The sequence below is a fragment of the Furipterus horrens genome, unplaced genomic scaffold (genome assembly GCF_987537825.1).
Source record: "Furipterus horrens unplaced genomic scaffold, mFurHor1.1.pri manual_scaffold_6, whole genome shotgun sequence".
NCBI classification, from domain to species: Eukaryota; Metazoa; Chordata; class Mammalia; order Chiroptera; family Furipteridae; genus Furipterus; species Furipterus horrens.
The window spans coordinates 134,001,513-134,145,691 of NW_028327176.1; the positions used below are offsets into that span (position 1 = coordinate 134,001,513).

At 35.9% G+C, this 144,179-nt stretch overlaps 1 protein-coding gene across 2 annotated transcripts; it reads right to left on the reverse strand.

Moving 5' to 3' along the window:
- Nucleotides 1-3,167: 3,167 nt before the first annotated feature.
- On the reverse strand, nt 3,168-71,220 carry MAP3K7 (mitogen-activated protein kinase kinase kinase 7). 2 transcript variants are annotated; one of them, XM_090279678.1, is made up of 17 exons: nt 70,816-71,220; nt 59,067-59,177; nt 56,037-56,102; nt 55,508-55,553; nt 50,064-50,202; nt 41,524-41,648; nt 38,876-39,004; nt 37,015-37,145; nt 35,337-35,418; nt 32,947-33,077; nt 32,170-32,299; nt 29,485-29,565; nt 23,379-23,443; nt 14,656-14,761; nt 10,348-10,409; nt 9,544-9,659; nt 3,168-7,169 (listed from the first exon to the last, which is right to left on the reverse strand). In XM_090279678.1, exons 1-17 carry the CDS (start codon nt 70,933-70,935, stop codon nt 6,989-6,991), a joined length of 1,821 nt encoding a protein of 606 aa, XP_090135804.1. In that variant the 5' UTR covers nt 70,936-71,220; the 3' UTR covers nt 3,168-6,988. The 2 variants fall into 2 exon arrangements, with proteins under 2 accessions (XP_090135804.1, XP_090135805.1); XM_090279679.1 differs by lacking the exon at nt 29,485-29,565 and having other exon boundaries at nt 70,816-71,219.
- Between the last annotated feature and the right edge of the window lie 72,959 nt (nt 71,221-144,179).

The window sequence follows — 144,179 nt, forward strand, 5'->3', positions numbered from 1 at the left end:
TTTTTGATTTTGTTATTCACATTTTCCTCTTATATAGAAAGGCAGCCCCTCCCCACAGCCTCCACTTATCTAAACACATTTTGAGTTGGCTTTCTACTGTTTTTGAAAGCTCTCTTTCTGCATCTTCCTAATCTTACCCTTACGTCCATATTCCTATTTTTTTGTGAACCCCAGGGATATGGCAGCTTTTATCTTTCTCTGACTCATTAATGATTCTGACTCAAATTCTAATGTGTGGGTTCCCTCCCCACACCAAGCAATTCTTGGATAAGAGCGGAGTACCCTACAATTCAACACAATTCTGACACTACTCAGAGATAACATCAGATTCCTTAAGGTAAGGATTCAGTCCCATGAGAATGCCCTCCCCACCCTCACACTCCAATTCGGACACCAATTGGAAGTCCAGGTTTCATCTGTGCTTCTGACTGATCAGGTAGATTAGAGGTTCCAACGCCCCTCTCCTTGGATTCAATTAATTTGCTCAGAGAAACATTTTACTTACTAGATAACTCTTTATAATAGAAGAAGATAACTCAGGAAGTGAGATGGAAGAGGTGGTATGCAGAAAGGCGAGAAGCTTACATGCTCCAAGTTATGCCGCTCTCCCTGGACCTCCACGTGTTCACCAACCTGGAAGGCGTCCTAACCTTGTTCTTCCGGGGTTTCTATGGAGGCTCCATTCCACAGGTGTGACCAGTTCAAATCACTGGCCATTGGTGACCGGACTCAATCTCAGGCTACTTTCCCCTCACCCCGAGTTCGGGGGTTGGGACAAACTTCCAATTTTCTGACTTTGTGGTTGTTTCCCCTGGCAACTAGTCCCCATCCCTGCATTATCCAGGGGCTTTCCCAAAAGTCACCTCATTAACATAACAAAAGACACCTTTATTACTCTCACCACTTTAAAAAATTCCAAGGGATTAAAAACTGTGTGCCAGGAACAGGGGACAAGACCAAATACATATTTATTACAATAACTAACAATATCACATTAATCATTCGAGCTTTCACAGTACTTAGATGGGTTATTCTAAAAAACTTACAATTGCAATACTTTTCATTCATATACACTCTATGGTGCAGGTAATTCTCAAAATTGTCCGTGCAACAGAATCATTTGGGAAATTGGGGGGAAAAGTTTATATTTCTGGGTCAAATTTTGTTATGGCGAAGTAGAATTTCAGAGGCTGCCCCCTGCCCTGCCTCCCCAAAGCGCATTAAAAAAACCCCACAAAAACTTAAAGCAATTAAAGTTCTGATTCACTTTTTCCCTCGTTGGGACTGTGCTTCATCTTCATCAAATCCGTGAGAGAACCTTTGGAATCCCTTTCCCCCGGGTTCACCCCTTCCTGCAGGGATCCAGGTTGGGGCCAGTAGTGAGGGTAAGTTCCTGTCCTTGTAGGATTTGAGCAAGGGCCCTGGGTTCCTGCCAAAGAAACATGCTTCAATTTTTATTATTTAAGGTGGTGTCAGTGTAGAAACGTCCAAACCTGTAAGAATTTTTATGACTTTATTTGAGCGAAACTGACAATTGCTGGAAAGCAAAAACTCAATGGATTGAGAATATGCTCCAGAGAAGGGCAGTTCTGGATCCCGCTTTATACATTACAATCAAAGGAGAGGACAAAAGTACAATAGGTTACAGGAAATCCACTGGTGATGGATTAGGGAGGTGGAAGAAAGCAAAGCAGGGAAGCTCCTGGAATTGGATAAGAAGTAAAATGATAGACACTTGCTTCTTTTACATAGGCGGGTACAGGATAGTTAACAGTCAACAATTAACTCAGTGAGATTTGTGGTCTCCGCTCTGGTGTGGTGCCTGTGCTTGAAGGGGTCCGGAAAAAGGAAATTACTTTGACATTCCAGAAGTATGTTATGGTAGATGCAAAGACGATAGGCTTAATTAAGATAAAGACTGACTTTTGTCAGGGAAGATTCTAACCTAGGACATGGCTACCTGCCAGGAACTGCTTTTAGTAAGTTTTAATTTCAGGCCATCCTTTGTGGTTATTTTTGGTCTCTGAGTTAAAAGGCTGCCATGGCAGGACTCCCCTGAGCTTGCTGGGTTTAGTTTGTGGCCCCTTTTCGGCCATCCTTAGTGGACTATTGAAAACGCAAATTACATCTGCATCCTTGGGAGAGGCCAACTATTCCTATTGCTCTTTTTACTATGAATAGGAACAGAGGAATCAGAGGAGGCAGTGACCTAGTTTCTTACCCACCTTAGTTGGCTTGCCTGTCCATCAGAGACATTTCCCAGCATCCCTGAAGGCAGGGTGGCTATGTGACACGCCATGGTAAACAGATGAGAGCCTATACTCTTCTTCACATATAGATGAATAGTGGTCAGAGGCCAACAGATTATGGAAAGGCAGACTCAGGTACAAGTCTTAATCTTAAGGAGTCTATTTTCCCGTCTGTGAAATGGGAATACCATCTACCTATCATGACTGAAATGGACATGTAGCTTGACATTAGTCATAACAGCCTGGCTTATAATAGGTGCTCAATGGAGGTATTCACTAAATTGAAGGTAGTTTATAAGAGTGTGTGTGCACCCACTGATGTGTTGGTTGGGGGGATAGTAGGTTGACAAATGAATAAAGTAGTTAATATAACCTAGATATATCACTCAAAATCAGTTTTCTAATTAAAAGAACCACTTTTAAAAACTGTCATGCTGTACTTCCTACAGAGCAGAACTCACCGAGACTGTGAAGAGCACCCATGTAACCAAAAATCTGAATTGCTGAAGATGTGTAAACAGGTCAATCAGCCAGACTCAAAAATCATGATTATGTTACAACAGTGTTGGTATTATAATACTGACTTTTGCATGTAAGGTGGACGTACACTGCTTGAGCAGTACACCTCACAGCTCATTTGCTGATATAAATCATTCACCATTTTTAGGAATAAAGTTTAGAATAAAAATCTGAATTTTATTACAAACAAAAAAATAAAAAATAAAAAACTTTCCTTCAATTTTACAGTGTGTACAAGGATTTCTGTATTACATCACTTTACATAAAATGTTCTAAATGATAGAGGATGAACTTCCTGTCATTTGAAGAGAGGAGCTGACTGCTGAAAACCACGCACATACAGAAACAAACAAGTTTCACAGGCATGGCCTGTGATCTCTGCCGACAGGCAAAAGCTGAAACTAGGAACATAAGAGAAACTTGGGAGGGAAAAAAGACATTCAAAACTTCAAATACATCAGCAAAAATGGTCAAAACATTTGTAAACAACACTTACAACAAATCTCTTCAATATGCTATGTTGCTGTAAGGTAAATATTTTTTTGTAATTTATTTATTTAAAACATTTAAAAAATGTTTTCAATTACAGTTTACATTCAATATTATTTTGTGTTAATTTCAGGGCGGCGTAGTGGTTAGACAATCATACATTTAACAAAGTGTCCCCCCTTATATTTCTAGTACCCGAGAGACCATACACAGTTATTCCAATATTATTGGCTATATTTCCTATGCTGTACTTAACATCCCATGACTATTCTGTAACTACCAGTATGTACTTCTCAATCCTTTCAGTTTTCACCCAGCCCCCACCCCTACCGGCAATCATAAATCTGCTCTCTATGAGTCCATTTTTATTTTGTTTGTTCATTTATATTGTTCTTTAGAATCCACACATAAGTGAAATTATATGGTATTTTTCTTTACCTGACTTATTTCCCTTAGCATAATACCCTCTAAGTCCATCCATGCTGTTGCAAATAAGATTTTGTTCTTTTTATTGTTGTTTAATATTCATTTAAAGTCTTTTCTTCTTATTCTTAAAGAAGACTTTATTTCTTGTCATACTGGCATGGTGGTAATAAAACTCCTTCAGCTTTTTCTTTCTGGGAAGCAGATTAGCTGTCTTTTAATTGTAAATGATAGTGTTGCTGGGTAATCTTGGTTGTAGGTTCTTCCTTTTTAATCCCTTTGAATAATTTGTGTCAATCTCTTCTGGCCTGCAAAGTTTCTGTTGAGAAATCAGCTGATAAGTCTTATGGGAGCTCCTTCATTGGTAACTGGCTGCTTTTCTCTTGCTGCTTTTAAGATTCTCGGTCTTTAACCTTTGGCATTTTACTTATGATGAGTCTTGATGTAAACCTTTTTGGGTTCATTTTGCTTGGGACTCTCTGTGCTTCCTGGACTTCTATGGCTGTTTCCTTCCTTAGGCTAGGGAAGTTTTCCATTACTATCTTTTCAAATATGTTTTCAATTTCTTGCCCTCTCCTTTCTCTTGGCACCCCTATAATGTGAATGTTGATACACTTGAAATTGTCCCAGAGACTCCTTACACTAACTTCATTTTTCTTTTGGATTCTTTTTTTGCTCTGAATGGGCATTTTCTCCTTCTTTATATTCCAAATTGCTGATGTGATTTTGTTTCAACTACTCTACTGTTGATTCCCTATAGTTTATTCATTTCAGTTAGTGTAGCCTTCATTGTTAACTGGTTCTTTTTTATGGTTTCCATGTTCTTTTTCTATGCTAAACTAATTTTTATTTGACTCAAGAAAGTATTTTCTACAGCTGGGGAGTACCTCCCTCTAGATTAAAGCTTTCTTTCTTTCTCTGGAGGCAAGAACAAAATGTAATTCTGGCTTGTTCAGGGACTATTTGTGAATTTCTTAGACTGGGGACTTTTAGCTACTTTCTGTTTTGTTATTTCCACCCAAAAAACAAGGGTTAAAATAAATGGTAAAGCCAGAATTAATAAAAAGCAAAACTGGCTGCCTGTTACATCTTTCTTTGGATATCTGGTGGGTGAGGATACTAATGAAACTGGCTGCGGACTGGAGCAATCACTGCAACCCTTTTCTCTGACCATCAAAGATAATCAGGACTCACGAAGTATGAGCTTAGCAACCCAGCTACTTAAAACCAAGTAAGGCTGAACTGCACCCCATGTTGAGGACTATTCCAGCAGTGAAAATCCCCAAGAACTTACTGTCAACAAACAAGCTAGTGTGCAAAAGCCTTTTTCACATTTGGCACCTTGACTTAAAACCACTATTTACTTCCATTTACCTATTTGGATATTTTAATCAAGTGGCTGCATGTAATAATTACAACAATAATAAAAAACTTTCCTTCTAAGTATGTAATGTAGAGCAAAAACACATTGATGATTAAGAAATAAATCAAAATCTAAATCCTAATGGAAAAGTCAAGCCTTAGCATCCATGCTTGGATCTCTCATGCTTTTCTGTGATCATGAGAAGTCTCTTAACTACTGACTGGGTCCCTTTTTTTGGAGTGACAGATGTAAATACAAGTGGCAATGCTGCGGCTGAGTTATGCTTTCTTAGTCTACAGTTACTTTCTGTGCTAATTTTATTTTACTGTTAAAACGGTAAAGCACAATACTGCTTTCAGCTAGGTAACCAAATTAATTTGGGAATGATAACCCTCCTTTTGTTTAAATGACGTGATGGTAGACATTTGATAACAGATTTTGAAGAAGCTAAAAGTGACACAGTTTAGTACAAACTGTCCTTTACCTTTATTGCTTGTATACACAAAGAATACATTATAAAACTCAGTGGGAGGAGGAAAAAATAACAAAAGAAAAAGTTACCTGCTTTAGCAATTTTAAGAATAGTTTGATAACTTCTTAGATCAACTTGCTTATCTGAAATAGAGCAAAACTACAATACAATCATGATATAATTCTAATAATCACAGCAATTATGCTTTCAGTTTTATTTTTTTCTTCAAAAACATTAATGTTATAAAAATGAGGTTGATGACATCCTTATTTAAAAGACCTTGTACTGGTATCAAAATACGATTTATTTTAATACCAAGTGAAAAAATAGATCTCATATAGTCTATTACTTCAATGAAGTTTTATTATTACTTTTATTTTCAAAGTTGGTAGCAAAGTTATTTTTAACAATATAAACTTTCTCTTTATAAGTGTTGAAAGGCAGCAGGTATTCTGGGAAGGGCTTGCTAGGAAAATCAATTATTCCAATATTGATAAATAGGATACTTGATAAATTTATAATTACTTTAACTTCCTTACTAACATTTCCTGATTTTCCAGGTTTTTTATACATTTGGTATCATAAAAGTATCTAAGTCTAAGCTTTTTTTTTTCTGGAGCCATTATTTCCATTATTTCTCTTCTGTTTTTCAAATATATAGTAAAACAATCCAATAATCATTGCAGGAAGGAATGATCATTTAAGTTGGATAGTGCTGATTTACCTTTTCATTTAAGAGATATTAATATTAGTCATAAAAATTTTACTGGTACATGCCACCAAAGAATTAAAAATCTTTATACCCTATAGAAAGGGTTCCACTTTGTTTAATGTATCATAGTCAGATTTCAGTCTAATGAAATATGCTTTTATTAAATAGAGCAGCCACCACTTACCTTTAAATATGTTATGGATGAAACTAAGTTCAGTACTGATCCAAGGATGCTGGCATCAAAGCCCTCACTTCGAACTATCCCTACAGGTTCTGCATTTCTAAAACGCACCACCAATTATCCTAGATTTATCATACCCTGTCTTTAACATGGTATATACCATCTTTTGGAAAAAAGATTTATTTTTTTGAGATGAGATACAAGAACAAAATTATTCTTGAGGTTCCACCTCGAAAAAAAGATAATGTTTTGCACATAGCAGCTAGTTTGCTACCTCCTGTCTCTGTTAGGCTAGCCTTCACACCAAGAGCATGCATATATGGCCATGGTTCACACAACTGGTTTGAAGTTGGGAACTGCTGCTTATTCAAGTCACAGATGCCCTCACGTTATGCATGGAGACAGTTGAACTGCATGTCCACCATGAGAATAGGAAAATTAATGATGAAACAAACATAGCATACATAGGCAGTTGGCATTCAGAACATGCCAAAAAGCTAACACTCATGATTGTCATCAGGATTTTTCTTTCCTTAAAAAAATGTCTTTGCATATTTTAAAATTTAACAGTCCCAGAGAATCATGAAGTGCCTTGTCGTTTTTGCTGCTGACTTCTGATGACCTCTAGTTGTTTTTTGCATTGCTGGTAATAAGTAGAAAGACTTTTGTTTTCATCTAAAAGCTTTTTATGTTCCTGTACCAGACGAGATGTATTTTGCTGGTCCTTTTCATCCTGGTCCAGTTCTGCAACTAGCTCTTGCCTAAAAACAAATACCAATAGTAAGATATTCTATATGATGGAAAAATTCATACCTTAATAGCTGAGGATGAAAGCTCAATGAATTAGAATTTTTATTCTGAGTCTATCATTATGCATCTTACGTGCAACCACTCAAATTCATTTTTGTGCTGGAATGGAGACTATCAATCACTCTTCCGGTGTAACTATACAAATATCATAATCCTTTTAAATAAGTAACTGTACTTGGATAATTAGTGAAAACAGATAAAATGGTGTAACAGAAGTTTCTGAAAATTTCATGTAATATTCTTTTCGTGGAGGAAGGAAGAATAAAAGGCTGGGAAGGACTTCATCTGACTATAGGACAAAGTTTTTATTGTTAATATTGCACTTTTATACTCGTGTACCTATATTTTGAAGTCACAATCCTATTTAAACTAATGCAAAGTGGTAGCTAACAGAACATTTGCAAGGTAATTAAAATAGATGTTATCAACTTAAATCTCTTTCCTATTTTAAAACAGTGAGAACAATACAAAGTACCACTTTTAAACTACTCAAGTTTGCAAACATTTTCAGGAAAGACCCTCAGAGTCTTTTATAGCCTGATAAACTTTTAAAAGTCCCTTTTATTCAGGGAATATTAAGTAGTAGCTCCTGTAGAGAGGCTATGGGATATACCTAAATAATTAATAAAAAGTCCTCAAAATGATTTCCTAGTAATATTTCTCAGTTAAAGTATTTAAAATTGATTAAAACTGTCAAAAGTTTCACATCCCTCAATCTACTATTTGGTTTTCTAGCACAGAAGTTTAATCTTCAAATGATTAAAGTATGAAAAAAGTATAGGTTAAAAATGGGAAATGAGAAATAAGAGGCTTTTTTAAAACATGAAGTGTAATTAGTGTAATTTGGTGACTGTAATACAAGGTGGGGCAAAAGTAGGTTTACAGTTGTTAGTATGGAAAATGAAATTATAATAAATAATAATACAAGAATAAACTCTGTGTTTTGCAGACTCACAACTGTAAATCTACTTTGCCCACCCTGTATTTAATTCCTATTTTGCTTTGCCTTTAAGATACTAGGTTGAATTCATTTAAATCAGTGTTATCAGTAAATTGTGATGAAACTATTCTTCCCATTGTTTTTTTTTGTTTTGTTTTGTTTTTTGAAGTACAAACAGAAACCTTCCCATAGATTACTTCAGGAAACAAGAATTTTTATTTATTTGATTAAAATTAATAGAGGAAATCCTGTTACTATATATATATATATGTATATATATGTATATATATATATATATATATATATATATATATATATATACATATAGTTAACATGAGTTTTTCCTATAACACTTCCTTTTAGTTATCACCATAAATCAACTTCAGAGACATAAAATTTCATGATGGTCATGCTTAAGCAAACTAAAGCTTTTTTTATTTTTTTTTTTCCGTTTAAATTTAGAATTGCAAATAAAGGAGTATAAAAATTGTACTATATTTCTTAAAAAAAAGAGAGATAAAGGCAGTTTCTACAACCCTCAGAGAAAAACGTGTGAGTATAAAACTCCCCAGAAAAACACTCATAGGTATGAAATAAAGCCCACTAACAAGTAATTCTACTCTCCTGACTGTACTCCTGGGAAGAATGTAACTACAAAATGTCTCTAAGACAAAGTACAACTGAACATTAGTAATTCAAATTGTCTTACCTATGTCCAAGAGAACAAACCTTTATAACAAAAAATCTAAACATCCTTTAAGTTTAAAACGGTGGTAACACAAAACACATTCATGTAGCACCAGCTTACTTTCCTTAGTAGTAATATAGTATGATACAGTCAAAAGAGTTTTCTTTACTGTAATTCTCACCGGAGGATATGTTTATTGACTTTAGAGAGAGAGGAAGGGAGAAAGGGAGAGGGAGGAAGCGGGTGGGGTGGGGTGGGGGGGGAGACATTGATGTGAGAGAGAAACATCAACTGGTTGCCTCCAGTATGTACCCTGACTGGGACAGAAACCACAACCTAGATATGTACCCTAACTGGGAATTGAGCCCAAAACCTAGGTATGTACCCTAACTGGGGAACGAATCTGTGACCTAGGTATGTATGTGCCCTGACCAGGGATCAAACCTGAAACCTTTTGGTGCTTGGGATAATGCTCCAACCAACTGAGCCGGGGCAAAAGGGTTGAGTTTTGCATGAAAAAAAGGCCTAAAAGATGCTTAAACATTAACATATATAAACTCTCCAAGTTAGAAACATGCTTAATTATTAATTCTAAAAATTATGAAGTTTTCATGTCTTCAAACAATACTGCAACTTAATATATTTCAAACTCAAAATACTAATGAGTTTTAATTTTTATTCATAAAAGGTAACTTACTTTCTCTGTAATAACAATGCAATTTCCGTTTGAACTTTCATATATTCTTGTGCCATTTTACAGTGCTGTTCAAATACTGCCATAGATTCTTTGGAGTTTGGGCATGGTGCTAGAGGCTGAAAATAAATAAAAAATGTTAAAACATTATTAAACCAAATCTCAGCATCGCTAAGAGTTAAGACAGTGACTGTGATGTATTTTTATAGTACTAAAGTAATGATCTTTTAAAAGCATTAAACCATGCCCTAGAAAATCTGTGTCCTTTTGTCAGAGTTAACTCTGAACTTAAATTTACACTTGCTGTTTAAACACTTGTTTTTCCAGAAAACCATGACTAGAGTACTCTTGGCCTCTGGTTTTACATTTCAGGTTGCCAAGCTGTATTATACCAAAGATGTTTCTGGTTCTCATACTCATGAGAACTGAAGTATATATTCCTTACATATTTTCAGTCATTATGAACATGCAACTGTATCACAAAATTTATTATGTACAAATGAGCTTACATGAATTTTATATTTTAGTGCACTAAAATTAAAGAACAAAAATGTTATTCGTGCCAGTTTTAAAGATATGGGAGTATTTTAACATGACTGTTGGGATAAGCACGTATGATTTTGCCAATTTTAGATTTGATGAACTTAACTGAATCATTTATTTTAACAAGAATAAGGAGGCTCACTGAGAACATAAATAAATGAATATATGATGACAGAAACACAACTGTCAGCCTTAAAGATACATTCTCTACAATTCTCTAAGATAAAAGTAAACACCGAGTGAAACAGTACAGTACTTCTTTACCTGTAGTTGGTGATCCAGTGTAAGGTAAGCCATTGGGATGGAGTTATCTGATCCATTGGTATCTGTAATTCAAGAATGTTATTTTATTTATTTTATCATAAATTATTATATGCATGCATAAAATAACGGTATTTTTTTCCTAAAGTAAATAACACAAAAGTTATTGTTACTGATAATGAAGAGTCCAGATTTGAATTCTAAAGATAAACAGAGGATATCCAATTATCAGATAATTAGAATGCAATTATACTTTCATACTTTCAATTTACACTGGATATAAATTAAATTAAAGCTTGTAAGCCCTTGTTTAATTAAAAACAGAAACAGATATACTAAAGTAATAATCTTTTACAAAATAAGTGTTAAACTACGCCCTAGAAATCTGTGTCCTTTTGTCAGGGTTAACTCAGAACTTAAATTTACACTTCTGTTTTAACGCTTTTGTGGTTATACAGAACCATGACTACAGTACCCTTTATAGTTAATTCAGAATAATGCTCTTTACATTCTAAATTCAGTCTCTACACACTCTATCGACCTAATCAAACCCACATCTCTCTCTTTGCTTGGTCATGCTAGGCTCACTATTAGGCAGTGCCCACTCCAGCAACATTAGGGTTCCTTAATAGGGAAAAGGGGGAAGCAAGAGATGCATTCTCTTCCAGTGGGTTGCCTTCAATTTATATAGATTCTAGTGTGAGCCCCTAATCCCACTCCTGCTAAGGAGAATCACTGTAGAAAACGACTGGTACTCCAGTTATTGATGGGAGTGTAATACACATATAAAAATTGTGGCTCAAAGTCATACCTAAACAGTTAAATGGGTTAATTCGAACAACCAGTCCCATTTATCAAACGACTTGAACAGACAGCTTTTGTTTGTATTTCAAAACAGGTAAAAGTACCCTAGCTACTTGCCTGAGAAGCATGGAATAGTCTCTTCCCAACATTAACATTTATGTACAACAGTTCCAGAAGCAGGCAGAATAACTGTGAAGTAATACGGACTTTTCTATTTCAGAAGTAGCTGCTCTCCCACTGTTAGCAGAGAACAAATGAACTAACCAAGTGAGCGGTTGTCCAGCCCGCTTTCTGAGAAGTAACTCATTGAAATAGTGTAGACAAAGGCAGGTAAAGAGAACAGCAAGGCCCTGCATCCAGTGCAATGGAAAACTACCTGTTTGATGGTTTCACTGATACTCCAGTTAAAAAATAAAAAAAAAAAATATTGAAAATGTGCTTATAAGTAACTCCAAAAGCTAAGCTAAATCAGACCAAATGACATACTGCACACAAGAAAAACCATACAATGCTGGCATATGATAAGCACTCAACACATGGCTATTATTATTCTTGTTATTGATACTAAATGGAGAATAGGGAAGGAAGGGCATTTTAAAATACTCAAGCTTGCATTTCAGGTTGAAAAATAATGTTTATTAAATACAGGATAACAGAGTATTGCCTAGGATAGCCCAATTTACCCTAAAATCATATATTCACATAAATGTTTTTCTGAAATGACTGAGTAAGAAGTATAGTTAAGTTGTTATTTCTCTAACTCCCTCCCCCCCATAGCAGTTTCAAACTATGCTCTCATAGAACACTACTTTCCACAAAGTTAAAATGGATTGAAAATGATTTCCCCTTGACTTTATAGGAAAAACTGTCTGAAAAGTGTTTCAGTTTAACATTTCCACTCCTATTACTGTCTTAAATATTTGATACTTGATGTATCTTATTAAGTCAGTAACCTGTATCTAATATGTATTTCAGAATTAAGCATAATATATCAATGTTCCACAATATTTTAGGGGTGGAAAAAAAGTCCAAGGATTTACTCAAACAATTAAAGCCTTTCAGTGGTGGGGAACTTAAGGTCCTTTATTGAATACTGGTTTTTCTTTAAAACCAAAAGTGAGATTGCACTTTCTCACATACAAACTGATATTTAGTTTTTAAGTCTGTAACAGCTATAACTGATCATATGACAGCAAAGGCTATTCCATGATTTTTTTTTTTAATGCTTCAAATTGCTGATCAAATCTTATCTCATTTCCTGAATGTCAAGACTCACATTTGTTTGGTTGAATTATCTTAAGCAAAGATATCTTTTCTGGCCCTTCAAACACAATAGTTATAACCATTTCATATTTTCTAAGTATGTGTTCCCTTCATATGAAATGTTGTCTTCTTTCTGCTGTGTGACTAAGCAACAAGTCTTACAATTTTATAAAAAAGTCACAGACTATGCCAGGTCTTACCTAATTGATTTCTGTCTTAACTATTAAAATATGCAGTTTGTACTACAAAATAGTAGTTGATCACACAGTATGATGACTTTGTTTTTAAATGTGTTAGTATTATAACGCTATAATCAGACTGCAAGCAATGGATATCTTATACTTCTACCTTGGCAAAGTAGTAAGCCCAGGAGAGACTGTCTTCACTGAGGGTTCCCAAGCTCTGAGGCTCTCTCTACTAGGTCTAGGCATCGCTCTCACTAGCTGCTCTCGGGCACATTTGTCTTTTTTTTTTTAAATCTCCACTATTTTATAAATAGAAACCCAGAAACACAAGAGCACTCAATATGTGCTAAGATTATTAAATCATCGTGCTCTTTATTTTTCTCTGAAAACTACATAGAAAGCGCTCTCCTTTTAAAGTAAAAAAGATCTAACTAATTAATTAGGTTGTTTGAACTTATCTATGCATGAGCTAATTTTTCCCTGATTCAGTGGGCCTTCAAAGAAAAAGGTTTCACCTATCTCTTCGCTGTAATTTATTTCATTAACTTGATTATCAGTATTTTCCCTTAGAAACTGTGCAAAAGCTGAACTTCACTAATTATAAACTTAAACCAGAGCTTCAACTTCTAAAATTATATTCAATATTATTTAAAAAATGATAACCACACATTTGCAATAAATTCAAGGCAAAGAAAAAATTCCATTAATATCACAAGCTGGACCTATGTATGACAGTTCTAGCTATTAATATTCTGTGGCATTTTAGGTTCCAGAAAAGAAAAAAAATGAAATGGGGGTCAGCAGGGTAGAAGAACACATGAAGTGGAAATACAGCAGTTAAGTGAGATGGGCATAAAAGAACAGTGATTTTACCCTCATGAACTCACAATCTGTTACATGTTGCCTGGCATGTCTCGATTAGTCTAGACTGAATCCAGGAGGCCCACCATGCTGAGTACCAGTTTAAGCAAATGCTGTGATGTCAGGGAGAGTACTTCTCCCTGGAGGCTTTTGGAACCAAAAAGAGCTGATATAACCTGATGGTTAAAGATCAAATCTGTCAAGAGCATTTCCCTGTCTGCCTTTGAGGAGAAGCACAACGCAATGAACTCTGCACATGTGCTGAGTAGTGGTGAATGTTCTGAGCAATTCTAGGTGGGGCTGTGCTACGGGTGAAACTTAGAAGAGTTTTTGCTAGCACTAAATTTAAACTTACTAAAACTACAGAGCACACCCTGGCTAAACATAGTTCTATCTTAACATGACACAGAGAAAAGCCACCCAGTTAATTTTTTAAATTAAATTATAAGTTTGACTAAATCTTGCCAAATATCTATAAATACTTATGAGCAGTATTTTAGTTTGTAAACACAGCTGACTTTTTAATTTCAATTTAATTGCTACTATTAATAACATAGTTGATTTTACATAAAATCCCAAAAGGTTTAATTTTCCAAGGTCCATGAGATTGTTGTTTCTTCTCTGATATCATACCATATAAATAATTTTTCTAGAAGCATACTGCTAACTATTTATCAAGGCATTCTTCTAATACTAAGGAAAAGTTACTTCCACTAGGGTACGCAATCTTCTGCTTGCACATAAGGCAACTATTCCAGGTTAGATTTTAATGCTATTATTTTGACCAGTATTTCATGTTAGGGAGTTTTAATAACTCTAAACAGATTTGTAAAGGTCTATTTAACAGAATTATTTATATAATTGAAATGAAGTTTTCTTATTATATAAAGCTGATTTAAAGGGTTACGGTCAGAAATTTTTTTATCAGAAAAGTACCTGATATCTTATATCTTTAAAACAAAAGAATGACATGAAGATGATTATTTTTACCATTTTGTTGATTTTAGGTATTAATCTCTGTCTCAGTACTCAAAAAGACATTTTTAAGTTTCTTGCTGAATATTTGATTTTATTAATATGAAAATCTAAACTACTGTAAAGAGCCTGCCTTTGTAGAGATGACAGTATGACACAACTAAATGAAAATAAACATAGTAAATTCAACTTCATAATTACAGTAAGGAAATAAACTGGTCACCTGTGGAATCATCAGGGGTCCATTGATGACTTCGAGCTGGCTTTTCTGAGGTTGGTCCTGAGGTAGTGATCATTCTGATGCTAGGACTGGATGACCTACTGCTCACCTGTAGGAAGAAGTGACAGGAGATTTCGTTTTTAAGGAACGACAGGAAAAAATTTCCATTGTAACACAAAGGACAGAATTCCATTTTTATTAGTAGAAGTCTCAAAACTCTCTTGCAAAAACAACAACAACACAAAACTAAAACCCACATAAATCCTCTAAGAAGATTGCACACACACACACAATATACACACACACACTGAAAACTAATTGCCTAGAGCTTTTGTTCTGACTGCCTGCTGCGCTCACAGGAACAGGTATAGTCTTGGGCCTTTGTAGGATATAAGGCTGGAGAACCTCCTTCATACTTTAAGCTAAAACCCAAGAAAGGCTTCACGCAGGGAAAGAAGGAACCAGGGGAAAAAAAAAATCTATCCTGCAAAAGAAGATAATATGTAAATTTGGGTGGAGGGGATAAAATGTATCCATGGTGAATCTGCAAAAAATTTCTAGGATTGATGGAAGATATAACAAATCTCAACCATAACAAATCCCAAGCAGAAAAAATAAAGAGAAAACCTACAAGATGGAGTTAAACATGGGACAAATTATAATCAAATTAAAAACAAAAACAAATAGAAGAGAATAAAGAGCAGCCTAGAGAAAAGATAGATTATCTATAAAATACCAGTAAGAACTTCAATAGCAACAAGGGAAGCAAGAAAGAAAGCAGAATTATCTTCAAACTGCTAAAATAACAGAACTAGAATTATTTACCCAACAAAAATGAGAAGAACGAGGTTAGAATAACATTCTCGATGAGCAAAAACCGATTCTATCATTCAGAAACTCTTACCATAAGGATTTCTATTATCATGTTCTTCAGGGAGAAGAAAAACCTTTCCCTAATGGAATGGCCAAGTTGAAATCAGGATTATTTGTAAACACAAGTATGAATCCATATACTGAAAACATTAAACACCGAAAACTATGACTAATTAAGAGAAATACCAAACAAATAAATAAGATGGTACTTAAATTTGAATAACAATAGCATCAGCAAGAGGAACATAAATTTAAAAATCTTCACATTGATCAGGATGAGGGTAAAAATATTAACTTTAGGTTGGACCTAAGTGTTAAAATTTCATAGATAATTACTAAAAGTAGTAATATATGAAACTCCCACATCAGATCAAAAAAGAATGGCATGAGAAATATATTTATTGAATTCAAAGGGAGGCAAACAAGGAGAAAAAAGAAATAAAGCATAAAATAAGAGAACAAATTTATCAGTAATCATAAAAAATATAAATGAATTACACTTCAGTTAAGATATTAAAAAGAATCACATAGTCTGGATTAAATGCTGCTTAAAAGAGACATATCTGATTCACAGAGAAAACAGGAAGCTAAAGGATGAAAAAAGATAAACAAGCAAAAACTACCCAAAATAAAGTTACATAGCTATATTAATATCAGAGAGAATATAGAGAAAAAAAAGAACTAGGGAAAGAGATATAAATGATTCAATTTAGAACATAATTCAAAACTTATATGCTATGCTTATAACAATATAGGCTGTACCTATACATAGCTTCCAAACAGAAAAAGCAATAAAACTACAAGAGAAGCATTCGCAATCACAGTGAGATATTTTAATCCTCTGTAAATGACACATAAAATCAGACCAAAAACCAAAATATGCACATAGCATAACCTAAACTCCATGAAATCTATGTCTGAAAAATGAGAATATGTATTTTTTAAGTAGCCATGGAACATTTATGAAAACCAATCATGTACTAAGCTATAATACAGATCTTGAAAAAGTAAAAAAAGTTTAGTATCATATAAATTGATCTTTTTGTATTGATTCACAATTAATCTTCTAAAAAATCCCAAGTTTAAATGTTTAAAAACACCTCTAAGTAACTCATTGGTCAGAAAAAAACAAACAAACAAACCAAAGTGGAAATAAAAAAATATTTGAACTGATTTTAACTCTAATCATGCTAAAAGTTGTGGCATGCAACTAAAGCAGCACTTAAGAGAAAAATATTTAATTCCAGGTTAGAGGATGAGGGGTGCCTAGCAAAGTGCAGAACACAGGATGTTTATTGGTTGTTATTGGAGCAGTTCTGAAATTCTCACCTGGCATTCCTGAACTCCATCAGCAGGCTTATCTTACCTATATAGAACAGCTCTCCTTCATCAGTTCCTTATGCCCATTTCCCTCCCTGCTTTTAATCTTGACCTACATTCATTAAAGGACTATGTGGTATAAGGCAAAGAGCATGTATGAAACTGAACTATATATAACTGCCACTTTTATAGGTCGAAAACAATCACTGCAACAAATTCACATGACTTAGTCCAGCAATCTTCAACCTTTTTCATTTCATGGCACATGTAATCTAATTACTAAAATTCTTATACAAAACATACACATTAACTAAACCCTATCACAAAGACTTTTCTTCTTGAATTTTGGCTGTATTTATAACCTGTTCCTACATAAACTTCAACTTGAGCCAGAAATGCTTTACACTACTTTCAAAGTTTGTGATTTTGCAAAAGCATAATAACCTCCTAAGGGTGGAGATCATGTGTACTTTTGTATTATACTCCCCAGGATTTAGGAAATTACTGACTATACAACAATACTCATTATCAATACTCATTGAATAAAATGATAATATAAGCTGTTGGCACTCAGAAATAAGACTGGTGCTACTTAGGCTTATTTACTTTTATACAATATATAAGAAGAAAAAGGATGACATACACCAAAGACAACCAGTGATAAAACAGATCTCTTACTTTTAGAATGCTGTTGTTATAGTATCTGTAAAACAAGTACAGATATTATGACCTTATTACTGAGTCCTTTTATCCTCTTTTACTGAAAGCAAGTCTTGTGATTTAAAAAGAGTACACTGATGTGACCATAGTTTTAATTTCTATTATAAAACAAGAATAATTTCTCTTCAAAGTGCTAGCAGAGGAGGAGTTCATAGTCAACCTAATTTTATGTTAACAGTTTCACTTTAACATTTTAAGAGGGGAAACAAATACAAGGGTTTGTAACATGTGAGACTCATATCAGTTGTAAGATATTAAACAAGATTCAAGTAATAATTAGGTTTATAAAATATAATAATGGATTTTGTATATTAAAAAGGCCACTGAACATTTGTCATATTAAAACAAATAATCATTTGGACCTACTATAAACTACAGTATTTCTTAAGTATAAAAAGAGAATTCTTTGCTACTTCTTTCTTTTCTTCTTCTGTTTTCCAAGAAACTCTTAGATAGCACCTTCTGTGCACAGTTGTTTTTTTCTACTTGAGATTTGCTATTGCTGTAAAACTAAAAAATAAGGCTAATATTTTTAGGTGAACTTTCAAAACTGGTTTTTCTTTAAAGCTACAAGAAAAGTTTTAATGAGCTAAATTTAAATCCATAAAAAAGTCGTCATAATTCAAGGGATTGATATTTTAATGAATGACATAATATGCTAATATGTTCGCATAAAAAAAACACTAAAAAAAATATTTTAAAACAAAGCCATTACGGTATTTTTTGAATAGCTGAAAAATAAAAGGCACAAAAAGAGGAACAGGTAATATCTGACAACTTACAAAAACATAATTTGTGGGTTCAATTTATGTTACTGCTTACAACTTGCTATGGAAGATGTCTTATTTTATAGTAGCTATTAAAAAAAAAAAATCATTGGTAAAATTCCGATGGTCACAAATGCTCTCAAACTATTAACTTATTTAGGGTGCTCCTTCCTTCAAGATATTTACAATCACTTTATTCTATGCTTACATAAACTGCAAAATTTAAGAGATATAGAAAACTTGACTTACCACAAGGTTTGGATATGAAAGTGGTTACAAGAATACAGAAATGCCACATAGCAATTTAAGGCAGCAAAAGAATACTAAGCCAAATTTAAACTGTGGGGGCAAATTTACCATCAGTAGACACGAATGAGAATTGGACTTTGACCAGAACTTTATCTCTATATTTATAAAAAGAAATTGGGTGTTATTTTACAGACAAAAATAAAGCTTTGCTTCTTTTTATGTCTCACCTGAAAGACTGGGAAAATATTTTCATGAGGCAGGAATTTATGGCCAGTGCTACTATTTAGACTGACATTTTAAAGCTATTTAAAACCCTCAGAAATCTTAGTTGCTAAAATTATACAAGCACAAAACAGAGATTAAATGTCAATTTATATAATATTCTTGCTAAAGTAACATCTGAATAACAAATATTAAAAATAAATATGTATCAGTTGGTATTGTGAATTTACAAGTGTACTTCCTCCATTATAATAGTTATAGCTAAAGCAATTAAATGTATACATGACAGGGTGTATCGAAAACATTTTTTTCTGATATGAAGGTATAGACTCAATTTAATTCTGACCTCACTATAGTTTGTTATGAGAAAATTTTAGAATATTATTATTCTCATATGGTCTTTAAATTCTCTAATAGAAAAGTACAAAATTCCTATGAACCAGGAATTATTTAAAACTATTATGTAAGCTTCAGATTCAGTTTTAACACAAAATTAATTACATTAAAAAAGGTGGAGATTGAGGACAGATAAAAAGTAGTAGTATAATAAATTATATCCCTTAAATAAAAACAATGTATGATAATACATCTCTGGATATGTGATAAAAGGCCTTTAAGGCAAACATTTCCCATAATCCCTGATAGAAATTTCTCTTCTGACACAGAAAGAATAGAATACCAATAGATTTTACTTCTTTCCAAGTGCTTTTTTGTTTTATTTCTAGATTGTAACACACTATAGTGAGAACAAGGAAGTGGTAAGAGCCAGCCTTGGAAGGCACACTATGGGGAGGCAGGCATACAACAAGTATTAAGCATCTACTGGTACTTTCATGTTATAACCCTGAGGTGTGGGTATTATGGTCCCCACTGGGAGATAAGGTTACTGAAGCTGAGTCACATCTGACTAGTAAAAGTAGATTCTAAACTCCATACAAAAATATAGCTTTCTAAATAATCATAATTGTATCATCTTGCAGTTGTGATTTTTACTGACTTCAGTCCTCTTCAAGAGAAATATAAATAGATCTGTATTGGATACATTCCCAGAAGGAGTAAGCAGTTATACATGAGAATGTATAATTTTAGTAAAACACAGAAAGGCTCACCCAGATGTATAAAACATAAATTCATGCAGTCATCTGTAGACATTTATTATGAAAGTGAATTTGCCTTGCTCAATAATATGATTCAGCTAAAATTCATCATCACTGAAAATTATTTAAATAATTAATGACAATGCACACTATCAGAAGCCGAACACTTGGAATTACAGAACCCTAGGATTACTTTAACATCCGCTGCATTCAGTTTTATATGCACGATGGAATGATAAGAGTGTAGAGTCTGGATGTTCTGGTTATCAGATCTGGATTCAAAACTGGGATGTGACACCAATTACTGACAGTGTAAGGGAATTATGAGACTTAGGCAAGTTTCTCCAACCCCCAGTTTCTTGACCCACAAAATGAGAAAAATAAATAAAATAAATTTATAGGATTACGATTAAATAACATGTATTAAAGGCCTGACTGGCACAAAGTTGGAACACAATAAATAAAGAGCACCTGTTTTTATTATAGTTTTTAAGTGGTCTTGGGATAAGATCTGCCCAATACACTCCTTGGGGATTGGGCATTCTTGGTAGTCTATGTTCCCCAGCCAAGGACCACCAGGAAGTGAGACACCTATAGTGAGACAAGTCGGTTTCAATTTTTGTTGCAGTGAACCAGAAAGCTCACCATGGGGCACTGTGGTGTGTCAGTGTCACAGGAAAAGGGTTTCAGAAAGAGCTTATTATAGGATTTAGGATTTTACTTTGTGATTTGAGGAGGCTCCAGAGAAGGAGGGGTTCACTCTAGGTGGGCTACTGCCAGAAAGTGGGGGCAGTTCTACAGGGAGGAGACCTCGTGTGAGGATAAAACTGTAACTGGAAAAGAAGCAGCAGTCACTCAGTCAGCTGGGAGAAGGCAACGTCTGGCATTTTGTGGGTGGCACACGGACCTTGTTTTTGTCCGTGCTTAGACAGTATTACAGAATGGTCTTGTTTTGCCTCATCTTATCATGGTCTCAACATAACCTTGTCTACTGATGTTCTGAGAAATTGTTTTTGTTCTAACAACACTGAGGCCACAGTGTCACATCAGTTCATGGACATCAGGAGCTGCTTTTCCTCAGTATCTTTTCAAAGCATCTAGGAAGCCAGATCCATTATGTATGCTTAATAAGCTTCCAGAATAAAAACCTGAATTAATTTAAAAGTGATTTGTATGTTGTGAGTTTACAAAACTACTTACACAACTACTTTTAATAAAGAAGCTTGCTTGGTTCACTATGTCTCTCAACAGAAATGGCAGTATAAAAACAACTAATTTAATTTTAGTTGATAGGTGGAAAGTCTAAGTGATTTTATTAAGATCAGTCTTGATCCAAGAGCCAAAAAATATACTCTGGTTAGTTTACTTTCCCCTGTGAGATGGAATGTTAAGCTTTATTAAAGTTCTCTCTCTTCCTCTGATGATTGTACTAGGTGGACAAATTATTTCCTTCATCTTCTTCCTTCATCTCCATAGCCATAACAAACAAGTAAACAAGCAAACAAACAAACCCTGTGCATATGTTTAATCATTGCTTAGCTAGACTTTAAAAAGAACTATACCTTCAATTTTGAAAATCCATATTGTGCATACTTTTCTTCTTTGAATAATGAATATTATTTTCATGAGTAATATAAATTATTTAATGTTCAATTATCATAACATTTTCAGGGGAAAATGTTTTCATAGTACATTAGGGTTACTGTTTGCCATTCTCATTCCAAACTGGATATTAGAAATTCTTAAGTAGTGCTGAACGAGTGAATCAATTTTAAAAACTGGCTATACATAAGCTATGTATCACTTATTTTAGAACACATCTCACTGCCATATCAAACTCCCCCTCACGCCAAATCTTTTGGAGTAATCCATGACAACTCATACAAATAACTCTCCTACAACCACAGTCTGCCTCAGTTCCGGTGTTTTGCTACTTGAAGATACTGTAAATGAGAAGGGTAACAATCATAATCTCAAGTAACATAGAAATTGTGAGGAAATAAGTAAGGCTTTGTATGGTGAGGTCAGTCCTGAATTATAGCAATGCCTTTATTAGAGTACATAGAAAAGCATTCGTACTAGCAGATGCTTCTGAACTGTCTTAGGGCAAGCTTCTCATTCCTAGTCAATGGGAGAACACTTGGCTAGAGTTTCTCATAACTGGAATATCAATGGCAATAGTAAAGAGTTAAAAAGGCTGAGCTCATCAAGCCTTTAAGGAATCAAAGCAAATACCAGATATGTTAAACTATGTTACTAAATGCCCTGATTAATACTTTAAATATCTGAAGAGGTGAAAAGTGGGAAGCTTCATTCAAAAGTTCTGGAGTCTCACAAAAGCAGATATACTGAAAACACTGCTATTAAATAAAATCAAGGTCTAGGGTCACTTAATAGCATAAAAATATACAATAAATTGATGTGTATGTATATATTTATTTTATCTATGTGTATATCTGTGTGTATGAGTAGGTATATAGGCATTATGAGAAATATTTTTTATTGACTACAAAGAATCTCCAAAATTTAAATTATGTCATGAAAATGAAATAATAAGATATCTTTCTAGGATAAACAGTACTCATACATTTTATCAAAAATTAAATCACATTGTTTATAATATATAATCTTATAATTTTATATGAATATGGGCCATAATGTGATATTTCATTACTCTAGATGCATACTGTACTCAAAATTTATTTCTGCACAACTGAAATGAACAAACACCTCATAATTAGTTCCCATTAATTTTAAGAATATGACATACATAAGATATATATTATACATGTTAAGTTTATCAATCTAAGAGATGGAAGAGCAATGACTGAGCTGCAACTTTACTCAGTGGGTTAAAACTCTGTACTAGTTAGAATTGGCTTACTTATGGCACTGCCTGGATCATCTACAAAAAAGCAGTAATAAAGAGATAAGGGGAGTTTAGCAGAGCATCCAGAAATATAAAGATGAAGAATGAAAATCTTAACCACTGGGATAGAAGCCATTCTAGAGATTACCCATCTGCTTAGTAAATACTATCTTAAGATTATTTTATAAAAATATAAATCCAGTGAATGTGACAAATTTAAAAAAAGATGTTAATAATCCTCCAGGTATGTCAGTGTCTTACATGATTTCAGAGAAATGACATTTTATTAGGGAAATATTTAATGATTCCCTTTAGAGGACGATGATAATGACAAAACTGAATACTTCCTTATTAAAGCATATATAAAAACCATGTAACATGCACAGACACTACTGAATTAAGCAACCTTTCCTAAATTATCCTTCAGGTTTAATTAATAATGGCATGTAGATTTTTTTCCCTAAGAACTTCAAGTGCAAATAAGCCTCTCTATCACAATTTTAGGTCAATTCATAGAATAATTTTGCAGAGTATACATCTTACAGTTAATTTTTTATTCCTGTCCATTATTCTTCTTCAAAGACTGATAATTCAAATGTTAAGTCTTACCTGACCAGGTTCTGTTCCAGTAATAGTCAAGTCTTGGATGGACCTACGTCTTGGCTGTCCGTTGCCTTTTAAAAAATAAAGAAAGTAAAATACTGAAATCCAGTCACACAGACAATAAGGATGTAATTGCTACAGTAGGATGTTGGACTTTGTTGCTTCTTGGATCTATATAAAACGTTTGTGAAAAAAAGTGGTTTGTTATAAAAAAGAAAAAGAAAAAGATGTAAAAAAAGGAAGAGAAACAGCTGCAGTGTTTTAACCCAAAAGTTGCCGACCCACAAGGAAGTATGTCCCAATGCAATAACCACTCCTCCCACACGAATAGCTGCTGCACTCACTCCCACCATCTTCTGTCACGTATTTAAATAGATGAATGCGTGGGGGATGGGACTGATGACGGCATCTATTTCAAGGGCCTTACGTTACAGCTTCTACAGCAAGACAGCTATCAGGTTGTAAGACATGACTGGCTTTAACCAACAGCAGTACCTTGTTCATTTCAGGGCCTGAAAGGATGCTTGAGCTTTAGAAACTTCTATGCTGTAATAGTTTAAATATCAGTTTACAAAAGAATTCTACAAATTTAAGTCTTCAGCAAAAGAGAATGAATTAATAAGCACTTTTATTTGGGAATAGAGATGTTTATACAGTATTTTCTAAGATGAGAGTTCAGCTGTCTAAAAGGAAACACCAAAATATTACAAATAACAGCTGACACAATACTCAAAATTCTTTTTGACTCTGAAAACTTTATTATGTAATTTCTCAACTAGCAGGCAGCCCAGGAACATGTACTCTAATAGTTGTGGCCTGATTAGCAGGCAGAATTCATCCTTAAAATTTAATTGCCATCTTAACTATCTTATTTTAAACTGATCAGCAATATAATTTAGCATCTTAATTCATGTGACTCCATTATTATATCTGCACATAAACTAAAAGGACCTTACAATAATGTTTGAGGCAATAATATGTGTAATGAATACAGAAAGTGAAATTTATAGCCACCCTTGAAAGCATAAAACATCATCACCCTTTTCTACTTTAATTTTATAATTCTTTGTATAACTGTAACTCAAAAATGTAATACAAATTTCGTTTTATTCTAAGTTCCAACTTTGATTACAAACTAACATAACAAACTGCACATTTACTGAATCAGGTACACTAAGGTACTTTTGGGAAAATTTTTAACTACCATTGTTTCCGGAGGACAAAAAGGATCTCCACTACTAATGACTAATAAGCCATTTTAGGCACATTTCATTCAACACAATCATTCTAAAATTAGCTTACATGAGACAGGCTTGTCAAAGTGTCTGGAATTCTCTTTTCAGATAAGCAACATTTGTGAATCTGGGGAACCACCTAGCAAAAATCATTACATCACCATTGCAATAACAACAAAAACAAACTCACATCTAGGTGGGGGTGAGAGAAAAGAGCAGTAAAAACTTAAAGTAGGCTAAAGAAGAGCTGACAGTTAACAAATGCCATAAAATGAAAAATCTTTAAGCTACAGCATGAGCCAAAGCAAGCAATATTAAGCAATGCATTTTAATTAGCATAACCATGGCAGAAACCATCTGGCAAATAGTTCAGACAAAGCAAAAAAGGACTGCAATCAACAGATACTTGTTGCTCCAATATTAAGTTTCAGGTCATAATTTAGAAATATGAATGTAAAAAAAAAATCAAACACCTATTATTAAACATGAAAATTATTGGGTGTGTTCTTAGCAAGTTTAAATTGACTCTGATTTTCTTTGCAACTAAATACTAATTTAGAAACTCACTTATTTTACATTTTTTTATGGTTCCTTGATACGTGCATACCTATGTTACACATGGTAGTATAAAAGGAAAAAAGTAGAAAAGAGGGGCAAGATGCCTGATCAAGAAATCTGAAACCTGAAATGATGTCCTTAGTATTCAAGTCTGTAATGAATTCTGGCACTTTTCATGACTTATGGTAGAAAACAAATAGTATTAAAAAAAACACTTTTCTGAGTAAGAGCAACAAAAGAAATACACTATATCCCTAGGCTACCCTACCCCCAACTCCTATAAAAGAAAGGGTGGTTCAAATGTTAGCTTATAGGTCAATTCAGTTGTTTTTACAATAATGTCACAGAAACAGAATCCATCTCTTCAAAAGGCTGTGCTTTTAAGTACAACTGATTTCCTGAGCTGGTATTTGAAAGATATCAGAGTTGGCTTAGGTCTCAGTCACTCCTGCGGTTTTTTTTTTTTTTTAATTTAAGCAAGCTCATAGTTTTCCTTACTTTAACTACTCTGATTTATCTGTTTTCCAAACTTCTTAAGACTCTCAAGTAAAAACCAACACATTTTCTTGGAGACATCTCTTAATTAAAATGTTAAAAATTCTGAGATGCATAAGTTTTGAATATTAAAAATTGTGTGACAATGTGCTCTTCATGTGTAAAATATGTAAGATTTAAAAAACCTGAACAGCACTTTACTCTATAGTATTATATTACTGTTTACAGTAAACCGAATATGTAATTTTAAAATATATATTCTTAGGCTGCCACAAATTTTATATTCCTTTACTAATACTTATTCAGAGCCAGAGTCATTGTAGAAGAGGTATAAAAATTGTCTGATCATACACAGGAAGTCTTGAGGTATTAAAGGTCCATTATTACCTGACCCAAGAGACTAGTAAATTGATAAATACTATCGTTAGCCAATGGCTAAGGTTGTTTGCTCTTCCTCATGAATGATGACATAGTCTATAACAGTGTTGAAGATCAAACAAAAAAAAGCAAGATTTGAATTTGTTTACCTATGACTAAGTGTAGGCAGTTCAGTTGTTTTAAACATATATTTAAAAAAAAATTATTTTGACCCATGGACAGACTAGTGTGAAGGCCAGGAGAAGGGTGGAGAGGGGTTGGACAAAGGTGGGCAATGGGGATAAAAGGAGTACATCTGTAATAGTGTCAGTAGTAAAAAAATTTAAAAACTTCTTTTGAGTAATAGTGTATATTTTAAAAAAATTAAAATTTAAAAGTGCCAGGAGCAACAGACACTTAAAAATACATTTATACTCCGTCAGTAAGTACACGTAAATTTTGTTTGTGATGCCTAAAGAAATGCTCTTATTTAAATCTTATTTAAGAAGTCAGTTCGTTTTAACATTAGACTCAGTATATTGCATTTGGCCAAAGGAAGTGTTACTGAAACTATAATACCTATCCATACCAGATAAAATAAAAAATATAGGTATATTTTAAAAAATGCTTACAACTGGGACCCAATGTATTATCAGTTTAGATATATCAAAGAAATATCTGGTAATAACACAGAACTTGTGGGAAATTGACTTTAAGGAAAAAATTCTGGGAGGTATTAAGAAATTAGGAGAATAAATACCATCCTCCTTTATAATTAATATGTCCAAGTAAGATAGGAGAGATATTCTCAAAGCATGGGTTATATTTGTATTTTTAACTGTAAAATACAACCTATTACCAAATTAATGTTTGGCTTTCATGTCTAATTTTTTCCATTCCAGTGCTTGCATTCTTTTACTAAAAGTGAAACTGATAGGTTAGTGTTGACTATTTGGGGGAAAAAACACTAAGGATATTTAATGAAATGTATTACTGAATACTACTTCCATTCGAACAGCATTGTTGCTCTGGTAATTAAGTGTAGAATTAAGGTTTCCTGAATCCATAAGGATCCAATGTCATAAAGAGGGTCTTCTGACTGAAGAGTTCTCTTTAATGCAAATTATAAAGAGGAGCAAAGCAAAATTAATTACTCTTCTCTGACTGAAACAGAAGAGGAGCAAATGGATGTGATTTGGAGTCAAAAGATTTAGGTTAGAATCCCGGCTGTGTGACTATGGTAAAAACACTCATCATCAGATCTAAGTTCTTCATCTGTAAAATAGCTATCCAATACATAGTTTTACCTGATAACCCTACTTATAAGGCTGTTATGAAGATCAATTAAGATGATGTACTTTAAACTACTTTATAGGACACACAGAGCATCTATCTAACCAGGGTTTCTTAGGATTAGCACTGTTGACATTTTAGACTGGACAATTCTTGGCTTTGGGAGGAAGTCTGGGACAGTGTAGGATGTTTAGCAGTATCCCTGGCTTCTGCCTACTACATGCCAGCAGCAACTGTCAGTTGTGACAACCAAAAATGTTTCTAGACATTGCCAAATATCTGCTGGGGGGCAAATTCACCCTGACTGAAAACCACTGAGACTATTACTTTCTCTTCTCTCCCTCATCTTGTACGTGTGTGTGTGTGTGTGTGTGTGTGTGTGTGTGTGTTCTCAATGTCTACCCATAAGACCTGGATTAAGAGTACACTACCTTTGCTTAAATTTTCCTGATTCCCTCAAAATAATATTACCATAGCTCGGCAATGTGTGCATTAAGATATTGCCACTTGGTTAGAATATTATTCCCTTAAATGTAGTACCTTTTAGCATAAAAGTAAAATGATCTCAAGTACTTGTTGACTTTGAAGGTAGCCCCTAACTCAATAAGTAAAATTACTATGTAAGAAATAGGTTAATTCTGTTCTCTAAAGAGCAATAGTGATGATGTAATAATACAAACTACTTTGATAACCAGAAAAAGAAATTAATATAAAATGGTTTTGTATATACAAAATGGCCATTAGAAATTGTATAACTTATATTTTATACATATTTATAATTTATACAGATTTTATACGTATACTAGTTCCTGGCCACCGGACCTCAATAATAGTTTGTTCATTTGTTTAACAGAAACATATCTATTAAAAACTATGTATGAGGCATTGACCGGATAGTGCTGATACAGTCAATACTAAATAAAGGCCCTGACTGGTGTGGCTCAGTGAGTTGAACATTATCCTGTAAATCGAAAGGTCACCCGTTCGATTACCAGTCATGGCATATGCTTGGGTTTCGGGCCAGGTTCCCGGCTGGGGGAATTAGAGAGGCAACCAATCGACGTTTCTCTCGTACATTGATGTTTCCTTTCCTCTCTTTCTCCCTGTCTTTCCCTCTCTCTAAAAATAAATAAATAAAATCTTAAAAAAAAAACAAACAAAAAAACCCCACTAAATAACAAAGACACTGTATCTATCCTCAGTTTCCAGTTTACTAGAGGAGAAAACAACCACTAGGTCTTCAACTATAACACGATCATATGCTAAAAGCATATTTAACAGGCAAAGTACAGAGTACTGGAGAATTCCACCAAAGCACACCTATGAGTGTGTGTGGGAAAATTGTATATTTTCTAGTAAAAATTTTGGGGGAAGAGGTAATGGGAAACCTAAAGCTGAGGGAAAAAGAAATGATAATTTGGATAACATATATTAACCAATATTGAAGGTCACACATGCCATTTAACGTTCTATCAGAAATGGTGATTTAGAGTCAATCTATAAAACCATCACCATAAAAAATAAAAGCAATTCACCAATTTGAGACACTGAAGTACCATGTGTGAGTTAGGTATAAAAACAAGTAACCTGCAAGAAGATTCTCCTGATAATACACAAGATACCATGCAAAACAGCAAATCTCATTTAATTTTACTTTGCATCTATTTTCTAAGTTAAGGCAAAATGGAATTTAGCGACTCTCTTTTCTCAACTTCATATTTCACTTGCTACCAACAGAAAGAGGCCGGGATAGAAAGCTTAGAGGGAGCCCCAAAGTAGTGACTAAGATAGAAAAGGAGCCAAGGACAACAAGTATTTTTAAATATGAATAGTTGTTTCCTCTTTCTGCTGGGTGCAAAAAAGGTCTGGGTTCAATTTATCTACTCACCTAAAAGCTGAGAGGAAGTTGGTAAAGTCTGGGCTGGCATTCTCCCTTCTGTGAAAAGGTTTACTTTGCCTTCTATTTTATCCTCATTTTTGGATATCTGAGGTATCCTGTCAAGCCCACTTCAGTGTAGATAAATGTATAGTTTTCAATCTGTCTCCCTAATTACTGCATGCAAGGTATCTATTTTCATGTCCTATAAAAATTGGAGCAAGAAGCATTTTGTAAGTACCAGGGATCATTATTCCGGTTCCACAGTTATTAGACCAACTCAGGTGGTCTATGATACCTGATATGACGATCTCAGGGACATCCAGAATGTTGCCAAATGAAGCAGTTTTACGGTGGCCCCGTTTAGGCTTGGAACAGGCTGCAAAAACACATATATACAGTATACATGCAAACAACCACAAACAGTAACACAGAAAACAATAAATTACAAAAACAGAATAGTTTTCAAATAGTTATGTTAATAACACTCCATGCAGAAGAGCATGCAGAACTGTCTGACTTTTCATCCATGCTCAGAAAAGGCAGGATTAAGGAGCAAATGTTTCACACACTGGCTTTAATTAGCAAAAGGAAAAAACAAAAACAACAACAAAAAAAACCCGAAATGGACAGAGACAAACAAAGCTGCAGGGTAATGAGGAAGCTAAATTCAAACATGTTCATAGAAACAATCTACCTAAGTGAAACTACTAGGATGAATGTGGGAAGGAAAAGAGGAGTTAAAAGAAATAAGCTGCCATATTTGTTCTAATTACAAAAATACAGGTATATATGTTCAAGTTAGGTGTTTTCTGAAGTGTACTATAAAGTAAAATTCATTGATTAAGTGATAATTATTGAATCAAAGTATAAGATGTATAGACTTTTATAATTATAAATATTTATACATACTTCCGGTAAACTGAATATTTATTGTGGCTTCCAAAGTTTAGGATACATTCCCACTAAACATGAATAGTACTGAAAAGCTGGACAATATGAACCTTTCAAAGTAAGGTATCGCACTAAAAAAAAATCTGAATTGTGTTGAATTCGATGGCTGTTCAATAGCACCTGTTCTACATTTAGGCAGAAAAAAAGGATAGGGTAATTTAAATGTGTGGTTATCTTCAACCTAGTGAAATATCACTTCTGTAGAGAATAATTATAAAGTAGTACCTGACTAGAAAATTGACACTAACAGACATAAAATTATAATTACAGCACTACTTTCTGTTTTAGGGTCACAATCACTATTTGGCAGGTCCACCTTGAATGATATCCCTGAACTGGAAAAGATTCCCCAAAGTGTAAGGGTATATCCACATATGTCTGACTTTACAGTGAGACTCCCTTCCTCCACAGACACACTTCCGATTCATAGAGACCAGGAGAGCTTGTCAGTGGGCTTGTGACCTCCAACCAACTTGACTGTTTCTGAAGACCAGTCTGTGTGGCAGAGACTGCTAGTGCCCTGCCAATCCTTATTTTTCCCTTCTTTCTTAGCAACAGAACCCTTACTTTTGCTCAGGACAGCGATGTTCCCAAATAAAACATCACAGGTTCTTCTATTCCTTGGAGCCATGTGTAGCCATTTGTCCCTATTACTATGGCCAATAACATTTATGTGCAAGTTGTTCTGGGAAACTTCTGGAGAAGCTCCTTGAAGAGCTTAGGCATGTGCCCTTTTGCCTTTTCCTAATTTTTCCTTCCTGCTGTCTGGATTGTGTGGATGTGATGATTGGAACTATAATAACCATCTAGAGTACAAAGTATCTTTGAGGATGGAAGCCACACAATAGGGATTGTGGCACAGAGGTACAGAAGGAATCCAGTTGCTTAATGATAATGGAGCCAGATTTGTTTAAGTGTGAAAAATAACAGTTTATGTGTTAAAGACACTGTTATTTTGGATATTGTATCAACCTGATTCTAATACTAAATAATAAAATCAGTGATCATGATTAGTTGAAGGGAAATATAGTATGATGGTCCTCTGGACAACTTCTTTTTGAAAAGAACTCCACACAAATTAGAATACTCATTTTAGGAAAAAAAAAAAAAAAAAAAAAAAAAAAAAAAAAAACCCAAAAAACAAATGAATGACAAAAGACCTAAAAAAAAAACCCGGTTAGCTAATTAAAAATACATATATGCTAATATACATATATACACACATACAGTTAAGAGACTAGAGGTAAATAAAAAAAAAATGTTGTGTTTATCTCTGAGTGGAACAATTATGAAAGACTACTTTTTTGTTTATATTTCCACATTTTTCACAACAGAAATGTATTTACTTTAAAAACCAGTTCCCCTCCACCCCTGGGAGAACTGGGAAAAAAAGCAAATTACACCAGCATTACTAAAATGAAACCTGGTTAGAAAACAAGGTTAGGTAACAAGACATACAATATTTTTGCATGACTAGTCCTTCCATAATTAATCACTTTAAGAACTGATAAAATGGAATTTAAACGTTAGCTTTTTCAAGACCAAATTAAATTAACATGATCTTTTATTTTTACAATTAAAAGCATTAACCACAGCCAACTTAGTTATCTTTGCCACTGGCAGGAAGAGGAGCAGACAGTAAGGCCATGCCATGTGCCTCTGGACTATATTTTTTTTTTCTAATTTCAAAACAAAATATTTGCTGTTATTTGAGTTCAGCACAAAATTCTAGTAGAATCACTCAGAAACTTCCAAAGCATTATGGTTTTGGTAAAATTTCAATTTCTCATTTAGACTTTCCACTCATGTTTGCAGCGAAAGAACTACATTTGTTTAATTTTATGTCATATATTCCTTATTTGGAATTTGAGAGAAATAGAAAAATTACACTAGAAGCTTAGAAAGTACATTGTAAATCTACTTCCTTGTTTTAAAAAATTTTAAGACACAAAACGCCCTGATATGCCCACTACTGAAACAACTAAAACTATCATTTTCACTCCCTTTCAGACTTTTATTTCTTTTTTACCTGTGGTCGCAGCAATCCTGGCTTCTATTTCAGACATGTCGGCACTCATCCTCTTGCCCTCGGAGGTTGGGGGCAAGCTCTCTACGCTGCTCCCACGGGAAGCTCCCAAGCTTAACCGGCCGGATTCACTCTGTTAAAATTACAGGTCAATTTGAATTACTGAAACTGTTTAGATTTAAAATCCCAGAGAGCCTGGAAGAAGAAATAATACTAACTGGGATTCTTATAGGTTCTTTTCTTTTTCTGAAAGAAAAGGCAAGTTTTCAGGGAGAGGGAGCTATAGGGGTACAGGAGAGCAAGCTGCAATACTGGCCTTTAGAAAATGGTGGTCTGTGGAGTTCGGAGTTAAATACCCGAATTATTAGTTAACCTAACTGCTTCAGCAAGATAAATAAAAACCATACCTTAAAATATTTTTAAACCAATAATAGCAAAAATATAATATATCTGAATAACATGAAATGGCAGATTTAGGACAACTCCCTTAACTGAGTAGTATAGCCAAGAAATAGCCATTTTACATTTTAAAATACCAACCATTAAAGTTAGGGATCACTATAGGGAGGGAGATGCATGGTTAGCAAAGGCAGCAATCAGAAGGGAAAACAATTTGGTTAAAGGAGGTGCTCATTATATGTCTCTACTCCTAAGTTTATCTGTTTCAGGAACAACATTCAGAATTTATATAATGGAAGATGGCAAATCATTTCAGTTGGTGTAACATTAGGACATTTGGTAAGGTAACCAAATAATTTTACTTTTAATTAGAAAACAAACCTGTTGTTTTGCCTGATTTTTCAATAATTTTGATTCTAAGCGTTTAATAGTATCATTTGTGGAAGGAACTTGCTCCATATTAGTGTCACTTTTATTACTGGTATTTGTAGAAGCGATGTCCATGAATGAGCCTAGGAAAGCAGAAACATTTATGATTAAAAACTGGGGATAATACAAATGCTTCATTCAATACGCAATGTACATTCTTTTCTAAATTGGTAAGACATAAATAGAAATAACCAAGACTTTCTAAGCTAATCAAGATAGCCCCCCGCAAAATGCATTTTAAATAAAATTTAACAATAGAGCAAAAAGGGAACCAAAATGCCTGAAGTCTTCTCACAGTCCAAGATGACTTTAAGGTTGTTAGCCTCAACTAGTGGAAGAAGTGGCTATTAATTAAGATGGGGAAATCATGGTAGGAGTGAGTTTGAAGGGAGTATCAAGAGGTTAGTTTGGAAAATGGTAAGTATGAGTTATTACAATTCAAGTAGTTGGATGTGAATATGGAGTTTAGGTCTGGGATGGATCAAAACATTGGCAAATAGATAGTATATAAAGCCATTATATTAAGTAAGATTACCAAGGAAATGAGTGTAGACAGATAAGCAAAGAGGCCAAATTACTGAGCCATGGGAACTCTAATACTTATAGGCTGGGAAGATAAGAAATAACCAGCATAGAAAACCATCAGAATAGTGGCCAGAGATGTAAGACAAAATCCAGGCTAGTATGGTATCCTGGAGACCAACTGAAGAAAGTCCTGTAAAAAGTAGAGTGTAATGAACTGTAACAAGTGCTACTGATAGTCAAAAAAGATGAGAACTAAAAATTATTCACTTAGTTTCAGTAATTGGGAGGCGAGTGGTGATACCTTGACAAGAACACTTCTGGAGCAGTGGTACAACAAAATCCTGAGAGGAGTGGACACAGGAGAGAATGGGAAGGGAAGCTAAAGAGTAAATACAGATTATATATGCTCTGGGAATGATACCAGTAGAAAGATGCAAGAGAGAAGAATTGCTGTAATGGACTTAATACACAAGTTCACAGGCTTGCCTTTGGCTAGAAGCAGGGACAGTTCAGCCATAGTAACAGATGAGAACGAAGAGTAGATGGGGAGATGTAGTGAAAGAACTTGTGGAAGCCATTTTCTGATTAATCCAATTTTTTCAGAGAAATAGTAAGCAAGGTCAGCTGAGAGTGAGGAGTGGGGAGGAGGTATTTAAAGTTCGAAGAGAGAGGCTAAAATATAAAATTAAGTCATCTAGGAGAGGGAAGAGGGACTAAAATAAAGTACAACTGTCCAGAAGCACTAAATAGACATTTGAGGATAGTAAATATGTGTCATCTCCAGCCACATTCAGCTGCACTGACACAGGCAAGGAGTAAGCTGAGAGTCGAATTTAACCAGGCTTGCGGTTTAGCCAACCAAGCTTGGGATGAGAGTTAGAAGACTGAGAATTATTCCCAATGGAATTATAATAACTGCCTGAATTAAGTGGAAGAGGAAAAGGAAGAACCTAAGAGGACTGAGGGTCAGTGAAAAGGTAGAGAATCAAAAAGCTGATGATCATACTATAAAAATAGGGAGAGGGTTTAAAGGTAGTAGCAGAAGTGAAAAACAGAATTTTAGAGTTCATTTTAAAATTCAGAGCAACTCAAAAGATTTTCAGTAAAATTGGAATTTGGGAATAACTAGTCAAATAGTAAACCAGATTAAAATAAATATGATTATTTTTGAGGTGGGAGAAATAGATGAGTAAAAATATTTGTGAATAAAAATAAAAATTTAAGTACAGGATAAATATGTGTATACATACACATACTCCTTTTAACTTTAAATTAATAATAAAATGTCATAACGTATCCCCAAATATATATTGAAAAGTACAATTTTTCTAAGTTATAGTATTCTTTCTACTATCCTCTTTGATGAACAGAGTACAAATCCCACTACTACTTCATGAAAACTGAGGACTCTGAACTAAAATAGCAGAAGAGTTTCTGTAGACTCTTCTACAAAGAGCAAAAAAGTAGGGTGTTCATGATGAAGAAATACCTTGTAACATATATTTACAACAATTTCTAATACTATTTGATCTAGCAGTATTTATATAAAAACTATTTTTCAAAGAATAACAGTATAATGTCCAATTTTTTGTATATAGCTATGGAAGAATTCTACGACTTGGAAGCAGATCTTTCATAGTTCTTTCAATCTGGGGCCTTTATGAAGAATGACGCACGTAGAAACTCAAATTGCAGTAATTGTATAAAATGAAGAAATTAAACTGCAAATGGGGACATCATTCATTACTTCTTGATTATAATTTCATGGGAGAGATACAAAAAATTTAAGTTATTACTCTTCTAATCTATCTATTTACCTGTACTGGTAGCAGAGTTGCTCTGTCCTTCATCTGAATACTGACAAGGGTATTGTAATGGCTCATCTGCTCCTGGAAAGTACTATATATATATAAAAAAAAGTAAATCCAATTTAAAATTTCTTTAATACAAATTAAATCCTGTAAAAATTAACTTGAAAAGTACATCAGACTTATTTCGTTTCATGGGATTTAAATGCAGCAAAGATGCTGCTTCGCTTTTTGTAAGGCATAAACTGAATTTGTAGACATCTAAGTTTTTGATTTTAAAAAGATGAAGATAATGTGTTCCTTTTCTACATTTCGATTGTGATCAATGCCAGATCAATACCTAAGAAGCTATTTCACACAGAGACCAAAGTTTTGAAGAAAACAGCAAATATTTCTCCAAGGAATCATATGAAATACAATAGTATTCCTCATAATATGTAAAACATATTGATGTTCTCATAGCAGTGATATAAACTTCCAAATTGTTAAAACGATTGTTAGTCTGACAACTGAAGCTGGTGTGCCAAAGAACTGTCAGAACTAATATTTTAAATAAAATGGATAGATTATGGATATCTCTCTATGAATTGAAGGTATAGTATTAAAAATATTTATTGCACAAAAATTAGAATTTAGGGAAAAAAAATTTCCTTCTAGAATTAAACAAAGCATATATTAAACAGTTACAATTTGAACAATTTATATATCCCAATGTTTTAAAATATCTGACTACAGAGACTAAGTTGTTTCCTTATGAACGCATCTTTAGGGCCCAGAATTCTATATACAGCTGGTACCCAAATATGGTGGTAAGCCTTAATCAGATTAGTTTGAGCTGTTTTGCACGAATTATTTTCAACAAAATGAACAAATTAAGTCTTTGGCCATTTAGGGAGTGATTTAGTTATATTTAAGGAGACTGAAAAATTCTTCTACTGAGCAAATTGTTCTGAAATTCAGGTACTTTCATTAAGTATATTAACTTTTGAAAGTCAAAGTACCACTTGATTGATTTTGTTAGTGAACCAAAAACAAGAGGCCTAAAATTATTCAAATAATTCTAAAAGCGTTTCATTTATAGACCAGGAAATTTTGCTAATCATTTAGAAGTGTTTTTCTAAATTTAAAAATTCTATAAATTCTAGAAGAGGGTTTAACTTTTTAATGCAAATGAAAAACTAAAAATACGCGATGAAAAAACAAAAGGTCAAGAAAATCACTTAAATGTGTCTAAATGCAATCTCTCTATTACCCTGCACAAATGACTGCTTGATGGGGATTTGCAGTAAAGAAAATGAAAAACTTAGTTTAGCAAGTATTAAGAGTCATAAGATATCGTAAGTCCTGTAAAGGCCTTAAAGATCACCTAATTCAGCTTCTCTCATATTACAGATGAGGCAACAGGCCCAGAAACAAACACATTTATTCACTAAGTTAAGGAGTAGGAGAAAGTTAAGTCCAAAAACCTATTTAGGCCCCTTTTCATTATAAAGAACTAGATTTTTTCCCCCCAAATAATTATTCCTCCTCTGATTATATGAGTAATAAATGCCCTTTGTAAGTTGGAAAATATGGAAAAGTATAAAGCAAAAAAGAGCAATAATATCCTTTTATTTTAAAATTCCATTAAAACTCAGTATATATCACATTCCCTTAACCCCAAAGCCCCTCAAAAGAAGGATTATACCCGCATCAAATGAGTCATTATTTTCACAATTTCTTCCATTGAAGGGCGCTGAGAAGGATCTTTAGACCAACAGCGAGTCATCAGGCTCTCGATGGGCTTAGGTAAATTTTTGATCAGTGGTGGTCGAGTACCTACAATTAAAAATTAAAGGAGGGGGAAAGAATGTATTTACCCAAAGAATGATGTCAGCTGTTTATATGTATTTCTAAAGCAGTGTTTATTTTAGACATCTTGTGATTTAAGGTTTTTTTTGGAGTAATAAAAGTACTCCCCCAGCCCCTTATTTTGGTCGTTTTGGTTAACATATTTTTATTAAGGAGAAGATACATCATTTCAAAAATTAAATTAAAAATTTATATGCAGTATGGCAAAAGACTAAGAATTAATAATGGCTTAATCTGCATTTTATTAAGACAAATGGAATGGTGGCTTGGGGGAATCTTACTTGAGCTATATTTTCAGATCCATTGCAGAAATTTCAAATGTGTTTGAAAAATCATCTTCCATATATAAAAAGCCATTTCCAAATGACTCTTTTGTGGGAGGCAGACCTTTTAGCTGCTGTGAATCTATCATTTCATAAGCTGAAAACTGCCAATTTTCATGTAATTATTAAAACTGTAACAGTATTAGTAAGGTTCCTACCTTAAAGAAGGTCTCAAATACAATGAAATCTTTGTAATTTTATCAATTAACAAGTTAGTTCTTTTATCCCTGACTTCACTGACATTCAATTATCTATTGACAATTGACAGAGAGAAAAATGCTTTAGCATTCTCTACAATGCCATTAAGGAAGTTTAATAAAATGAAAGGTAGTGAAAGAAATTGGTAGTGTTAAGATTACTCAGATGATGGTACTGTTTGGTAGGTGTACAAATGACCTAAACAGTTAGGCAGATATCTGTTTGTATCACATGTAGAACAGTATATTAAAATGCCAGTAATCAGGGTATTATAATCAAGTGACAGAAATTAAGTAACAGAGAGTGATGTTAAGTTAGGAACATCAAGTAATTTTCCTTCATGAAGAGTTTATTTTCCCAAAGCAAATATGAAGTAACTTGATTAAAGAAGAAGAATTCTAACATCATGACTGGTTAAAAACATTCTAGCTAGAGATATCAAATGAATAAAAGGGATATAAGGACATTGAGTCTAAGTCAACATAACTTAAAAATGAGCACTGGAGTCAGAAAGATGTGGACTGAATTCCAGCAATACGAGTTACTAATCTTGTAACCTGGGGCAAGTTACTTAACCCCTCTAGGTCTCAGTTCCTTAATCTGTAAAACTGTAAAATGAAGCAATAATAGTATGCACCTCATAAGGATGAATGAGAAGATATTAAAAAAATATATAAATCACTTTGTGTTTTACCTTTCTGAATAGCTTAAGTAGCAACTCATTATTCTTTGCCTTCTCTTCTCAGTGAGACCCTTGTAGTTCTCAGGAAAAAAGGCTATATCTCCCCAATTATCTTCACTATGAGAGAGATTTTATTTATTTATTTATTTATTTATTTATTTATTTATTTATTTTATTTTAAAATTTATTTCCTCCACAGAGCCCAGCCCAATGCTTCTCTAGCCCCTGGAGAGAACCAACCTAAGCAGCTGGCTCCCGCTGTCTAGTGATGACCTGTCCCAAATCAGCACAGCCAACAGAACTCCCTCTCAGCCTTGTGCAAACACCAGGACCACTCTCAGTCTTGTCCTGCCTGATGTTTAGGTTATGGGGAGAGTCGGAAATTGATGGCAGAAAGGTAATCTGGTAATAAAGAGCTTTACATTTTAATGTTAAAGATAAATGGTCCTCTTCGGGGAAATATGCAAATATGTTAAAGAAAAATGTTCACAAACCGTTATGAACAGCCCACATAATACGGAAAGCTGGGCCACCGATCTCATCAAAGGGTTTCCGACGCGTTATCACTTCCCAAAGGATAATACCCCAGCTGAAGACGTCACATTTTTCACTGTAATTGCTACCTAGAAAAAAATATGGTACAATTTCAAGACCTTTTTCTACAGGACCTAGAGAAATAATTGTTTTCATAAATTTTAAGATGAGCATCATGTACAAAAAACAAAAGGAGGCCGCAGTCCAGCTGAGAAGTTATTCTTTTTGAAATTTCTTAACTCTTTGCGACAAATACACTTACAAAAAATGTGCTCAGGACACTTACTGTCTTTTGTTTTTGTTTTTTTAATTATTGATTTTTAAAGGAAGAGAGAAAAGAGAAACGACTTGTTTCACTTAATTACGCATTCATTGGTTGACTCTTGTGTGTGCCCTGACCAGGATCAAACCCACAACCTTAGGGTGTCAGGACGATGCTCTTACCAACTGAGCCACCTAGCCAGGGCCTAACAAGTATACTTTTAAATGACTTAAGTATTAATAATAAACTAGAAAATCTACTTTAGAAAGTTAGTTATTTTCTACTTTTTCATCAAGAGGCACAGGCCTTAATTTTAAATAAAACATACTTTCTCTGGGGCAGAGAATGAAACACTTGTACATTCTTCTCCATAAGATTTTAATCTTAAATTTTCTTTTCCCATTCTCTAGCTGAAAAGCACTATCCTACTACTGAAGCAGAAGAAATGTCTAAATTAGTGTTAAGATTAAATTCTTTTCAATATGTGGTAAGATAAAATTCTTAATTTGTAAACTTAAAAATAAGTTGTAAACAGTGAAAATTATAGATAACAAATTTATACAACAGCGAGCAGATTATGCAGCAAAATATATAGGATTTATAAATTGGTGGGTGAATCACTGCACTGAACAGCCAAAAAAAAACCCCCCAAAACCACCCCAAAGCCCCTCAAAATGACTATAAGAAAAAACAATTATTATAGTAACAGCTACACATGTACTTAGTGTGCATACTACACATGCATTTAGCAGTGTATTGTAAGCATTACAATGAAGTTACAATCAAATTTGGGCTAAAGGTGCTGACATCTTTCAGGAAAAAAAAATCTACATGTCCTAACTGAGCTTTGTTGCTCTAAATAATTAACTAACTTTTATTTCTGCTTCTTTTGTACAATGTAAAATCTTCTGCTCTCCATACTAAAGGAATGCTATGTTATTTTAAGTCACAGAAAGGTATATTAAATAATTTTAAAACAATGACAACTGTATGTATTTTGTATACAAACTTGAAAACATTATTTATTATTAGGAGGCATTATTTTATTTTGTGTAATTTAACGCTCACTTGTCCCCTAACTTTTAAATTGAATTTATGGCAAAATGGTTCCACCCAAGTGACCAGTTGCATAGCAAATTTCTTTCCCTCGTGTGGGTGGCTAAAAACAAACAAAAATCTTCAAATTCATAAAAAAGAAAAAGCCTCAATCAGAGTCTGATTCCTGAACATATCTGAATTTTATGGTCATTCTTATGTCCTGACATACAAATCACACATCTTCAGTTCAAACTTTTCTCATTTAAAAGATAACTGGATGTTTTTATACAGAAACCTAGTATGAAATTTATGGATCACTCTTTTAGAATTTGAGTATAGAGATGTAAAAGAAAGTAAACATAAGTTTATCCTTTACTTGTTCTTAGTACTGTATTTTCTTCCTTGGCATGCTCATTTAGACAATCAATTTTTAATTTCTAGGAAACCAGTACAAAAACACAGTTAATTCCCATTATTCCTGGTATTTATGTTCTGTAAGGTTGCTATGAAAATTGAATTAGTGAACACAGAGTCATTTGTTCCTAGGGGAAATACAGGGTTAGTTACCTGCTAGCCTTTTCAAAACAGTTTTGTCAACTGACCAATACATAACATGTGCGTTTCTGTTTAAGACACCTTATTTAATATATACTGTTGATGCGTTAATATGAACTCATTACCAACAGCACTCATCACCAATCATGCTTGAATGAAGATTAGCTAGCACATGTATTTTCTCTGTAAGACACATTATAGCCTTCTTATACTTAAGGATGCTAGAAAACACTTCAATACTTTTCTTGGAGGCCATTTCAAACAGCGAAATCACCAACAAAAAGCACACACACACAAAATCCAACAAAAAAATGCACCACTAAAGAGATGATGAAAATATCATAGTATGAGAGCTAAAACAAGGCAGTGTGTTGCTCTGTTCGACCTTAGCTGGGAACAGGTGTCTTGGGCAACTCAAAAATTTCTCCCATTTTATGCATGCCTGTGAATAAGCATGAAAAAACCACAAGTACTGATTTTCGGGTTACAAATAGGCAATTATGCAATTACGGAATCTGAGAATGAAGATCAACTGCACACATGCTTGAACTTGCAAAGAAGGTGCTTTACAACATAAATTTTCCCAGGAGATTTAAAATCTAAGGCTATATTTAATACCTCCTTAGACTTTAATATATGCTTTATAATTATGTACCATGCAGAAATAAAACCATGGGCAAGGTCATAAACACATATTCAAATTACATGAAGTAGTAAGACAGATTACCAACCACATCACGCTTGTCATTTTACCTTCAAAAACTTCAGGTGCCATCCAAGCAGCACTTCCCTTGTTATTGGTCATGTGTGTCTGAATGTCACAGGCTGTACCAAAATCACAGATTTTTAAAACTGTCCCTCCTGCAACCAGTAGTAAGCTGTTAAAAAAACAAAAACAAACAAAAAAAACACCACAAAGGTTGTAAGATGAATATTTGATTATACAATAAAAGACATTTGTGGAAATAGAAAGAATTAAGCAAAATGTCACCATTCAACTTCTGCGAAATGTTACCTGTTTACTATAACAGCTTAATACAGTTCATGGGAATATTAGCAAAATTTAATTGACCTTAGCCTAGTTCTCTTAGGAAGACTGCTATACCCACATTTTGATATCTCTATCTCTATCTCTATCTCTATCTCTATCTCCATAATCGTTCCTGACTATAGTTCTCTGGGCCAAAATAAAACGTGGAGTTTAAAAAACTTTTAGTAGGTCAGCATTATGGCATCCTGAAATAGAGGAATATCAATGCCTTTGTAAATTGCTTGCTGCCCCTATATCTACCCTTCCCAGTACTTTTCAAGCTGCAGGCAAAAATCTAGTCATAAAATCAAAATCATAAAAATCAAGATGATAAATCTGGCAACCCAGACCACAAAATCAATTCAGTAGAATATGATAGCATCTTAGAAAATAAAACAATACCAAATATCAAAGGGCATTATAACTTGTAAGGTTATTCTTTCATGAAAGTTCTGTTTCAGTTCTATACACATTAACATGTAACACATTATAGACTGTGAAGCATTTCATACTCTGGATGATGGTCTAAAAATTTTTGCAAACCTTATAATGAACAAAAATGAGTCTTCAGCTTCACGCAGAAGACTGGTTAGCTGTTCACTGACCCATTTTCTCTCCCTCACTGGCACACAGATTACATTTTCCCGCGTATAGTTAGGTATCTCTGTAAGACCATTCTAGCTAATGGAATATGGGTGGAAGTAATGTACTCCACTTCCAAGCCTAGTCCATAAGTCTCTCACATGTATATTCCTTTTCCTTTTCCCATGTCACTGAATGCAAAGGATTCTGAACTACAAGACAGAAGGAGACTGGATCCTGAATCCACCATGTGAAAAAATGCCCACTAATCAGGAACACTGACTTTGGGGTTCATATGACTGGAAAAAAACTCCTGTACTTTGTTAAGCCATGAAATTCAGGTCTTATTTGTTATTTTAACAGTGTTACTCTAACCAATGTAAGAAACTGGTATCTATGTGGGCTTTGCTATAACAAAAATCTAATATATTTGGTATTGGCTTAGCAGTAGGCAACAAACAAACAACAACAACAAAAGAAACCCTGAAACTAGAGGCTGGAAAGATAGGGATCCATGCAATGATGTAGAAAAACATTTGGTAAAATTTGTCTCCTGTGGTAGTTTGTGGTTTTAAAGGACTGGAAAAGCTGACTGCTTCTATATTCCAAATAGCAGGAAATAAGACTGATAAAGGTCCTTTAAGACTCAGCACTGCACCCTGACGAGTGTGGCTCAGTTGGTTGGGCGCTGTCTTGCAGGACGAGAAGTCACTGGTTTGATTCCCAGTGGGGGCACATGCCAGGGTTGTGGGCCTGGTCCCTGGTTGGAGTTTATGTGAGAGGCAGCCAATTGGTTTCTCTCCCTTTCTCCCTTCCTTCTCCTTTCTCTAAAAAATATATAAAGTCTTTAAAAGGACTCAACACTGCAGCAAAGAACAAATTAACAGGACGAACTTTATGCCTAAACCGATAATCTCAAGGTGCCTCCATTCAGATGAGAAAAAGCATTGAGGCCAAGAATCAAATAATCAAGTTCAAGATTGTGCCTAAGAAAGAATTCTGGCAGTGGTCACAGACACATGGAACTGACTAGAATCAGGGAAATCAAGAGCCTACTTTTGAGGAAATTTTATTGCTAAGGACACTAGTCTGTAATAAAAAAGCCTTTGACCCCATAGCTGTGTAAGCAGGAAGCAGACTATGAAAGCTGTACAGCTTGTGAGGGGAGGATATGCCACAAAGCCCGGTTCTGACATGGCTATGGTGAATGGATAGGGAGGAGCCTACAAAAGCATAAAGCTAGGAGTCATGAGCAATGAATAAAGGAGTTCCTTTCCAAGGCCAGAATCAGGGTCTGACCAAGAAATCCTCACACCTCCAGGGCAGGACCAGACAATGCAGGACTTCATCCCTACATACCAGTAACTATTGTATGCCTGCCTCCCTTCTACTCTTTTCCCAATGGAGACTTTTACTGATTGTCCTCTCTTCTTCCATTGTGTGTGTGTGTGGGGGGGGGGGTTGTGTAGGGTGAGAGATAACTTGTCTTTTTTAATTCATTTACTTTAAAGACTGGGAGGAGCTACATCCAGACTGGAGAGGACTCTACACATCATCCAGAGACCTTGGCCCTTGAGCTGGGTGGTAACTGGAAGTGCTTTTGGGATGTTTTAACTGGCAAAGGGAAGTGAGTGGTTCTACCTGTGGTAAGAGCAGAAAAGATCCTGGATGACCAAAAAGTAGACATGGCTGGGACTGGCTAGCTGATCACCAAATCCATCCATTCTTCTGGAGCACACAATTCATTTCCCAACCTCTCTTGCACAGGTAGGTGTGACTAAGATTGAGTTGTGGCCACTGGTATGTGGATAGAAGGGACACGGGTCACTTCTAGATATGACTCAAAAAACCTCTCATAAATGATCTCCATTCTCTTTATCTGCTGGTCCCCAAAGTCCTGGAGGATGGCAGAAGTACCAGACGGAGGAGGCCCTAACTAGGTCCTTAAATTACCACATGGAAGGTCATCTACCAAATATGAACACCTGTTTTGGATGTCACATGAGTGAAATAAATTTCTATTATGATAAGCCACTTATTGCCTACAATAGCTAGTGTTGTTAAAACAACCAATATATCCAGATATTAAGATTCCCTTAAGCAACAGATATTTAGTCTTAATATCCCAATGTAATTTGTTATTCCTGTAAGAAATAAAATAAAGCATTTCAAAAGTTTATTAAAAAGGTGACATAATTAAAAATGTAAATGACTATATCATTATCTAAAAGGCTTATAGGCATGTAGGTTACTCTGCAAACCAATAGGAATAATTCTTTATTTTGAAAACCCTCTAATGATGTTCTCTTACATGCAAGGTATTAGTATGTTCACTAATTTTGCTTCGCCAGTCCTTCTTGAATCTTATATTTGCCTTTTGTAATCATTTTCTATCTTCCCAAAATACTTTTAATGAAGGTCTATTTATAGTGAATTTTCTCAGGTATTGTTTCAAAATGCCTTTAGTTTGCACCCCTACTCCCTAAAAATAACTTACGGCAGACACACAGTCCTGCGTAGATTAACTCTTTTTCTCTCAGCTCTGTTAAATTATGATTCCAGTCCTACAGCTTCCATTTTGGTATTGGAAATATACTTCTGATTGTCCAGCCTTTGTAAGTAATCTCTTTTCTGTTTAGTTGATTTTTAAAATCTCCCTTTATTTTTGTTGATCTGTAGCCTCATTATGGTATGTCATAGTGTAGATTTCTTTTCATTTATCCTTAGAATTCAATCTTGTATCCACAAAATTCCTGGCCAATCCTTCTTGAATCTCTCCCCATCTTATTTTCTTCTACCAGAATGCTAATTTTTTGCTGTTAGTCCTTCCCTTTCTTTTCTACATGTTTCTTAATCTATCATTTTTTTCCTCACCTGTCTGTTACCATCTGGGTAACTGCAGATACATCTTATAGCTCACTAATTCTCTTGTCACCTATTTCATAACTGCTATTTAATATTTCTAATTAAAATAAGTAAAATCTTAAAAAAAAAAAAAAAAGGCCCTGCCTGGTGTGTCTCAGTGGATTGAATGCTGGTCTGTGAACCAAAAGATTGCCAATTTGATTCCCAATCAGGGAACATGCCTGGGTTGTGGGCCAGGTCTGCAGTTGGGGATGTGCAAGAAGCAACCAACCCATATATCTCTTGCACATTGCTGTTTCTCTCCCTCTTTTTCTCCCTCCCTTCCCCCTCTATAAACGTAAATAAATAAAATCTTTAAAAAAAACAAATAAAAAATTTAATTACTTCTAAATATTTTTAGTCCTTCTGGCCATCTTTGACATCTTCATTCCTTGCACATTTTATTAAAACATTTTTTAAAAAGTTGATTTTAGAAATAAAGGAAGGGGGAGGGAGGGGGGGAGACAGAGGGGGAGACAGAGAGAGGGAGAGACAGACCTGCTGTTCTACACATTCACGTATTCACCAGTTGCCTCCTATTTGTACCCTGATTGAGTATCGAACCTATAATCGTGGCATATCGGGTCAATGCTGCACCGGGCTACCTGGACAGAGATCCTTGCACATTTTAATTTCGTCTTTTATATCTTATACTCCGTATCTGGTAATTTCAAATATTTTGAGTCTAAATATTTGAGGGTTTAATTCTGTTTTATTTCTGCTATCACTCATGGTAACTTGCATCCTGTGGGTGTGGTAATTATTACTGTGGCTTCATATTTGACCAATCTTAATCTGGAATAATCCTAAAGGCCAAGATTGAAAACATATGAAAACATATGACTTTAAGGACTTTTAAACTGTCTTGTTAGGGTTTTCTTGATTGCATAAGTAGGGCAAATTAAAATTCACAATAGCATGAAGGGAGACCCTCAGTTAAGAAATAAAAGTTTACCTAGTCAGAACACTGATTTTTTTTCTAGCTTATTTTTTTTAAGGTTGTTCCTACCAAGAATACTAAATTCATACAGAGGTCTCAGTTCTGCTACCGCACCTGGGGCAGAACAAAGGACCTGTTTCCAGTTACCTATGAGCCATTAAGACCTGGGACTCTATATTCCACATACAGGCAGAGGCTACAGTAAAGCCCTTGGCTTCCATGCACGTTTCCCAAAGTCAGGATTCAGTTCCCTCCATCGTTTGCCCCGATGATGTCCCTTATTTTTTGTAAAATCACCTACACCATGGAAAAGTATGTTTGTTGTACTATGAAGCATTTCTAGGTGTTTGCTGTAGGACGGTTTTTCAGTTTATCTGGTTTGTCATATTGCTGGGGTGTCAACATTTGTATCATATAAGCATAAGAACCCAAGTCACATTTTATATTATCCCTCTGAACGCACACAGGGTGTTAGAATTAAAATGCATGCACATCATGGCTTAAACTTTATGTGCTTCTCAAACTAGTGTATGAAACCTTGCCAGTGTATCAGTGTATGCTGGGATAGGTGGCAGGGAGCCTACAGAGCCCTAGTAAAGAGTTAACATATCTCCCTGGACCACCACTTTTACTCAGTTCTAAGTATTTTTAACATCCTAACATTGACTTTAAAACAAATTGCATAATATATGAAGTTGAATACAACTACATATGAAACTTCCATTAAGGATTTTATAAGCCCTGTCCCTACTCTCAGACCATAACTTTGTTCTGGGTGAGTGGAAAAGTTTGAGAAGCAGCAATTTAGGGTATTAAAAACTTTACAGAATCTCCAAATGTCAAATGATTCAATAGCATTTTATTTTCTAAAAACAGCTCTTCCAAGTCTAAGATTGCTAATAAAGCCAACAATAGTTTCTGTTTTTAGTACTCAATTTACTTAAGAGTATATAGGAAATATTATCTATTAAAAATAAAGAGATAAATATCTGTGTATAAAACATGTCCGCATAAGCAGAAAAAGCAACAGTATGTACAGTATAACCCATACATGCTAGGAAAAAAAAAACACAAAAAAACAGAACAAACCCAAAACAGTGGCTACCTCTGAGGAGTGAAAATGGGAGGCAGGAAAGACTTAACTTGTATTTTCCTATACTGTTTGAATTTGTTTTTAATCATGAACATGAATTGTTTTAAAAATAACATTTAATTAAAGAAAATAAAGAAAAATAAACCAAAATAGAAGGAAAAATTGTCCTGTTTTAAATGTCCATTTTGAAGATACTTTTAAAAAATGTTCAAAACCAAAACTATTTTTATGTTTGGAAAAAATGTGTGTGGGAGGAGAATAATTCTATTATGGTTAAAACGACTTAATGAAAGACTTCCAGAAAATTTTCTGAAATGAAGATTCTGACTTTCCTGGATGTGATACAACCCAAGTACAATCATCAAAGAGCATACTCTTACTTAGGCTTTCCTTTTGATGATAAACAGAAATAAAGAAGGGTAACATAATCTGCATCATTATGCTGTAATAATATTCAACAGCAGAGTATGGGGATTCATTGTAATTATAACTTTCCTAAATTCTTTGTATATAATTTTGTGCTAAATTCTAACTGGAGAAATTATTTTAGAAAATTATTTTCTTTTAGTCCAACGTGACTAAGATAAGCCAGATAGATTACTATTCACATCTTCAAAATATTTCTATAATTTAAGTAGAAAGAATGCTAAAAGCAATTTACCTCTATATGCACCTCAATGAAATTTTTTCCCCATTTCACTGTTCTTATTAATGCTTCTTTAGTACTCTTTACCGAAGATAAGTACTCTTTACCTGGTTTCCATGTTTTATCCTGGTACATTCGAGATATCACAATAATTTTCTGAATGACTTTTATATTATACTATTATAATTAGCCCTCCTTTATTAGTAAGATGTTAATAGTTCACCAACTCTGAGCATGACATTCAAGGCTCACTGAATAAGAACCTAAATTATCTTTGTAGGCTTACTTTCACAGTTAGGAACAAAAACATTTTTATTTCTGAAGTACATGCAAATGAACTTGCAAAAATAAAACAAGGACACAAGGACAAGCTGATATTGTATAAAACACCTAACCAAATCATCAGGTGCCTTCTTTATATGCCATTTTGAGGAACTCTTACTAACCACAGAATCTGTAGGTTTTCCAGTGACAAGATACAGCATGTGTGCTTATGTATACAATTGTATACAAAAACAGTCATTCCAAAGATTTTTCATTTCCCCAGTACATTCCAAAACATCAATTCTAATTCTAAAGCCTAATTTGTATTCTGGAGGGTCCAAAGACAATCTACAATACTACAGATACAACCATAAGGATGTTCCAAGAGGAACAAATGACCTAGGTCAGAGCTCTTATAAATATGTTAATAGTATTTATTAGCAAAAGGAGAATCCCTACCTACAAATAATTTTAGATTTTAATAGGGCGTATCTGGCTTACGTAAATAGGTTGGTTAAATAAAATTTAAATCCTAGACTTTATGGATTTATGGTATATGGTTGGATAGAGAATGAACGGAGTCATTTAAGTTATGTAATTATGAAATACAAAAGATGTTAGAAAACTGAAATGACTTCCTTTTATGAGATATTTTCATGTATGCTGTTTAATAACTAAATTCCAAAGCCAAAACATGCTCTACCACAGAAGGAAAGGGACACTTTAGGGAGTTGCTTCTGATGGCTCCTCAAGGAAAAGGATACTTCATGCCTGATGCTAGCCTGTATTCTTTGAATTAATCAATCTGTTGCTGGAAAAGAGAAATAACTTCCATGATTTTGCTTTGATAATTCAATTTTGTTAATACAAGGAAAAAGGAAGACAAAATTTTTATAACCAGAAGGAAAAAAAAAAGAGGCTAAGTGATCTCTTCTTTACTAGCCAAGATATGTAGCTAAGTAGAAATAAGGTACACTAGTGATGAGAGTGATTCCAAGAATTCAAGCCTATGTAGAGTGTATCAGATTAGACATGAGAGTTACAGGCTATACCCAGAAGGGATATTTTAACAATTTAAAGCACTATTAAGAAAAAGGAATACTTAATACTGATTTCCTAGGGAAAACCTTGTATGGTGGTCAGGGATACAGGAAGGCGGAGAGGACATATGGGGACTCTTTTACTCTCACAGCTGGATAAAGAAGAAAAACATTAAGAGGGGAAAAATGACAATAAATACCACATGTATGTTTTCTTTAGTTGAGTTCCTATACAAAAAAGTATTGGCCTTTTAAAGTACTTATTTAGGGAATTTTGAAGTTCTTTCAAAGTTCCAGGATCCTCAATATGGAGAAATGCAGAATATTTTCAAATTCTACCCAGATGCCAGTAATGTCCCTTTGCCTTCCTCTGAAAGGGTAAATAATAACCACTTTGTAAATTTTCTACTATGTGTGGACACTGTGCTAGTTGTTAGGGATATAGCAGGGAACAAGATAAGACCCATCTCTGCTCTCATGGAACAGTCTAGAGGCAATGATATATAATGCAGGCACAAATAAAATAGCCCGAAGAATTCTAAAAGTATGCTAATCTAAGGTAGGAGTTACTAAAACTAAAATTTTACTAAAATAAAGACGCCACTAAAGACAACATTCTAAAATGCAAGCTTAGATAAATAAATAACTGATGGGGAGTAAAAAGAAACAATTCTTAAGCCAGCCAAAAGGGAAGGGAATCATGTGCAACCTACAGGTTGAATTAGGGAGTGGGGGGTGTGGGAGGTGCACAGAGAGACAGAAAGACAGACAGAGACAGAGACTGACTGACTTACTTGGGTGGTTTCAGGTCCCTGTGAATTAGAGCTTTTGGCTGCATGCTGTGAAGATAAGCCACTCCTTGGGAACACTGTAAACACCAACTCATGGCATGGGCAGCAGTATAATATGGCAATGGTTCAGCACCATGCAGCACTGCAAAAGAAAGGCACAAACTAAAAAGAACTTTATTGCATATAACAAAAGATACAAGATGAATGCAAGCACTATCAGAACACATGACTGGGTGTTTTTAACACATGCTCCCACCAGTCCTGCTTTTAATTATTTTCTAAATAAAAGATGGAAATATCTAATAATTTCAAATGACTAACCACTACCTAAGTACTTATTTTATAGCACTTCTACTTAATGTTATACATACATTCAAGTAAAACTAATATACACTACTATAGTTTATTCATATTGATAGATGCAGTACCTCACACAATTAAATAAACAATAAGCAATGTGATGCACACTGCTGTAAGAGAGAGAGTAGCTCAGAAGGAAATAAAATGTGTACTAAAATGTTTACAATTATGCTTTCTCTAATAGCTAAAGAGTACAAATAGCTCAACCACATAAAACAATGGAGCAGCAGATACCCATTAACAATGATGAACCCATGAACAGTAAATATGAGTAAAAGTTTATATAAGAGAAAACAAGATGGCGGAAGAGTAAGTGGAAGCTACACTAACCTCCTCCCAGAACTAGTCTGGATTTACAACTTAATTTTGGAGAAATCATCTGGAATAACCAACCGAACACCAGCTGGAGAGAAGTCTTATAACCACGGAGAGACAGAAAAGGCCGCTACATCACAACGTGACCGATAGGGAGTGCGGAGACGCGGAAGGGCTGGCTGGGCTCACACGGGTGGCAGCTGAAGGGACTAAGAAACAGCTCAGCAGCCAGGGGTTCCTCCTGAGAAGGGCAAGGTCTAAACCCCCAGCTGGGCTTCCCAGCCTACAGCAACAGAGTGGAAAGTAAAATAGTATCCAGCTGAGAAAAGCGAAAAGCCAGAGGGTTTCTTGCTAGCCAGAGAGAAACAGCGGGAGAAAAAGAGCTCTTAAGTGGATCACATACGAAAATATTTTGGCCCCCACTTACCCTGGGCTTAAGCAGAGGGAAGGCAGAGAGGACTGGAGATGCTTGGGGAGAGTTTGGTGTGGTGGCTTTGAGGAGAGAACTGGGGAAGCAGCTGACTGGGTCCCAGTGCTGACTCACCCCCACACTGCAGGCAGACCATTCCCGGCCAAGTGGCGTCAGCCTGAGGGGAAGCAAAGGCCCTGCCTACAGGAATTAAGCTGCCACACCCACAATCCTTAAGCCTGACAGCTAATCACAGATTGAATAGATTAAAAACTAAAGAAGTCAGACAAAGGCAGTAGATCCCTGGAAGTCTCCAACAGGCTGCCTAGGCCCAGACTGGTACATGATCTGACGCCACCAGGGGCAGATCCAGGAAGTGCAGATCATTCTAAGAAGCACCAACAAACAATAGGAGTCACAAAAATGGGGAGACAGAGAAACAACCCCCCATCGAAAGGAAAGGTAGAATCCCCAGAAAGAGTGCTAAATGAAATAGAGGGAAGCAAACTATTAGATATGGAATTGAAAGCATGGATTATGGAGAAGCTCAATGAGCTCAGCGGAAACTACAAAGAACTCCAGGGAAAAAGGAACTCCAAAAAAACTACAAGGAACTTACTGAGAATTACACAAGCATGAAAAATGACACAGAAGCTATCAATAAGAGCCAGGAGGAAATGAAGAATACAATCTCTGAATTGAAGAACACAGTAGAAGGAATTAAAATCAGGCTAGAGGAAGCAGAAGATCGGATCAGTGAGCTGGAAGACAATATAGACAAAAGCTCCCAGACAGTGCAACAAAATGAAAAAAGACTGAACAAGACTGAAGAGGTTCTAAGACAGCTGCAGGACAACATGAAACGTAATAATATCCGTATCATAGGAATTCCAGAAGGAGAAGAAGAAGAGCAAGGGATAGAAAACCTCTTTGAAAAACTAATGACAGAAAACTTCCCTAACATGAGGAAAGAGTCACGCAAGTCCAGGAAGCACAAAGGGTCCTAATGAAGATGAACCCCAACAGGCCCACTTGAAGACACATCATAATTAAAATGGCAACATTCGAAGACAAAGAGAGAATCCTAAAAGCAGCAAGAGAGAAACAACTAATAACATACAAGGGAGCTCCAATAAGGCCATCATCAGATTTCTCAACAGAAACACTACAAGTCATAAGGGAATGGCAAAAAATATTCCAAGCAATGAAAAACAAAGGCGTACAACCAAGAATACTCTACCCAGCAAGACTCTCATTCAAAATGGAAGGTGAAATAAGAAGTTTCCAAGACAAAAGAAGGCTAAAAGAATACATCCCCACCAAACCAGCACTGCAAGAGATGTTAAAGGGTCTGCTTTAAGAAGATGAAGAAACAGAGAGACACAGAGAGGAACACGAGTACAAAGGGGAAAAATGACAATGAATAAGTACTGAAAGAAAGAAGGAACTGATATCATTTGCAGCAACATGGATAGAACTAGAAAGAATTATGCTTAGTGAAATAAGCCAGGCAATGAAAGAAAAATACCTTATGCTATCACCTATTACGGGAAACTAATGAACACCACAAACAAATGAGCAAAACTGAACCAGAGGTATGTAAACAAGGAATAAACTAACAAAGGGGGAGATGGGAGGGAGAGAAGGGGGTAAGAAGAGGAAGGGTCTAGTCAAAGAACATATATAAATGACTCATTGACATGGAGAACTGGGTGGGGACTGAATGTGGGAGAAGGGGGGGAGGGTGCAGGGAAGCAAGAGGGAGAAAATAGTGGGACAACTGTAATGGAAAATCAAAAAAAATTTTTAGTGGGGGAAAAAATAAAAATATAAAGAATGGAAATGCAACTTCAGTGAATATTAGAAGGACAAGGATTTTCCTTCACACTGTATATTTTTCTCCCTATCTGATCCCTCCAGAGTTTGGCATTCTAAACAAGTAAGTAATGACATTAGGTTCTGTGCATAAAACTAATAAGATCAGTTGTTAATAGAGGTTTTTTTTGGACTAAGACTTTTGCTGGAATGTCATCCCTAAAGGAGACATGCTTGGGCTCTGGTTGTTACCAAAAAGAACTGAGGAACTGGGATTGACCTTCAAAGGTAATAAAAGCCCATGAGATAAAAGGCCTGGTACCTTGGTTGGATGTGCGGTCCATGGCAGTCTTTCCAGGGAAGGAATGAAGGTTGTTTTCCTGAAAGATTGCTAGAAGGGACCTTAAGGCACAATGGAAACCAGAAGGACTTGGAAAAGATAGGTGTTTACAGGCAAAGTTGAATGCCAGGTATGTGGTTCTGCTTCTGTGCCCTGAAGGGCAGACTGAAGGTCACCCTAAATGTTCCTTGCGTAAGTTCCAGCAAAGCAGAACTAAAGATGATAAGTGATCATTTTCTGCTCTTGTTGTGTTTATGCAAATGAACAGGATAAATTAAAAATTGACTTAATGCAGTCCCTTTAATGACAAGGAGGGTAATCTTAGGGAGAAAAATCGTGATTCAAGGAAAATCACAATACTCAGTGGTAGACTATAAAGTAGTGCAGCTAATCGTCTTTAAAGTTTATCTTCATTTAAAGTTTGTTTTGATTTGAAAGTTAAACTATGTCTGTGGTATTATCAAAGATGTTTAGTTTACAGGCAAGAAGAATGTCAAATGCCTTGCAACTGGATGTCTTTCCGATAAGACAGTCCTACAGGTTTAGACTCGTATGTGGGTTATGTTACATAAATTAACATGTTTTCTGTTTTCAAAGGGCATAAGCTTATGATCTCATTACCTGCGTGATTGTCTGTACGCATAGGCCTCACTTAATCCTGTCTGCAGCGCTGCCTTCTGAGACTCAATGGTTGGCTGAACAAAGTGGCTGGGTTAGTGAAGAATGCGGTGGTCTGTGGGCTTCACTTTAAAACTGGTTTCTCTTTTCTATCCTAATGGCTTGGACAGAAAGAGCCCAGAGGTCTGAGAGGGGGGGAAACCTAAACTATTTCCCTCAGCCCAAACTAAGTATAATGGGCAAAAGGGTTTTGGACAGGCGAGATGTACATGGCACACTTTCCTCCAAAGAAGCCCTTCTTTTCCCTAATGTGGGACATTGAAAAATTAATACCTGCCTTTTGTCATCTAGTGGTTATGGATTGAATGATGTCTTTTAACCCTGTTGCCAAATCTGTTGCCCCCAGAATACAACAAGGATGCCAGCCTGTTAAATCACGCATGCCGTTGTCCGGGGACAGCCAACCGACCTGGAGTCTACATGATCCTTCCGCATGTGGGAAGGCCACCCCCGCCTCCACACCCCCACTCTTATTAGGGATTTCTGGACCCAAGGGTAGGTAGGATGACGACCATGTCCAGCTTGAAGCAGCTAGAGGAGCTCGAGACCTTCGCCCATTGTTCTTTATAAGATTGTAAAGGGTCTTAAGTCTGAGAGGGCGGGATTTTTTATTTTATTGTTAAATTAATTAATTAATTAATTTTTTTTTTTTAAAAAGGAAGGGGAGGAAGAATATATGAAAGGGTGAGGCAGGAGAGCTTGTATGTACGACCCATGGGCATGGACTTGGGGAGGGGAGATTGTTGAGGGAGGGGTGGTGCTGGGCGGAGGGGAGCAAAGGGGAAAAAACTGGAACTATTGTAACAATATAATCAATAAAATATACTTACAAAAAAGTTTATATAAAATGTTAATTAAAAAATAAAATGCAATAATCTATTTTATATAAATTGTGCAACAAGAAATAATACATTTACATGTATGGTTAGTTTCTTAGACTGAAAGAGCTCTGTTCTAAAAGTTAACTAGTTAAGAATATACAGTTTTCTTTCATTGTTATAATTAAAATATTCTGTAAAGTGAATATTCAGTTTTATTTTTTTAAAAGAAAGAAAAATATGGGGGTGAGGGCTGATTGCAGCAGGGCAAAAAGAAAAAATAACAGACATCTGTGATAGTGTAAACAATAAAAATAAACATTAAAAAGAAAGCAAAATAAAGCAGAATAAAATGGAAATATAATTAGAGTTCTAAAATGAGGAGGCTCAAAGGGAGGCAAAAAGAAAAAATTTAAAAGAATATTATTTTAAAATCTATTTAAAAAGCATATTTTACTTTACTTAAATGCATTTAACATCATGAAAAGTTCCATCGATTTAAAAGACTGATAGACTTAGATTTTTAAATTTTACATACTAATGTTGTAGTGTATTATCATTTTATATTTAATCTTTAGCACATTAGAAAAAATTATCTCCTTTTGGGACTCTGAAGGTAAATTGTGAAGAACATTAAGTATCTTGAAATTTATATTAAAAGATTTTCAATTATTTTGTTCTACTAGATAAAGACAGATCTAATGACACTCACCATTATATAAAGAGCCCCCTTCAGCATATTCCATCACAAGACATACCTAAAGGAAACATATACAAGAACAATTAACCACAGAGCATCATAGGGGACTTGAAAGATAACTTAGTTCAATCTTTGATTTTATTAGTGCATTAAGAAACATTATTTTGGCCACTATTGAAATGATTGTAGGGGAAAAACGTTATCTATGATCTAAAACCTGACAGGTCTAGGCACCCACTGTCTAAGAGTAGAGAAATATGTAAAAACATAATCACAAGATCTTTGGGGACTTTCTCCAGCGCTAATGAGTAGGTGCTGTCACAGAACAGCATAAGCCTCACCTAAAGATGAGGTGACTGGATAAGAACTAAGACAACAACTTCAATATGCTATGTTGCTAAGACTAGAAAGAAGTATATAAAGTACTACATGATTTTTTCCCCCAGAAATAATATAACATCAAAATAGCTAAAATACACACCCACACACACCTGCCATGTCACTTCTTATGTAGCTGACAATGAAAGAGCAACAAACTTACTGGATTCAAGCAGGCTCCATACAGCTTTACAATATTAGGATGGTTCACACGCGATAACTGCCGAAGCTGTAACAAATTAAGGTTTCTTTTAAGAAGTGATAACTTTTGAGGAACTGATTTCATAGCATTATTAAAATCTGAGGGTTGTATAAAACATAAGTCATTCAACAATTATTATTACTATGCAGCAGGCACTGTGGTCATAAGTTCCTGCTCACAATGGCACAGAAACCCTGCCCTAAAGATCTCAGAGCTTAGTTGGACATAGACATCTAAACAAATAGTTAAAGCCATGTGCAAAGTGCCATAACAGGAGTTATGTATAAACAATGCACAAGTAAAATAAGAAGAAACTAACTTTGCCAAGAAATGTTAGGACACCGTCCCAGAGATGTCACCAGGCTGAGTTATCGAAGCCAGAAGAAGCCATCTTATGATCGTCACCATCATCTCCATACCTATGGCTGAGTAATGTACCTACTCTATGCTGGGCCCTGATGGGTACTTTATAGATACTATATTAATTCCCCACTACTCTGAAAGGTAAGTATTATAATTTCCATTTTAAAGATGAGAGACCTTTAAGATAAGGCTCAGAGGGGGTTACTGGGAAGTAGTGCAGCCAGGGTTTGAGCTTTGGTCTACCTGACTTAAAAACTGTGCCCTTTGTGCACACTTGTCCTCTCTTCCCTACGCTCCATCTCACATCTCTTGAACAAAAGTCCTTCTTGCCAGTCCCACTACCACTGCCTTAGTAATTCCGACCTGAGCCACTGCATTAATTACTCCAGCTTTCTCCTAGCTGGTCTCCTACTTCCAGTTTTAATCTTCTCTGATCCAATGATTCATACTGAGATCAGTGAGGGTTTGGCTGTACTCATTGCTTTTGCTATACATCTCAAACTTCTACTAATGTGTCCCCTTACACTGCTCCTTGCTTTCTTCTCTTCCCCCTCTCTCCCTTTCCTCCTCTATTACCTGCATTATACTGCTGGCTCATATGAAATTCACTAAGGTAAATCTTTCTACTACTGTATATATAACTAGAAAGCTGTATTTTTCTACAGCCAATATTTGTAAATTTTCAGTCTTAACAGAAGAACTGATATCACTATTATGCATATTCATTTATTATATATATTTATTATATTCCATCTTGTTAAGATTTAGTACTGAGCTTCAGATAGCAGATTATTCAAGCATTTATTCCTGCTCCTTCCTCAAATTCTAATAAGATAGTAAAGGTATTTTTTTCAAGGCACAAACTCAGAAGGATGATCACAATGCAAACGTTTTGGAAGTAGGAAAGAGAATGACTAGCAATACCTGACCAAGCAGACCTAAAAGATATGAGAAAAAAGTGAAAAGCAACAAGGTTTAGCTCACAAAACCTCCAAAAGGTTGGGAAGTGGTGGTAGCATAAGATACCTATGCAAATAATCTAATAAAAGAGGAGAGACTGGCTGAAAGACTTAAAGATTCCCTCCCTCCCTGACTTCAAGCAGCCTAGTGAATGGCTCTTTATCATCCCATAGATAGATACTTTATAGAAGGTATAATAAAGTCTCTGGATTGGGGGACACCAAATAAAAGAAAGAAATGAGCTCAAAGTAGTTGCCTTTGAGAAGCAGAAAACTTGATGTGAGGAGGTACAGAGGACTGAAATTTTTTTGGTAAGAATACGTAGAGAACTGTTTGACAATTTAAATTACATGTATGCATAACCTTGATTAATTTTTTTCCCCTCCAAGCTATTGCAATCTTTTTGACTCTTATTTCCTAGCATTTAACACTTATGCTTTTACCTATTTTTGTAAAACTGCCAATACAACAGTATATGATCAATGACCTTATCTAAACTATAAACAAAAATCATGAATAAGGCTAAGCTGATGCCAGACTCCTGGAGCATACTACTAGAGATTATCTTTCTTTCTATCTTTTTAAATCCTCACCAGAGGATATTTTATTATTGATTTTATAGAGAGATGAAGGGAGGTAGGGAGGGAGGTAAGGAAGGAGAACGGTAGAAAGGGAGGGAGAGAAGGAGGGAAGGAGGTAGGAAAGGAGAGGGAAGGAAGGAAGAAAAGAAACATAGATCAGCTGGCTCACATACATGCCCCAACTGGGGATTGAACCTGCAACCTATGTATGTGCCCTGATCAGCGAATGAACCCACAACGTTTTGGTGTATGGTATGATGCTCCAACCAATTGAGCCACCTGGCCAGAACAGAGATTATCTTTCTTTATGATAACATTAAACTATTCATCAGTATTCCACAACTCATTCAATTAATAACAAAATCCACTTCATATCACAACCAAATTCTCATTTCTCAATGTTATACATTCAAAGATATCATGCAGTATATTTTAAAATTAAATTAAATAAAATCACAAATATAAATTCACAAGGTTTATAAAGACTACTTATCCATTGGCCAATGAAGTTAAAAAGTGATAAAACCACTGATTTAATGAAACACTGTAATTTAATATACAAAATAGTACAAAATTAATAGAGTAAGTCTGATAATACAATTTCATGATTAAATTCTTCATCAATAAATCTGTATGAGAACAGTTGTAAATTTTCATGCTACATGAGAAAAACCAATTTGAAATTATTTTCCCTTAAAATAATCTTATTCGAATTTCTAAAAATATCCAGTCAAAATAAATGCATAAAATTTCCCTTCTTAATTTTAGATAATGGGAGAGAATAGTATTTCTTTTCTACTTTAAAATTTAAATTCTTTGTCTTGAAATAGAACTGAATTACATGAATGAAATTACATTTTAATTCAGAGATGAATTCATTGAGGTAAGCCTCCCTTCCCCCTAATTTTTAATAAGAATAAAGAGTGTGAATGAAAAATATTTTCCTATGGCATTCCCTTTAGTTCAACCAAATTGCTGATATTCAAGTATACAGAAAATGACAACTGAGAAACAATTTTTATCATAATTAAATTCATAGAGTATCTTAGGTGAAAAAATATGCAACAGAAATGACATCTCAACTTACCTCTACAATAAAAGCTTTCCTCTCAGATTCACTTTCTATTTGTTTAATAGCAACATCTTTTGCTCTCCACTTAGCTTTGCAAACTACTCCAAAGGCTCCTCTTCCAACAACCTAAGTTAAAAAAGAAAAAAAATAAAATAAGAATCAGAAACAAATAAATCTAGCTCAACATACAACACTAAAGCCAACCTGAAAGACTTATTAAAGTGAGGATAAATGAAATGTATTTGTCTCTACCTTGGAAAGTTTATGGTCTAGACAACTCTTCATTCTCAAGTAAAACCAAAACAGCTAAAAAAACAAACAAACAAAAAAAGGCTCTTGGAGACAGGAAACAAATTAAAAAGGCAAGATGAGTAAGAAGATAGAACATGGCTTGAAAAAATAAAATGCAGAAACATAATCAATGTTTCAAGCTATCACATTAATGAAATTAAAACAGCTCTGAATAATTCAGTAGCAGCAGACCGTGAAGAGAAAAATATAGATAAAAATATAGATAAAAAGACTGGCCACTATGAAGGATGGAAAAAACATGGCATTATGTATAAAATAAAATATGCTTTGTCAAGAAAAAGAAACAAACTGCTGATACATGCTACAACATGAATGAACCTCAAAAACACTATGGTAAGTGAAAGAAGCCAGAGATATGAGGAACCACAGACTATATGAGTCCATTTACATGAAATGTCCAGAAAAGGCAAATCCAGAGACACAAATTAGTGGTTTGCCTGGGGCTGAGAGTGGAAATTGGGGTTAACTGTATATGGGGAGGTGATAACAAGAGTTTGAAACCTGAATTATGGTAATGATTGCACAACTCAGCAATTTGTACAAATTGCTGTGGTTTGATGCCAGGCAATCTAACACCAGAATGTTAGGAACACTAATTTGCACACATATATCTGTATTATATCTCAGAAAGTATCCATTGGAGGAGGAGTCTTCACTTTAGACAAAATTACATGAACGAATTTCTGGACAAAAGAACTCTTCCATAACAAAGCTGGCTATAGCTAGGATAATTATTGATATTTCTCATGTTGCTTAATATATAAAACCACCCAAATGGTTAACATTTATTTTTTATCATGTGCCAGGTACTAGTCTATGTACATTTATAAATTGTTACATTTAATCCTCCTCCGTTTTAAAGTAAACCAAGTCACAAATTTACATGTTGTCCACAATCACATGGTTAGTAAGTTTTCTGAGAAGCCAGGGTTTGAAGCCTACAGTAGGTAACGACCCTTTCACTCTATTCGGCTTCTGTGTGTCATCAGCTTAAAGGAAACTGGACTGTGTCTAGGCAAAAGTAGGCCAACATCTTTGGTAGCCAATCTTTCTTTTGGTGATTTTTTTCTTTTTCCCTTCCTAGCCCAGGGTGCTCAGGGAAGTCCTGCTCTTTAGGTTCTTGTTTTACTTCACACCTCTTATAAGAGAAAGGAACCAACATTAGTCATTTGCACTTATCCAGTTGCTGCAACATAAATGGTATTGGCTAAACCTGGCACCATTAGAATAAAAGAAAGTGCATGCCTAGGCTCTAGAACCCAACAGACTTGAGTCTGCATATTGGTTCTGTCTACCTATTAGTTATGATGCTGGGTAGGTAAGTTAATGTTTTTGAGCTTCTGTTTTTCTCAACAGTGAAAGGGAGATGCCTATATTTTCCTCAGTGAATATCTACAGAGTTCATAAGTCAAAACCGGGCATTTTCCTCAATACTATAAGAGAATAGTATGTGCTTAGAGTTGGATATGAACCAGTGTACGGAGTTGTACTACTCTTTTCTCTCAAAATTAACCATGATGAATAGCAAACAGGTCCTAAAACAAATTTCAACTTTATGGCAACATTAGGCTAAGAAAGTACAGATGGGAACTCTCCTATCTATTTGAAATTACTATGAAATAATGATTATGAATTTACTATATTCTTCAACTATGTATTTACAAATACACCAAAGCAATGGTACTTAGTAGGTCTCCTCTTGTTTCATGTTCCTATTCTCAGGAAAAGTCCACACAGGGATTCTAAACATTGCATTTGTGAATCATGCACTTGTTACAAACTGTGTTAGGTATGCATGACTAATTGTGATGCATAAGTGCCACCTAGTGCTGAGATGATGGCTGTCTCTGAGCTTTCAACTTAAAACCATGGGAACAAAATAGGGGCCAATGAGGACATGATAAACTTTCCTCCTTTTGCTGAAGAAAACAATTATTTGAAACATAAAGCAAGCATATTCATGTAAGATGAGAGCCCATGGACTTAAAAAGCCTTGAATCAAGGTAGGGCCATAAGCTATGTTACAAGTATATGAAACAACAGATCTAAAAATGATAATAAAGTCCAAATTGCCCACCCAGGTTGTATATGTAAACTGAATTACACAGTAAGAAAAAGAATTGCTGTGAATTCAAAGGAGTGAGTTTAGATGCATAGAGTCAATGTTCAAAGATTTTAAATTTCTGTGTATCAAATGATTCTAATCACCAATTCCAATGTGTGCAGGGTGAGTTTCCGCACACCACCAAGCAATTCTCAGATACCAGCTGGGTGTCCCATAATTCAACTCAATTTTGACACAATCTACCTGGAGAGTGTCAGACCCCATGGGTTAAGGGCTCAATTCTACAAGACTGCCCCCCACTCTTCTGACCAACCACCTTGCTCAGACAAATATTTTACTTATTGGTTACCAGTTCATTTATAAAAGAATATAATTCAGGAAGCGCCAGATGGAAGAGATGCAGAGAGCAAAGGGAGGTTCCATGCCCAATCTGTGAGACAGTCTCCTCCAATCACATGTGTTCACCAACCTGGAAGCTCTCTGAACCTTGTACTTTTGGATGTTTATAGAGGCTTCATTGCAAAGGCATGGTTAATGAAATCATTCTCTATTGGGGACTGATTCAACCTCTAGCCCCTCTGCACTCCCTGGAGTTAAGGGAAGTGGGACTTAAAAGTTCCAACCCTCTAATCACAGGAGTGGTTGGTTCTCCTGGAAACCAGTCCCATTCTCAAGTGCGACCCAAAAGTAATCTACTCGGCATAAAAAAAGACAAAAGATATCCTTATTGCTGCCTCACTTAGGAAATTCTGAAGTTTTGGGAGCTGTAAGCCAGGAACCTTGCACAAAGACCAAATATATATAAAAAATATATTTTGGTCATCTCAGAAGCCAAATATATATTTCTTATAAATCATCATATTGCAGTATCAAAAGTCTTCATTTTTTAAATGGGATAAAGGTAGAAATATTAAGGGTGAAAAGAAAAAAATATATAAAAAATTGACCCCCGCCTTTATGGGATGAATGTGAGATAGAGAAGAAATTTAAAGACAAAACAACAGTACTTAACATATTTTTAAACATGAGCTGAAGAAAGTGAAAGGTGAGAGTACATGACAGTGGCTAACGAACCATCCCTTCCCCTTCTGGGACAGGCTTAAGGAGTAGAGGGCAGAAAGGATTTATCTCCCCACTTCACAGTGAGATCCCCTGGAGAAGGCGGCCTCACAGAATATGCTTTGCCAACATGGGAAGCTACAAATGAGTAAGAGTGGCAAGGTAGATACAGACAGAGGGAGACCCTCCTCAGATTCTCTCAGCCCCAAAAGAACATGGAAATGATACAGAAAAACTCTAGCCAAGAGAAAAGCAAGGTTACTGAAAATCAAAGACTCTTCTGACTGCAGGAAAGAGGCTGTTGTTGGGCACAGTGTTGGAACCTCTACCAGAGGCTGCGGATGGTAGACATCTCAAATACAGGGAGCTAACTGCAGAGCTCAGCTGAGTCTGAGAGGATCAATGACAGCCAAAGGCGAGAGCCTAGTCAGCAAGTAGGGAGAAATGGGGTAAGGTCTGTTTTTAAGAGGTGAAAGTGAGGGTTATGCTAAGAGAACAATGAACCTCATTTGTTCTTAAACCAGTACTTCTTGACTGTCTTTGGGATATCAGAAATACAGCAGTAAATAAGACAATGTCACTGATCTACATGGAGTGTACTTTCAATTAAAGGGGAAGCGGAAGAAGACAGTCAACAGACAAAAAGATGAATAAGAAAAACATGAGACTGTAAAAAAATGTCATGTAGAAAAAAACAGAATGATATGACAAAGAGATCAGTGGAAACTTCAGGCAAGATAAATGGGAAGGTCAACTAAGGAGGTTACTAATTTGATATTTGAATGACACAAGGAACCAACCAGAGAAAAGAAACAACTAATGGAAAGGCCCTAGAAGGGAAAAAAAACGCTCATTCCCTATTCAACCATATTTGAACCCCATCTATAGGCTAGGTGCTATCCTAGGCACGCAAGAAACAGAAGTAAACAAACGAAAATCCTTGCTCTTACTGCTTACATTCTCATGAAGGGAGACAAATGAAGCAAGATACCTAAGAAAAACATAATTTTTAGGAAATGATAATTTTGCTAAGAAAAGGAACATAATTGTGTGCATGTACATGTATATGCACTCCCCTCACCTCAATTTTAATCATGGTAGTTGAGCAAGGCTTCACTAGAAAGAGGACATTTCAGTGGCAACCCAGAGAAACAGGGTTCAGTGTGGGCAGTGCATAGTGGGAGAAGGGAACAGTGAAGCAAAATGAGGCTGGAGAGACAGGTAAAGCGTAGATCCTGAATGGCTCTCTGCACCATAAAAAGGAGTCTAAAGTTCAGTCTAAGTGCAATGCGAAGCAATTGGAGAGATTTAAGGAAAAGAGATGGTATGATTTCACATTTAGAAAATCATTCTAGCTCTTATGTGAAGAATGGATTGGAGGAAAGCTGGAATATATAAATAGAGAAACCAGGCAGGAGGGCTATTACAGCAACCCAAACAAGAAAGAATAGTTCTGAAGGTAAGGTTGATGGTAGTGCAGAAAACTGGGCAGATCTGGGATATGTTTTAAAGGTAGAGTCAAGAGTTTGCTGATTGTTTGCATGCAAAAAGAATGGGTGGAGAAGAAGACAGTAGATTGGACCAGCAGTCCCCAATCTTTCTGGCACCAGAAACCAGTTTCATGGAAGACAATTGTTCAAGGACGGGGGAGAGGTGGACCAGGAGGCAAGGCTCAGGCTGGGGAGGAGGGAATTTGGGGACCCCTGGATTAGGCAACAGTTTATGAAGGGTAAGAAACAATCAGGAAGGCAGATTTTTAAAAAAGTAACAGAGTTCTGCTTTAGTCATACAAAGTTTAAAATGCCTATTAGGTAGCTGGGTGGAAATAACAAGAAAGAAAGTGGAAACATGAGTCAAGATGTCAGGCAGGAGATAACAAGTTGGAACAGTTATTATCATTTAGTTGGTATTTCTAGTCAATCAGTTGGATGAGATCACTAAAAAATAATATGTAAATATTGGGGTCCCAGAATTGAGCTTTGAAGCACTTCAACATTTGAAACACAGAGAAAGAACCAGCAAACACAGAGAGAACAGTAAAAAAGAGGCAGGCAAGCCCTGGCTGGGGTGGTTCAGCGGACTGAAAGCCAGTCTGCGAACCAAGGGTTGCTGGTTCGATTCTCAGTCAGGGCACATGCCTGGGTTGCAGGCCAGTTGGGGGTGTTCAGGAAGCAACCACACATTGATGTTTCTCTCCCTCTCTTTCTCCCTCCTTTCCCCTCTCTCTTAAAAATAAATAAATAAAATCTTTAAAACAACAACAACAACAACAAAAAGAGGCAGGCAAACCAGGGGAAGGTCACAAGAAGCTGAGAGAAGAGTTCCAAGGAGAAAGCAGACATAAAACCAGCAAAAGCATTAAGCCAAAGGCTCCGAAAGTGTGGTCTCTGGGACAGAAGTATCAGCATCACTTGGAAATGTGTGAGAAATAGCAATTCTCAGGTTCCAACCCAAAATTACTAAGTCCAAGGTTAAGACTCAGCAATCTGTGTTTAAATAAGCCCTTAAGGTGATTCTAATGTTTGAGAACAACTGTATTAGGTTATATTAAACACATAATTAATGGTGAGACATGATACTTCAGTGGAAGCCATGACATTGACCAGAAAGTCTTCACCTACAGTTGATATTATTTATGGAAATTTTTCAGAGCACTGAGATGCCAACTTGGGCAGGAAGAAAGAAAAAGAATTATTTTGAGTAAACCAATGTTTTTCTCAACACATGGCAGATCAGTAGAAAAGACTCGCACAGAGAGCAAACTGACACACAATGGCAACTGAGGTAAATAATGAAAAACCTAAATTCAAACTACAATTCTGAAAGAAAGTCACATTTTACCTACTACCAAATTTTTGATTCAAGTTCATAAATCAAATATGCTCTTTGGAGTGCATTCACGTATGAATAACACTGTTTCTTTGATACATTATCAAAACAATTATTTTGAATGGCAACTTTCTCCAAGGACCAAATTTCACCAAGAGTTAAAAAAGGGCGCACATCCCAATTAGAAGTATCTCCCCCATCACACACATCCATCTAAAATGGTAAACCCAGAAATATTTCAGATACTTTTCACAATCCCTCATCTGTAAAAAATAGAAGAACAGAAGAATGCAAAGAAGGCTTTGGTTTTAAAGAAGCCAATTTAGAAATATATCCTTCTAAATGTATGAATGTTTTCTAAATTAAAATGTTTTTAGAGCAATTCTGTTACGATATGCATCTCCATGCCCCAATGCCCACGGTTTAGTCTCCTCTTGGTTTTGGGTCCACAACCTTAGTCTCATACAGTAAAGTATATTTAAACTTAATTTCTTAATAAAAATGTAACAGAAATATATAACAGATGGTGCTTAGAATATTTCCATGCAGTTAGTATTAAAAGGCAAAAAATAATAATCAGAATTTGGAGTGTGTGTGTATAAAGAAAGTACCTCCTTTAAAAACTAATTTCCTTAGGATAGATACTACTTCATTCCTTCATCCAAGTCACATTATTAAAAACCAAAACACCTAAACAAAACTAACTGGAAAAGGATGTATGCCCTTGTGCTTTTTATTTACTGTGAAGTAATTCTTAATTGTCAATTCATGTTATTTTTAACTCGGCAACTATAGCTGTCAGTTTTGTTTGGCCCTATTCTATGGACTACGTGAATGAATCCTGGCTATGCTACCATTACGCTGGCTAGAAATTTGCAACATGATAGAACCAGCATAGATCTTACCTTTATTAGTTAGAACTTGAAGCCTCCAACTATTTCAGAACTTCAAAATCTATTAATAAACTGTGGCAGAGTGGAACTGACATCTGCTGACAAGGCAGATTTGATAACAGAAAAGATTACTCAAACTTTCTTTTGAATTTTTCATGCAGTCTTTTAAAGTCTGCCATAAGACGTCTGACCCATTTAATATTTTTCTTTCAAATAATATGCTTGTATCACCTTTTAAGCTATACACATACAATATAAGTTATCACTGGGCTCTCCTCGCTGATGACAATTCCAGATTTACTGAAACCAATGATCACTAAGTTTCACATAGAAGTGTTTATTAATAATTTTGGATATCCATAATTAAATATTGACTAACAAACCTATGGAGTCAGTTTTTCAGGCCACCATAAATTATGTTTTTCTCTAATATCAGTTGCCCATACACTCATAATCTACAACTACAAAATATACATCACTTCCCAAGCTCTTTATTACATTTCCCTTTAAAACAAAGCTTTTTCATGTCTCTATACTGGAGCTTAAGAACATAAATGGTGTAACGATTATATGTGCCTTATATGGTGCACTTGAAGTCAACACTCTTGAGTCTTCCTTTTAAAAAGCAACCATGCCACCTATGGTCTATTTAGCCCATTAGTAAAGGCCCACCAATACCTGGCTTACTCACAGCAGCTGACCCCAGCTAAACAAAAGTATTTGCTAAGAATAATGGAGTGTTACATGGAATCGACATTTGCAAAAAGAATCAGATTTCATTTCTAGTTTAAATGCTGCCTTACCCAAATCATTAACTAATCTTAACCTCTGGTTTTATCACATGTAATATAACAGAACCAGATGGGTACTAAATGTTTATGATTATGCTGTAATAACTTCATTTACTCATTCAACTAATACTTATAGAAAACCTTCTAGGTGCCAGGCATTGGAGTTACTAGTGTGACTAAGGCACCTTATATATTGCTGGGGGATATGCAGTTTTGATCACTGTTAAGTAGCATAAGGATAGAAGCAAAAAAGATCTAGGTTGCTGAGGAGAGCTTCTCTAAGAAAGTAACATTTAAGGTGGGACTTGAATGGTAAGAAGGAGCTAGTTGTGAAGTTCTAGAGGGAAAAGCATTCATTCAAGGCAGAGAAACAACTGCAAAGAATTCTGCTTAGCGCCTTTCCCAATCCATGATGCTTACTTTATTCGAAAACTAGTTTCAAACTCTTTTCCACTCAATGGAGCCTTGTGTGACTAAACCTACTTTCGACTTACAGCTTAAGTGTTCAATTTACATTATATTCACGCTTTTAAATATGTGGTCCTAAAAATGTAATTAACTGTCCTATGTTTATTTTAGTCTCACAAGTCAAAATTTTTAAGGAGAGAATCCTAAAATTTTTCTATTCATTTTCCTCAGTACCTTAGTGGTATTGTCCAGGGAGGAGTGTTCATTAAGTGCTCAGGACCAGTTAGGTACTAGGAAATCAGTATTTTGTTTCCTCATTCTCAAAATAAGATTTGGTTATACAGTACTTTAGAAAGAACCAAAAGAATATTGTAAATCCAGTGGTAAGAGCAACTGACTCAGGAGTGAGAAATCTAAAATTCAATCCCCAACTCTACCACTTACTTGGGCATAAGGTTCCCAACAAATCAAACTATGATCATTTGTCAATATCTGTAAAATGGGGTATCATGTGCCCTGTCTAACCAGAATTAATTGGTCCAACTACATTCCATAGGAGACTATGATCACTGTTCTTAAAGCTTACTGTGGAAACAGCATAAATACTGAAAACAATAAAACATGTCTTCCTTTTAGAATTGGAAGAGATCTTAAATGATCTGTTCAATCTCTCATTTCACATGAGAAATTAAAGGCCCAGAAAAATGAGGTGACTTGTTCAAAATTACTGAAATACATTATGGCATCTAATTTTTTTAATACCCAGCTCAGTACACTTCTCTCCACACCACACTGCCTTTACCACTTCTTACAAGCTAGTTCCCAAAGTAGATGCCCACGATTTATTCTAACATTCTCTACACTTAGATCCAGATGATAAAAACTAAATGACTTTTTAAAAGAAGTACCATGTAGATTTCTAAGGCTAAACCTTACATAATTTGATATCAGAACTGAATTTAGAAAATGCCACTCTGATATTACTGAGTCACAATATCAGGAATACAAGGATTAAAATCAGTTGATGCCTTAAAACATATGCATCTACTAAAGGATTGCATATTTGCCCTGTGGTTGGAATGTCTTTCTTACATAGTTTCTAATTGAATCTATATAATGCTGATTCAATTATTTTATTTGAGAAATATAGAATATGATTTTCTTTTATTTATGGGCAATATACTTTTACCATATAAAATATTGAAAGCAGTGTAAAATTACTTTTTGTTTCTGGTCATTATTCTCAGTTCCCTTCTTCATGATTTTAACCTAGAATCAGAATCTAAGTTGAGAAATAATTACTGAGTGCCAATGGTGCACCCTGGATCATATAACATTGTTTTAATGTGTTCAAAATGAAGATATATAATGGAAATTATGTAATGACTTCAAAGTCAGAAAGGCTGAAATTCAATCTTTAAAATGCACATAAACTGAGTATTAAAAAAAAAAAAAAAAAACACCTAAAAACTAATGACTAGCTAATATTAGAAATTTTCATTTAAAAACAAAAAATCAACTCAGGAATATCCTAAATATACCAAAGTAAGATTAAAACATCATCTAAACTGAAAGAAGGATCTTTGTAAACATAAAAACCCAATCAGAAGTTAAATGGCTTTGGGAGAGGAGCAGCAAAATGATGTCTCCTTAGTAACTTCCATTCCTCCAAGAAGCAAGAATGTAAAATGCTTTAGAAAGTGGTGTGCAAAAACTAAGGTCATGAATCAAATGATGTAAGTCTAGGAAAGCACTTGGTAGACCATGAAGTACAAGTTATTATTATATAACAACTTGTAGTCTACAAGTATGACAGTTCACCACAGGGTAGACGTAAATGCTTATTTAAAAACTGCAATTCTTTTATACTGACTCACTGAATTTTTATTCTTAAAAAAGAAAGAATGTTAGCCATGAAAGCTGGATCAACTATCCACTTCTGAAAAAGGAATTTATCATAGCCTCAACTGAACAAAACAAACACATACACATGAAAAAATTCCCCCTCTTTTCAAAATACAGGTCCTTCTTTTAGCCATGTGACCTTAAAGCAGGTCACTGTTCCTCTCTGTAACTCAGTTTCCTAGTAATGTGTGTCAGACACTGTGTTTGGTGTTTTGCATACTGTCTAATAGCATCTGTTTTACGGAGAAAATGAAATATAAACTACCTCAACTACATAGTTAAGGAAAGTAAACTTGCTCCAAATGACACAGCTATTAGCTGATATACTGGACTTTTCCCTCTAACTCCAAAGGCCTTGCTCATACCATGTAAAATAAGGTTACACTCAGTGATTAATCCAGCATTTTCTCAAAAACGTTCATAGAAAAAAACTTATTTGTTAAATGATAATTATCTCACTTTAGTTTGCTGCTACCTAAAAATAATTTTGGGTTTTTAAAGTAGTGATAACTGAGAGTATAATATAGGACATACAATACAGAGTTCTTCATGGCATATGTAATGCAAAGTAGTAAGTTAATAGTTTTAAAAATGATGAATAAATGATAATAGATACTAATTTCAACCAAAGTTTTAACACTTTACAAAGTCAGTCTTTAAAAAATATATATGTAGTTTTTATTCTAAATATTATGGTCCTTAGAAACAATCTACTACTCTGTGAATTTGAAAAGAAACTACGTACTAAAGACACATTATTACCTTGCTCTAAAATAACTTAGTTACTACAGAATATAGAATGGATCCGGGTTTTCTAATAGAGATTTCTGGCCTGGCATTATAGTCTAGTTGTCAATGAAAATCATTAACTATCTTTTCAGAGTATGCTACTTGAAACAGCATTTCATTGTAACCAGTCTACGCGACTAATGTTGAAATTCGTCTAAATTAGTCCAGCTCAAGACAGAACATTCAGTATTACTCTGTGGAATAGATTAAACAAACCATTACATACTTGGGGAAACGCTTTGTTAGATAAGACGATGCATTAATTTATCGAGCATTTACCGAGCACCCATTACGTGTCAGGCTAGATGTCCAACATAATAGTACAAGTTTTGGCTCTTAAGTACACCGCGTCTTAGTGAACTGAAACTCCAAAACGGCCACAGTCTCTGATGAATTTACTGCTTATAGATAAGAGAACTGGTGGACCACACTGTTTCACCAGTTCACCTTCCTGTTTTGAGATGTCCCAAATCTAGGCACCTGAGTATCAAATTCAACTCAAGAAATGCCTAAGTGAGGCAAAAAGAGAGCTACCTCGGAGTAGCTGAACTCAAGAGAGTTCCCACTACACCCAGTTTACGTGGGGTGATGGGGACTCCGGTCAAACCCGCGGGCCCCTGAGAATCGGAGGGGCCTAGAGAAGCCTTAGGAGTCGGGACCAAGTACAGACGGGACCGGCCGGAGCCGGCATCTCTGTGTCGGGCCTCGCTCACCTCTTCCACCTCGATCTCCTTGTAGTCGATCTCTTCAAAGTTGAGAACTTGGGTGGGGGCTTCGATCATGTCACTGGCCGAAGATGAGGAGGAGGAGGAAGCCGCAGAGGCTGTAGACATGATCTCTCGCGGAGCCCGGGGGGCCCGGGGAGACTACCACCCGGACACTCCGGGGGAGACCTGCGCCCACCCGCCTCCGGACCGACCTTCAGTCTGGAGCCACGGCGATCCGTGGAGGAGACAGGGGCTACGGCCAGAGCCGAGTCCCCGCTCCGGCTCCGCAGCTTTTTCCGCCGCCGGGCCCCGCCCACTAAACTTCCGGTTCCGGCCTGAAATGTGAAACCGGAGGAGAGCCCTGAGCTCAAGGAAAGGGAAGGGAGAATTTTGTAACTGAGACGGAGAAGGGAAGGACAGTTTTAGGGGTGGGTGGGGGAGGGTAAGAAGTTAACTTGGATCTGTAGAATAAATTTCGCGAGATCTTTATCAAAGTGCCTCAGCAACCGGATAATATCGCGAGGTCTGACGCTGTGACGTACTTAAAATGCGCGAACGGAAGTCGCGCCGAGCAAGACGGATTGTCATTGCGGTTGGTCCTTTAGGAACTAGCGGGAAAGATGAAAGTTATGATTTCAACTCTGCTTCGTGGACTATGTTATGGACTCGCTCCCATTTCTCTCAGACATGTGCAGACGGTCGGGGTAGTGTTGGACTGAGTTTTTGTGACGAAGCTTACTTTTTAGTTTCACCCTTAAACTAAGCTGAAGTATTTGTTTAAAGAAGACTTGGAAAATGTGCTTTCCTCAATATGGTATATGGAAGGAAGCGGTTGCTACTGTTACTTTGAGCCAGTTTATGACTATGAGCGATTCTAAAGAAAATAATAAAGAGCGAGCCAGCTCATGTAACCTGAATAACAATATGTAGGCTTAGTGCTCAGGCACAGAAGTTAATATTAGGTAAGGTAGATATTTATAATTTGACATAATTTGTTGTAGTCATATGAAGTCATTCTCGGCGGTGCAGATAGACTCTTAAGAAGCTACACCATCGTCTCTCGAGACGGACGGCTGCCGACGACGACATATGAAGTTTTGGGTTGCATTAATAGTACTGAGTGTGGAGCACCATGCTAGATGCTTCATATTTTAATCATTAACAATAACCTTGAAAATTAAATATTTTTGTTGCCATCTTCAGGACGTGAGAAAATAGGATTAAAATGTTAAACAACAAAAAAAAAAATAACTTCCATAAGTGAAGTTTTTTTTTTTTTTTTTTTAAAGTTAGGTTTTATTGGGTCAGAATGCTAGCCAAAAAGAAGACCGGAGTCTAAATCACAGAAGCATGGCTAGGTAGAAAAGACAGCATGACCATCGCCTAGAATTTTGCAAGCACTTTTATACATCAAGTAGGGGGAAGAAAGAGGTAGTGTTAAAAATTTGCATTAGCTATACGCAAAGGGGTGGGAGAAAGTAAAGTGAGGCCAGCTCTGGTATAGGCACTGGGTCCACCTAGGTGCTTGCTCCTCTGTATTGGTTGTGGGCAGCATTCCGGAAAGCCCAGGTGTAAACAGGCGGACGCGTATGGAGTTAGATAGTCCCTGGCTAAAATGAACCATGGAAATAGCCACCTGGAAATTGATCCAACATTCCAAAAAGCAATAGAAGGAATGTAAGCAGTCTTTTGTTAGCTGGCCAGCAGCTATTAACAGACTAAGAGTCCTGTCTTGTATTTTCGCTCTCCAGCCACTGTATTTAGAGCATCTGAGAATTTTATCCTTGCCAAAACAATTACGATCCTCACAAGCTAGTAGAACGTAGGACAGTAGCTCCAAGGCGGATAGTCTTGCCTGTGTTGTGCTCTCAACAATTTTTAAATTAGCTGTTATACTTTATTATTTAGTTTAATTTGAAGCCTAACTGAGAAAATTGGAGTTAAAGATGAAGGTTTAAGGACCAAAGATCAAATACAGTGAAGGTCAAATTCCGTGTCAGAGATTGAAAAAGAACAGAAAGTGGGAAAGTGAGGGAAATGGTGATCCGAATATCACTGGGGGAGACCTTTCCAATTAAGGAGTAGGCAGCCAAATAAATGCTGTACAGAATTAAGTTAGGCACATTTGGGACTGCAAATAGGTTATTGGATTTGGCAATCAAGAAGTTAGGAATCTTTGGGAAATAATTGTTATTTTTTTATTCATAGTTCTAGAAACACTCGATGATAGTTTGGTGAATGGATAAAAGAATGAAAGAATAATTTCTCACGGTGCACTCTGGATGATTTTACCCAGGGTCTTGCTTATACCTCTTATGATGATGACTTCCAATCTGTCCCAGCCTTCGATGTTTTTATTGAATTCTGTACCTATTGGTCATCTCTCTTTAGATGTATCACCTGAATTTCAAGGTTATCACCTACCACAAATTTGTTCTGTGTGCATTTTCTATCTCCATAAAGGATCGCATCATCTACCCAGTTGTCCAGATGAAAAATTGACTTTATTTCTACATGATATTGATAACCAAAATGAAGCAGATTAAGTCAATGGGATACCATTTTAACCTGCCATTTCTCTACTTGAATTCCCAAGCTAGAATCATCACCTCTTAACCTGTGCTCTCATTCTGCAAGTCATGTCGGATTTAACACCTTTATTTTAATACAGTGGATGCTACCAAGAGAGAACTCAAGAAATATTTGTTTTATGCTCTGGGTGAATGAATAGCTTTTGCCAGTCCCCCCTTTCCCTGCAAGTGCTGTTTTCTATACTTTCAGTTTAGGACTACAATTCTGCTGACAAGGGACTAATTACTACAGCCATGGTATTGTTCTTCTGCTTGGTTTTAACCATCTCCCCAACATTTTGTTACGAATATTAAGCATACAGAAAATTACAATGAAGACCTATAACTACTACCAAGATTCTACCATTAACTCTTTACTGTGCTTGCTTTATAACATATCTGTCCATCAGTCCAACCATCATCCATACATACATTATCTTTTTTTTTTTTTTTTGGATGTATTTTAAAGTGAATTTCCTGCATGATTTTGAACATCTTCTACTCCAATATTTCTGCTTCTGTGTTTATCCACTGATTTTGATGTCTTGATAGTAGTTTAAATTCAATTCATGTCCATTTTCTTGTAGATCACCTTTTTTTGGTGGTGGTGGGGTTCTGCCTGACATCTTTTCACTAGCTTCTTACAATAAATCCCCCTCAGTATATATGTCTCTTGCATTGAGTCATCCCCAAGGTCCAATCTACCTCTCCTATTCTGTGACTTGATTATGTGAGCTGGTAACTTCCCATTTTTCATTTAAGGTGATTCAAGTTGTATTTTTATCACTTACAATCAGAATCCTAAGTACAGTTGACCATTGAACAACACAGGTTTGAAGTGTGTGGGTTCACATACTTAGGTCTCTTTTTTTTTTTTCAATAGATACCTGTGTTGTTTCTGATCTTTGGTTGGGAGTCTGGATGCAGAAGACTACATGCATGGATCTATTTATTCCACTATATATAGGGTACTTGAACATCCCAGATTTTGGTATTTGTGGGGGGCCCTGGAACCAATCCCCCTTGGATACCAACAGTAGTTAAGTTTTGGGGGAGTCAAAAGTTATATGTGGATTTTCAACTCTGTGTATGGGGAGGGGGCCAATACCCTTAACCCCTGTGTCTTTCAAGGGTCAATACAGAAAAATGAGGAAGGAGAGCTGGACACATCTTAGTTCACCTCAATTTTGACCGCATTTCCTTTAATTTTTATGAGTTCAGGATGAAAGTTTGGACTTCATAATTTCACATAAATTTTAGTTGCCAGTCTATTGTTTCACCACAAATTTCCAAAGATAGATATCAAACTATTTAAGTGGTCTCCTTGAAGTCCCTTTCAGTTCGATCACTCTCCCCATCCAACCTCATGTCAGTATCCTAATAACTCCTCTCTAACCTTGAACTCTGTCTTCAATTTTAATCCTTTTACACTATCCAGGGGGTGAGGGCCCAAAGAGTTTGAGATCCATTCCCACCATCTCTTTGCATGTTCTAAATGGGATTTTCATCTTATTTGGCTCATTTTGGATTTGAGGATATCTGGCATCTATTTTTATGGAGGCTTAGCTGATACAGACTAAAATAGTTCCATTTTAGTGTTCTGTTGCATTGGCATATTATAATATATCAGGTACAGAGTTCCATATTTTATCAGTTAATATAACTTTCATTATACGTAACAGTAAACAACACAAAATAGCTTAAACAATAGAGGGGATTTATTGGCTTAATTAAGTGGAAAATCAAAAGCTAGAACAGGCTTCAGATGTCGTTTGAGTCACAAACTTAATGATAGCATTACTAATGGGGTTCATTATTGTCTTCTGTCCTTTGTGGTATTTGCCATTACTCTAGAACAGTGGTTTCTCAATCCTTTAATTTCTATTATTTCCCCTCCCCCAGGAGACTTCTAAGACTTTTTATTAATGCTCCCCCAAATTTTAATACCACAGATATGCTGTTTATCTGTTTTTGTACTGTGTGCATATTTCTGCTTTATACATAAAAATAGTAAAATTTTTTGTTCTCCTCATTTTCACCTGCTTGGAGGTGATATCATCCCAATTCAGAATGCATGCTCTAACAGTTTCATTTTTCATACAACATACTGCACTTTATAGTATAGTGACAGAGAGAATCTTTTGGTAGCTAGCTATTTCAGAAGAGCAGGGAATTTGCTTTTTCAAAAGCCCTTGGCAACTGTACCGTTGAGTGAGGAATGGAGGATGGGAGGTTTGAGGTTGCAAATATATTGTTTAGCTTAGATCCAGAACTCAAAGAAGCATGAGCTTTGAGTAGGACCAGCTGCCAACCAGAAGAAAAATCTGAAAACTCAGGAGTTGCAAAGAAGGGAATGGTATGCAACCAACAAATGTTCATTATTCATAAGTCTGTTTAGGTTGAGCTCTATATCTAGAAAGTGCTCTTTAACTTGCTGTCCCAGAACCAAACTAGCCCAACTCAATCAAAAATTATTCTTTCCAAGAAGTTCAGAAATAGTTTTCTGCTGTACTATATTCAGAACTGCAGTACGCAATTCAGTGACATTGCTGGAGAGCAGCTCCCTAAATTCATGCATTTCTTTGATATTTAAGTTTATCCCATATTTTCTACTCCCCACATCTTTATCCTAGGTTTTTCACAGCCCATGGAGTTTCTGGAAGAGGTTTGTGTGGCCGGTGAGAGTATGTCTATGAAGGTGGGGTAGATTTTTCTATCAGCTTCAGGCAGCTTCAAGGCATTCTTTGCTCTGACATTACATATAGCTGACATCTCTGTTTGCAATTAATGTTATTCCCCCGCCCCTCCCCTCCCCAACCAAGCTAGCTGCAAGGCAGCTGCATCCATGGTGCCATGTCTCCTGCAGATAAAGTCTTCATCATTGTTTTTGAAATACTTGGCATGAAAAGTTCAACTTGTTTCAAAATTCATTTATTTATATTATCACAAGAATTTGAACATTACGTTGCCATTTAAAGAAGGGAAAGAATTGTTAGTCTTTAATTTCAATCATTGTAAACTTTAAAATGATCGTAAAAATATTTAAACACTTTTCACTTATTTGTGTGAACCAACTTTCTCTGATGATGACAAGAATTCAGAGAGATCATTCTTTAAAAGTTTCGATCAGGAATTGATAGTGGGCATTTAAAGTATAAATTTTTATATTAAAGGTTATATTTATAAAGAGCTTATTAAAAATTTCTACTGAGATTTTGAAAAACATTTGCTATTTATACAAATTTAATGTTTAAAATTGTCTCTAAAACTATTTTCAAAATAGCATGAGGAAGTAATGGTATTTTAAAAAATTAAGCCCCAAATAGGTACCTTCAAATTCTTTTTAATTTATCCCAAGGTATCTTACAATGTTATAATTTTTTTATATGCCATGATATGAAGAAGTTTGAGAAGCACCAAGTTAAGAGGCTCTTGCAGTAGTCAAGGCAAGAAATGATAGTGCCTTGATGTAGATAGTGGCCATAGGGATTATAAATAAATGGATAGATTTGAGAGATTCTGAGGGAAGAGATTTGGTGGGATTAGTGATTGAATATGGGGGAAGGAAATAAAGGAAAGAACAACGTAAAGGATAATTCCCAGATTTCTCACTTGTGCAACTCAGATAGGAAGAGAAGCAAGGACGACTAGGACAAGATTGAGGAAAAGACAATAAAGAAATCAGTTTTAGACATGTTGAGCTAGAGGTACCTGAGAGGCTTCCGAGGTAATTATCAAGTAAGCAGTAGTCCTTCAGAAAAAGACGGAGATAGAAAAACAGATACTGACCTGCTGATGATAATTTAAGTCATAGAAATGAATGAGATCACCTAGGGAAGATATGGAAAGTGAAAGAATAGGATTTAAAACAGAGCCTTTAAGGAATAAATTTTTTAAGATGGGTGGAGGTGGAGGAATTAACAAAAAAGTTGTGGAAAACTAAAAATTATGATGTGTGGAAACCAAGATGAAAGGGAGCTTCACTATTGAATTCTTGTAAGAAGTTAGTCACTAGAAACACTCAACAGTGTCCATTGGATTTAGATCTCACCTTTTGAGGTTGCGGTGTCCATATGTGGGTGCGTAAGGCTCATTGCGGTATAGAATTTAGTCCACAGTAGGAGGAGAGTATAAGTTAGGAGCTGAAGGCTAACTTTGTTCATACCACTACATTCTGGTGAAGGTAATATTGTCAAGGTAGGAGGATGGAAAATATTTCCTTTACCAGTTTATTATCTTGAATTAGAACTAATAAATATATAGACACATAGTATTGTGAGCCTCTATTTATATTCTTGTTCTGCGCCCCACAAAAGCTAGGAGAAGGCCTGTTTTTAGAAGTGTTAGATTTTTATTCCTATGTACTAGTGGTCTACAGGTAAATTCTTCCCAGCTTTAATTTGCAATTTTCCAAATTTCCCATAGATGTCTCTATCTTATCACTTAGGTCTCAGCTCAATCAGCACCCCAGAGGTAATGACATTAGCCCTTCTTTAGCTCTCCACCCCTTCTCTTTCTATTCATTACTCAGTTTTATTTTATTTCCAGCTGTTTACCTAACTGACATGATCTTTAATTATTTGCTGTGTTATTTATTTTCTATCCTCCCATCCCTCCCCACTCCTATCCGTTGAATGTTTGTTTCATGGGGACACAGATCATAAGCATTTTGTTCACTGCTGTTTCCTCAAGATTTAGAATAGCACCTGAAATTAGCAACTACAATAATTTTCTATGATGTAAAAGAATATCTACACTTAAAGTAAATGCTATTTAATTTATTTCATGTGAAAGGAATGGATTAACACAATGTTCTCTAATATCATTGAGAGATGATTGAATAAATAGTCAAATTGATACACAAGTAGCATATCAATTATTTATCATGGAGATTTCTGAAGTATTTGAGAGTTTGAAAATGTTTTTTTCTCCTGGGCAATTTAAATCTGTCCATTCTTAAAATTACTAAATTTTAGGATAGTTCTCCTTCATGATTTTGCAAGGGTAAACTTTAGTTCCTCTTCTTTTTAAATACTCACTATTTAATCCATTTGAATTGTTTATTTATTGGAGTTTAATAATAAAATGTTATTGTGGCACTAATGACTGCTTTCAGAAATAACTGATATTTTTACTAAAATAAATGTAATATCAGACAGAATATTTTTATTTTCTGAATTTCAAAGACAAGCTTAAACATCACAATGTACTTAGCATCAGTTTTAAAAGCAGAAACTCAATCAGTTACAATATATTTCAGGAATAAAAATAATCTTGATATAAATAGTGTTCTTCACTAATCCCATTCATGAGGGCTCCACTCTCATGTCCTAATCACCTCTGAAAGTCTCCACCTCCTAATACTACCATGTTGGGTTTAAGATTTCAACATATGGATTTGGAGGGGGCGGAATACTTGTATGCAGTGACCTTAATAAGTTCATTTATTTGTCCTAGTACTATATTTGCCCATTCTTTTAGTTTTTCTATGTACAGAATAATGTCACCTATGAATAAAGTTTTTTTATTTTTAAAAAAGTGTTCTTCACTACAAAAACACATTCATTAAATGTTTTGTTTCAAAGACTAATGTGTCAAACCAATGTTTTTGCAATAGATGGTCTTTCTCAGCCAAAATTCCAGAAGCAGTTTGGCTTCATTTACAGGAATAAATAAGAGTGTTTCATTTCACACAGCCTCAGGGAATCGCAAATTAAAACTTTCCACTAAAATGGATGCCATCTACTATTCATTATTTCGATAAACAAACCACTCCACTCTGCTGAAGTTGCAATCAGAGTCAGGGATATATAGTGCTTGAAACCTGCAAAGCTGAGAGGGCCTACTTTGCATTCTTATTTGTAAGCAGCCCATTGCACATCTTCCTCTGAGTTCCCCAGCACCCCACAGAGCTACTCTCAGTGGTATAAAGCTCCATTAAGTAAATATAGAGGCTCCCCATTTAGAAGCCATCTCTGGAAATTCAAAGTGTTCTAAGAGGGAAATTGGTACTATCGAGATTAAGGTATTAATGAAAAGTTCTGTTAAATTTCTGTGGAGATGTTAATCTCCTAAAAATTATTAATCAGTTCAATTATGTAACACACTTAAACTTTAACATATAGTACAGGAAAAGTATCAGGGTCTTTCAGTTATGCCCAGAGGCATTTAGAACATTAAGGGAAATAGTCTAAACAGAACATCATCAAATGGGGTTTTAGTTTGATCTTCAATATTCACCTCTTCTATCACATTTGATAAGTTTGGGAAATCAATATTTAGTGCTCAGCTATTTGAAGAATATTAGAAGTATTAGAAGACATTCAGGAAGTTAATTATGACAACTATTTAAGGGAGTCTCCTATCTAAAGTGCATGAATTATTAAACCAATGCTGGTAGTTTTATTTATTTAAAAAAAAAGATTTTATTTATTTATTTTTAGAGAGAGGGGAAGGGAGGGATAAAGAGAGGGAGAGAAACATCAATGTGTGGTTGCCTCTCACATGCTCCCACCTGGGGACCTGGCCTGCAACCCAGGCATGTGCCCTGACTGGAAATTGAACCAGTGACCCTTTGGTCTGCAGGCTGGCGCTCAATTCACTGAGCCACAGGAGCCAGGAATGCTGGTAGTTTTTAGCTTGAATTGTTGAACAAGAAAATAATCTGATAAGTTTTTAATATTTGAAACTTAACCGTGATGTCACTATTGAGCTAAAGAAGTTATGCTGTGTAAGGGATGCTATATTTCTCTTATCATTAAAATATTTTTTTGTGTTGTTAATAGGGATATGAATCATCAATATTGTAAACAAAGTATCAGTCTATCTCTAAAGCTTAATGTGGAACTGAAATGAGTGGTACAGTGCCTAGAAAATATGTGTTGCTTAAAATGTGAATATGAATAAATTGTATATAGAGGAACATAAATAGATAACTTGATACGACAAGTTAGCCTCAGCCTACAGATCAGACAGTATTATGCGTTGAGATTCTGATCTAGTAGGTCTAAGATGTGACTAAGGCAGCCTTAGTTTCTATTTCATAGTTCAGAACCATTAATATCACATATAGGCAGTGGCATATATTTAATAAATAATTTTAACTCATTTTGAAGAACTAAAGATTTTGAAGAACTAAAAGATACCATTTTAATCTTGGGCTCATTTTCCTGTTGTTTAAAAGAAAAAAGTTGGTGATAGTGATTCTGTTCTGATTTATAATACATTTCTTTTGACCAAAGTTGAAGAGGGTTTTCAGTAGGGTCCATGGGACAATTCACCTTGCTGAGGACAATTTGACCTTTGCTGTAATCTTTGGTTTTATAAATTCAGTAACTCAATTTTATTGGTTCACTCAAAGTGATGAGTGCATCAAATGTAATATTGTTATGCTGCATGGCATTAAGGAGAAATTGATGATTTGGGGAGGATGAAAAGCAGTAAATAGTATCGTTCAGTTTTTGTTAGGGTTTTAAATTTCTAAGTTTCTTTAGAGATGTATTCTAGTAAATGCTTCTGGTTTCCTTGATAAATGGCAATTGCTTAAGGCATGTTGTTATCCTGAGCCAAACTGGATGTAATTCATAGCCTTAAAGGGAAATTTCATTCTGAGATCAAATTAAGCAATTCTTGATCAATCTAAATGAGAGTAAATTTTATACTTCCTAATATATCTAGATAATTCAAAACTTAATATAAGGCATCTTCATTAAAAAATAATCAATAATATATCAAATTAACACATGGTACTTATTAAACTAACAAAAATGGAGTCATCTTTGTTTTCAATTTCTTATAATATTGCTTACCTTAACTTTCCTGCTCAGAATTGATTTATTCCTTTTTCTAAAAGACTCAGTATCAACTTTAATAACCCTCAGATTGATCCCCTTTGGAAAACAGAAAAGAATTAATTCCTGTGTCTCTAGCTTAATTTGTAAAGAAAAATAGGTATCAGAAATGATAATTCATCCCCAATTGAAGCATATTGAATGGGCATACCAGACAATTTCTGAAAGCAACACTATTTATCTGCCGAATCATAATAAGATGTAAAATCTGTATTAAAAATTTGGCTTTGAAATGCCATTAGATCTTGAGAAATAATGTGGGACACTTAGAACATATAGAGAACAAGAAGTTAAATAACTACTTCTTTCAAGGTTTTTTGAATATATATTTTTTTACTTTTGATTTTTAATTTATTATATAATTGTGTTTATATTAGGGGCAACAGCAGACCCTCCATATTACCCTGCCCAGGCTCTGTAGCTTCAGCGTCATCGCAAGATGTCGATTCAACACGGGAGGAGACAGATACCATGTCACTCCCGAGTCGGACTGCACAGCCATCCTCGGAGGTGCAGATAGACTCTTAAGAAGCTACACCATCGTCTCTCGAGACGGACGGCTGCCGATGGCCGATGATTAGGGAGAAATTGTTAGGGTTTAATCTAATATTTTATTCATGATAACTTATGGCTAAAACAGTATATGACTGTCTCATACAGAGGAAAAAGTCCTGCATTAAAGTTATCCTCTATTGTCAAAAATGAATTTAAAAAAAAGAAATTAAAATTCAGAGCTCAGTGTAAGTGGGCTGCTATGATTGTGTGTGGTGTTTTGGTGTATCTGTTCCTGGATAGCTCAGTTACAAATTATTTATTCACTATATCACCAAGCAACAGTGATTTACTGATTGTAGACAGTGGTAGCCACTAACTATAGTGCCCTTAAAGGCTATTTAGCCTGGTACTAAGAAGTTGTGGTGATCGATCTAAATGAGAGTAAGTTTTACATCTTATATATTCAAATAACTCAAAACTTAATTAATCAATATAAGTCATCTTCATGAAAAGAAGGACAATAGCATATTTGAATTGACACATGGTACTTACTAAAAGAACAAAAATGGAGTCCTTTTATTTTCATATTCTCTCTTTTTTACTATAGGGCCTCTTCTGCTATATACCCATTGCTGTTACTTGCCTGGTGTAGCAGACACTCATAGTGTCTCGCCCACATCCCCTCAGATTCTCTACTTTCCACACAGGTTAGCTTAACTTCCAAGGGCCAGCAACTCTATCTTTGTTGGGGGCTAAACTTGGGTTTTCAAAATCTACTTTGTCCACATGTTTGGGTAGGCTGAAAGTACGTGGGAATTAATGTCTCTTAGGTGATGGCAAAGGTATAAATACTCAGGTTCTTCACCCCTTTGCTGGAATAATTCTAGAGCTTTCTTGTGGTGTCCGCTGGGCTAGTTGCCTTAATAAAGCACCTTGTATTGGCTGCATTTTCTCTATTACCTTCCCATCTCCCTGTCAGAGTCACTGTTCCAAATAAACCAAGTGCACTCAATCTTTTTCTCAGGGTTTGCTTCTAGGGGAAACCCAACTAAGAACTTGGTATTCTGCAGAAATCCAGGTAAATTCTTGTGGCAGGTGCAACTCTACTAAATACATATAGTGGGTAAGGTTTTTATTTATTTTTCAGGCCTGAAAAACTTATATACCCCAACATATGAGTGGCGTATTCTTACTGGGTATTATATTTGATTGTAGATTCACATTTATATAAATGCTATATTGGATCAACTTCAAGATAAAATAATCCACCAAATTGTTCACTTTAAATAATGGAAATAACAGGGTAAAGTGATTATGTATGCCATACTTTAATTGAACAGAACTGATTGAACATCTACTATGTGCCAGGTACTATTCTAGACTTTAACAATATAGCAATGAATAAGACTAATGATTATTTAGTTTTAATACTGCCCTCCTGGAAGTTTAAAGTTGAACTTATTTTGTTTCCAGCTATGTTTATATGATGTTCTTGCAAATGTATTATGCTATTCTTGCAGATGTTAATAGTTTTTAATAGATTATTAGTTATAGTCAATGTGCTTAATTTTTATTCCCAGTATTTGCATTACAAGACTCAAAGTTGTAATGTATTTCCTCTGTTATGCTTTTTCATATTGATGTAGCTTATTGATTTTGCATTTCTGATGTCTACTGAATTATTCTTTTTCTCTTCAGTTTCATTCGTTCTTCTATTTCAAGAATTCTGTCTTAAGAATACCTTTTTGTTATTGTAGAATTTATTTCAGGGTCTAATTTATTATTCCAGTAACGTCTCATTGAGATTAGTATCTTTCAATGTTCTCATATTTGGTTCTGCCATATTTATACTTGAGCTTTTTTTGTTTTTGATAAAGTATAAAAATTCTCAAAACTGAATATATTTTTAATTAAGGAAATAAGTGGTCCAAATCACAAATAATTCTTAATACTATAAAGAATAGTATCTATCCATTTGAAATAAGTACCGCATTTAGCTTTTCACATTGAAGCATTGTTTGGCTTAATTTATAAAGTATTAAGTTAAAACTTTCTTGGAAATGTATAAAATTCTTATAAATGGTTACTGTCTTCTTGACATATATCAGGGTAAACATTTACAAATTAAGGGCTTTTTTTTTTTTCATGTTCATGCATTGGATTGGATTGTTCACTTAAAATTTGCACTCAGCTGAACCGGAAGGAAAAACTTAGCAGAAAGTTTATATACATGGAATCTGTTATTTGAAGAATTGTACTCATATACTATGTGTGTTCCTTTGAAAAAAAAAACAATTGTTTATTAGTCATTCTCTGCTTCTAATATTCTTTGCACATAGAAATAATTATTAGTCTATAATGGCTTTCTATTTGCCACCTCACATTCTTTTTTCCTTCTGGCATAAGCATCTTGGTTTTCTTTAGAGAATTGCACCTCTCTGTACTTGGGTTTCAGGTGAATTGACCATTCCCCACTTCAGTGGTGAGAACACCAACTAGGTGTGGCCATGAAGAATAATACTTCCCTTTGGCCACAGTGATTGGTTCCGGAGTGGGTGTGTAAACCAACTCAGGGCAATCTGAGCCAATAGACTTCAGCTAGCACTGTGGGAAAGAGGCCTTCTCTTTCTGCTAGGGTTGTTAGACTGTTCATCCGCATACCTGGAGTTACTAATAGTTCTTTTTCACAATTTAGGAAGACCTTGCTTGAGAACAAAGCCTATAAAGGGAATTGAAACATTGATGGAGGGAGATAGCATTTTATGACAATGCCTAAGCATCTAGATCCAGTGGTACCTAGATATCCACCCCTGGACTCTTACTTATAGGAACCATTGAGTTCCAACTCTTCCACCAACACTCTCCCACCACTCCCTCACAGTTGGCATTTTTCCTCATTTGCAACTGTAGGTTTCCTACTATATAGACTATATGAAACCATTGTTCTCCCTTTCCCAGTAAGGCTTTTGTGATCAAAATACCCCCCAAATAGACTTTTGTTTTAAAAGCCTTTCTGCTCTTGGGTTATGTGCTAGAGAGTTGAGATTTTCTTTACTGTGAAGCAAGAAGAGGTGTCTATGGTGTAAAAACCATAGTTAGGTACATAAAGGAGAGCAGAGCCATTGAAACTCTGAGTATGACCTAAATCTATTGTCCTTAGAGATATACTGTTTATTCAACAAATGTTTGCCAAGTCTCTACTATTTTAGGCAGTGAGGAATACAGATCAAAATTTCAAATGTTTGGCACTGACATTCTTGTATATTTCCAGAAGACTTGGTACCCAGAACTGGAGCCATTTCTGGAGCAGGTGGCACTAAGGAAGACTTCATTTCTCTGTCTAAAACCTAATGGTTTTCCATTATATTTAAATAGAAATTCAAAGGCTTTACATGTTTACCAAGATTGCAAGGATCTAGCCCATGCTCATTTGCTTGAAAACTTATCCAAGGACTTACACCCCCCTTGCTGCTCCAGTCAAACAAATGTTTTTCCCTTTCATCTTAACATTGATCTCTCTCATAAACTTTTTTATCTTATTGCCTTTATCTTAACTATTACTTTCATCTGACACATCACATGGTCACAACACAAATGGCGCTTCTTCAGAGAGATACTGAAGTGGATCCCTTTAATATTTTGACAAAGAAACCTATTTTCATAGTGTGTGTGTGTGTTTATTTTTTAGTTTTTACTTATTACTGCTCCACCACTGTAAGCTCTTTGACATCAGAGACTATATATATTTTGTTCACCACCAAATTACTCAGTGATTGGCATAGAGCCTAGCACATTGTAGGAACTTAATTATATTTGTTGCATAACTGTGAGGCTTGATCTCAGGTTCTTTAGATGTAGTTTTACTGTCTCAGCCCTTTTCTGAGCCTCATGCCTTCTAAGTCAAGGACCCTTTGTAGCCTTTTTCTTTAGCTGCCTGTCCTGGGGTCATTATGGTACAGCAGTCATCATCTATTTATGTGATAGTCTGAGCCTCAGACACCAAACTGGGAGAATGACCACAGAAACCTGATGAGATAACAGGAACCAAAACAGAAACTCCACTGTTACAACTAGAATATCCCAGAACTGAAATTAAAAGGAGCAAGATAATCCCAGAAGTCTCTGTTCACTGTAAGGCCCTGAATCTCAAACCTGACTGTGGGAAGAAGAGGCTCAGGCAGCTGCATGGAAGCCAGTGATGAGACTGGGAATATGAGAAAATGTGTCAGCTTCTAAGCTTGCTTGTTTGGAGGGTAATGTGTGTGTCAATTGAGGGTGGTTACATAGTGGACAACTGTTTATATTTCCATTCTGACTGCCTAACACATGGAATGGCTGGATAACGAGGCAAAGATTTACCCTCCAGATGGAGAATCAATGTATCCTGGGGTGCTGAGGGATGCTGGGAGAGTCAGCGGCAGGAGAAATGAGAGAGCTGACATACTGATTTGCCTATTCCCATCCCATTCTGATTCTTTGTTTGTTTTAGTTGGGTTGCAAACAGATTGTCTTAGCCTATTGTGGTCCCTTTTAGACTTAGATCCAAGGAATTTTCTCCTTGATATTTTATTAATGAAAGTTTTCAAACATACAGAAAACTTGAAATAATTTTACTATGAACATACAAATACTTACCTCCTAAATTCTATTATAAATTTTACTTTGCTTGTTTTAACACATCTGTATTCTTCATCCACCCATTAATACATCTTAGTTTTTGATGTATTCACTGATGAAAGAAAATTGCAGACATTGGTGCACTTCCCTTAAATACTTGAGCATTCATATCTTTGACAAGAGTTCAATATTTTTACATTTTTTTCCTTTGAGGTAAATTTTATGTGTAATAAATGCACAACTCTTTAGTATACTTTTTCTGAGTTTTGACAAATAAATACACCTATATAATTCAAATCTTATCAAGATATAGAATATTATCATCATCCTAGTAAATTTTCTCATGCCTTTTCCCTGTCAATTCCTGCCCCAAACCCCAGACGCCAGGGCTGTTCTTCTTCTTCTCCTTCCTCTTATCCTCCTCCTCCTCCTCCTCCTCCTCCTTCTTCTTCTTCCTCTTCTTCCTCTTCTTCTTCTTCCTCTTCTTCTTCTTTTTTCCCCCATCATAGTTTCAAGACATTGATTTATACCAGTTAGTGTCATTAATGTGTCCTCAAATAATTTTTCTCCAGTAATCTGTTCTCATGATTCAAATAGAAAAGAACTCTGCTTCCAAAATTTATTTTTTAATTTAATCTTTATTGTATTTTTTTCCATTACCTTTTAGTCCCCTTAAACCCCTCTATCACCAGCAATCACCACACTGTTGTCCATCAACCAAAGCTTGAAAGAAAGAACTTGGCACAGTGTCAACTTCTTAATGATTTTTCCCAGTTAGGGCCTACTGTTATGTTATTAACTCACATTTCCACAGGGTGCACCAGGGCCCAGGGTCACAGGATCACACTAACAGAAAATACAAAACAATATTTCTTCATTTATTCTGTCCCTTCCATTTCCATCACCTTTATGCCTCCCAACCCCCTCGGCCCACTCTGAGGTCATTCTGGCCTCTTCTTACCAGTGCTTTTAGGAAGTCTCCACACATCTCGCACGAGCTTGCTAACATGGCCAAAAATCATCTCTCTGTTAATAATAGCTTGTTACCATTACTTGGTACCTTACTGGTACCTCTAGAGTCTCTGCTAACCTAAAGATGAGTTATTTCCCAGGAGCATCCTTGGTCTCTTTAGAAATTGACCTTTAGTGGCCAGCTTCATCTTGGTATCTGTTGCTACTGTTACACATGATATCTTTGAAAACTAAACCATTGATAAGGACCACACCTTTTTTCTAGGCCTTTTTCCTTCAATACAATGGAAAATGGTTTATATTTTAAGTTGGACTTTAGCTTTCTTACATTCCTTTTCATTTATTAAAATGCACACTTTAATACATTAAACATTGACACAACCAAGCTATCTTCTGTACAATGAATTTGGACTTTTCTAAACCATCTTATCAGCAATGATTTTGAAATAGTGCAGGGTTGGTGTTAACTGGCACTGAGTCACCTGGGTGATCTGATATTTCTCCAAAAAACTGCATGAGACATGATGCATGGGTGGGTACGTTGTCCTGATGAAGTTGCCAGTTACCAGTTGCCCATAGCTGCGGCCTTCTGAATATCTGAATAGTTTCTGTGGAGAAATGTTCAAGCTTAATGCAAAATTTGATGCAGATTTGTTGCTCTACTCACTCAGTCATTTTGAATGCGATGGCCACCCAGTACACACGCTCACTCAATGGCATCTACATCCCCTACTGAGTAGTACAATACAGTGAAGTCATCATTGTTCACACATGCTCATTCTAGTCCACTCTCCTTGGCTGCCAAGTTACATCTATGTCGCACAAACCATTCTCATTATATTAGCAATGGCTGGACTTTTTCTGGACAGACCTCATATAACAGTTTGTAGCTCTTTGAAAAGAAAATTCAATGTTAAAATAGTTTATTATAATTTCCCTATTACTATTTATTTCAATTAATAGTGACAGGTATACTATCTAATTATTTATCCAGTGTGGATTTATCCTATTGATAAACGTATCCCTGAGGTTTTTTTTTTTTTTAATCATTCTTCCATGAGAATCCAGCAAAGTGCCTAGCATTTAAGTTGGTTCAATAAATATGCAGAATGGAATAATGAATTTGTATGAATAGTCTTATAGAAAGCTACTGTGGTGTTAGGTTAAAAGATATGCACATTTTAAATGTTGATAGACACAGCCAAATTGCTCTTCAAAATGCATAAGTTCCACTATTGAGGTTTTGGGACAATCTACAAAGGATGTATGCTTGTTCTTTTCTTGTGAATAAATTAATATACTGAAAAAAAACCACCCTGTTTATTGTATTTAAAATGTTTGGGTAGAGAGGTATATTGTGTTGAGTAATTATGTTTTAAATTTTTGAAATTGTTGCTTCTTATAGATTGAAGTAACATAAAAAACAAACGTGTGTGTAGATATTAGTGTAGGGAATGTATTTTTGATAGAGGAAAGAGCGAGTGAAAATACATGATATAAAAGCAAAAATCCAATTGTTCAACAAAAGATGTGAGATTAAATAAATTATGTTTTGGATAATTACAAAGAATGAAGTGGCTCTGTAGATACTGACACAGAAAGGTATTTCTATTATATTATTGAGGGAGAAAACTAAGGTGATCTAAACCTGTTTTCTTGAAAGAAATACTCTGTGTGTGTGTGTGTGTTTATGTGTGCTCACACACATTTGTATCTTTGCCCATAGAGGAAAAGTGTATGAGAGGGTACAAACCAAAATGTTAACTATTATTTCTGGGGAGTGAGGGGGTTGGAGTTGTGATACAGAGATTTTTAATTTAATAGATTTCTGTTTTAATTGAATCTTTCTTAAACAACCAACTTGCATACACATTGTAATGAACTCTTTTTTTTAAAAGGGGGAAAAAAGAATGATAGTGGAAGCCTGGTGGGCTGCTCTTACAGTGCATTTGTTAGTAAATATGCAGGAGCATCAGGACATTTTTCACAGCAGTTCTTTACTAGACTTATACAAAAGAGGTTAGGTGAGATTAGTGATTTTCTAACACTTTTAAAGCCATGGAGCCTGTTGTTTTAACTTGTTTTGACTCAATCCTAGGCAGAACTCATGTTTGTGAAAACGATAAAAGCAGAGTCAGTTGGAGGAAGCTGGTAGTGAGGGGCCTCTCTCGCATTCTCGCTTTATAATCTTTTGATAGTCCCTAGGGCTCTGCTGAACACAATTTGAAATACACTGGTCTCTTCCTGGGATGCTTTTGATTTAGTCCTTCCTGAAGGTCAGAGGGACATACAAGCTCTGTGATTCTAAGGCGCAGAGAATAAAGAATGCCAACAGGTAACCCTGGAATTCTCTCTTGCCTTACAGAAAATATGTTTAGAACAGGAAACATTTGTGTCATTTAAGATATTTCAAGCTGTACCATAGAAGAGAAATATGGTCGTTTTTATTTTGCATTTATTGGCTTTGGGGTCTTTTAATCTTATTTCTTAAAATCCAGGCTTTATGATCTATGCCCTTTTTATGTCCTCAAAGTGACTAGAACAGTTTTGTTCAACTGACAAATACAGGTTCTATAAATGTCTGGTTGCTCTGCCAATCTTAAATGTAATGAGACAAACAACTTAAAAAAATAGAACATTACTTTGTATTTATTTAAGAATATGCTTTTTTTCAGGTCCAACCCACTGAACAAAGAAATACATATTTAAAAAGCATAAATAGTATTTAATAGTGACATTTAAAACAATTTAAAAAATAATTATTCTTCTTTTAAGAGTTGCACATAATTTCTTTTTTTACTGTTTCATGCCTAACATTTAATTACTGGGATTATTTGTAATTTAGAAGCAAAATTTCTTAATACCATATATTATGTCTAACTTGTTGATAAAACTTACAATTTATTTTGATATAAGCATACTAATGTGTTCAAAACAATAGAAAAGGAATTATCACAATTTATTCATGTAGACCCAATTTTTTGTCCTGTACCTTAAATGGATTTATTAATTTTTATTTAAAATTTGTTTAGGTCTATGTGACTGACTATATATAGAAGATGAAAAAAAAAAAAAAAAAAAAAACAGACCTCTTCTCCACAAGGTGGTACTGTGGTTCTTTTACTCTTTTAAAACTAAGCATAGAATTGATATTTTTCTACCTGACTTCCTTCCCCCAATATTTTACAGGTGATCTTCAATGAGATTCTAATAAAACTGGGAAATAATTTCAAAGGAAACTTGATACTTTTAGGTTTGAGGTAACTGGCAAGCAACTAAAAATTCTCTCTTCAGTCTTCTTTAAGAGTTTTTCTCCCTTAGCTTTTTGCTTCCTTAAAAAGAGTTCTTATACAAAAGTTTGGCTATAGTTTACAGTATTTTAGTTGTACTCTTTATACTATGTATACCATGATAGTGTATATAGTAGTAATATTTATTATTATAAAGAAATAACATTATCAGACATCTTTTAAGTGTTTCAGTAAGTGAGAATATATTATGCAACACTTTATTTTTAGGCAATTAAATTTTCTCTTTTAACCAATCTCAATAATTAAGAGCTTTATTTAAACCTCAGTTATAGAGGTAAAAATTACAGAACATGCTTAAAAACCACGAGTAGATCTTGTGCTGTTTCTTTTTACACTGTATATTTCAGTTTACTTGAATATTAAAAATTATGTTCATATATGAGTATGGAAAATATTTAAGTTCGTTTTTCTCTGTAGTAAGAAATCAAGGCGAGTAATTGCAAGACTGCGTTCTGGCTTCGGCATCCCTGTTCTGCCCGCTGTTTGCTTGAGGACGTTTTTGAGACCTTGGCGTAGATTTCTGGGCCTGGCGTTGGGGGCATAGTGACAAAGAAGCCACACAGGCCTTTGCCCTCAGGGCAGGGATGGTCTCAGGGGTCCCGCATAATAGAAATTTAATGGTTGGAAGTGGGAGGGGGGCGCGAGAGGACATATGTCTTGAGACAACATTTACAAGTAAGCGGAGTTCTTCTTTGACTATCGATTATTTGGGGCTGCCCACGGAGGAGGGCAGCGATGGAGATTACGAAAATTTGCTTTGGGGAGCTCAGAGTCTAGGAAGTAGAAACAAATCTTTGATGAATTTGTTGGCTACAATAATGAACATGGGAGGAAAAGGAGAAATGAAAGAAGAAAAAGAATTCCGAGAGATTGGGGAGACAAAATCAAGGGAAAACACGGGATCAAAAATGACAGCAAAAGCCAGAGAGGACAGAAAGTGGAACATAGAAAAGAAAGAAACGTAATCCCACGAAGACAGAGACGACAACTTCAGTTCCGCTTACCGGTGGGAAAACATTGATTTTAAGAGGTTAGGTAACTGCTCAGGGTCACCGAATTAAGGATCAGAGCCAGGATTCCGGCGGCTGCAGGATCGCAGCCTGCCCGGGGAAGGACGCGCGGGGCTGGAGCTTACGCGCCAAGAGAGCGCAGTGGAGACAGCCCGGGGGAAGCGGTCCTCATCTCCCCAAGCAACAGTGCTTTTCAGGGGCGCGGGTATCTGGGTCCTCCGCAGAGTCAGGGCCGAGGAGTGAGGGACGAGAGGCGATGGGATCGGATGAGGCGAAAGCCGCCCCATCCCTCCTCTCCTTGTGGTTTCCAGGCTCTGTTCGAACCTCACTCGGGTTTCACAGGCACTGCATCGCGGGGTGCCTCCCTCTCGGGTCCTGCATCTCTAGCTCCGGCCAGACCCAACAACGCTCCCTGAAGGCTGCGGATGGGGGCTGCCCTTGATGGGTGCCGACTTAACCACACACTTTAGTGCACAGGCGCCGGACGGGCACAACGTTTGCAGTGCCTGAGGTCCCAGACTCAGAAGCCAGGGGTATTTACTAACTTCATGGCAACTTACACGAATGTACACAAATACGTAAAACCAGGGACGTGTGCACTTCTTAGGACGTAAAAACAGAACAATCAAGGAATAATGCTCCACACAGTCTGTATTGTAAATCGATGCCGTTTTATGTTAGAAGCATTCTATTAGATGAATAGCTCCTGCCAATCCTTAGTGATTACTTAATGATTATTAATTGACGAGACACCTTTCACCTGAAAATGGCTTGTCTCATTGTCTTTTTTCGCAGAGAACTGCAAATTAAAGTTTCTTTGTTAGGGAGAACAAAGAAGAATCCCAATTATTTTAAGTAGGCTTTAGCGTTTGACTTGGCAAACTGTTTTGCTAAAGATCAACCTTCGCTCTTTGACTCGCCCCCTCTCTGTCACAGTCTCACTGCTGAGTTGTCTTTGCTACGAGGCCAATGCTCCCGACAGGTTTGGGGGCCCCCACTTTTAGCAATTAGCAGTTTAGAGTTCAGAGGAAATTTAGAAGCCTACTAACTTTTACTTTCACAACAGAGGTCAATGAGGCCCGGAGAAGTTAAAGCCATCTTGAAAGTCTGTGCCCGATCTTGGGACCTGGCACCAGGCCTCTACTCCGAAGCTTTGCGTGTGGTGGTGTCCCGACCGCTCATGAGATCTTTCACGTGGCCCCGCATCCTTCGCTCATCCTCCCTCATGTGAGCCCAGTAAAAACTCCCTTCTTGAAAGTTTGTCGAGAAGGCAATGTCTTCTTTTCATTTAAAAAATTATTTTCTTTTGCTGTCAGATTCATTCTGACATAGATCAGGGGTGGAAAAGTGTGTGGTATAGAATAGAGTCATTAGTAAATCCATCTCGTTTTTTGTTTCATTTGACAGCAACACATTAAATTAATCCCTGTCCAAAAGAAGCACATTAAGGGAGCTGTCAATGCTAATCCCCAGCTCATTGTTGCTACCTAGCTCAGGGTTGATTTTAATAGGTCGCTCTGACATTTGTTTCTTCAGAGGTACAATGGTGACTTCATCCAGACCGAAATCTATTCTCATCAAAAAGTGGAGGCCTGGCAAATTTTCATAGACCCTGAACTCTGAACTTATAGCTTGGGGTTTGGTTTCTTGTTGGAAACACTGATTCACACTTATACGTTTAGCTGAGTAAATATGCTTATAACAATAAAAAGAAAGTAAGGTAGAATCCTCCCTAAGGAAAACAAAAAGCTGATATTTTAAAATTTAAAAATAGGATGATGTACCTATTGTGCTACTTGTTTTAAGCATCCTGGATTAGCTACCACTGTTGTCTGTAGATCTGATAATATACAAACCAGATTTCAGGTAAGAAAAAACTATAAAAAAAATAAAGTGGTTGAGAAAAGAATAGATTACATAGACTAATGAAAAGGGGAGAAGAGGCAAAGATGGAAAAACCTGGAGCAATATAAAAGGTCTATAGAAAAGATGGAGAAAAAATAGGAAATTTACTCGCAAGGAAGAATAACATCTAAGTAGTAATTTGGACAGCAAGAATTCAGGCAGTTCAGAAACTACAAAAAAATACATTTCAATAAGATTAAAACATTCCTTTAATCGACATTTAGAAACTAGGATTAGAAAATATTTTCTTTAAATGTAACCCCTCTGCCTCCCCGCTGCCTTCTGCACCCCACACCCCATCCTGATATGGATTATCCTGCTTTGTGCTTATGACATTTATCGATTCCAGATTTGACAATCATATATTAGCTTTTGTCTGGGTGGATAAGAGAAAGCAGAGGACTGAGCCATCTTAAATCTTTTAACCTGTTCTTTAAATATGCTTTCCACCTGGTTATTCTTATTTTTTATAGCTATTTGGCAAGGTTTTAAAGATGAAATGTGGGCTAAAAATTGATAAATGGGCATCCATTATTTAACCAACTAATACTGCATGATTAGTGTACAAATACTAAAGATTTGCTATATCCACATATTCAGAAAAGATATGTGTATATTTATTTTATAAACTGAAACATACTTTATTCAGATTGCAAGGTGATAATATAAGTCTCTTTTGTCAAGTGAACACTCTCCTATGCCTCATCCCTCCCACCCCCCGAAATTCTTTATTTTTAAGTAAACACGGCACAGTTGTTCTTCTCACTCAGAGGATTTTAGTTATTTTAATTTTATTTTACTTTTATCATAGTTTTCATCTCCTTTTTTTCCCTTTATCTCCTCAGAGTTATCTCTGGACATAATCATTTTGAAGTTACTTTCATACAATCTCTGTGAAAACAGTTTCATTGAGCTATCTATTGAAGGCAATTTTATTTATTTGATTGAAGAACTGAGGTTCATTCTGGGGAAATAGACTACGTTTTGGTGGTTCAAACAATAAGACTGCAAAGAATCAGTAAGAAAATAACTATGCAGGCATCCAGGAATCTCCAGACTAATGCCAGGAATATGAAGAATAAGAACTTAGGTTCCTATTGCATCAGTGGACTAAGACCTAGTTGACATTTTAGAAATTGGTGAGAGCAGACATGAAAAGAATATTAAAATTCCAGGGACCCTAAACTTAATGATGCCTATATTCAGCACAATGTCTTACACATAGTGGACACTCAGTAAATAATCTGTACATCAGTAATGAATGTGTGTAACACATGCATGGGGGAGAAAATGCAAGACAGAATTAATACATAGAGGAAACAGAAAAGAGAAGACCAGAGGAGGTGGCAAAGTAGGATATTGTTAGTTGTGAAATTGGGCATAGCTGGTAGTGCCTTGCTGGGTTGCAGAGACTGAGGAGCTGGCTCTGTGGGGATTAAGGCAGAGGGTAAAGCCAGTAGGCAGTAACGCAGTAGCTTTAAGAGTACTTGCAACTAGAAATGTATCTATATGCACTGTTCACTGTATTCACCCTCAGATAAGAGGAATATGTATTTCAAAGGAAAAACATAAGTGTTCATATTTAGACAATCCACTATGTGTAACGATGTTGTATAAGGGAATGATTTGCCATGACTGACTTTCTGGGTATATTTCATGGTTCTTCTCTGTGCAAAGAGTTTCTCCCTTTTTTACTGTGCTGGACAGAGGAAGAAGGGAACACCAATTACAAACTATTGGTGATGGATCCTAAGGCCACTGGTAGAGGCTAGGGTGGGACTAGGGGCTATTGTTGGTTTGGTGATGGATGCTCTGGCAATGGGGTTATATATTGGAGGGAACTTTCTTTAGACTACCCGCCCCCCCAACCCCTAGTCATCCTCCGGAGCCTCAGGTCATCCCTGATAGTCCCTCTCTCCAACAATCACCCTGTTCTTGTTTTCTTCACTTGCCCAAGGGTTGGTCTGCCTGTTTTCCTTACACACGTCTCCTGTGGTTTTTGTCTGGACTTTTCTTTATCCTATGGTGGAATAGAGTCCTGATTCACTGCCTTTCATTTATCAAAACTTGAGGCAAACACACACAGCATTTTGATTTTTAAAAACAATTGTTGCACTGGCTGGTGTGGCTTAGTTGGTTGGACATCATTCTGCAAACTGAAAAGTTACTAGTTCTGATTCCTGGTCAGGGCACTGCCTAGATTGCAAGTTCAGATCCAGTTGGGGGAGGGGCATGCAAAAGGCAGCTAACTGACATTTCTCTCCCTCTCTCTTCTTCCCTGCCCCTCTCTCTAAAAAAAATAAGAACATAAAAAATAAATAAGTAAATAAATCTTCTTTAAAAGAAGAATTGCTTTTATTAAAAATAACAGGAGTGGAGGGAACAAACTGAGGTGAAAAGCTACTCCCATTTTCCCTTTTATATACATTTTTATGGAAACACAAATATATACAGGAAGACCTAACTTAGAGACTAAGTTTCAGACTCCACTTCTCTAGACATTTGTCACAAGAGTTGGGGTATATATATGCCTGGGGAGAACAAGGCTTCTGAGAGAACAGTGAAGATTTGAACAGGGTTATGAGTACTCCTGGCAATGTCAAGGCTTGGACTGGTTGGGGTAGCAACAGGGAAGAGGAAGTCAGCTCTGGGGCTTTACCCTTCACTCAACACTCCTTATTTGCCATTGTTTTTAACATACCCCTTCCCCCGCAGGGTGAGAAGTCAGATGCAGGATTGTTTCTAAGTGTTGACCATTTTCCCTGAGCGCTTTAAAAAAATTAATTAATTAATTAGTTTATTTATTTTATTTTTAGAGAGAGGGGAAAGGAGAAAGAGAGGGAGAGACGCATCACTGTGCGGTTGCCTTTCACGCAACCCCAACTGGGGACCTGACATGCAGCCTAGTCATGTGCCCTGACTGGGAATCGAACCAGTGACATTTGGCTCGCAGGCTGACACTCAATCCACTGAGCCACAGCAGCCAGGGTCCCTGGGCTCTTGATGACCTCTCATTACTGACCTGAAGCATATTTCTGTGATATTGTTTTCTAGGTTAGTAGGCCAGGCTATAGAATATAAAGAAGACCCAAGGGGAGAAAATGAGGTGTAAACTTACATACTTTTATTTTTGTTGTATTGCTTCTATGCCTTTAGAAAAGTCTGTAATAGACAAGTACAAGCCATTTTCAAACTTAAATTATAACTGTGCAATTTTGGTAGAAAAAACCCTGGGCAGATATACATTTTTTTCTGTGCCTGCCAGGGTACCAAGCACATTGAAGGCATTTAACAAATAATGATAATAATTTAAAGCAATGGGAACATTGGATGTATAGGGAGATAAGAAACTGAAAGACCAAGGCCCACTAATAATTAATAATATCTCAGGAGGTGGTCCTAATGTTTTTGGATTTTAAATCCCCTTGTTCAATTTCTTGCTGGAGTGAATTCCACACACAAAAAATAATCTTTAATTTGATACTTAGTCATTTCAGTGTCCTCTGCTGGGTTGGCTAAGATTGAATATTCTTATGAAAATATATGCATTCTTAATCAGTCTGATAATGTTGTCCCCCTGCCCCCCAGGGCTGCTAAATACAAAAGAAGAGATCATATATTCAGATACATGGCTTCAAAGTCATAAGATCATCAGAGAAGTTTGCATTTCTAATTTTCAAACTTTTATTCTTAAGACTAAAAGAAAAACAAGACTGTGAAAACCTTATAATTAATGAAATACATGATGAAATAAGGCCTGGCACCTGCAAGTTAAGGCTTCACCAGGAATGAATTCTTGTCCTTTCATGTGATAGGCTGAACTGACACTCATTGTAATAAAATGACAGGATAACTAGAATATACCTTTGATTAAAGTTTGATTACCAGTTATTTTGCTGTCCCTGGTGCTCACATCCTGAAGATCTGGAGTCTGTCTTTACTTGGGTTAAAGTATTCAGAGACCATAGGAAAAGGTACTCCAATGAAATGGTGGGAAGAATGCAAAGTGTGTCTTCTGTGCCCATTGCTTCTTCTGGTGTGTTCTTTTTTCTATGCCTACTGCACCCCTTAGCATCTGCCTTGGGTTTAGTTTAGACTTTTGTTCTATTTCCCGTATTAAAGCTTATGATTGTTTTTTGTATTTTAAATTGTTTTCATAATATTCTTGAATACTTCCTCTTCTCTATGTCCCCCTTGTCACAGTCATATTTTGAGACTGCACCATCTCTTGTCTGAATTACTACAATTGCTTCCTGAGTGTTGCATTCAGTCAGTCTAGTTTTCTTGTAGTCTGTCCCTCACCCTGCTGTTAGAAGTAGTTTTTTTCCCTAGAACACAGGTATGCTTTTGTCTCTTGTTAAAAAATTTGATACCCCATTCCTACAAGCTATTGGATAAAAATCATACTTTTTAGCAGAGCATAAAAAGTACTTTGTTATCTGGTCCCTGGCTGTCTTCCCAGCATCATCAATTGCTTCCTGGCCAGGGATCTTTATATGAGCTGCTTTGCTCCATCCATACCTTTAAATATGACATTCTGTCTGCTTGGATTGCATTTCCCCCTTCATTTCCCTGGAAGATGCTTCCTTTTTTTCAAGGCTCAGCTTGAAATCACCTTTATTATAATGGTAATTATTTTCTCCTCACTCCAACACTTTTCTTTTAAAAGAATCTGTTTTTGGACTAGGGTAGGATTAAGTCAGATTCTCTTTCAGAGGAATTGATATGGGGATAGAGAAAGTGAATTAGATGGCTATGGGTGTTAGATGAGGAGGGTCTTATGGTCTCAACGGTTGAGGTGGTTATATGTGCAAGAGAGCTGATTTGTAGGAAAAGATTGGAAAATGGGGCAAACTGCAGGGAAAAACATTAGAGATATGGTAAGAAGGAGAGAACAAGTGGAGAGCTATGTTGGTTCTCATTGACTTATCAAATTCCTATTTGGGTCTCTCTTGAGACTAATTGCTTTTTGGACACCCTTAACTCTTTATTCTAATATCTTCTTTATTTAACTTGTTCAATTAGGTTTCTTTTTAATTTGATTTTTAATTTATTAGGCTTACATCAGTCAATAAAATCATATAGATTTCGAGTGTACAATTCTACAACACATCATCTGCACATCGCATTGTGTGCTCACCATCCAAAGTCTAGTCTCCTTTCATCACCATTTAGCTGCCATTTACCCTCTCACACCTGCCCCCATACTCCATTCTTTCTGGTAATCACCATATTGTTGTCTGTGTCCATGAATATTTTTTTCTTAATCCCTTCTCTTATTTCACTCAGCCCCCAACCCCCTTTCCTCTGACAGCTGTCAGTCTGTTCTCTATCTCTGGGTCTGTTTCTATTTTGTTCATTATATTCCTCATATAAGTGAAATCATATGGTATTTGTCTGTCTCTGACTGGCTTATTTCACTTAGCATAATACCTTGTAGGGCCATCCATGCTGTAGTGAAAGGTAAGCTTTCCTTCCTTTTTTATGTCTGAATAGTATTCCGTTGTGAAATGTACAACTTTAAAGAATTTAATTATTTATTTTTATTGTATTTTTTCCATTACCATTTATCTCCACTATACCTTCTTCTACCTCCATGCACCCCCACCCCTCGCAATCACCACACTGTAGTCCATGTTGGTGAGTTTTTTATATTTTTTCTTTTTTTCTCAATCCCTCCATCATCTCCCCCTTCCCTTCTCCGAGTTGTTGGCTTGCTCTCTATCTATAAGTCTGCCCCTATTTTGCTTTTAGTTCAGTTTGTTCATTAGATACCATATGAGTAAAATCATATGGTGCTTCTCTTTCTTTGACTGGCTTGCTCTCCAGGTCCATCCATGCTGCTGCAAAGGGTAAAAATTTTTTCTTTTTTATAGCTGAATAGTATTCCATTGTGTAAATGTACCATAGCTGTTTCATCTACTCATCTACTGATGACAGCTGGGCTGCTTCCAACTCTTGGCTATTGTAAATAGTACTGCAATGAACATCAGGGTGCATATATTCTTTCAAGTCAGTATTTCAGGTTTTTTCATGTCTATCCAAAAAAAGTTCAGCCATTGTTAATATAATGAGAACGGTTTGCATGGTGTCAATGTAATCTGGCAGCCAAGGAGCGTGGCTGAGAATGCACATGTGTGAACAATGATGACTTCACTGTATGTACTACTCAGTAGGGGTGGTAGACGCCATTTAGTGAACACATGCACTGTGTGGCCATCACATTCAAGATGACTGAGCGAGTAGAGTAACGAATTTGCATCAGATTTTGTGTTAAGCTTAAATACTTCTCCATGGAAACTACTCAGATGATTCAGAAAGCCGCAGCTCTGGGCAACTGGTGATTGGCAACTTCATCATGACAACACACCCACTCATGCATCCCATCTCGTGCAATTTTTTGGCAAAACATCAGATCGCAAAGGTGACTTAGCCTGCTTACAGCCCAGATTCGGCATCCTGTGACTTCTGGCTTTTCCCAAACCTAAAATTACCTTTGAAAGGGGACAGATTTCAGACCTTTAATGAAAAATATGACAAGACAGCTGATGGTGATTGGGAGAACTGTGTGAGGTCCCAAGGTGCCTACTTTGAAGAGGGCTGAGGCATCATTGTCCTATGTACAATGTTTCTTGTATCTTCTTCAATAAATGTCTCTATTTTTCATATTACAAGGCTGGATACCTCCTGGACAGATCTTGTATTCTGAGAAGTGAAATTTCTGGGTAATAAGGCAGTTCTATTTTTAAATTTTTGAGGAAACATCATTCCCACTAACAGTGCACAGGGTTCCCTTTTCTCCACATCCTCAACAAATCTTATCATTTCTGGATTTATTGTTGATAGCCATTCTGACAGGTGTGAGGTGATATCTTATTGTGGTTCTAACTTGGATTTCTCTGATGCTAAGTGTTGTTGAGCATCATTTCATATGTTATTGATCATCTGTATGCTCTCTTTGGAGAAGTGCCAATTTAGGTCCTTTGCCCATTTTTTAACTGGACTTTTTTGGTATCGAGTTGAGTTCTTTATAAATATTGGATATTAACTCCTTATCAGATGTATCACTGGTAAATACCATATTTTTCACTCCATAAGATGCACTTATTTTCTTCCAAAAGTGGGGGGAAATGTCTGTATGTCTTATGGAGCAGATATTGCGTCAAAGACCGTGATGTATATTACCAGCTGTCAGTGGTGGCAACAGCTGTTAGAAGAGGAAGCAGTGAGTCCATGCGAAACCTCTGGGGATGCTTAAATGTCCCACTTTACTGCTGAGTCTCAGGGCATCTGGTCAGTTCTGTCCACCTCTGTTCATCACTCAGGACGTGGGAGAGTGCAGAGAGCCACCTGACACTCCCAGCTACAACCGCTGACCTGTTGATTAAGCTGAGGCTAATAACGGGCACTGTGCCAATTGTCAATTGTCTTTGACATTGGGTGGGGACTGTGTCTGTAGAACCGCCTCCAATCACCAATCACTGCGTCTTAAGCTCTGCCAATCATGAGAGGCAGATGGGTGGAGCTGAAGTAACATGTTCTCGACTGGCTACTGACTCCGTCAGATGCTACAGCTGTCTCACCTACCTCCATACTGTTCCCAGTGCACACCAGATTTCTGTGTGAGGAGGCCAGTAGTAACTGGGTGAGCAACCATAAATGCTGAAGTTTGTAGTATATAAAGGGAGTTATGGTGGGATCACTATTCTAGTAGTAACACAGGCACTGAGGGGATTAAGGGGTATCACTAGCCATAATAGGCACTGGGGGTAGTCCACCAAAACCTGTAACTAGGATAGTGATACTCTCAGTGACTGTTACAACTAGTGATACCTCTTAACTCCCTCAATGCCTGTTATTAAAGGCCCCCATAAATTCTGACACTAGCTATGAAGAGTTCTCAGGGTTCCCAGAAAACTAGAATAGTGCTTGAATGTTAAAGTCTCTGTTCATTTGTTAATGACAGTGATGATGGTTCTTAATACCGCTGTTGACTGCTGTTCACTTTACATGGTTGAAATATTATTCTTTTATATTTTATTAAATATTTTGGTAGACCATTTGGTTCAGAATATTTTTTTTTCTTGTTTCCCTCTTCTAAACCTAGGTGCGTCTTATGGTCAGGTGTGTCTTATAGTGAGAAAAATACGATATGCTCTCTCATTCAGTGGGTTGTCTTTTCATTTTTTGATAGTTTCCTTTGCTGTGCAAACATTTTTTAGTTTGATGTAGTCCCATATGTTTTATTTTATTTTATTTTTAAGTATATTTTCTTGATTATGTTGTTACAGTAGTCCCAATTTTTCCCCTTTGCTCCCCTCTACCCAGTACCCCCCTTCCCTCCAGCAATCCCACCCCCCTTAGTTCAAGTCCATGGGTCATGCATATAAGTTCTTTGGCTTCACCCTTTTCTACCTTATTCTTAACTTCCCCCTGTCTATTTTGTACCAACCAATTATGCTTCTTAATTCCTGCACCATTTCCCTATTTCTCCCCCTGCCCCCTCCCAGCTGATAACCCTCCAAAATGATCCCCATACCTATGATTCTGTTCCTATTCTGGGTTGCTTCGTTGGATTTTGTTTTTATTTTTTAGACTCATTTGTTGATGTGAGTTTGTTGTCATTTTAGTGTTCTTAGTTTTGATCTTCTTTTTCTTAAGTAAGTCCCTTTGACATTTCATATAATAATGGTTTTGTGATGATGAGCTCCTTTAGCTTCACCTTGTCTGGGAAGCACTTCATCTGCCCTTCCATTCCAAATGATAGCTTTGCTGGATAGAGTAATCCTGGTTGCAGGTTGCCTTTCATCATATTGAATACTGCTTGCCAGTCCCTTCCTGCCTGCAAAGTGTCCTCTGAGAAATCAGCTGAAGGTCCTATAGGCACCCTGCTGTAGGCAGCTCACCGCCTCTCTCTTGCTGCCCCCAGGACTCTGTCTTTATCTTTTACCTTTGGCATCTCAGTCATGATGTGTCCTGGTGTGGTCTCCCCTGAGTCCAGCTTGCCCGGGACCCTCAGTGCTTCCTGGACCTGTCTGTCCATCTCCTTTGCAAAATTTGGGATGTTTTCCTCATTTGTTTCAATTATTGCTTCCTGATTTTGCACTGTCTGACTTTTTTTTTCCCTTATGTTCCAAATCATTGATTTGAACCCCAGTTTTCTTCCCTTCACAATTGATTTTGTGTGGATTTTCCCTCATTTCACTTAGCATTGCCTTCACTTCTTCTCTTATGTGTTTGCCATACTCAAGCATATCTGTCAAGCCTGTGAGCATCTTTATCACCAGTGTTTTGAATTCCGCATCTCTTAGGTTGTCTATCTCCTCGTCGCTTAGTTCTCCTACTGGAACCTTGATTCGTTCCCCTTTTGGGGCATACTTCTCTGTTTCCTCATTCTGACAGGCTTCTGTGTTTGTTTGCCTCCACATCCCAGGTAGAGCTGTCGCTCCTGTTACATTGTAAGGGGTGGAGCCTTAGGGATTCATCAGTACAGGTCGACCTGTTTCGCCACGTTGTGGCACTGTATGTGGGAGAGGGGTCCGAGAGGGAACAATGCCGCCTGCCTAGAACTTGCCCCTCTTCCAGGCACCTCTGCCACTTCCACACCGGACTGGCACCCCTCTAGCTGCTGGTCTGGCCATCGTTCCCAGAGTGGGTGGGTATGTGGATGTTCTAGGACCATGGGGGCCCTTTAAACAAACAGACTCTGCTGAGAGACCAGCAGTTTCTTCCTCCACCCCAACCCGCACTGGTTTGCACAGTCAAAAGCAATAAGGCTTGATTTTCCCTGGTGCTGGTCTGGTGAGAAGCTGGGAACGCTCTTCAGGTGTCCCTCCTGACATTTTAAAATGTGTAACTGCACTTTCCACCAGCCTGCTGCTGTTGCGGCTGCTGCCACCACCACATTGTGTCCTCTCCACCCAGGCTCCGCCCCTCCTACCTGTCTGGATAAATATTTTTTCTTTATATCATTGTTTGCTGGACTTCCATGTAGTTTGATTTTCTGGAACTTCTGGTTGTTTCTAGTTTTGAGGTAGTTGTATTCCTTCTTAGTTGTGAAGGGAGATGCAGCATGTCTGTCTATGCCTCCATCTTGGCCGGAAGTCTCTTATTTTATTATTATTATTATTATTATTTTTTGGCCCTTGCCCAAGGAGAAAAATGATTGCTACAATAAATGTCCAAGATTTTACTGCCTATATTTTCTTCTAGGGTTCTTATGGTGTTGAGTTTCCCATTTAAGTCTTTAATTCATTTTGAGTTTATTCTTGTTTATTGTGTAAGGAAGTGGCCTAGTTTCATTTTTTGCATGTATCTTTCTGTTTATTGAATAAACTATCTTTATCCCATTATATATTCTTGCCTCATATGTCAAATTTTAATTGACCATAAAGGCATGGGTTTATTTCTGGTCTCTCTGATTTGTTCCATTGATTTATGTGTCTGCATTTATGTAGTACCATGCTGTTCTGATTACTATGGCCTTATAGTGTAGTTTGATATCTGGTAGTGTGACATCTCTAACTTTTTTACTGAAGATTTTTGAGTCTATTCAGGGTCTTTTGTGGTTCCATGTAAGTTTTTGGAGTGTTTTTTTTTTTTTAGTTCTGTGAAATATGCCATATTTTAATGGGAATTGTGTTGAATCTAGAGATTGCTTAGGGTAGTATGGTTATTTTAATGATGTTAATTCTTTCTATCCATGAACACAGCATATGCTTTTACTTATTTGTATCTTCCTCATTTTCTTTCTTCAGTATCTTATACTTTTCTGAGCGTAGGTCTTTAACCTTCTTGGTTAAATTTATTCCTAGGTACCTTTTTAAAAAATGCAATTATAAATGGGATTGTTTTCTTAGTTTCTCATTTTGATAGTTCATTATTGGTGTATAAAATACCACCTTGAGAAACTAGTATAAATGACCCATGTACATGGACAACAGGGTGAGAATTGACTGTGGGAGTGGGGAGGGCAGGGCAGTGGAGAACAATGGGCGAAAAATTGGGACAACTGTAATAGAACAACAATAAAAAAGAATAAAAAATTCCATCAATTTCTGGATATTAATTTTGTATCCTGCTACTTTACTGAGTTCTTTTATTAGTTCTAGTAGTTTCTTGTTGGAGTCTTTAGGGTTTTCTATATACAGTATCATGTCATCTGCAAATAATGACAGCTTTACTTTCTTCCTTTCCAATTTGGATTTCTTTTACTTCTTTTTCCTTGTCTGACTGGTATTACTAGAACTTCCAGTACTATGTTGAGTAAGAGTAAAAAAAATGGACATTCCTGTCTTGTTCCTGATCTTAAGGGAAACACGTTCAGTTTTTGCTGATTGAGTATGATGTTGACTATGGGTTTGTCATATATGGCCTTTATTAATTTGAAGTATGTTCCCTCTGTCTGCACTTTGCTGAGAGTTTTTATCAAAAGTTTTTCTGTATCTATTGATATGATCATGTGGTTTTTATCCTTCATTATGTTTATGTGGTTTATTACATTTATTGATTTGTGAATATTGTATCAATCTTGCATCTCCAGAATAAATCCCACTTGATGAGGGGTATGATATATTTAATGTATTGTGAATCTGGTTTGCTAGCATTTTGTTGAGGATTTTTGCATCTATGTCCATCAGATGTATTTTTCTTTCTTTGTAGTGTCTTTATCTGGTTTTAGAATTAAGGTAATGCTGACCTCATAAAATGAGCTTGAAAAGGATAGGTGTTGAGGCAGAGGTGCCTCTCACACCCTAGGCTCATCTGGAAGTTGCTCTGTCCAGCAGAGGCTTCATGACAGTGGCAGACAAATTTTACCCAGGACATTTTATTATGTCTGGGGGAAGGAAGGTGGCTGCTCTCTCTAGTGGAGAATAGCAGCCAAACCTTCAACCCTCATGCCTTTTATTGAGAAGGATACACACAAGAGATACAAGGTCAGTATTCATTAATCATCAACAGCGTTTAGGTATTTGACAGTAACAGATTACTGTTCCTGTCACAATGACCAGTCTGTGTCAAGGTCTAAAAAACATCTCGATGGCACACCGACACCAGGTGCAAGGTTTCATACACTCCTTGCTAGATATTGTTTATGTTACATTAACGATAAAGAAAGCAGAGCAAGTTCTAAAGCATAATGAGCATAATAAGCATTCTTTAATTCAATTCCCACAGCAACCCTCTGAGTGGTCTTCGGTTATGTTCCACATACGGCCTTATGTTGAGAGTTAAAGACAAGCACAGCTGGAATGCCGGTAGCAGTCATGCTCAGGCCACGGCTACAATTCCCTAAACCACGAGGAGCGGCTGCCCACAAGGTGTTAGCTCTTATTTGAATGTTTGGTAAAATTTGCCTGTGAAATCGTCTGATCCAGAACTTTTGTTTGCTGGAAATTTTTTGATTACTCCTTCAATTTCACTAGTTTCAATTGATCTATTCAGATTTTGATTCTTTCTGATTCAGATTTGGAAGACTGTATACTTCTAGGAATTTATCCATTTTGTCCAGGTTGCCCAAGAGTTTCTGTTTCTTGTTTTAAGTGATTTCTTATTAAGACTAATCTAGTACACACAATAAAATGATTGTATATGTGTCCATCTTTTTTTCACAAAACAGTAAACTCCCTGAGGGCAGGCATACTTTTATTTATCTTGATAGTCTCAGAAATTAGTCTAGCTGTGGTTGACTGATAATATATGTTTGAATGAATGAAAACTAACCTCATTTTTAATGCCTTTTCTAACAAATAGCTTAGGAAATTACAAATTTTGTTTTGCTATTATAGTGGATGATAAGCTGTTAGGTCTTCCCATAACATATTTATATTTTAATAAAGGCTTTCTGAAATCAATCGTTTGAGGTACAGGAAAAGCCATAAAAGGAGGAATTTATCAGTATTGGATTTAATGGTTAGGTACTTGGGGAGCCTTTCAATGTCTCTTAAATCATAACATACCTTTGTTAAGGGCCAGTGGCAGGAGGAACTGGCTGAGGGATGAAAGGACTGCTTCCCTACAGGCACCAATAAGGACTGCTACCTCACTGTCCAGAACTATATCTACTTCCAAATAGTTTTATATAAACATAAATCATCCAGGAAAAAGTGAAATATTCTAAGTGAAACCAAACAAAGCACTAAGTTACTTGAGATGATATGGTGGGAAAGTTTACTTTGTGAATCAGTGTATTGCTCTTTGAATATTGTCTCTCACATTTTCTGTGTTGGTATTACTGATCAAATGACACTTAACAGACATCAGATAAACACTTCTTTTCTATGGCATTGATTAAAGAGGATGTTTTCACATCACAGTTGAAACCTCACTACAGGAAAATCAAACGAAATGAATCATTGAGATTAGCCTGAGATGAATCTTTCCCTCCCCCCAATTTAACCTCCCAACGTTTTTAGGTCATGCAGTTCTTTTTTTTTTTTTTTTTTTTTTTAGTATATTTTATTGATTATATTGTTACAATAGTTCAAATTTTTTCCCCTTTACTCCCCTCCATTCAGCACCCCCCTCCCCTAGGTCATGTAGTTCTTGATCTCCCCTTTTAATAATGAGGTATACATTTTAACACTATTTTCTTCTCTCTTTATAGTATTATACTACTAAGCCTCCCTCCCCGCCTTCTTTTTTTGGTTACACTAAGACTTTCCCTTTTTTGGGGTGGTTAAACCAGGGCAGTGAAATTCATTTCTCAAGCAGTCATCCTTATTAACTGGCATTTTTTGTTGGGGTAGATAGATACCTTTGAGAATGTCAACCTTCACCAGACTGTGTAAGGCAAGGCTTCTTCCAGACAAACCTTTTAACAGGGAATGCATCCTTCTCAGCACTATTTCTGGTAAATGGGCTAGCCATCAGAGGTTAGCTTTGGTTGAGAACTTAATCAATTCTACTTGTAGTTTAAGGCGATGTTCCTTTTTATGTTCAATGTAATTATCATAAGATAGATGTGCAGTGTAGACATGTTGTATAAACACATACACTTACAGATTTTTAATAGAATCTGCACTTATTCGTTCCTTGTGAAAATGTTGCTCAACTCCAGTAAAACATATATGCATTGTTCTCCAGAGACTCTAAGAACATAAGTGGAGGTTAAACAGCAGGACAGAATGCCAGAGTTTTAATATACAGCTGTGAATCAAAGTTAGAAAGCAAAAGGCCTTTTTAACTTCAAAGGTAGCCAATTAAGTTGCAAACACCATTGATAATAGTTGCTTTATTCAGAGCCTAATTTTATAAAAAACCATGCTGTCTTGAAACTGAAGAGGTTGCAGAGAAGTCGTCTCTATAATCCATAATTGAAAGAATCATAAATGTAACAATTATTTCCCACTATGATTGCTTTCACAATTTCTTGTTCCCTGCAGGATTCTTGTTTTTTTCTTTCTTTCATCTCATTGCAACAATCAAGCAATTATAGTGTGATTCATATTTAAGATGAAATTTTGCATGTCTAATGAGGTATATAAAAAGTCTCTGCTTTTTTATAATTGTGAATTATGTTTATATAATTAATCAACTTTTTAAGTAAGTAGCATTGATTGCAATATTTGCTTTGTAAGTAATATCTATTGGGCTTAACTTTTTATAAGTTTTATCAATCCATGATTTATAATAAAGCAATGCGATTAATTTGAATATGGACATTAATAGTATAATATTCAAATTGAAAAAACTACCCTGAATGATGGAAAAAAAGATATGAAATAAAAATAGTTCTCATGTGGTGTATTTAAATCTAATCTTTAAAAATTTCTGTCATCCTCCAAAAGCTACTTCTGGCTTTAAGTACTTTAAAATGTTAGTAATGATCTAAATGAAGATGTTAGTACTTCTCAGTTTCGATATTGTCATTCTGCAGATATCATGCAGTGACAGAGGACTCTTACAAAAATCTATTTTTTTTCTTTCCTAGATTTAAGAAGTACGGTTAATATTTGTTTAAAAGTGATTGCTCTTCAGGCCGGGATTGGAAACTCGCCAACTCTTTTTTGGAACTCCGATTTAACGCTTGAGTTTAAGGAGAGGGAAGAAGCTGTCTTTATTCTTGCCCACCCCTCATTTACTCTCTCCTCTCGTGGAGAGAAGGGGGAGTGAAAGCAAGTAGGAAGAGAGAAAGAACTGAAAGTGAGAGAGGGCACAGTTCAGAGAGAGTCTCATGCATTTTGAAAAAGTGAAGTAAAAGATCTCCACGTGTAAGTTCAAACTCTTCTTATTTAAAAATAAAAAAGTCATTAAATTAGGTCATCTTAACCAAAGCTAATAGCACTTTATAGTATTTTAGACTATATTTAAAAAATGTTCAAATATTTCTTTTTTCCATTTATATTTTAACGGAATACTACATATTTTAACAAAAACTTTATTTTTTAATAATTGTGAACTATACAATTTTACATGATTTCAGAGTCTGTCTACTTCATTCTCCTAATTGTATAGTAGAACAACTGAGTACTCCATATTATAATTAGAGTGATTATATTCTTTATTGTCCAAATGTGGACACTGAGAATGAAGTAGGTTGCTATAATAATTACCCCAGGACAACAGGGTTAAACTAGGAAACCAGGATTTATGAGCACCTTAATTAAAAAAAATAGAAACGAAGATGACCAGATGGTCAAATCATTAAAATTAATTTAATTGCTTTTTTAGTCTTCTGCTATTACAACAGAGAGAAAAAGTTAAATTGACCATTCTAATAATAGCTAACATTTTTGGATTACTTACCCTGTACCAGTCATTATCCTGAGCATTTTATTTGTTAAAACATGATTAATCATCATGATAATTGTGTAAGTTGTTACTTTTATCCCAGTTTTATAAATGATGAAACTGAGGTTTAGAGAGTTTAAATTTCTTGTCCAAAGTCATTAAGCTAGAATAGAGCAGAGGTTTGCAGTCCTAGAGGTCTAGAGGTCATTAAAAATTGGAAGTTCAGGGTATGAGGCTGTGAAGTAGATGCTTAGAGACCAATGCAAAAATATCTGGTATTATAAATCATAAATTAAAGAATGAAGCACTTATGGATGCCCTTCAGCATGCTTCTTAAGACATGGGTCTAACATATGGCTTCAAGGAATGATAACCACATGGTGAGCCAGGGTGAGCAGAGGCAAAAGGAGCATCTGACTGAGGTGAGGGGTAAAAGTAGGGAATGGAGGTTCCTGATCATTTATTTGATCTACCCAAGAGCTATATACACTACTTTGGGTTCAGTTTTTCTTGACAGAGGGGAAAGTCTTGTTCTTGCTTCCAGGGAATAATAGTATGCAAACAAGCTGGTGGAAACAGGGACAAAAGGAGGTCTTTTAGTCAATGCACTGAGTCTCGTTGGCAGAGCCTCCAATCCTGGCTACCCCTAATCTGCTGGAGACCTTAGCAGAAGTTCCACCAGGCTGAGGCTGTGCTGAGAAATCACAGAGGAACCATTGGACTGATTGTTTCTTGACTTTTAGCTCTCTTTATAGTGGGGAATATGAGATTCAAAAACTGGGAGCAATATACTGCCAGTTCTAATGTGAGTCCTGTTGGTCTTTTAGGCAGTTATTTTCATCCTTATATCAACCAAGGTATCTCTAGTTACAATCATTTATCATTAGATTGACCTTGCTATAAACATGTATTTATTACATATATTTCGAAATCCTTTGATGTATTGTGCCTAAATTTTCCTTTAAGAATATGAGAATATACTCATTCACCTGGGTCTCAGTTTGTATTCATTAACTGGCAATCTCAATCTTAATTATAATGGTCAGTCTTAATTATGCTTGAGGACCCTTTATTGTACCATGTGGAGAAAATAATTCCCATCTTCAAAGTAGAGTGGTAAAAACATACACAAAAAGTCAAAACAAAAGGTAAACAATTTAATCAACAGTAATATAAATAACGCAAAAATGATATTAGGAATTACTTATATTAATTCTCAGTGATCATAGTTTAAGAGTGCATTCACCAGACATTTTCTTGTACCCTAATTTGTTTGAATATTATCAAGTATTTGACCAAAATGGTCACAATGTTAAAATCTAGAAAATATGTATTATCTTAAAAAAGCTAACAACTTGTAAATTTAGATTACATTTATAAAATATCTCTATATATTTCCATATGTACTATTAAAAACAACCTTCTAGTTTAAAATTAGAAAAAAGATCAGAGGTTCTCTAATTCACTCTCCTCCTTCACAGAGTGAGCAATCAAGAATCAGAATCTTTCATGGCTTGTTCAAGTTCGTTCAGGAGTACAAACAGAACTGGGATCCAGGTTTCTTTCCCCAGCCTTCAGTCCTTGCAATGCTTTGTATTCATTAAAAATAAAAAATTAATATTATATATTGAATACAGACTGTATTCTATAAAACTAGTGCTGAAAGATAAAGGCAGAAATCTAATTCAAGAAAATGAAAATTTTTTCTCTAACAAAGTGAAACACTCCCATGATGCACACAAAACACCAGCCCAAATCAGCAAATAGCAGAAATAATTCTAAATTCAAATCTTGCTTCCATCATTGTTTCTGTGCAGCATTTGGTAGCAGTTCACTTCAATGATGGTTACCCCATATAGATAATAGGGAAAATAATGGCTTTATTTGCTGAAGCCGGGAAAGCGCTGTGCCATTTTTAAAGAATGCATCAACAATGGAAAGGGACTTGAAAATTCCATGTTATGTACATACAATCATCTTTAATAAGAAGCAAATTATTATACCAAGTACTAACAATAATGGTTAAACAAGGCAGAAAATCTTTAAGCACATTTTTTTTAATGGCTTTGATTCCAAGTCTACTCTTCTATATAGACAGAATTAACTATATTTTCTGTATATATGTTTTTCCTTCTTGACCAAATTCTTGTTAGAAATATTGTGTTCTAGAACTATAGTAACTTTCCTGGACTTAGTAAGCCAAGCTAAATCATCCATGCAATTTCTCCCTAAACTCCTGCCTTAGCTCAATGGTCTCTTGGTATAGGTCACATTAACTGGGTAATTTCTGAATCTTCTTTACTCTCTGATATTACAACTGAACCAAAAATAAGAGAGCATGAACATTGTGGGTAAATTGTGAACAAATAACATAGCTATTTAATTTTTTTTGTATATAAATGTTTATATTTTTTAGAGGTTAGGGGTAGACTTTCATTTTAGGCTAAAAAAATAAAAATGAAGGAAGAATCAAAATAATTTGTTTTGGAGTAATAGCTTTCTTAAATTAAATGCTTAAATTATAATATTAGAATAAGCATAACCCTAATCTATATTTCAACTTCAATACATGCAATGCTTAATTATGGACATCATAAAGAAAATATTTGGCACTTTAAAAAATAAGGACTAGCACAAATCTATTTGACAAAGTTCTGTTTGCTGCACCTTATTAGCTTCTCTCTCATACAGAATAGATAAAATTAATATTCTTCTTGTTATTTATTAAAACATGTCCATTTTAATCTTGAAGGCATAGGTTTGGGTCAAAGAAATACATTTTAAATAAAAATATTTATTGCAGTTAATATGTTAGCACTTCTTTTCTGTTTCTGATTATATTTTTAATTTAACCATGAGAGGGCACATTAGTTCAAGAAAAATTAAAGAAAAAGCATAGCAACAAAAAGGAAATAGGCTTCGAAGTGGTAGGTAGAGAAAATTTATGTATTTAATTATGCTTAATTTTGTTTAATTTATTGTCATTTGCAACAAATTTATCAGCTTTTTTATTTGAAAAGAATTCAAGTACATATAGTTTCATTAAGAGATAATTGTTCACTTTTTATTGCTAGCTACTACTCCTAGGAGAATAAAGTTGACCTAGTTGATTTTGATGAGGGCTATTATGTGACCAAGGAGGGCATAAATCATGACATTTGAAGAACATCCTGAGTTCAAAGGTACGTATGATTAAGTTATTATGAAATAAGTAAATGCCAGTCCCTGGTCTTGTAGTTAAAAGAAAAAGACACCTATGTGTGAAAAAATGCAGCTCAGCAATTATGCTTCACTGTAAGTATTTATAACCTTTAAAATTTGGTACAAATTACAAAGAACAATAGATGGCCCCAGAGTGAACACAGGTTTTATTTCACTAGAAAGGCTTGACTGAGGTCATAAACTGCAAGAGGGCAGGCAGCTCAAGATGCTTATGAACCACTGACTGCTGAGTCTCAGAATGACTTCATTTGTTTTCAGTCTATGGCAAACTGTTATTATTTCTAATGTTCAGTCTTTTGCTCTAAAGGCTGCATGTTTTTAATCTGTAAAGAATGAAATAGATACAAGCTAGTATTTAACAACACTTTAGCTAATTTAAAAGACTACTTTAAAGAATTAATTCATTAATTTATTTATTAAAATTAACTGAACACCTACTAAGTTTCAAGTTCTGTACTGGGTGCTGTGGAGTAAAGATGGATCAATACATTGTTTATGGTTTGAAAATATAATTTAAAAAATTTCCCTGTGATTTATAGGGAAATAAATCAGCAAATAACTATAGTATTTGATACCTTTATATATTAATGGGAGAACAGAAACAAGATTTATCAAACCTATTGCAAAATACATTTTACATTATACTTCTAAGGCGACTGAGGGGTTAGGCAAAATCATTAGTATATATTATCTCCAGTTTAAGACTGCAGAGCTGCTCTGGTAGTGTTTTTTTTGAGAGTCAATTATATAATAAATTGTAGTAATTAGTAGAATGAAACAAGGTAATAATGTAATTAAAACCAAAATATTTATCTGGTATAGGAGATATTTTTATGCATTTTAATTCTGCTCCTTGCAAGGTAATAATACTCTATAAGAATTTCTATGTGGTTTTTACATCTGGTGGTTGTGGAATTAGCATGTACAAAGAGAGTTCAGAATTATTCTTTAATTATGATTGAATGATGATTTGAGTCTGAACATGAATTGTCAACAGAATTGTGAGCTGGGGGAAAAAGAGATAGGGGCCGTTAGTGGGATAAAAAGTATATTTGCAGTCACTCTAAAGTGTCTTTTGTTTTAAAAGAAGTAATTAATGTTAGGAATTAATTGGTTCAGATTCTTGATTTTCAAGTTATCACTTGGTTGCTAAGCTGAAGCCTTTTAAAAGTTACTACACGATATGCAATGACAGGAACATTTCAATTGAAAGGTAGAAAACATAATTGAAAAGCTAGCTTTTGAGTGCCTGCTTATCACCTTAATTGATAGCAGACGAGACTGAAGAACTAACTGCTGTAGTTCAATAAAAAAATGTATTTAGCTGAATTCCACACTATTTTGCATGGTTTCCTCCAAACATTATTGCTGATGTATTCATACAATAGTAGGCTTTAAGTAGAGCCTGGTCAGTACATATTAACTATTATAAAGCAATAGTTATCAAAATTATGTGCAAACAATGAATCCAAGTAATATCTAAAGATTTTCTAAGGAGTGTATAACCAAAATAGAGCATTAATAAAATTCATAAAAGGCAGCCATAAAGAATGATATCTTAGATGTATATTTATTGACATAGAAAGTACATTGTAAAACAGGCTATACAGTATGAAGCTATCTACTGTAAAAAAAATATATGGAAAAATTGGAAAGGACATAGTTAAAATAGGAAAGGACAAAGTGTTAACAGTGGTCATCTCAGGCACTGAAATTATGAGAGATTTTAATTTCTTTAAAAAAAAGATTCGATTTATTTATTTTGTAGGGAGAGGAAAGGAGGGAGAAAGTGAGAGGGAATTATTGATATGAGAGAGAAACATCAATCATTGCCATTAGTACTTGCTCCGACCAGGGACTGAACCTGTAATCTAGGGATGTGCCCTGACTGGAGATGGAACCAGTGACCTTTTGCTTTGCAGAACAGTGTCTCACCAACTGACTCACACTAGTCAGGGAGATTTTAATTTTCAATAGGCATATCTGCATTTTCCTAAATTTTCTACAGGAAATCTATTTAATTATGTAATAAACAGGACATAGTATTGCAGTTTAGTTGAGGTGTAGCAGAAAAATCTTCATGACTTTAGAATACTACTGTGTACTCTTGATGACATTTGGTTGGTCCTAAGTTAAATTTATGATTCTTATTAATTCAGTTTTTTCTACGTGTTTGTTTTTACATATTTAATTATAACAAACATTAAAATTTAGCAAAATCTAACATAGATAATACCTAATTTGTCTCATACAAATGAGAAGCTGCAGTGAATTCAGAAATAGGATGAAAAGATAATTGAACAATGGATTTGAATTTTAAGTTTGGAAAAATAGATGGGAATATTTAAGATAATATGAAGGAATTATGTATGGGATGTGACCTGGGCATACAGGAAAAGTGAAATAAAAGGAAATTGATCCAAATTATACCACATTTTGGGTCTGCACATTGGAAGGAAGATGAGAGAACTGTTGGTAATGGTTGGTAAAATCTATCACTCAGGACAAAAGGTTTTTATTTATTTATTTATTTTTGAATTATATTTTATTGTTTGTGCTATTACAATTGTCCCAAATTTTCCTCCTTTGTCCCACTCCATCCAACTGCCCCCACTCCCTTAGGCAATCCCCACACCATTGTCCATGCCCATGGTTCATACATATATGTTCTTTGGCTACTCTATTCCCTATGCTGTACATTACATTCCCATAACTATTCTGTAACTACCAGTTTATACTTCTTAATCACTTCACCTTTTCACCCATCCTGCCTATGCCCTTCCCATCTGGCAACCATCAAAACATTCTCTGTATCTATGATTCTGTTCTGCTTACTTGTTTATTTTGTTTTTTAGATTCGAGTGTTGTTTTATTGTTAATATTTTTTTATTTCTTCTTAAAAAACATCCTTTAAGATTTCATATAATTCTGGTTTGGTGGTGATGAACTCCTTTAGCTTTTTCTTGTCTGGGAAGCTCTTTATCTGTCCTTTGATTCTAAATGAATGTTTTGCTGGGTAGCATAATCTTGGTAGTAGATCCTTGCTTTTTATCACTTTGAATATTTCTTGCCAATATCTTCTAGCCTGCAAAGTTTCTTCTGAGAAATTAGCTAACCATCTTATGGGGGCCTCCCTTGTAGATAACTAACTGCTTTTCTCTTACTTCTTTTCAGATTCTTTATTATGTATTTGGCATTTTAATTATGATGTGTCTCAGAGTGGGCCTCTTTGGGTTCATCTTCTTTGGGACTCTATGTGCTTCCTGTATGTCTTCATTTTCTTTTATTTCATTCTTTCACCAAGTTAGGAAAATTTTCTGTCATTATTTTTCTGATTATGTTTCCAGTTTCTTGCTCTTTCTCTTCTCCTTCTGGTGCCTCGTTGATACTCTTAAAGTTGTCCTAAAGGCTTCTTACACTATCCTCATTTTTTAAAATTCTTTTTTCTTCTTGCTGTTCTGATTGATTATCTTTTGGTTCCTTATATCCCAAATTGCCGATATGATTCTTGGTTTCATCCACTGTACTGTTGTTCCTTGTAAATTGTTCTTTTATTTCAATTAGTGTATCCCTTGTTTCTGAGTGGATCTTTTTTACGCTATTGATGTCCTCACTAAGTTCCTTGAGTATCCTTAATACCAGTGTTTTGAATTCTGCATCTTATAGAGTGCATTTCTCCATTTTGTTTAGTTCTTTTTCTGGAGTTTTGTTTATTTCTTTTTTTGGAGTTTTGTTCTCTCATTTTTTTCTTTTTCATTTGGGCTATGTTTCTTTGTATCCTCATTTTGGCAGCCTCCCTGTGTTTGTTTTTGTGTATTAGGTAGAGCTACTACATCTCCCAGGCTTGATGGAGTCCTGTAGGGTTCAGTGGCACAGCCTCCCCTATTTTTCAAGCTGGGCACTGCAGTTGTGCCCAGTGTGTGGGCTGTGTATACCCTTCTCTTGTAGTTGAACTTTGATTGCTGTTGGTAAGTGCAAGGTCAGCCATTGACTGTGTTCTGCTCAGTGTCTTACAGCATTAGCTATAGAGCAATATACAGATGGCTGCTACTTGTGCTGTGCTTGGAGGTACTCAGGACAGGCCAAGCTGTGAATCAAGACTGGCTACTGCTAGGGCTGGGTCTGGAGCAACTTAACAAGATGTATAGGGCTTGCTGAAGCCTGATGCTGCTTGTGTGAGAGAATTTAGGAAAATCTGAAGCATGGGCCAAGACATGTCATTCATATGGAAAAACCATTGGAACAGCATGTGTGAGCCTGAAAGATGGATGGGGCAGGGCCTCAGGGAATCACCAAGTTTGGGCAAACAATATGAGCCAGGTTGATGGAGTCTCAGATATGGGGTGGGGCAAACAATGTGAACCAAGTTGATGGAATCTTAGATATGCTGTCAGCCTGCTGCCTCTGTTGGGGTAGGGCTTAGAAAATTAACAATGGCCTCTGCCAGAACTTCTATCTGGGAGAAAGCTTTCCCTCAGCTCTCTCCCTGATGTCAGACAATTCAGTTCCTCCCTGTATGTCTCTGATGCCCTTCTTTTCTTTCTTTTTAAAAGATTGTATTTATTAGAGAGAGGGGAAGGGAGGGTGAAAGAGAGAAAGAGAAACAAGAATATGCAAAAGGTAACATCAATTAGGTGCCTTTCTCACATGCCCCCAACTGGGAACCTTACCCATCACCCAGTCATATGCCCTGACTGGGAATCTAACTGGCCACCTTTTGGTCTGGAGGCTGGCATTCAACCCACTGAGCTACACCAGCCATGGTCCCTATGCCTTTCAAGCTGCTACCCTGGCACTGGAGCTCATAAATTGTGAGTCTGAGTGAGTCTGAGTAAGTTTGTACACAGACCTTTAAGAGGAACTGTCTGGATTCCAGCAGTTTCTGTCTTCCACAGCCTCAATCCCTGCTGGTTTTTATAACCAGAAGTCAAGGAGACTTATCTTCCTGCCACTGGAACCCTGGGCTGGGTGGCTGGTGTGGGTTTGGGACCCATTGCTTCTGGGATATCCCTCCTGATTTTTGTCTGCCACCAGTTGGCGTGGGACCAACCTGTTCCACATCTCTGCCTCTTCTACCAGTCTCTATGTGGTTTCTTTAGTTATGTAGTTGTATGATTTCCACCCAGCTCAATTTCTGACAGTTCTGAATGATGGTTGTTCTATAGTTTAGTTGTAATTTTGATGTGGTTGTACGAGGAGGCATGCCGTGTTTACCTATGCCTCCGTATTGACTGAACACCAACTTTCCTTTAAAGAAAGATAATGGGTTGGTTAGCACCCTGGCTACCTATTACTATACATTTGTATTCCTTTGAGTGAGGCAAAAACATGTTCCAATAGATCTGTTCAAGGAGATTTTATTTTCTTGTTTCTATTTTAAAAACTACTTTTAGCTCAGGACACTGTAACTCAGATATCACATCTGTGTGAATAGTTGAACCACACATACAAAAATCAAATGAGGTGAGTGGATTTGAGTGAAGGTTAAGCAGGAATTTCCATTGATAGGAAGAGCGGAAGTAGCTTCTAAACAATTTACTTGGAACACATACATACAGAGATATACATATTATAGCACTTTGGGTACCTCTCGTTTAGGTTAAACAGGATCAAGCTTTAAAAGAAAAAAATTGCTTTGCTCATCAGATTAATAGCTAATTACAAGGTAAACATTTTTTGAGTTGTTGTAAATAATGTTATAAAATCACAATTAAAGGGAAAAAGTTATGTTTTAGAGGACACAATATTAAGCTTCTTTTTTCTTTTTCTGATTAAATGAGGTATTCTAGTGGGTGTTTTATTTTTTTCTGCTTCATAGTTTGTCTTCATTCTGACACGTGGAAAAGAGTTTTTAACAACTAGTGAATAATCAATTTTCCATTACAATTTTATTAACAGTAAACAATTAACCAATCTCACAATTTCACTTAGAATGTTGCGACAACATGGGTGGAACTAGAGAGAATTATGCTTAGCTAAATAAGCCAGGCAAAGAAAGCAAAATACCATTTGATATCACCCAATGCAGGAAACTAAAGAACAACACAAACAAACTAAATAGGCAGAGAGTATAATAGTAGTCAATAGTGGGGAAAGGGGAGGGAGAGAAGGGGGATAAGTAAGGGAAGAGTCTAGTCAAGGAATGTGTATGAATGACTCATGGACATGGACAACGGGGAGGGATATAATTGTGGGAGAAGAGATGGGCTGGGAGGGGGGAGAAATGGGGGGAAAATGGGACAACTGTAATTGAATAACCAAAAAATAAAATTAAAAATAAATAAAATAAAATAAAAAAAGAAAATAAAAGAATGTTGGTTTAAATATATCCGGCTATAATTTTTTTCAGCCCAAATGAAAATTTGTAGACCAACCGTGTTTCAAATTGGTCCTTTAACCAATGCAGTGATTTTCTTGAGAGAGAAAGCTTAGAAAATTTTCTAGTTAGTGCTAAGACCTGATTTGCTGTGGCTCACTGATTCATGTATCCTACTTCTTCAAATTGTGCTGTAGAAAGTGTCTTTAGAGGTTGATGTTTTCTATTGATCTCAACAATTGTTCTCAGTAATTTAAAAGTTAACTGTGTAATGATTTTTCAAGAATGTGCTACAGCCTTGAGTCAGCATACACTCCTACCCACCAATCCAGGGAGCAAAGATCCTTGTAACCCCTCATTGGCTTCAAGCATGAGTGGGACACATGGGCTCCTGCTGTCAGTTCGTTTTCTGTGTATAACTCTCCCATTCTTTCAGTCTGCAGTTCACACCTTAAATGCCTCTTTTCTTATAAACTGAGGAAAGATTTGTGCAGCATAAGCTTACCTGAGAAACTGAAGATTGTTAATTAGAAAGGTGCTTCTGGGCAACAGGAAGTTTTTTCATTACAAAGGTTTAAAATCTAGGAAAGTAATTAATTTCTCTGTGGAAGGTGAATATATTTTTGTCTTCTGATGTCCTTCCCTATTGCAATTGTATGGTTTAAAGCACAATGGAGAGAATATGGCTCCTTTCTCATTAACCTTCACAGTTCCTCTCCCTCTTTTCTGCCACTTTACTTTCCACTTCTATTTTAGCATTCAAGGTACCTTCCAGGGACTTGGGAGCACTTATTTATTTATTTATTTATTTATTTATTTATTTATTTATTTATTTATGTGAAGAAAGTTCAGGAATATGTTTTAGGGAATATAACACAGTATTTTTCTTAATGTACATGTACTGTCAGAATAAGTTTTTAAAAATAAAAAGTATCTGTTTATTAAAAGGAAATCGACAAATTAGGGAAAATAGTCACCTGTACTTGCCTTTCTTCATTTTCTATGTGCATGTCTCTTCTTCTGCCATGAGAACTCTGGCTTCTGGCAAGATCAACACATCTCTCATTTGCTATCCCTTTAATACACATAAAATGGTTTAAGAATTCATATACCTTTACCACCACAGAAGTAAACCTACTAAGATGAGTTCTAGATTTGTTTGCAATTCTTTTACTCACTAACTGGTGTTCCCAAGTAACTTGATTAGGTCTGTATTTCTCCCAGACTGGATCTCTTGTTTCTGTTTGCATTTAATTTTAGGGTTTCCTTTATCTTTGTTGACTTACTTTTATTTTTTGAATATATAGAACATTAGCACACTTCTGAAAGTATCCCCCATTATTCTCAGTAGATGTGTTCCAAGACCCCCAATGGGTGCCTGAAACTGTCAATAACAGTGAGCCTTATATATACTGTTTTTTCTTATACATACATATATACATACCTATGATAAAGTTTAATTTATAAATTAGGAACAGTAAAAGGTTAACAATAATAATTAACCATAAAATAGAATAATTGTAACAATATGTTGTAGAAAAAGTTATGTGAATGTGGTCTCTCTTTTTCTCAAAATATCATGTTCTGTGATGATGTGAGGAGATCAATGAAATAAAGTCAGGTGATGATATTGGCATTGTGATGTAGCATTAGGCTACTATTCACCTTCTGATATATTGTCAGAAGGAGGGTCATCTGCTTTGGCAGTATCCTGGATTATAGAACCATGATGATGTAGATGGTTGGATATAAGGAGCAGATGATGTCAATGGTTGGGGATCCTCAATAGCTGAAGGTGTTTTTCCAGAAATCTTTGGAAGAGCATTGTAATCAACTTGTCTCTTTCTGAGTCATCAAAGTGTTGCCATGGAGATTGTAATCCTTTGGTGATCATTTAAGTCACTTTAATACTGCATTCCATCTGAGGGTTGTATTCCACAATTTTTTCTTTTTAAAAGAATCCCCATCCAAGGCCATGCTTACTGATTTTAGAAAGAGGGCAAGGGAGGGACAGAGAAGGGGAGAGAAATATCTATTTGAGAGAGAAACATTGATCAGTTGCCTCTTGCATGCCCCACAAGTTGGACTGAACCTACAACCCAGGCATGTGCCCTAACTGGGAATTGTATTCATGACCCTTCATATTATAGGATGACACACTGACCAACTGAGCCACACTGGCCAGGGCCATAATGTTGTCCTTTAATGTCTGTGAAATTCAAAACACTCAGGCAAATTTTGATAATGTCTATATTGCTGGTTCTGCTTCAGTTTCTTCCTCTTCCACCGTAGATGACTTAAATTCTTCCAATTCCTCATTGTTAACACTTCTCAATGGCTTTCAGTATGTTCTTTCACTTCTTTAAGCAATTTGGCAAATCTTTCTCCACAAAATTGTCTTACTGTGTGAGTGATATCCCTAACTTCTCCACTGATCCTTGGGAAGCCATTAAAATCATTTACAACTTTACTTTTTAAGTTCTTCCAGAAGGCACTTACAGATTCTGGTTTTAATGTATTCATTGTAGCTTTTATGAATATTATTGAGTTAGCAACAGTGAATGACTTCCACCATTGCATGGTGTTCATATTAGGGTCTGCCTCAGTTGCTGGTCAAATATGATAATAAACCAGGTGGGTGTATGTGGCCTTGATAAACCAAATGATGCCCTTGTGGAGGAATGAAACAATGAGGTTGTATACTGGGGTAAAAATACAACCTTAATATTTGCAATTTCATAGCAAAGATTAAGGATGGCCAGGTGTACCATCTATTATTAATAGTACTTTAAATTCTAATCCTTCCCCTTTCAAGTATTTTTTTCACTTCTGGAAGAAGAATTGATGAAATCATTTCATAAACAAGATAGCTGTCACTCAGATTTTCTGATTATGTTGTGAGAACATGGCAAATAATTTTTGTTTTGAGAGTGTAGGTACTTCACTATGTATACTATGCCTCACTTTATCATTTGCCCTGCAGTGTTTCCACATGGTACGAGAGGCAATCTTTCCTTCCATATTTTTGCCCTGATTCTTCTTTTACACTTATATGAATGTAGATTCTTCTGCAATAAGGACCCAGTTTTATCATAATCGAAGACTTGTCTATTTCTGGAACTTCTGGTTGTCTCTAGTTTTGAGATAGTTGTATTCCTTCTTAGTTGTGGAGGAAGATGCAGCATATCAACTTATGCCTCCATCTTGGCAGAAAGTCACATTCCACCCACTAATTTAATGCCTTTTCCAGCTTCACTAAGCATTATTACACACTGTGGTCATAACTTTTGTAGTTTGAAATGCAACAGCAAAACTACCATGAATTTCTCTTTCCTTCTTCACAATTTTATATATAGATTTGTTTTACCATATATCTTAATGTCAGTATATGATTTTTTTTCTTATTAAGTCAAGAACTTTCACCTTTTCACTTAAAGAAAGCACTTGCGACTTTTCTTTGACACATCCGAATTACCAGCATCATGACTCTTGTATTTTGGGGCCATTATTAGGTAGAGTAAGTGTTACTTGAATACTAGCACTGCAATACCTCAACAGTCCTTCTGATAAGCAAGACAGGCTACTAAGTGAATAAGAGTTGGGTAGCATGTACAGCCTAGATAGGCTGGATGAAGTGATGGTTCATGTTCTGGGTGGGATAGAGTGGGAAGGCATGGGATTTTATCATGCTACTCAGAATGGTGTGCAATTTAAAATTCATGAACTGTTTAGTTCTGGAATTTTCATTAAATGTTTTTGGACCGTGGTTCACTGCAGGTGACTGAAACTGTGGAACATGAGATCTAGGATAAGGGGAGACTATTGTAGGATATTTTCAGAGAGAGATGCCTCATTCATATCACTTTTATTATAGTATGCTGTTATAAATTGTTCTATTTTATTATGTTATTGTTATTAATCTCTTAGTGTGGCTAATTTATAAATCAAGCTTTATTACAGATATGTATACATAGGAAAAAATAGTATATATAGGGTTCAGTACTATCCATGGTTTTAGGCATCCACTGGGAGTCTTGGAATGTATCTCCTGCGAATAAGGGGGACTGCTGTATATTCAACAAACTCTCTGACATGTAGTATTTTTATTTTTATTTAATTTCTTTTTTATTGTTGCTCTATTACAGTTGTCCCATTTTTCCAAATTGCTCTCCCCTGCCCTGTTCACCCCTGTTCCTCTCCCATAGTCACTCCCCTCCCTGTTGTCTATGTCCATGGGTTATTTATACCAGTTCCTTGACTAGATCCTTTATTTTTAATATTACTCAGAAATTTGGTAATTTCTGTTTATATTTCTTTTCATTTTTTCAAAGAGTTGTTTTATGCAATAAAAAATAATTTCCAAGTTGGAAGGCCTTTTTTATTGTTGATTGCATTTTTCAGTTCTAATTTTGTGTATTCTGATCAGTCTTTGTTGTTTATAATGTTTCTTCTTGATACAACTTGAAGTTTTCTTTGTCACCTAATATATTATCCATTTTGGTGAATTTTTCATGTAAAACCTGAAGGAATGTATTTTTTAATTTTCAGGGTTAGTGTTGTATTTCATATATATATATATGATATATTTTTCCTTGATCAGGGTGACTCAGTGGGTTGGGCATTGTCCCACAAAGTGAAAGGTCTTCTGTTCCACTCCGCATCAGGGCACATGCCTTGGCTGCACATTCAGTCCCCAGTTGGGTTGTATAGGAAAAGCAACTGATCAATGTTTCTTTCTCATACTGATGTTTTTCTCACTTTCTACCTGCCTTCACCTCTCTTTCTAAAATAAATAAATAAATAAACAAATAAATAAATAAATAAAAACAAAGAAAAAGATATATTCTATGAATTATATTGTTGAGATCTTCTATATTATTATTTATATTTTTCCAGTCAATGGGTTTTGTACTGAGAGTAGTGTGCTAAATATTAAATTTTTTCATTATTTGTGTTTCCATCTCTTTCTCTTTGAATCATTAACTTTTTTGATTTGCATCTGTGTTATTTGGGGCATAAATATTTATAGCTGTTCTATCTTCCCTGTGAATTCTGGCTTTTAGCATTAGAAGGTGTTTTTATTTTTCTTAAGTATTTCTTTTTGTCACAAATTCTACTTTGTATTAGGATTACAAACCCTTCTTCCTTATTGTTTCAATTTGCTTTATCTATTCTCATATCTTTATGTTTAGGCTTTTAATATCACTGCGTAAGATGTTTCTTTTATATACAGCATAGTTAGGTTTTGTTTTATGTACCAATTTGAAAATATTTTTCTTTTAATAGGCAAGGTAAGCTAATTCACATTTATTGATATGACATATATTTAGTGCTGTGTCATGTTATTTCATGTTGTAATTACATACATAATTGTGTGTATTATATTATATTTACTCTATTTCTTTCCCTAATTTGTGTGTGTTTGTTACTTTTTAAAAAGTTTCTTTTGGTATTTAAGAAAATTTGTTCTTTTTATAGTTTTCCTAATTTTCTTCTTTATTCACAATTTACAATTTTATTTGCTGATTTTAAATGATATCTTTTCACTCCCACTGGTTACCTGTATGACTTTATTTTTTATTTTTATTAAAATAATTCTTTATTCTTCAATTATTTAGTTGCATTCATTTTATTTTTTTAGAATATACAATGTTCACAAGTTATTTTTTCAACCAATATCTTCACTCTTTTAGTTTTAGCTCTGTAATTAAGTATGGTAAATGCCCACCACAGTGCCTCTGTTGAAGTTTCCCTAATTCCCTATTGGCTGGGTAAAGATCATTCTCTATTTTGTTACTTAAGAGGGGCACATGTGTACAATATTCTCTGAGTTTCTGCTCGTTTAAAACTTCTTTCTATAGCTTTAAAGGACAGCTTGGGTGGGTATAAAATCCTTCATTCTTTCTTTTATTGAGTTTCTTGAGAGTGCTGTCTCATTGTTGCCTTCGTTTATATATTGCTCTTGAGACGTTTCTTACCATTCACATTTTTTAACTTTATAAGTAATTTTTTTGTCTGCAGTTCTTGAGAATTTTTTCTTTGTTTATGAAGTCCAGTATTTTGACTAGGATTGTCTTACTTAGATTTGTCATATGTGAAGTTTGTTATCTCTCGTTACCAGAAACTTTTCCTTGGTTAAATTTTAGTTTTGGTGTATTATCTTGTGTTTCTTCTACCGGGATTCCAATTACTACAAGTATATTGGACCTTCTTTTCCTGTTTTCCATCTTAAGCATTTTTTTCTGATCTCCTTATCTTCTTCTTTATTATATTTTAATTCTCTTGTTTGTTATTCTGTCTTTTCATCATTCCTTATTAAATATTTATTTGAATAACTTAACTTATTCTCCTTTTCTGGGATGGTTTGTTCCTTATACCAGTTTCTTTATTTAATCAACTCCCATGCTTATTTTTCAGTTTTTTTATTCTTAATTTTTGAATTTCTAAATCTAACTTTATTTTAATTTTCAAAATATTCATTTGATACTATTTAATTCGGTTAAGAGAAAACAGTAGTTTTCTTCTGCCTCATGGGTTTTTTATTTTTGGAAGGAGAGAAAAAATTCTCATCAGCTGAAATGTAATTAACTTTTCTTTGTACAGTAGCTTTATAAAAAGGTATTTATTTCTACTTCTCACATTTTTGGGGGGAGGTATACAGTTTCTAATTTAAAAGCATTGTTATCTGAAATATAATGAAGTTCAGTCTTTTCACTCAATGATATTGGTATTGCTGGAACAGGTGGAGGAATTGGTGTTTCCTTTTTTTTCTTTTGTTTTTGTAGAACTTAATTTTTTAAAAAAATGTATTTATTAGGGTGACATTGGTTCACAAAACCATACAGACTTCAAGTGTACAACTCAATAAAATATCATCTGCACACTGCATAGTGTGCCCATTGCTCCAAAGTTTATATCCATTCCCATTTTTCATCCATTTGCTCACCTCCACCTACCTGCCACCCCCTTTTCCTGCTGACTATCACCACTCTGTTGTCTGTGCCTTTGTGTATGTTATTTTTGCTTAATTCCTGAACTTCCTTTCATCCACCCCCTCAAACCCCCTTTCCTCTGACAGCTGTCAATCTGTTCCCTGTGTCCATGCCTCTTTTTCTATTTTGTTTGTCAGATTATTTTGTTCATTAGATACCACATATAATTGAAATTATATGGTATTTGTCTTTCTCTAACTGGCTTATTTCATTTAGCCTAATAATCTCCAGATCCATGCATGCTGTTGCAAAAAGTAATATTTCCTCTTATTTTTTGGCCAAGTAGTATCTCATTGTGTAAATGTACCAGAGCTTTTTTATCCACCCATCTACTGATGGCCACTTGGCCTGTTTCCAGATCTTGGCTATTGTAAATAATGCTGCAATGAACATAGGGGTTCATATATCCTTTTGAATCAGTGTTTTTCTTAGGTTATATTCCCAGAAGTGGGATTGTTGGGTGAAAAGGTAGTTTCGTTTTTAATTTTTTGAGGAAACTCCCTACTGTTTTCCATAGTAGCTGCATCGGTTTACACCCAACAACAGTGCACAAGGGTTCCTTTTTCTTTGCATTTTTGCCAGCATTTGTTGATTTATTTATGACAGCCATTCTGACAAGTATGAGGTAATATCATCGTGATTTTAATTTGCATCTCTCTGATGATTAGTGACATTGAACATCTTTTTATATGTCTGTTGGTCATCTCTATGTCCTCTTTGGAGACGTGTGTATTCTAGTCCTTTGCCCATTTTTGATTAGACTGTTTGTCTCCTTGGTGTTGAGTTGTAAAAGTTCTTTATATAGTTTGGAAATTAACCACTTACCAGATATATCATTGATAAATATATTCTCCCATGCAGTGGGTTGCCTTTCCATTTTGTTGATGGTTTCCTTTACTGTGCAGAATCTTTTTAGTTTGGTATAGTACCATTTGTTTATTTTTTCTTTGTTTCTTTTTCCTAAGGTTATATATTGGCAAAATAATCACTATGAGAGATGTCTGAGATTTTACTGCCTATGATTTTTCATGACTCTAAGTCTTTAACCCATTTTGAATTTATTCTTGTGTATGATGTAAGTTGGTCTACTTTCTTTTTTTTTTTTGCATGTACCTGTCCAATTTGTCCAACACCATTTTTTGAAAAACTGTTTTAACTCCATTATATGTTCCTGCCTCCTTTGTCAAATATTCATTGACCATAAAGCAATGTGTTTATTTCTGGGCTCCCTGTTCTGTTCCATTGATCTATATGACTATGCTTATGCCAATACCAAGCTCCTTTGATTACAATTACCTTGTAGTATAGTTTGATATCAGGTATTGTGATACCGCTAATTTTGTTCTTCTTTCTCAAGACTGCTGATACTACTTGGGGGTATTTTTTGTTTCCATATACATTTTTGGAATATTTGTTCTATATCTGTAAAATATGCCATTGGTATTTTAATAGGAATTGTATTGAATCTATAAATAGCTTTGGGTAGTAAGGACATTTTAATAATGTTAATTCTTCCAATCCATGAACATGGTATATACTTCCACTTATTTGTATCTTCTTAAATTTCTTTCTTCAGTACCCTAAAAGTTTTTTTTCAGAGTTTATTGACTTTTATTTATTTTCATTTGACATAAAGTTTGTTATTTTTATTTTTTTTAATTATTTTATTTTTTGGTTTTTCAATTACAGTTGTCCCATTTTCCCCCCCATTTCTCTCCCCCACCCAGCCCAGCCCTTTTCCCACAATTATATTCCTCCCCATTGTCCATGTCCATGAGTCATTTATACACGTTCTTTGACTAAACCCTTCCCTTACTTATCCCCCTTCTCTCCCTCCCTCCTTCCCCCTATTGACTACTATTCTGCTCTTTGTCCTATTTAGTTTGTTTGTTTGTGTTGTTCTTTAGTTTCCTGTATTAGGTGATATCATATGGTATTTTTCTTTCTTTGCCTGGCTTATTCCACTAAGCATAATTCTCTCTAGTTCCATCCATGTTGTTGCAAGTGGGAGGAGTTTCTTCTTTCTTTCTGCTACATAGTATTCCATTGTGTAAATGTACCACAGTTTTTTGATCCATTCATCTACAGATGGGCATTTAGGCTGTTTCCAGCACCGAGCTATTGTAAACAGGGCTGCTATGAACATAGGGGTGCATAAGTTCTTTTGATTTAGTGTTTTAGGATTTTTTGGGTATAGTCCTAGCAGTGGAATCGCTGATTCAAAAGGCAGTTCCATTTTTAGTTTTTTGAGGTAATTCCATACTGTTTTCCATAGTGGCTGCACCAGTCTGCATTCCCACCAACAGTGCAGTAGGGTTCCCATTTCTCCACATCCTTGCCGGAACTTGTTTGTTGATTTGTTGATGATGACCATTCTGACAGGTGTAAAATGATATCTCATTGTGGTTTTTATTTGCTTCTCTTTGATGGCTAATGATGTTGAGCATTTTTTCATATGTCTATGGACCTTCTGTATGTCCTCTTCAGAGAAGTATTTGTTCAGGTCCTTTGCTCATTTATTAATTGGGTTGTTTTTTTCCTTGATGTTGAGTCGTATAAGCTCTTTATATATTTTGGAGATCAGTCCCCTGTCTGTGATGTCATTGGCAAATATGTTTTCCCATATGGTTGGTTTCCTTTTCATCTTGCTGATGTTTTCTTTTGCTGAGCAGAAACTCTTTAGTTTGATGTAATCCCATTTGTTTATTTTTTCCTTTTTTTCTCTTGCCTTAGGAGATGTATCCGTGAAGATATTGTTACGTGAGATATCTGAAATTTTCCTGCCTATGTTTTCCTCTAGGACTTTTATGGTGTCAGGGCTTACATTTAAGTCTTTGATCCATCTTGAGTTTATTCTCGTGTGTGGTGTAAGTTGGTGGTCTAGTTTCATTTTTTTGCACGTCCCTGTCCAGTTCTCCCAGCACCATTTGTTAAAGAGGCTCTTCTCACTCCATTTTATGTTACTTCCTCCTTTATCAAATATTAGTTGACCATAGAGGCCTGGGTTTATTTCTGGATTCTCTATTCTCTTCCATTGATTTATATGTCTGTTCTTATGTCAGTACCAAACTGTTTTGATCAGAGTGGCTTTGTAGTACTGTTTGATATCTGGTGTTGTGATTCCTCCTGTTGTGTTCTTCTGTCTCAAGATTGCTTTTGCTATTTGGGGTCTTTTTTGTTTCATATGAATTTTTGGAGTATTTGTTCTAGATCAGTGAAATATGTCATTGGTATTTTAATAGGGATTGCATTGAAACTGTAAATGGCTTTGGGTAGTATGGCCATTTTGATGATGTTGATTCTTCCCATTCAGGGACATGGTATTTGCTTCCATTTATTTGTATCTTCCTTGATTTCTTTCTTCAATGTTACATAATTTTCAGAGTACTGGTCTTTTTTTATCTCTTTGGTTAAGTTTACTCCTAGGTACTTTATTTTTCTTGTTGCTATAGTAAATGGTATTTTCTTTTTTGTCTCTGTCTCTGATATTTTATTGTTGGTGTACAGAAATGCCTTAGATTTCTGTATATTTATTTTGTACCCTGCTATTTTGCCAAATTCACATTATATCGAGTAGTCTTTTAGTGGAGTTTATAGGGTTTTCTAGGTATACTATCATGTCATCTGCATATAATGATAGTTTTACATCTTCTTTCCCAATTTGGATGCCTTTTATTTCTTTGTCTTATCTGATTGCTGTGGCTAGGACTTCCAACACTATGTTGAATAGGAGTGGAGAGAGTGGACAGCCTTGTCTAGTTCCTGAATTCAGGGGGAATGCTTTCAGTTTTTGCCCATTGAGTATGATGTTGGCTTCAGGCTTCTCATATATAGCCTTAATTAAGTTAAGGTATGCTCCCTCTGTTCCCATTTTGCTGAGTGTTTTCATCATAAATGGGTGTTGTACTTTATCAAATGCTTTTTCTACATCTATTGATATGATCATGTGATTTTTGTCTTTCATTTTGTTTAGGTGATGTATTATATTTATTGATTTATGAATATTAAACCATCCTTGCATCCCTGGGATGAATCCCACTTCATTGTGGTGTATGATCTTTTTGATGTATTGTTGGATCCTGTTTGCCTAAATTTTATTGAGGATTTTAGCATCTATGTTCATCAGTGATATTGGCCTGTAGTTTTCTTTCTTTGTTGTGTCTTGACCTGGTTTTGGGGTTAGGGTAATACTGGCTTCATAGAAAGAGTTTGGGATTTTTCCCTCTTCTTGGATTTTTTGGAATAGTTTGAGGAGGGTAGGAGTTAGTTCTTACTTAAATGTTTTGTAAAATTTGCCTATGAAGTCATCTGGCCCAGGGCTTTTGTGTGCAGGGAGATTTTTGATTACTGTTTCAATTTCCTTCTTTGCTATTGGTCTGTTGAGACTCTCCACTTCTTCTTGATTCAGTTTTAGAAGGTTATATGTTTCTAGAAATTTGTCCATTTTTTCTAGGTTGTCAAATTTCTTGCCATACAGTTGTTTGTAGTAATTTCTTACAATCCTTTGTATTTCTGTGGTATCGGTCATGATTTCTCCTCTTTCATTTCTGATTTTGTTTATTTGGGTCTTCTCTCTGTTTTTCTTGATGAGCCTGGCTAGAGGCTTGTCGATTTCGTTTATTTTTTTGAAGAACCAGCTCCTAGTTTTGTTGATTTTTTGGATTGTTTGTTTAGTCTCTATGTCATTTAATTCTGCTCTGATCTTGATGATTTCATTCCTTCTTCTTGCCCTAGGCTTTGTCTGTTTTTGTTGTTCTAGTTCTTGTTGCTTTAGGGTTAGATTTTTTTATCTGAGCTTCTATCCTTTTCAGATATGCCTGTATTGCTATGAACTTCCCTCTTAGGACTGCTTTTGCCATGTCCCATAGGTTTTGGGCTGTTGTGTGTTCATTATCATTCTTTTCTAGAAATTTCTTGATTTCTTCTTTGATGTCATTTTTAACCCATTCATTATTTAATAGCATGTTATTCATTCTCCATGAGTTTGGATGTCTTTGATTTTTTTCTCTGAGTTTGATTTTTAGTTTCAAGGCATTGTGGTTTGAAAAGATGCTTGATATAATTTCAATTTTCTTGAATTTGTTGAGGCTTGTTTTGTGTCCTATCATGTGGTCTATCTTTGAAAATGTCCCATGTGCATTTGAAAAGAATTGCTTCTTTGGGGTGGAAAGTTTTATATATATCAGTTAAGTCCATGTGGTTTAGTGTGTTGTTCAATGCCTGTATATCCTTGGTATTTCTTTGCTTCGATGATCTGTCTATTGTTGATAATAGAGTGTTGAAGTCCCCTACTATGAATGTGTTGTTGTTAATATCCTTCTTGTGGTCTTCTATTATTTGCTTTATGTATTTGGGTGCTCCTATGTTGGGTGCATATATGTTTATCAGTGTTATAACTTCTTGATGGATTATTCCTTTAAGTATTATGAAATGTCCTTCTTTGTCTCTTTTTATTGCCCTTGCTTTGAAATCTGTTTTTTCTGATATGAGGACTGCTACCCCGGCTTTTTTTTCAGGTCCGTTTGCTTGGAATACTTTTTTATATCCTTTATTTTCAGTCTATGTAAATATTTTGTTTTCAGGTGTGTTTCTTGTAGACAGCAAACATGTGGGTCCTGTTTTCTTATCCATTCCATTACCGTATGTCTTTTAATTGGAGCATTTAATCCATTTACACATTTAAGGTTATTATTGACGTGTATTTATTCACTTCCATTTGTACCTCTGTTTCTCTCCTCTTTTTTTGTTTTTCCTTTTTTTCCCCTAGAATATTCCCTTTAGTATCTCTTGCAATGCTGATTTGGTGGAGATGTATTCTTTTAGTCTTCCTTTGTCTGAGAAACTCCTTATTTCACTTTCCATTTTGAATGAGAGCCTTGCTGGGTAGAGTATTTTTGGTTGTAGGCCTTTGTTTTTCATTGCTTGAAATATTTTTGACCATTCCCTTCTGGCTTGTAGTGTTTTTGTTGAGAAATCGGTCGATAGCCTTATCGGAGCTCCCTTGTATGTTATTTGTTGTTTTTCTCTTGCTGCTTTTAGGATTCTCTCTTTGTCTTGGAATGTAGCCATTTTAATTATGATGTGCCTTGGAGTTGTTTTTTTGGGGTCCTCTTCATTGGAACTCTCTGTGCTTCCTGAATTGTATAACTTTTTCTTTCATCAGGTTCGGAAAATTTTCTGTCACTATTTCTCCTATCAGTTTTTCTATTCCTTGTTCTTCTGATCCTTCTTTAATTCCAATGATTCTGATATTGTTTTTCCTTATGCTATCCTGTAATTCTCTTACTTCTTCTTTGTACTTTTTCAATCTTTTTTCATTTTGCTGTATTGTCTGGGAATTTTTCTCTACATTATCTTCTAACTCACTAATCCAATCCTCTGCTTCATTTAGTCTGCTTTTGACTGATTCTACTGTGTTTTTCAGTTTAGAGATTGAATTCTTCATTTCTCCCTGGTTCTTGTTAATAGTTTCTATGTCTTTTTTTATGCTGGTGTAGTTCTCTGCAAGTTCCCTGTAATTTTCTTGAAGCTGTTGGTAACTTCCTTGGAGGTTGTAATAGTTTTTTTTTTTTTTTTTTTTTTTTGGTTTTTCAATTACAGTTGTCCCCTTTTCCCCTAATTTCTCTCTGTAATAGTTGTTTTTAAGGTTGTCGAGTATATTGAGCTTCTTCACCACCATTGTTTTGAATTCCGTGTCTGACATTTGGGCTATGTCTATTTCATCTACCTCTCTTTCTGGGGATTCCTCTTTTCTTTTCATTGAGAGGTTATTTCTGCATCTTACCATGTTGGATTCTTCTTGTTTGTTTTTGTTTTTTGGGTTTGTCTGCTTTCACTTCCCACCTTTGTGGTATGAGATTTTCTATAGGAGATCTGGAGGTTTCAGTGGTGCAGTCTCTTTGATCTCCTGTGCCTGATGTTCTTGGGTTACCCTTTATGTCGTTTGTTTATGCTGTCTGGTTATATTTCAGATGTTCTTTGGTAGAATCTTCCTTCTGTCTAGTTGATTGAGAGTCAGTCTATCCACTTTGTCTTGAGTTCTTTTGTGGAGATGCTGTTAAAAACATAAACACACAGCCCAGGCAGGAAACCCACACCCTCAAGAATATCCCCCACCCTCTAACCCCCTATCGTCAGCCAACGAGCCAATACTAATATAAATGTAGAGAGATTAGAGCTTTTATACTATAGGAACAATAGATAAGTGTTGTTTTTAGGGAGGAAAAATATAATTTTTGAGAGAGGGGATAATAGATTAATAATAGTTGAGACTATGCAAGGCAGTAGGTAATATTTACATTGTATATTAACAATAGAATAAAAGGAGGGAAGAATGCAGAATATAGTAAGAAAGTGGGATTGTATAGCATTGGATTTATATAGTAGTTATATTCTATTTATTTAGAGTGAAAGGGAGGTTAAACTAGATACACAAACAAATAAACAAGAATTAAAGAGAAAGGATGAGAGGGAGAGATTGTATGAAACAGATTAGAGATATAGTTTTTTTCTTTTTCTTTTTTCCCTTTAGGAAAAAAAAAAAAAAAAAAAGGAATGTTTTTACTCAGTTCAGCCTTTGTGTGTCATCTTTTTCTGCATCCACAGCTGGTCTAATGAGGCAGGTCAGAGGTTCCTGTTCCTTGCAGCAGCGGTGTGTGCCCACAGTGGTCGGCACGGTGCATTCCTTTGGCGCCTGTTGGAGTAGCTGAGGTGTCTTTGCATGCATGCCCCTGCGTTCGCTCAAGGTGGCCAGAGAGCTTGCCTCAGGCCTGCCAAGCTGCATTCCGGGAGTTGGTCTCTCGTCTCTTAGGGCAGGGCCCTGGACACTTAGGCACAGTGGAAGTGAGCATCTGTGAGTCACTGTTGCCTGCTGTTCCCGTGCCACAGCCACCCGCCATTCCCACACCTGCCTGGGTAGGCAAGAGCAGAGCCTGAGCAAGTGGTCTGCGCTCCAGTCTGCCACCCACTGGAACTGGCCAGGGGTGTCTGCACACGGTCTACTGTGTGTCCAGTGGGCCCTCCCTGCACCCATTGGGGCACTGATCTTATGTCTGTTGGGGTGTGTCTGAGGGGCACCTGGACTCATGGCCCTGTGCACCTGGGCCAGTGAATGAGGGCACTTCCCTATGTGCACCCTATCGACCCAAGGGGAGGGTTGGGGAGTGGACGAGTGCACCTCTGCGCCTGCACTTCTCAAGAATGTCCTACCACCCCCAAACTTTCCACCCCTCTCCGCAGTCCACAAGAGAAAAATATAAAGGAAAATTACGTTCTCACTTGCACAGCAGTACGCTGTCTCCTGTCTTTCAGCGCCAATGTCACCTGGCCGAGTCCTGTCTCTGCCAGCGGGCAGAGATCCGCTCTCCTCCTGATTCCTCTCTGGGGAAGCCTGTGGTCACCAAAAAGCCTTTGTGTACTTCCAGCCGCAGCTCGGGTAGCTACCCCAGTCAGGAATCCCGCCTCGTCCCGTTTTCCTTCGTTATCCTCACTAAACAGGTTGTTCCCAGATGGTTTTTCTCTAATTCAGCAGTGCCAAGGCTCGACTCCTGCCATTGTCCAGCTGTTCACTGAGATGTTCTGTCTGCAATTAGTTCAAACTACAGATGGGTCTCAGGAGCCTGAAAGCGCAGCCTTCCCTCACTCCTCCGCCATCTTCCTTCTCCCTAAAATTTTTCAAGAATAGGTCTTTTACCTCCTTGGTTAAATTTATTCCTAGGTACCTTATTTTTTGTTGTTGTGATAGTACATGAAACTGTTTTTTAAATCTCTCAGAGAGCTTATAATTGGTTTATAAGAATGCCACTGATTTCTGAATATTAATTTTGTATCCTACTATTTTGCCAAATTCAGTTATTAGATCTATTATTTTTTTTGGTGGAGTCTTTAGGGTTTTCTATGTACAGCATCATGTCATCTGGGTGTAGTGACAGGTTTACTTCTTTCTTACCTGTTTGGATGTTTTTATGTCTTCTTCTTGTCTGATTGCTGTGGCTAGGACTTTCAGTACTATGTTGAATAAAAGAGATTAAAGTGAACATTTTTATCTTGTTCTTTATCTTACGGGAAACACTTAGTTTTTGCCCATTCAGTATGATGTTGGCTATCCATTTGTCATATATGGCCTTTGTTATGTTGAGGTATGATCCCTCTATTCCCACTTGGCTGAGAGTTTTTATAATTAATGGGTACAAGACTAAAAAAACAAAAACAAAACAAAAGATTAATGAATCCAAGAACTGCTTCTTTGAAAAGATAAACAAGATTGAGGAACATTTAACCAGAGTCATCAAGAAAAATAAAGTGGACCCAAATAAATAAAACTAGGAATAAAAGAGAAGTAACACAGACACCACAGAAATACAAAGGATTGTAAGAAAATTGTATGAACAACTATATGCCAACAAACTGGATAACCTGAATGAAATGGATAAATTTCTAGAAAAATACAGTCTTCCAAAAACTGAATCAGGAAGAATCAGAAAAACTGAAGAGACCAATTATAACTCATAATATTGAAATAATAATCAAGAAATTTCCAGCAAGCAAAAGCCCTGGACTGGATGGCTCCACAGGTGAATTTTACCAAATATTTAAAGAAGAACTAATACTTATGCCTCTCAAACTATTCCAAAAAAATTCAAGAGGAGGGAAGACTTCCAAGCACTTTTTATGAGGCCAGCATTATCCTAAATCCAAAACCAGATTAAGACACTACAAAGAAAGAAAATTACAGGCCAATATTCGTGATGAACACAGATACTAAAATCCTCAACAAAATATTAGTAAACCAGATTAAGCAATACATTAAAAAAATCTTATACCATGATTTAGTAGGATTTATTCCAAGGATGTAAGTTTGGTACAATATTTGCAAATCAATAAACATGACATATCACATAAACAAAATGAAGATAGAAATTACATGATTATATCAATAGATGCGGAAAAACATTTAATAAATTCTGGCACATATTTATGATAAAAATAATTATCTTCTTTATTTCACTTTAAGAAATAAATTGTCCTGCCTCCCAGAGGTACAATTCTTTCTTTATTTAACATGATTCTTTCCCAGAAACAATTCTTCTTGGAGGTTGTGACTTTCTATTCTTCCTTTTTAGCTCCATCCCTGTAGCTGGTACTGTGAACTACCAAGTCTGTTCTGCAGGATTTTGGCACTTAGTGTTGGACTTTTTTCTTCTGGTGGTAATTTTATTTGTGCCTAACCTTTGTCCTCTATTCTCCTCTCCTCTTTTTCACTGGATCTCTGATGCCTCCCTTTTCCCATTTTTTATTTTCACAAACTTGGAATAGTTCTGGGAGTTTTGTTAGAATGTTGTGTTTATTTTTCTATTTATGGTAATTTTAATTCCAGGCATTCTGTCTCTTAGTAATGTTGAAGGGTCGTGTGTGGTTTTATTTTTGTTCCTTGTTGATTTTATGATATTGATTTTTTTGTTTTGTTTTGTTTTTAAAGAGCATATGTGGAGAGGCTTGGGTTCAGGTAACTGTCATTATCCTCTAAAGTTGGAAGTCTTTATCTCAGAAGGTATTTTAAAATAAATCATTTCAAATAGGTATGTTATTCCCTAGTTCCTTTTCCAGGGAAAAGGCCTTCTGATGGGCTACCCCTTAGACTGCAAACCTATTCAAGTTTTTATCATTCACAAAAATTCTTAAAATCAGTTTTTTTTTCTCATGTTATGCTATACTATTATGGAATGTACTTCCTCTCATTTTTATTTAAAGTTCTGAAAAAATTCATCCATATTTGCCGCCTTTAATTCCTCTTCTCCAATTTATGTTCCTACTTTATGCTCTTGTACCTGTGATATTTATCAAAATATCTCTTCTTAATGTCAGCTATAACTTTCTAGTTTTCAATTCTAACAATACTGTTCTGTCCTGATATTACTGGAACTTTGTGGTCCCTTGACTTCTATGCCTTGGCACACACTAGTCCTCCTTTTGCTTGTCTGACATGGTCTCCCTGGTCTCCCCTGTGAAGTTTATTCAGGGGGGTGACCAGAGGAATGTATCCATAAATCTCTTACTAATCTTTTCCTTAGCTCAGTGCCTGGAATGAAGCAGAAGCTTGGCATTTTCAAAAATACTGCATAAGTGAAATAAAACTTATCTCCAACTTATGACCTTCAATGTGTGACCTGCTGTAACTAGGTCCAGTTGGGGCTATAGGCCCCAATTACTTTCTAGTCCCATCATTCATTCAACAGACATTTAAAATTGGAAGATTTCACAGATAAACCTGGATTTCCTCCTTCTCTTGCTTAATGTGAAACTGTAGTAACACTGAGCTGGCATTTCTTTAGAGCAACCTGTCATGAAATTGAGTAGATTCTACTCTCTAATGGACAGGCATGTGCTCTCAAGCTTGATTTGATTCATTAATTTACCTTACCTGCCAGTGGCATTTTAATTTGGCTCTCCTATTTCAACCCGTTACCTACACGCAAATCTTACCTTATCTTATGATATCTCAAGGAAATAATGATGGCCCTGGGTAGGTGTCTTATGAGAAATAAAGGGACTTGGTATTCTGAACACATTTACTCCTAAAATTAGGTCTTCCATATATGTTTATTTGTTGACTTAGCATGCAACTGACTTAAAACTTCTGGAAACTTTAATTTAGAAAATGGAACATGTAAAGTCATATCTCAATTATCTGTGCTTTAAAGAGAGGACCACCACAGCACAAAATAACACTTAAGCTAATCAATGCAGATATCTCTTGTTTAATAAACCCACACAACAAAGATTTGAACTTCTTAAGCCACGACTTTATGACTTGATACTTTTTGTTATGCACTCTTTAGTTATTTTATAAAAGGAAACAGTGCTATATACTTTGGAGTAGTAACTATTAAGCCCAGGGAAGGCATGATAGTAAGTAATGATTTGACCTTTTTAAATTGAATTCAGTGCTAACACCCAGCATTTTACAAAGTCAACATTTTAATGAAACATATAAATATGTCAGAAAATTTTTTTATTTAATTTCTTTATTTTAGTACAGCAATTGTTCACTCATCTTCAGTTTTTAAATTTAAGGTCATACAGTTTTATAAGGTCATAATCAGTGGCTTGTACAACATTATCTTCTACTTTTTCATTTAGCATTGTTTTACATGAACATTGTTCTATCTATATTTCACATTTAACCCTGTTTTTTGCATCATATACTCTATGTCAGAATGTGGTCTATTTTGGAGATTTGGATTGTCTTCAGTTTTTCACTGTTAAAGTAATGGTATTATAAATATCTTTTCATTTTTTTAACTCTCTTTGAATGATTTCTTACCATTTCTTCTTAAAACTCTTTTCTTGGACTTATGGCCAAGATGGAGGCATAGACAGACATGCTGCATCTCTGCCCACAACTAAGAAGGAATACAACTACCTCAAAACTAGAAACAACCAGAAGTTCCAGAAAATCAAACTGCATGGAAGTCTAGCAAACAAAGATATAAAGAAGAAATACTCATCCAGACAGGTAGGAGGGGTGGAGCCTGAGCAGAGAGGACTCAGTGTGGTGGTGGCAGCAGCAGGCTGGCAGAAAGCTCAATCACACGTTTTAAAAAGTCAGGAGGGATACCAGCTCCTCACCAGACTGTGCAGCTCATGGTCCCAGCACAGGGGAAAATCAAGCCTCGTTGCTTTTGACTGTGCAGACCAGTGGGGGTTGGGGTGGAGGCAGAAACTGCCAGTCTCTCAGCAGAGTCCACTTGTTTAAAAGGCCCCCACGGTCCTAGAACATCCACAGACCCACCCACTCTGGGAGCAAAGACCAGGGCAACAGCTAGAGGAGCACCAGTTCCATATGGAAGTGGGAGAGGTGCCTAGAAAAGGGGTGAGTGCAGAGCAGGCAGCATTGCCCCCTCTTAGACCCCTCCATCACAAACAGCACCACAACATGGTAAAACGGGTCACCCTGTAATGATGAATACTTAAGGCTCTGACCCTTACAATATAACAGGATCGACAGCTTTACCTAAGACACAGAGGCAAAGAAACACAGGAGCCTGTCAAGATGAGGAGACAGAGAAGTATGGCCCAAAAGGGGGAATTGAACAAGGTTCCAGAGGAAAAACTAAGAGATGAGGAGATAGCCAACCTAACAGATGCAGAGTTCTAAACACTGGTGATAAAGATACTCACAGGCTTGACAGATATACTTGAGTATGGCAGATGCATAAGAGAAGAAGTGAAATAAAAAAAAAAATCCACACAAAACCAATGGTGAAGGGAAGAAAACCAGGGTTCAAATCAATGATTTGGAACATAAGAAACAAAAAAGCAGTCAACCAGTACAAAATGAGGAAACAAGAATTGTAAAAAATAAGGAGAGGCATGGGAACCTCTGGGACAACTTTAAACATGGTTTGGGCAGGGGCTATAGAATTATGCTTTCAACTCTGAGCTGTTCCTTATTTCCAATTGTTGCAGGACATGCCTACCTAGATATTCTGCCATCATGTGAAAGTCATCGTAACCAAATTATAACACATCAGCTTTCCTCCCAAGCTAGTTTATTTAACTCCTTCATGGTTAATTCTGACACTTAAACTACTCACCTCTAAACTCTTAAGTCACAGAGATAAGCTTTATGCTTTTTATCTTGATTGATATTGACAAATTTACTTATCAATAAGTCCTGCAATTTCTGTCTTCAAAATTTCTCCAGAAACCTAGGTTTTAGTTCTGACTCTGCTGCTAACTGGGAAGATGACTGACTTGTACAAGCCACACAGCCTTCCAAAACCTCAGTTTTTATGTCTGAAAAAAGGAAGGCTTTGAATTAGGTAGCCAGTGGTTTCTCTTCCAGGTATTGCATCCATTATCTTTTCTTTCTGATTATAAGACTACCATTTAGGTTATAGTTGCCTCCATACCGGTGCCACAACTTTTGGTGTCATTCTTATTCAATCCATGCATGTAACTGTAACCTGAAGCTTCCTTAAATACTAATCTTTCATGTTATATCCTTGTTCAAAACTAGCCTAAAGGCTCCCTTTTGCTGATTGCATTAAGTATCAAGATTCTACAAAATGATTTCTACTTAGCCAGGCTTATCTCTCATTACCTTATAACATCATCCCTTATCTCCAGTCAGTTTAGACTTCTGACTGATTTCTTCAAAGAATTTGTTATGATCCTTTCCCCACTTGAAAATCCAGCATCTTTCCCTCTGAATCCTAAACTGTCTTTTAAAGGATATTTTATTGATAATGCTATTACAGTTGTCCCAATTTTTCCCCCTTTGCCCCCTCTCCACTTGTTACCCACTTCCTTCCAGCAATCCCCCTCTTTAGGCATGTCCATGGATAGTGCATATAAGTTATTTGGCTTCTCCTTTTCCTGTACTATTCTTTTTTTTTAAAGTATATTTTATTGATTATGTTGTTACAGTAGTTCCAATTTTTTCCCCTTTACTCCCCTCCACCCAGTATCTCCCTCCCCCAGCATCCCCCCCCAAGTCCATACCCATGGTTCATAAAAAATAACTATCCCTCCCTCTCAGATATTAAGACCCTTTGTAATCTTGTAAAGGACAATGGGCGAAGGTCTCAAGCTCCTCTAGCTGCTTCAAGCTGGACATGGTCGTCGTCCTACCTACCCTTGGGTCCAGAAATCCCTAATAATAGTGGGGGTGTGGAGGGGAGGGTGGCCTTCCCACATGGGGAAGGATTGTGCAGACTCCAGGTCAGTTGGCTGTCTCCGGACAACAGCGTGCTTGATTTAGCAGGCTGGCATCCTTGTTGTGTTCTGGGGGCAACAGATTTGGCAAAAAGGGTTAAAAGCATCATTCAATCCATAACTACTAGGTGACAAAAGGCAGGGATTAATTTTTCAATGTTCCACATTAGGAGAAAAAAAAAAAAAAAAAGGGCTTCTTTGGAGGAAGGTGTGCTAGGCACATCTCGCCTGTCCAAAACCCTTTTGCCCATTATATTTAGTTTGGGCTGAGGGAAATATTTTAGATTTCCCCCCTCTCAGACCTCTGGGTCCTTTCTGTCCAAGCCATTAGGATAGAAAAGAGAATTCAGTTTTAAAGTGAAGCCCACAGACCACCCCATTCTTCACCAACCCAGCCATTTAGTTCAGCCAAACTGTTGAGTCTCAGGAGGCAGCGCTGCAGAGAGGATTAAGTGAGGCTTATGCATAAAGACAATCACTCAGGTAATGCGGTCATAGGGTTATGCCCTTTGAAAACAGAAAACACATGTTAATTTATGTAACATAACCAACAAACAAGTCTCTAAATCTGTAAGACTGTCTTATTTGGAAGACATCCAGTTGCAAGGCACTTGACATTCTACTTGCCTGCAACTTGAATCTCTTTGGTGATATCACAGATATGGTTTAATTTTCAAGTGAAACCATTTTTTAAGTGAGAAGAAACTTTTAAGATGGTTAGCTGCCCTACTTTACAGTCTGCCACTGATCATTGTGATTTTCCTTGAATAATGATTTTTCTCCCTAAGATTACTCTCCTTGTCTTTAAAGGGACTACATTAAGTCCATTTTTAATTTATCCTGTTCGTTTGCATAAACATAAGAAGAGCAGCAAACGATCACTTATGATCTTTAGTTCTGTTTTGCTGGAACTTACCCAAGGAACATTTAGGGTGGCCCTCAGTCTGCTCTTCAGGGCACAGAAGCTGGGCCACATACCTGGCATTCATTCTTGCCTGTACACACCTGTCCTTTCCAAGTCTTTCTGGTTTTCCATTGTGCCTTAAGGTCCCTTCTAGCCATCTTTCAGGAAAACAACCTTCGTTCCTTCCCTGGAGAGATTGCTGTGGACCGCACAACCAACCATGGCAGCAGGCCTTTTATTTCGCGGGCTTTTATTACCTTTGAAAGTCATTCCCAGTTCGTTAGGGCTTTTTGGTAACAACCTGAGCCCAAGCATGTCTCCTTTAGGCTTGACATTCCAATCAAAGGCTTGGTCAGAAAAAGGAACCTCTATTAACAATTGGTCTTATTAGTTCTATGCAAAGAAACTTAAGTCATTACTTACTTGTTTAGAATGCCAAACTCTGGAGGGATGAAATAGGGAGAAAAATATACATTGTGAAGGAAAATCTTTGTCCTAATATTCACTGAACTGGCATTTCCATTCTTCATATTTTCATTTTCCCCCACTAAAAAAATTTTTTTGTTTGTTTTTCCATTACAATTGTCTCACTTTTTTTCCCCCCTCTTGCTTCCCTGTATCCTGCCCCTCCCTTCCCCCACATTCAGTCCCCACTCAGTTGCCCATGTTTGTGGGTCATTTATACATGTTCTTTGATTTGACACTTCCCCTTCTTACCCCCTTTTCTCCCTCCCACCTCCCCCCTTGTTACTGTTAGTCTACTCCTTGTTTACATGCCTCTGGTTCAATTTTGCTCATTTGTTTGTGTTGTTCATTAGTTTCCTGTAATAGGTGACAGCATAACGTATTTTTCTTTCATTGCCTGGCTTATTTCGCTAAGCATAATTCTCTCTAGTTCCATCCATGTTGTTGCAAATGGTAGAAGTTCCTTCTTTCTTTCTGCTACATAGAACTCCATTGTGTAAATGTACCACAGTTTTTTGATCCACTCATCTACAGATGGGCATTTAGGTTGTTTCCAGCATTTGGCTATTGTAAATAGTGCTGCTATGAACATTGGAGTGCATAGGTTCTTTTGAATTGGTGTCTCAGGATTTTTCGGATATAATCCCAGTAATGGAATTGCTGGTTCAAAAGGCAGTTCCATTTTTAGTTTTTTTGAGGAAATTCCAAACTGTTTTCCATAGTGGCTGCACCAGTCTGCATTCCCACCAGCAATGCACCAGGGTTCCCGTTTCTCCGCATCCTCTCCAGCACAAGTTGTTTGTTGATTTGTTGATTATGGCCATTCTGACTGGTGTGAGGTGGTATCTCATTGTGGTTTTTATTTGCATCTCTCTGATGGCTAGTGATGTTGAGCATACTTTCATATGTCTATGGGCCCTCTGTATGTCTTCTTTGGAGAAGTGTTTGTTCAGGTCCTTTGCCCATTTTTTAATTGGGTTGTCTGTCTTCTTAGTGTTGAGTCGTATGAGTTCTTTATATATTTTGGAGATCAATCCCTTGTCTGAGATGTCATTGGCGAATATATTTTCCCATATGGTTGGTTTCCTTTTCATCTTGCTGATGTTTTCTTTAGCTGAGCAGAAACTTTTTAGTTTGATGTAGTCCCATTTGTTTATTCTTTCCTTTATTTCCCTTGCCTTAGGAGATATATCAGTGAAAATGTTGCTACGTGGGATATCTGAAATTTTCCTGCCTATTTTTTCCTCTAGGACTTTTATGGTATCACGGCTTACATTTAAGTCTTTGATCCATTTTGAGTTTATTCTGGTGTATGGTGTAAGTTGGTGGTCTAGTTTCATTTTTTTGCATGTCCCTGTCCAGTTCTCCCAACACCATTTGTTGAAGAGGCTCTTTTCACTCCATTTGATGTTCTTTCCCCCTTTGTCAAATATTAGTTGACCATATGAACCTGGGTTTATTTCTGGGCTCTCTATTCTGTTCCATTGATCTATATGTCTATTTTTATGCCAGTACCAGACTGTTTTGATTACAGTGGCCTTGTAGTATAGTTTGATATCAGGTATTGTGATTCCTACTACTGTGTTCTTCCTCAAAATTTTCCTGTACTATTCTTAACACCCACCTATCTTTTTTATACCTACCAATTATGCTTCTTAATCAGTGTATGTTTTCCCCATTCTCCCTCTTCCCCCTCCCAGCTGATAACCCTCCAAATGATTCTGTTCCTATTCTGGTTTACTTTGTTTTTGTTTTTTAGATTCAATTGTTGATAGTTGTGAGTTTGTTGTCACATAGTTTTGATCTTTTTTTTTCTTAAATAAGTTCCTGTAACATTTCATATAATGAGTGCTCAGTGATGATGAACTCCTTTAGCTTTACTTTGTCTGGGGAGCACTTTATCTCCCCTTCCATTCTAAATGATAGCTTTGGTGGGTAGAGTAATCTTGGTTGTAGGTCCTTGCTTTTCATCGCATTGAATTCTTCTTGCCTGCAAAGTTTCTTTTGAGAAATCAGCTGAGAGTCTTATGGGAACTCCTTTGTAGGTAACTCTCTGCTTTTCTCTTGCTGCTTTTAAGATTTTCTTTCTCTTTAACCTTTGACGTTTTAATTATGATGTGTCTTGGTGTGGTCCTCTTTGGGTCTAGCTTGTTTGGGACTCTCTGTGCTTACTAGACTTGTATGTCTATTTCCTTCACCAAATTAGTAAAGTTTTCTTTCATTATTTTTTCAAATAAGTTTTCAATTTCTTTTTGCTATTCCTCTTCTCCTCTGGAACTGCTATGATTCAG

Coding starts and splice junctions, on each gene's coding strand:
- MAP3K7 (XM_090279678.1), bottom strand. CDS start 70,935: ATGTCTACAGCCTCTGCGGCTTCCTCCTCCTCCTCATCTTCGGCCAGT. Junction 37,146..38,875: donor TATGTGGGCTGTTCATAACG/GTTTGTGAACAT, acceptor TTTTAATTGTAG/GTACTCGACCACCACTGATC. Junction 32,300..32,946: donor AAAATCAGGCAAAACAACAG/GTTTGTTTTCTA, acceptor TAATTTTAACAG/AGTGAATCCGGCCGGTTAAG.